Genomic DNA, 142,619 nt, shown 5'->3' on the forward strand with positions numbered 1-142,619 from the left:
CACCGCCACCATGGGACACTCTGTTCACAACGTTGACATCAGCAAACCGCTCGCCCACAAGACGCCATACACGTGGTCTGCAGTTGTGAGGCCGGTTGAAACCTATTGCCAAATTCTCTAAAACGACGTTGGAGGTGGCTTATGGTAGCGAAATTAACATTCAATTCTCTGGCAACAGCTCTGGTGGCCATTCCTGCGGTCAGCATGTCAATTACACGCTCCCTCAAAACCTGAGACATCTGTGACATTGTGTTGTGTGACAAAACTGCACATTTTAGAGTGGCCTTTTATTGTCCCCAGCACAAGGTGCACCTGAGTAATGATCAGGCGGTTTAATCAGCTTCTTGATATGCCACACCTGTCAGGTGGATGGTTTATCTTGGCAAATTATAAATACTCACTAACTTTAAGCATCAGTTGTCAGAGCACCTTACCGATCACTGCACCTGTACACAGCCCATCTGAAATTAGCCCGCCCAACTACCTCATCCCTATATTGTTATTTATTTTGCTCATTTGTACCCCATTTGCACATCATCTCTTGCACATCTATCATTCCAGTGTTAATACTAATTGTAATTATTTTGCACTGTAGCCTATTTATTGCCTTACCTCCATAACTTGCTACATTTGCACACACTGTATATATATTTATTTCTGTTGTATTTTTGACTTTGTTTTGTTTTACCCCATATGTAACTCTGTGTTGTTGTTTTTATCGCACTGCTTTGCTTTATCTTGGCCAGGTCGCAGTTGTAAATGAGAACTTGTTCTCAACTGGTTTACCTGGTTAAATAAAGGTGAAATAAAATAAATAAATAAATAAAAACTCACTAACAGGTATGTGCACAACATTTGAGAGAAATAAGCTTTTTGTGCATATGGAACATTTCTGGGATCTTTTATTTCAGCTCAAGAAACATGGGACCAACACTTTACATGTTGCATTTATATTTTTGTTCAGTGTACATATATTATTGAATAATGATTGTAGTGTCTCAAAGCATGGTATTAAATTGCACAAAATGGCATTGGGTGTCTTGAGAGACAAGTCGTGTCTCAAGACACCTAATGTCATTTTGTGCCATGTCTTGAAGACATGCAATGCTATGTCTCAAGACACTTACGCAATTTAATACCATGCTTTGAGACACCATTTAGACAGCACCTGACATTTCATGTACAGCGCATTCGGAAAGTATTCAGACCCCTTGACTTTTTCCACATTTTATTACATTACAGCCTTATTCGAAAATGGATTAAATCGTTTTTTTTTTTCTCCTCATCAATTTACACACAATACCCCATAATGACGAAGCAGAAAAATGTTTTTAGAAATGTTTGCAAATGTATATACAGTTGAAGTCATTAAAACTCATTTTTCAACCACTCCACAAATTTATAATAATAATAATATGCCATTTAGCAGACGCTTTTATCCAAAGCGACTTACAGTCATGCGTGCATACATTTTTTTTTGTGTATGGGTGGTCCCGGGGATCGAACCCACTACCTTGGCGTTACAAGCGCCGTGCTCTACCAGCTGAGCTACAGAGGACCAACAATTTCTTGTTAACAAACTATAGTTTTGGCAAGTCGGTTAAGACATCTACTTTGTGCATGACACAAGTAATCTTTCCAACAATTGTTTACAGACAGATTATTTCACTTATAATTCACAGTATCACATTTCCAGTGGGTCAGAAATTTACATACACTAAGTTGACTGTGCCTTTAAACAGCTTGGAATACTCCAGAAAATGACCTGTGGATCAAACGAAATCAGCCAAGACCTCAGACCTCCACAAGTCTGGTTCATCCTTGGGAGCAATTTCCAAACGCCTAAAGGTACCACGTTCATCTGTACAAACAATAGTACGCAAGTATAAACACAATGGGACCACGCAGCCGTCATACCTCTCAGGAAGGAGACGTGTTCTGTCTCCTAGAGATGAACGTACTTTGGTGCGAAAAGTGCAAATCAATCCCAGAACAACAGCAAAGGACCTTGTGAAAATGCTGGAGGAAACAGGTATAAAAGTATCTATATCCACAGTAAAACGAGTCCTATATCGACATAACCTGAAAGGCCGTTCAATAAGGAAGAAGCCACTGCTCCAAAACCGCCATAAAAAAGCCAGACTATAGTTTGTAACTGCGCATGGGGACAAAGATCTTACTTTTTGGAGAAATATCCTCTGGTCTGATGAAACAAAAATAGAACTGTTTGCCCATAATGACCATTGTTATGTTTGGAGGAAAAAGGGGGTGTTGCAAGCCGAAGAACACCATCCCAACCGTGAAGCATGGGGGTGGCAGCATCATGCTGTGGGGGTGCTTTGCTGCAGGAGGGACTGGTGCACTTCACAAAATAGATGGCATCATGAGGAAGGAAAATGATGTGGATATATTGAAGCAACATTTCAAGACATCAGTCAGGACGTTAAAGCTTGGTCGCAAATGGGTCTTCCAAATGGACAATGACCCCAAGCATACTTCCAAAGTTGTGGCAAAATGGCTTATGGACAACAAAGTCAAGGTATTGGAGTGGCCATCACAAAGCCCTGACCTCAATCCTATAGAAAGTGTATGGGCAGAACTGAAAAAGCGTGTACGAGCAAGGAGGCCTACAAACCTGACTCAGTTACACAAGCTCTGTCAGGAGGAATGGGCTAAAATTCACCCAACTTATTGTGGGAAGCTTGTGGAAGGCTACCCAAAACGTTTGACCCAAGTTAAACAATTTAAAGGCAATGCTACCAAATACTAATTGAGTATGTGAACTTCTGACCCACTGGGAATGTGATGAAAGAAATAAAAGCTGAAATAAATAATTATCTCTACTATTATTCTGACATTTCACATTCTTAAAATAAAGTGGTGATCCTAACTGACCTAAGACAGGGAATATTTACTAGGATTAAATGTCAGGCATTGTGAAAAACTGAGTTTAAATGTATTTGGCTAAGGTGTATGTAAACTTCCGACTTCAACTGTATATACAGTACCAGTCAAAAGTTTGGACACACCTACTCATTCAAGGGTTTTTCTTTATTTGTACTATTTTTTACATTGTAGAATAATAGTGAAGACATCAAAACTATGAAATAACACACATGGAATCATGTAGTAACCAAAAAAAGTGTTAAACAAATTCAAATATATTTTATATTTGAGATTCTTCAAATAGTCACCCTTTGCCTTGATGACAGCTTTGCACACTCTTGGCATTCTCTCAACCAGCTTCATGAGGTAGTCACCTGGAATGCATTTCAATTAACACATTTAAACTGGGTGATAGGTAGCTTAGTGGTTAAGAGCGTTGTGCCAGTAACCGAAAGGTCGCTGGTTCTAATCCCCAAGCCGACTAGGTGAAAATTCTGTTGATGTGCCCTTGAGCAAGGCACTTAACCCTAATTGCTCCTAAATAAAAATATTTTAAAAAACAGGGGTGCCTTCTTAAAAGTTAATTTGTGGAATTTCTTTCCTTCTTAATGCATTTGAGCCAATCAGTTGTGTTGTGACAAGGTAGGGGCGTATACAGAAGATAGCCCTATTTCTAAAAGACCAAGTCCATATTATGGCAAGAACAGCTCAAATAAGCAAAGAGAAACTACAGTCCATCATTACTTTAAGACATGACGGTCAGTCGATACGGAACATTTCAAGAACTTTGAAAGTTTCTTCAGGTGCAGTCGCAAAAACCATCAAGCGCTATGATGAAACTGGCTCTCATGAGGACCGCCACAGAAATGGAAGACCCAGAGTTATTTCTGCTGCAGAGGATAAGTTCATTAGAGTTACCAGCCTCAGAAATTGCAGCCCAAATAAATGCTTCCCAGAGTTCAAGTCACAGACACATCTCAACATCAACTGTTCAGAGGAGACTGTGTGAATCAGGCCTTCATGGTCGAATTGCTGCAAAGAAACCACTACTAAAGGACAACAATAAGAATAAGAGACCTGCTTGTGCCAATAAACACGAGCAATGGACATTAGACCGGTGGAAATTTGTCCTTTGGTCTGGAGTACAAATTGGAGATTTTTGGTTCCAACCGCTGTGTCTTTGTGAGACGCGGAGTGGGTGAACGGATGATCTCTGCATGTGTATTTCCCACAATAAAGCATGGAGGTGTTATGGTGTGGGGGTGCTTTGCTGGTGACACTGTCTGTAATTTATTTAGAATTCAAGGCACACTTAACCAGCATGGCTACCACAGCATTCTGCAGCGATACGCCATCCCATCTGGTTTGGGCTTAGTGGGACTATCATTTGTTTTTCAACAGGACAATGACCCAACACACCTCCAGGCTGTGTAAGGGCTATTTTACCAAGAAGGAGAGTGACTTTTGACCGGTAGTGTAGATGAATCAAGGCGAAGTTGGTTCCTGTTTTAGTCATGTCTTTGGCCAGAATGAGGGGATTGATTATCTGGCCATGGTTATCCCGGTGGGAGGAGTTTGCACTGGGTGAAAAGTGATAGCATTCGTTTTGGAACCGGGTTGCCTCCCGGGCATGAGCCAGGTGCCCCGTTCAAATCCCACGGCGAAGTCGGCTCAAAACAAAAGTGGCAAAGCCTAGATAGGCTAGATTAAGCATGTGGAGTAATTAGTAGGATTCTGTGTTTTCACATGCAAAAGTGATTGCTTTTGATTAAAACGCTTTATCTGCCTTCCCAATCAATACTAGTTTGAAAATTCAAACATTATATACTGAACAAAAATATAAACACAACATGCAACAATTTCAAAGATTTTACTGAGTTACAGTTCATAGAAGGAAATCAGTCAATTGAAATAAATTAATTAGGCCCTAATCTATGGATTTCACATGACTGGGCAGGAGCGCAGCCATGGGTGGGCCTGGGAGGGTATAGGCCCACCCACTGCGGAGCCAGGCCCAGCCAATCAGAATTCGTTTTTCCCCACAAAAGGGCCTTATTACAGACAGAAATACTCCTTAGCACCCCATCTCTTCCTCCTCAGATGATCCCGCAGGTGAAGAAGCTGGATGTGGAGGTCCTGGGCTGGTGTGGTTACACGTGTTCTGCGGTTGTTAGGCCAGTTGGATGTACTGCCATATTTTCTAAAACAACGTTGGAGGTGGCTTATGGTAGAGAAATTAAAATGTAATTATCTGGCAACAGCTCTGTTGGACATTCCTGCAGTCAGAATGCCAATTGCACGCTCCCTCAAAACTTGAGACATCTGTGGCATTGTGTGACAAAACTGCATATTTCAGTGGCCTTTTATTATCCCCAGCACAAGGTGCACCTGTGTAATGATCATACTGTTTAATCAGCTTCTTGATATGCCACACCTGTCAGGTGGATGGATTATCTTTGTCAAAGGAGAAATGCTCACTAACAGGGATGTAAACAAATGTGTGCACATTTTAGAGAAATAAGCTTTTTGTGTGTATAGAACATTTATTTTATTTCAGCTCATGAAACATGGGACCAACATTTTACATGTTGTGTTTATATTTTTGTTCAGTGTATGTTTCTGGATGATGCACCATGCTGCGTTGTTGACAGCATGACCCAGCGTCGCAGATTACTATTCGATTTGAGAAGGGCGCTCCTCCCTCACCGCTTTTGCCAGTTCACGTCACTGGCCATAGACCGGTGCACCGTGGCTCAGGTTAATAGAACTCCCTCATTCACGTGGGTCAAACAAAATCAACCTAATGATTGGTTGACAATAAACCCTCCCACAATGCAGGCGATGGCTGCGGGATGTAGTTGGTAAAGAGCAACTGCAAAAACTTGCAGTCAAAACTTAATGACCTTTTGATCATCCTGCTTTGGCTTGAAGCATGTGTTTTTCAAAACAGAGCTGTGTACCTGCAACTGTGCTAAAACTGCGAACAGTAAATGTGTCTTTTGTATTAGAAAAATAATTTCACTCTGATATGAAAGTAAATTTCCAAATGTTTCCAGAAATTGATCGCAAACGAGGAGTGTCAGAGCGTCGGGGCATTTCCCTCACATGGCAGATATGTTCGTAAAATAAGGCTACCGTCTATGAATGGGCAATGTCATTTTGAATCTTGTGTTAGCAATATTTTTTTAAACATTGAAATAAACAATTTATTTTGTTTGTTTATTTGATGGGGCATAAAAACTACAATTCATATCTGTTCACACCCCCACCACACCCACCAAACAGGAGAAAACTTACCCAATATACCTTGAAGACTGTTGAAGAACGGTGTGCACCGTTTTGGAGCTTTGTCGTTGAGTACAAATCGTCACGGAACGTAGCAAAACCTTAATTAAACTGAAAGCAGTCCAGTTATTTCCAAGTCTAGCCAATCAGAAGGCATCTCTCCAACCGAAGCAGACCCTAAAATCGACTACCGAGCAGTCGCAACCATGCTTCTAGACCGTGAACCTAGACGGAAGTCACTCCTGAGAAAAAGGCACATGACAGCACGCCTGGAGTTTGAAAAAAGGCACGTGAAAGACAGAGCATAAGGCAAAAGATTCTGTGGTTTGATGAGACAAAAATTGAACTCTTTGACCTGAATGCAAAGGCTATGTCTGGAGAAAACCAGGCACATCTCATCACCCGTCTAACACCATCCCTACCGTGAAGCATGGTGTGACAGCTTATCAGCGGCAGGGACTGGGAGACTGGTAAGGATAGAGGGAACAATGAATGGAGTCAAATTAGGGCTCGACCAAGAGTCGTCTGTTCTTTCGACCAATCGACTGATCGCCATTTTTAAACGTGTATCTTTCCATATATAGACACACCCTACGTTTTAATAAAGTCAACTGTATGTAGGCTACTGAGCTACTTTAAGCACACTGTGATTACACACAAATGACTCAAGAGGGAGCCAGAGATCAAGATAGCCTAACCAGAAGAAAAAAAAACTGTTCCTGAACCACCTCTTCCCACTGCTGCTGGCCTTCGCAGATTCTGCCATTACTCTCCCGAAGTTGTTGGCAACCTTTTCCATTTGGAGTGCCAATTTATCTTACCATTTCTACGGATCTGCATGCCAGTAATGATTGTCATATGCACATTTTCATGGAACAGTTTCATTTAAAAAAATAATAAAGTCTTTGTATCTCAAAATAATTGTCATGTGATTAATAAAAATTATATCTAAATGAAAATTATACAAATCTAAAAGTAACTTCTATTGCCATTACCAACTATGTAAAAATAGCCTACATAAAGCCAACAAATTAAAACATTGCAGCCTGCAGGTAGAAAATATCCTAAAATAAATAAATCACATTGGCTACACATGGCCTGTCTGCGAGGAACTTGAAACATTGTATCAACAATCAACTTGGTCCAGCCCAAAGCTTGCTCTAACAAAGTTGCAACAAATATTGTATAAAATATTCTGGACCCTCAGAGTTTCCTGCGCCAGTGAGTTCCAGACAGACACAGCTGTAGGCTATTTGCGCAAGGGATAAGAAGTAATCAGGTAGGCCTATTTTATGACGTTTCCACTATTGTCATTTTCAATGGATGAAAAAACTGACTTTGTTTAGAAAAATGTTGAAGAAAAAATTACTTTGAGAAGCTCGTAAATGGAATGAAATAAACCAAAACGTGTTTCTCACAAGTGTGGCCTAGGTTGTGCGCTCTGCAAACAACGTGTCCACTCCGACAATGAGAACTGTAAAAGACTGTAATAATAATATATTGAATGCATTAACACAAATTACGGTAACCAAACAAACATAGTAGATTAGAAATTATGTTAAATGTACTACTGGTGATACTGGTGTGCCATCCCCATGGCCTCCGCAATGGATTAGTCCACCGAGACAGGCGTCAATCAAAACATGTGCCATTACATGTTTTGTTTTTTTGTAACTGCTCAACAAAAAAGTTATTGGACGACCAACAGCCTATCGACCAAACAATCGACCAGTCGACTAAATGGGGTCAGCCCTAAGCCAAATACAGGCAAATCCTTGATGAGAACTTGCTTCAGAGTGCAAACGACCTTAGACTGGGGCGAAGATTTACGTTCCAACAGGATAATGACCCCAAGCATACAGCCAAAGCAACGCTGGAATGGCTTCAGAACAAGAATGTGAAAGTCCTTGAGTGGCCCAACCAAAGCCCAGACTTGATTCCTATTGAAAACCTGTGGAAAGATTTGAAGATTGCTGTTCACCATCGCTCCCCATTTAACTTATGAGTTTAACAAATTTGCAAGGAAGAATGGGAGATAATCTCCAAATGCAGATGTGCAAAGCTGATACAGACATACCCAAGACAACTCAAAGCTGTAATCGCTGCCAAACGTGCTTCTACAAAGTATTGACTCAGGGGTGTGAATACTTACGTAAATGAGATATTTCTGTATTTCATTATTAATACATTTGCTAAAATTTCTAAAAACATGTTTTCACTTTGTCATCATGGGCTATTGTGTATAGATGGTTGCAAATAAATATATTGAATCAATTTTGAATTCAGGCTGTAACACAACAAAATGTGGAATAAGTCAAGGGGTATGAATACTTTCTGGAAGCACTGTATATAGACAGAAAGAGAGATTCTGACGTCGTAACACAGTTCTTCTGTAGGACATTGCCAGCAGGGAGGCCGAACAAGGGGTGTGGAAGACTTTTCTGTCTGAAGTATGTTTGATTCACGTCCACAACTCGGCTGTGATCAAGGTATGCTCAGGCAGCCCAGGGGAGTTCTTAACAAACTATTTGTCTTCTTAGGCAGGGATTCAAGCCGATCACTTCTTTTCGACTATGCACCATTTAAAGGCAATGTTACCACGGTCGCAGAAATCACATTCAAAGTAAACGCTGCAGATGTCGGCTTAATCGGAAATTACCTTTAAATGTCAACTGTGTTACAATGCGGATCTTCCGTGGTCAGGGTTGAATCCTGGCCTTAGTGTCTTCTATCTGCTAACATTGAAACCCTATTTCTCTTATTGTCACTGTGCAGGTGAGTGAGGTGTTGACTACCAGCCCAGTGGGGTGTGGAATGTAGAAGAGCACCGCTAAGGAAGGAGTATGTTGTCCAAACACATCAAATACATTCAGTAACACTTTACTTAAATGGGTTATACATAAGGCATTCATAAAACCTTTACGAAACCAGTCATAATACCCATCTGTTGCAGTATCATTCATAACAACCTTCATAACACATTTATTCAACATAATAATAATAATTATCCAAAGCGACTTACAGTCGTGTGTGCATACAGTTTTACGTATGGGTGGTCCCGGGGATCGAACCCACTACCCTGGCGTTACAAGCGCCATGCTCTACCAATTGAACATCATGCTTCTTCTCAACTGAATCAATGCTATACATTGTGTCATTATTAGTGTGTGGTGGGTGTAATGATGAGAGTATGGCAGAAGAGAGAGCTGGAGCTACACTCCCCCACACACATTGACATCAACCGCAACCTCACCTTCATTGCAAAATACCTGGAACTGCAGGTAAGAATAGGATGGCATACCTACAATGCTTTTTGTTGCTGTTTCATTGGTGGACGTCATATGTTCTCTCCTTTGTGTTGGTCTGACAGTGGAAGATGCTGACGGTAAAGCATGAGGAGTCTGAACACAAGTACAGCTCTTCACCTCTAGAATGGATCACTATGAATGCACACATTGGATACTGGCTTCACCCTACAAGTGATGTAGGTTTGCTTCAACCTGTGTCAGTCACTCACTCCCTTAAAAAAAAAGTGAGCTTTATATTCTAATATCTACTGTACTCCAGCCAAGATTTGAACAGTTGTGTGTATTGATGAATTCTAACATTTGAGTTTTATAGCGCTACCATGTGTTAGCCTTTACCCTGTTTCAAGTCCAGATCCACCTGATTGGGAACTTTGTCACTTGGACCCTGGAAAACCTTGTCCTTGTGATATACCTCCTTCTTATCCTATCGTATCTTAGGGAGGCGACGGAAAATTGAAGACGTTCCAGAAGGTACATGCACCTTTAGTACATGCAATATGTAAACACTAACATAATGTTGACATATTGCAAAAAGTGACACTTTGACACGCACCATGTTTAAACATGACTTTGTTGTCCAGTCAACTACCTGCCCTCTTTCATGATGGAGAAGACACTGTTCCTGTACCACTACCTGCCAGCGCTCACCTTCCAACTCCTGCTGATCTCTGTGGTTCTGGAGCACCTGCACACACACATGCTGCGGTGAGCACCAGTGGCACACTTCGGGTTGGGATTGAATCACGTCACACTGTTGCCTTTCACATGACAGTGGTCTTAATCTTTAAAGCATTCTCCCCTCTCTCTAGGTGTGCTTCTCACTGGCATGCTCTTTATGGAGCTGGCCTCACTGCACTAGAGGGACAGTTAGGACATTCTGTATCGCAGACGTTAAGTCTTAACTGGAAGTCGCTCTGGATAAGAGCGTCTGCTAAATGACTAAAATGTAAAATGTAAACCATACAATCACACCGGCTGGGGAGAGGCGAAGCCGTACATTTGCACAGGGCAGAAAGGCCCTGAAGGAATAAGGCAGAGACTAACAGTTCCAAAGCAAGGCCTTTCTCTTATTAACATGTTGTTGTGTTTTAAGGTAGAATGGATGAGCATGATTTTATCGGTAAGTTCATCTACATGGGATAAGAGAACTTTGGGTCAAAAAACTGTTTGAATCTTAGAGGGACATCTTGAAAATGTCTCACTTCTACAGCGCCGGTCAATGTGAAAACCATGAAATGTTTACACTTATTTTTCACTATCATTTACTGAGATTTTTTCACTGTGATTAACCACTTTTTAAAGGCCAAGTGCAGTCCAAAACAATTGTTTTTTCTCTCACACAAACCACCTTTCCATGCACAGTTTTTATGTGCTTAAAGTCATACCATATAAAACATATTTTTACTACAGCTGTGATGGAAACAGGTAGTTTCGGTACAATTTTATAAATACCACAGATAATTTGTTCATTTGACATGGAGGAATCTTTTTGTGTCTGTAAAATAAATGAATTATGCACAAATATTGATATAATAACCATCATATCGAAGTAAACTTGGAGTCATGCAATGATATGGTGTGTGGTCCTCCCACTATGACTTGAGAAACTATGCAGTTTATTAGGCTACAGATTAAATAAGTTACTATGCACTTCACAGGGTGATGCTCCTTTCCAATAAATATTGAGGGTCTTATTCTGGTGACATGATGCTCGACTGCCGTTTTACAAATAAAAATATTCTCACTCTTATCCATAATAATCTCTTCATGTACAGTAGCCTACCTGCACTGTATCTGCTAGCTGTTGGCTAGAGGGCACGTTTCAAGACCAGAGTAGGCACATTTGCTATTTAACACAACAGTTTTTGTGACAAAACTATCGGTAGACCTGAAAATGCAATGGAAACACATTGAACTTCAGATTTTTATTCTGTACGTGAAAACTTAAGCGAAAAAGTTCATTTTTGTGTGCACTGTCATCATGCAATTACTTTTATCTGCAACAAGTCAGTTTGGTGGAAACACACCATTTGTAGAAAAATGCGCCCATTTACTTGATGCAGAGTTTTGAATATTCGCATGCAGATTTTTGAATATTTGCATGAAAATCTGTCGCCAATTGGATGGAAACCTAGCTACTGAGATTGGAATAATACTGTGAAATTGTGATAACGATGATAATGACCTTTTAGTGTAAGAGCTGTTTGAAAAGATCGCCTGAAATTTCAGCCTGTTTTGGTGGGATGGAGTTTTGGTAAATTAGTTAATAGACCAGGGGTAGGCAATCCTGGTCCTGGAGTGCTGCAGGCACTTCATCACCTGGAAGACCAGGTGTGTTGAATTTAGTAAATCACTGAACTGATCAATTAGCTCAGTTGGTCAGGTGTCGTGCTTAGTTAGAACAACATCCTGTAGTACCTGCGCCACTCCAGGAACAGAGAAAGAAAAATGCAAACCATGAATTTGTTTGTCACAGGAAATCTAATTTTAATCTAGTCTAGTGCTGCAGTAGAAAACGGTGAGCTCCGGTGCAGAGTTGCTAGGTGCTCACTCAGCGTTGAGCTGGGTCAGAGTGTTCAGTAAACCTCTCCAGTGTTCCTCCCAGCACTGCACCTCCGTCCTCTGGACATGGCTCTCCTGCATGGCCCGGCCCAGCTCCTCCCTGTACCGCTGCTCATAGTGCTGTGGGCCCCAAACCAAACACACATATTACAACAGACATCCTATTTAATTGAACATTCTAATATGTAATTCTATGTATTATAGCTAGCCTCTGTGTACACTGAGGGGAAAAAGTATTTGATCCCCTGCTGATTTTGTACGTTTGCCCACTGACAAAGACATGATCAGTCTATAATTTTAATGGTAGGTTTATTTGAACAGTGAGAGACAGAATAACAACAAAAAAATCCAGAAAAACACATGTCAAAAATGTTATAAATTGATTTGCATTTTAATGAGTGAAATAAGTATTTGACCCCACTTAGTACTTGGTGGCAAAACCCTTGTTGGCAATCACAGAGGTCAGACGTTTCTTGTAGTTGGCCACCAGGTTTGCACACATCTCAGGAGGGATTTTGTTCCACTCCTCTTTGCAGATCTTCTCCAAGTCATTAAGGTTTCGAGGTTGACGTTTGGCAACTCAAACCTTCAGCTCCCTCCACAGATTTTCTATGGGATTAAGGTCTGGAGACTGGCTAGGCCACTCCAGGACCTTAATGTGCTTCTTCTTGAGCCACTCATTGTCATACTGGAATACCCATCCACGACCCATTTTCAATGCCCTGGCTGAGGGAAGGAGGTTCTCACCCAAGATTTGACAGTACATGGCCCCGTCTATCGTCCCTTTGATGCGATGAAGTTGTCCCGTCCCCTTAGCAGAAAAACACCCCCAAAGCATAATGTTTCCACCTTCATGTTTGACGGTGGGGATGGTGTTCTTGGGGTCATAGGCAGCATTCCTCCTCCTCCAAACACGGCGAGTTGAGTTGATGCCAAAGAGCTCGATTCTGGTCTCATCTGACCACAACACTTTCACCCAGTTCTCCTCTGAATCATTCAGATGTTCACTGGCAAACTTCAGATGGCCCTGTATGTGTGCTTTCTTGAGCAGGGGGACCTTGCGGGCGCTGCAGGATTTCAGTCCTTCACGGCGTAGTGTGTTACCAATTGTTTTCTTGGTGACTATGGTCCCAGCTGCCTTGAGATCATTGACAAGATCCTCCCGTGTAGTTCTGGGCTGATTCCTCACCGTTCTCATGATCATTGCAACTCCACGAGGTGAGATCTTGCATGGAGCCCCAGGCAGAGGGAGATTGACAGTTCTTTTGTGTTTCTTCCATTTGCGAATAATCGCAACAACTGTTGTCACCTTCTCACCAAGCTGCTTGGCGATGGTCTTGTAGCCCATTCCAGCCTTGTGTAGGTCTACAATCTTGTCTCTGACATCCTTGGAGAGCTCTTTGGTCTTGGCCATGGTGGAGAGTTTGGAATCTGATTGATTGATTGCTTCTGTGGACAGGTATCTTTTATACAGGTAACAAACTGAGATTAGGAGCACTCCTTTTAAGAGTGTGCTCCTAATCTCAGCTCGTTACCTGTATAAAAGACACCTGGGAGCCAGAAATCTTTCTGATTAAGAGGGGGTCAAATACGTATTTCCCTCCTTAAAATGCAAATCAATTTATAACATTTTTGACATGCGTTTTTCTGGATTTTGTTGTTGTTATTCTGTCTCTCACTGTTCAAATAAACCTACCATTAAAATTATAGACTGATCATTTCTTTGTCAGTGGGCAAACGTACAAAATCAGCAGAGGATCAAATACTTTTTTCCCTCACAGTATGTCTGCTCACATGTCTGAGGTTAATGACTTAGCCTCCTACCTGGTACATAGAGTCACGGGCCTCCACTGCTCTCAGGTGGCCTACGGTGGTCTTGGCAGTGGTGATGGAGGCTGTTTCCTTGCATGGTTGCTCCACTGGACCGTCAGCACTGGATCCAAAGTAAGAGATTCCTGGCCACGTTCTACCACATAAAATGTCATATATGGTTACGTTTCTAGGACTGTATTAATCATATTTATTTAAACAAATAATAAAAGAGGTGCACTATATGAAAATATTACTGCAGTCTTTACTGTACCACCATCTTGTGCTTTTCACTCCCTGTCTGTGTTTACCTGCTGCCTCTCTGCTTCTCCTCTAGCGGCGTGCCAGCTTGTTTTGGGCCAGTTAGAGTGGTGCCATTTTCGCTCTTCATTTCAGCTTCTACAATTCCAGATCAGATCAAACGGAAGGCTGTTATTTTCACTTTTAAATCAACAAGGCTTGCGAGGACGGCAGGTAGCTTAGTGGTTAAGAGCGTTGTGCCAGTAACCGAAAGGTCGCTGGTTCTAGTCCCCGATCCGACTAGGTGAAACATCTGTCGATGTGCCCTTGAGCAAGGCACTTAACCCTAATTGCTCCTGTAAGTCGCTCTGGATAAGAGCGTCTGCTAAATGACTAAAATGTAAAATGAGGATGGGATGGAGACTTACGGCCAACTTGGACCTCATCTACGGTCAGGAGGTTGTCCATCTGGAACAGCAGGTTCTCTGTCAGAGAGGTGAGTGCTCTCACAAACTCCTCCCCATGTTTCCTCACACATGCCTGAAATCCACAAAATGAATAATAATGTGCATCCATGAGACTCACAGCCACCGAACTGCCAACTCCCTACTGCTGATAAGGTGAAAACAGATGTGGATACAGTGGCTTGCGAAAGTATTCACCCCCCTTGGCATTTTTCCTGGCTTGCGAAAGTATTCACCCCCCTTGGCATTTTTCCTATTTTGTTGCCTTACAACCTGGAATTAAATTTTTTGGGGGTGTTTGTATCATTTGATTTACACAACATGCCTACCACTTTGAAGATGCAAAATATTTTTTGGGGTGAAACAAACAAGAAATAAGACAAGAAAACTGAGAACTTGAGTGTGCATAACTATTCACCCCCCCAAAGTCAATACTTTGTAGAGCCAACTTTTGCAGCAATTACAGCTGCAAGTCTCTTTGGGTATGTCTCTATAAGCTTGGCACATCTAGCCACTGGGATTTTTGCCCATTCTTCAAGGCAAAACTGCTCCAGCTCCTTCAAATTGGATGGGTTCCACTGGTGTACGGCAATCTTTAAGTCATACCACAGATTCTCAATTGGATTGAGGTCTGGGCTTTGACTAGGCCATTCCAAGACATTTAAATGTTTCCCCTTAAACCACTCGAGTGTTGCTTTAGCAGTATGCTTAGGGTCATTGTCCTGCTGGAAGGTGAACCTCCATCCCAGTCTCAGATCTCTGGAAGACTGAAAAAGGTTTCCCTCAAGAATGTCCCTGTATTTAGCGCCATCCATCTTTCATCCTTCAATTCTGACCCGTTTCCCAGTCCCTGCCAATGAAAAACATTGGTGTTCTCAGGGTGATGAGAGGTGTTGGGTTTGCGCCAGACATAGCGTTTTCCTTGATGGCCAAAAAGCTAAATTTTTGTCTCATCTGACCAGAGTACCTTCTTCCATATGTTTGGGGAGTCTCCCACATGCCTTTTGGTGAACATCAAACGTGTTTGCTTATTTAAAAAAGCAATGGCTTTTTTCTGGCCACTCTTCCGTAAAGCCCAGCTCTGTGGAGTGTACGGCTTAAAGTGGTCCTATGGACAGATACTCCAATCTCCGCTGTGGAGCTTTGCAGCTCCTTCAGGGTTATCTTTGTTCTCTTTGTTGCCTCTATGATTAATGCCCTCCTTGCCTGGTCTGTGAGTTTTGGTGGGCGGCCCTCTCTTGGCAGGTTTGTTGTCGTGCCATATTCTTTCCATTTTTTAATAATGGATTAAATGGTGCTCCGTGGGATGTTCAAAGTTTCTGATATATTTTTATAACCCAACCCTGATCTGTACTTCTCCACAACTTTGTCCCTGACCTGTTTGGAGAACTCCTTGGTCTTCATGGTGCTGCTTGCTTGGTGGAGCCGCCTGCTTAGTGGTGTTGCAGACTCTGGGGCCTTTCAGAACAGGTGTATATATACTGAGATCATGTTAGAGATCATGTGACATTTAGATTGCACACAGGTGGACTTTATTTAACTAATTATGTGACCTCTGAAGGTAATTGGTTGCACCAGATCTTATTTAGGGGCTTCATAGCAAAGGGGGTGAATACATATGCACGCACCACTTTTCCGTTATTTATTTATTCAAATTTTTTTAAACAAGTTATTTTTTTCATTTCACTTCACCAATTTGGACTATTTTGTGTATGTCCATTACATGAAATCCAAATAAAATCAATTTAAATTACATTTACATTTTAGTCATTTAGCAGACGCTCTTATCCAGAGTGACTTACAGTTAGTGAGTGCATACATTATTTTTTATTATTATTATTTTTTCATACCCCCCGTGGGAATCGAACCCACAACCCTGGCGTTGCAAACGCCATGCTCTACCAACTGAGCTACAAATTACAGGTTGTAATGTAACAAAATAGGAAAAACGCCAAGGGGGATGAATACTTTTGCAAGGCACTGTATGGTCGGTGCTTACTTGTAGCTCTTGCAGAGTGTTCGTGATGGCATTGGTCAGCTCTCTTTGTCTCTCCTCTTCAGCACGATTCAAGGCCTCCAGCTCTTTCTCACAAGCAGGATGGCTCAGACGCACACTCAGCTTGCCACTGTGCTTTTTCTGAAAGGACAAGTTACAGACATTAATGCCTTTCCACACCAGGATATTCACTAGTATGACTGACTTCCACCCCCAGTCCTACCAGCTTTAGGTGTAGCAATGTGCTTTCATAGGCTCTGTTGGAATATATTTTATAATGCATCTTTCCTCCCTTGAGATAATTACTGATTTATGAGTGAATAGATGAAGACATGTGGCTCTATTCAATCAGCACTGAAGGTCTTCTATATAGCGCGATTGACAGTTAAAGACAATGTTCCCACGGTCGCAGAGACTGCATTCACTGTAAACGCTGCATATGTCGGCTCAATAAGAAATTGCCTTTAAATTTGAAGGCGGACCTTCGGCAATGCGGATTGAATCCAGCCCATGGTTTCCACTCTATTGCTTTCACCAATCTTACCTTGTCAGATCAGAGATTTCCTCAAGGAAAGACCGAAAGAAGAGTATTCAAACAGGGCCACAGTACCTTTCTCCCCTCGCTCTCCTGCAGACTGTTGCCTAGCTGTTGACGGATGTTGTCCGTGTCTTGGCTCAGGCTCTCCAGGTGTTGTTCTCCCAGGTTAGAGATCAGCACCCCTGGCACCTTGGAAAGACACTCCTCAATGTCCTTCAGCTGCTGTCGGAATTCTATCCAAAGTTAGGGAACACGTGACAGGAGGGAGAGGAAGGGTGAGAAAATGTGCCTTGAAATACAAAATGTGCCTCAACTGTACCCAATCGATGGAAATGCAAAAGTCCATGCTAACCTTGCAGACAGTTGTTGTGGTAGTCCTGAGTTTGGCTCTGGTAGATGAGCAGCCTTTTGTTCATCTCCTCTGCACATTGTTCAAACGTCTCCTGGAGGTACTGAGGCCTTGTGATAGGCCGGCGTTCCTTCTTCTTATAGAACTCCTGATCGCCACACACAATTAAATTAGTGTTACTGGCAATTAACATTGGGAAGATTTTGAATAATGTGAATATTAGACTTACTACAAATAACATAGGATCAAAAGACACATGGCAATATTGGGTTTAACTGCAGATTATAAAGAAGGAGCTGTTACCTCAGCAACCAGGAGAAGAATATCATTGGTCTTCCAAAGAATGCCGTTTATCAAACTTTTGAAGGCAGTTCTGAAAGAATGACAGATGTTATCTTCAGCAGTGAGAGAATTGAAATCAGTATTCATGTGCAAAGCATTGATCTCAGTAGGGCATGCTGCTGTGCTTTAAGGGACTACTCACACGCCATGCATCTCTGGTTTGGGACCAAACACCTGGAATCTCTTGTCAAAGCGAGTGGGTTTGGAAAACCTCTTCACACTATAAAATAAATAGATGAGAGTGCTTAGGTCTCCATGTAAACTGACCAGCAATACTAATCTATTAATAAGCTATACAGTAACTCTACTGTTACTACAAGTGATTTCTGCATGATTGTGCCCCAGTGATAACGACATGAAAAGGTTCCCTCTGACCTTTGTGCACTGACAGATTCGGCAGAATCCCCTGACCTCTGCCCAATAGGAGACGACAACCTGACTACAGAGAGCACAGAGGGACAAAACATTACATCTTACTTCCACCAGTATTACTTTTTTTGCATTTGTTCTTGGCTAGCCTGGGAGCCAAACAGACCACATAGTACGTTAGCATAGCTAAGTACAAACAGCAATATGGCTCAGAGTCTGGGCACCAGGCTAGTTCTTATTGGCTAGATTGAATTCCATCTTCCTCTGAAGTGGGTGACATCATTGTAAGCCAACATGGCTGGTACCTGTGACTGCTGCTGAGACCCTCTCTGTCGACTCTGAATTGGCTTCCTGGGTGACTTTAGGCTTGCTTAGCCTGAGGAATCATCAGAGAATGTCAGTTCTGCTTTTCACTGCATTTCTCATGTAAAAGATCAGTCATTAAATTGGCCTATTTGGACTAAATACATCTACTCTTTGACCAGGGAGTTCTGACAGCCACTATCATAAATTAATACTGTCTGCATGAACATGATTCTCTATGGCCTTATAAACAGAGTTACGGATTTTATTATTAGAGGCTGTGTGAGCTTCTCTCTGACCTCAGCAGTCCCCTGATGACCCCCACTGCCACATCATCCATGAAGGACACCCCCATGCGGCTGGGCTGGAGCAGGCCGTCCGTGGCAGGGCTGGCTGACTTGCGGGACTTGGGGCGTGCCGCTACAGCGAAGGGCCCCTGGAGAGGGCATTCAGGCATCAGGACTGCCATGGAAGGGTTCTGCACACAAAACACACTGCATTGAACCCTAGCTGGACCTCAGTCATTGTCAATGCAACAATAAAAACTATGGATCAACAACAACATAGTAAAATCCGCTACAGTCCATTTCTCATACAACAGTGTGTTTTTGGGTAAGCTGTCTTTATGTATGTTTATATATAAGAGTTTAAATCCATTGCAACAGACTTACCAAAAAGCATTCAAGATAATGGCATCGTGCCCTCAATTCCTCTATTATAGACCATGTAAAGGTGAAAACATAATCTGTCGTCACTGTCTACAAGAGGGAAAATGAATGAACGTATATTAGGACAATTAGTACAAATATGCTGTTATTAATGCGAAAACAAAAAAAGATAAAAAATAACGTGTGAGGCTCTGTCTAGTAGTCTTTTACAAGAGAAAAACATAAATCAATCAGCACACATTTTGATTGAGTTTAGTACCTTTTCTGGACTGCTTCTGGCACAAGTATCTACCATACTTTTTAACTCGGTCAGGAGGCTGTTGATTTTCTTCTTTTGCATGTTACTCTTTGTTGCCTGTAAAAGAGAAACAGACACATTTTGACCTGTGGGTGTAAGTTAAGATATGAGTAATGGCAAGAGAGGGATGCAAGAAGGTAAACAAGAGAGCCATCATGAGAGGCGGGCAGACCAGATATAATAATGTACCTCCGTTTTTATCTGAACCTGTGTATTTGTTAGCATTCCTTGGATTTTCTCCAGAAACTTCAAATCCACTGTCAAAAAGTGGAATTTCTCCTCAAATCTGTTTATCACATCCTTCGCCTAAGGGGGAAATGCAACATTGGTATGGCAAAGCTCAGTACAAATATGTAACACTGAAATAATCTGGCTGAAAACAAATGCATGTAATGTGACTTTCCTTTGGGCTTAGTTAAAGTTCATACCAGCTCCAGACACTTGGACTCTGTCCCCTCCATATCCAGCATTATGGCCTCATCATTGGTGTCGATACGTTTAACCATTTTCTCAATCCGTTTGTGATGCGCCTCTATCTCTTTGGGTGTGAAGTTCCCTCCATCTGAGAACAGCCTGCAGGCATAAAGGCCATATTTTACCAAATAATCCATACTTTGTGACACCCTATTACAAAAGTATAGAGGAACAACTCAGGATAGAGGAACAACTCATACTTAAAGGATTTGATTAACTGGACGTTGGTCTCTCTTAGGCCATCCAGCTTGGACTCCAGAGTCTGTCTGAAGTTTCTCTGTGATGCCTGAATGATGTTCATGTGGCTCTCCAAATTGGATTGCAGGGTACCACATAGGCCAACCAGCCTGAGGACAGAGACAAGCAGTGATGCAATGACAAAGAAGAAGAAGAAAAAGAGCAACATGGGTCATCATTACCGCACGTAACTGGATGTTCTAAACGTTCTGTTAGATAACCACAAATGTCCTTACACATCTGACTTGGTGGCATAGGTAAAGACATCCTCCATGCTGTAAATCTGGGATCTGAAGTCCTCAGTCAGTTTGTGCTGTCGAATCTGGAGTTCGTGGAAGTCCGTTCGGCAGTTGCCAAGGGCCTGCAAGATGCCTTTACAGTGCCTATCCACACGATCTCTGTGCAGTACCAGTTCCGCTAAATAGGGCAGACAGACAGACAAATGTAAATTAATTTACAATAAACTACGGTGAGGACTGTTTATTTTGAGTGGAGGGTTAATCTTCTCACCAGCACGGACATTGTGGATGTCCACCTCGATTCTCTTAGCCCGTGGTTGGTGGAGGTGCAGTCGGAGATCCTGCTCCGACTTCAGCGCCTCCTTCTTGGCTGCCACAATATTCATAGTGTTGGTCAGAGCCGTCTGATATCTCTCTTCGAGGTGATTGAAAAACAACAGACGTATACTAAAAGGAAAGAGGAACATTGTTCAGAAAGAGGCTCTCCTTCAACAGTAAATAATGACTTGTACTACAGATAAATTGTTTTATCCAGGCCTTTACTCTTTTTGTAGATCCGCAAGGAGACTTCTGGGGAACACAACCAACTCCATCTCAGATGGAATGGAATCCTGCTCCGTGTCCGAGACAAAGCTCTGGCCGTTGTACACATTGCCTTTAGAGGTGCAGAATGTCTCACTGGACTGAGAGTCAAGAAACTCCCGATGGGAATCAATGTCATCCTACAGCAAGGACAAACAATTTATATTTCATGCCTACACTGCCATGGTAAAATAAAAGTAACAAGTGTGTGTTTTTGCATGGATTTGTACCTCAGTGTCAAATTCATCAAAGGATGAATGTGCTGGATTTGGACTTTTCTGGAATCCTCCCGGACAACGTTTCCTTCCCTGTACAGTGATCTGTCTTGTCCTCTTCACACTGGCCCTCCCAGTTAAATCTATTGATCCACCATCACACAAATGTCCACTCATACATAGGATCCTGAAGCAATGTCACACCATTGAAAGCGACTGCTGCTAAAGGACAATATCCAACTCACCAAGGTTTATGACAGGATAAAGAGAGCGAAGTTCCTCCGAGTCCTGTGGTTAAAGGACAGACCCTTAACGTGATGAAGAAATCGTCTGTACAAGGCTAATCTTTATTGTAATAGTGGCTTGCTTTACATCTTAAATCCGTACCTGACTACCAGTATATATCTCCTTGACGTTGAAGAATCGACTGACAGCAGAGCTGTAAGAGTGCAGCTCCTCCAAGACCATGGCAGGATAAGTCTCCACTGTGTCCACCTCTTCTTTGTAGGAGTGCATGTATCTACGGAAATCATACAACAGCTATAGGAAACGCCTATACAGTATGTGAGGTTGGCTACATAGCACATACAGTACTGGGACCAGGATAGGAAAAAACTCCTTCTGTAGAGAAATACTATTATATTTCTGGAAAAACAACCAATAGTAGCCTACACAAGTTTTATTTCATCCAGGGAGTGTAGAGTCTTCTCCAGCGTGATTTTGAGTGCCTCTTCAGTGCTCTCCTGTCTCAGTCTGTCCAATATAACATCGAGATGAGCCTCCTTCTTCTGGAAAACAGACACCAGTGGGAGTTATCAGGGGACCTTGTTCTGCTATCAGTATCATTGGTCCTTCTGGTGACAGGGCAGTGCTGGGGGGGCTGGTGGTGGGGACTGGGAGTGAGGCTCACCTGGATTTCATGCTCCTGACTGTAGCGCACCTCGTCCAGCTGGTCCTGCAGCTGCTGCTCCCTCCTCTGCAGCCCGGTACTGTGCACCTCCCACAGGTGAGATGCCCCACGTGTGAATTTGAAAAGGGACTTACTTAGCACAGCAGCTCTCTTGGCCAAAGACTCAAACGCTCTCTGGGGTAAGAGACGGAAAGTCAGGGCATTATGGAACACCAACCTTTAACAGGATGAATGAAAATTACACTGCTGTTGTTGACTTTCTCTTTTCCCAGGACTTACATCCATGGCGGCATGGCGCTCCTCGGTCTGGCTCTGGCATTTCCCAATCAGAGGCAGGAACTCAGCATTAACAATGTCCTGGATCTCTTCTGGAGAAACCCCATATGTAGTAATCTCTTTCTAAGTAAACAAATGAAAAGGAAAATGTGACTTTGACATGGAAATTAAATGAGAAATATTTATAATTCAAAGATAATATAATAATAATTTACAATTAAAACATTGACACAATGAATTATCAAGAGTCAGGTGCATTGCACCATCATGCTTTAGCTCGTGCTAATTTCCAGAATCAGTCCCTAGATGGGCTTTAAATAAGATGATCTAAAAGGTGGAAAAGAAAAGCATGACTGATATGTACCTTGACTTGTTCTACCTCAGTTAGGCATTCTTGCCAGGTATTTTCATAATAGGAATGTAGCTTCCTCATTGAATCAATGTGCATACAATCTGAGGAAACATAGAAATGTAAAACACAAAACTTGCATATAAACATAATAGTAAGACAGTATAGAACAGTATAAGACAGTATAGAACAGTATAGAACAGTATAAGACAGTATAGAACAGTATAAGACAGTATAGAACAGTATAGAACAGTATAAGACAGTATAGAACAGTATAAGACAGTATAAGATAGTATAGAACAAGGATTTGCTCACCAATTTGCTCGTTGACAGATGACAAAGAGTTATACCACTCAGTGATTAGAGTCTTTGAACATCTTGGAGGTATCATGGCACTACAAATAAACCCACACACAACGAATCAATCGTTGTCGTCATTTCTGTCTAATGTATCCCTAAGTGTGACACACTGACTTGTCCCACAAAAAGTGGATATTGCCTGCTCACTTACGTGAGTGACTGAAGAATTTTGATGCGTCTTTCTCGAAAAGATTGCTGTGCTGCACGCATGGTGTCCAGAATAGCTTGTACGTCCTTGGGACACTGGATTGGAGGGCTTCCCATGAAATCTCTAATGGCAAAAGGTTGATGGGATTTAGAAGTTAACCAGCAATTATGACAACACTAAATACCACAACTAAAATATAAGGACGCAGACTTTTTTGGTAGTCAAAGTTAAAGCCAGAGAATAGCCTACTAGATTTTCCACGGAAGAGATGAATTAATTTGTCGAACACTAAAGAAACAACCTACTTGAACCTGCTGACCACACCAAGGACCTTAAACCTCTTCCAGTCTTGCAGCTTGTCCTCCCATCTGAGTCGGTGGAATACCTGCTTCTGTAGATCATTCTCCATCAGGTTCAGGTAGAGCTTGGCCACTGCTCGTCTATTTGCCAGAATAGCCTGGTTTATCATCTGCAGAGGGAGGCGACATGAGTGTCTCCATGCACTGCAGTTAGTGTCATTTCTACACTACCTTGATGATAATGCACCAAGAACATCCTACCATGGCTTCTCTATTGATCAGTCGGTGGATATCCGAGGGCATTACGTAGCAGATTTTTTCCAGTTTCCCTGTGTATTTTCTCAGCAATGCTGCAATCTGGACACCAATAGAACAATGTCAAGAACAATATCAAGTAACTTCCATAGTGAATATTTATAGTACTGTTGTATAAGACTCACCATGGCTGTTCTGTCAGACTCATACTTAGCCAGGGTATCATCCAGATCCTTGATCCACTTCCTCCTCATCACTGACTCTTGTTTCACTGTATCCCAGAACTCATGAAGTTCCTGTAAGAGAAGTTGTGATAATTCAAATTATTGTTGCTGGTTATTTATTGTATTGATGCCATGTAAAGAGAAGCCATTTAAGGCTATTCTGACCTGTAAGGTGAACTTCTCCAAATCAGAAATATTTTCAGTCCTCTGCATTTGTCTCTCCACATTGCCATCGTACACTGAGAGTTGGTGCAGCACCTCTTGCCCAGTTTGCCTGAATAATGTCTCATACTCCTGCGAGCAATAAGGCATTGTGTCACTTCTAAACTACTACAATTATAAATATTATAAAATACCTCAAAATTGTATTGTACTAACTTCAAGTAACTAATAAACTTGTTTTTAAATTATACTATGCCTATGACTGCTTCAATATATAAATTCAAACTTGGTACTGTAGTGAATATGAGGTGCCTACCACACTGAGCACAGAAAGGTCCCTGTGCAACTCTGCCATAGCCTCTAGGTGGTTCCTCTGCTTTTTCTCCATCAGGCGGTCAATGATGTCTGAGCCTGGTTTTTCTGCCACTGCGGAGATAAGATGGAATGGATCAATAACCTCAGGCAAAACAAGCACAAGTCTGCATTCACCTACCATCACTCATCACGAGTGAGGAGCAGCTTGTTGAGGAGGAGATCCGTGGACTACCTGACCATGTTGGCAAGTTTAAACAGCTCGCAAAACGTTAGTGTGCTACTTGCCAACATGGTCAGGTAGTCCACGGATCTCCTCCTCAACAAGCTGCTCCTCACCCTTACAATGTTTAAGCTCGCAAAACTTTAGTGTGCTACTTGCCAACATGGTCAGGTAGTCCACGGATCTCCTCCTCAACAAGCTGCTCCTCACTCGTCTGGCAATGCTTGATGCCTGAGAACAGTTGGTCCCTGTGGTGTCAAACAGGGTCAGACAGACTCAGACACCCCCTTCAAAAGTACATGCATATTGCATAATGACAATAAGCGATGACCCACTGGGCACACACTGGTTGAATCAATGTGCAATTGTTTGATATTACTTGTTAGATATTACTGCACTGCACAAGCATTTCACTACACCCGCAATAACATCTGCTAAACACGTGTATGTGAGCAATAAAATGTGATTTGATTTGATTTGTTGTTTCAATGTAATTTAAATGAAATTATGTTGAACCAACGTGGAATAGACGTTGAATTTACGTCTGTGCCCAGTGGGGAATGTGTTCTGAGTATGCAAGAAGGATGCAATTTGTATTCCACAGTGCCTGTACCTAACAGCCATTTCCTCTGAGCATTGGTGGGTTTCAGCCTGATGAGCTCTAATCCGCTGCTGCAGACCAGTGTCTGTGTCCCTACTAAGTGGAGGGTTGTCCCTTGGTAAGAATCCTTCATTAGTCTCACGTTTCCTCCGAGTATCATGTAGAGACCTTGACAGCTGAACCTGAGGATAAAATTGATGCCATGCTTTAACGTGCAACAACATAGACAGTATGAAACGTTTTAAAGAGGAAATCACATTTAGCATTTCATATCAATAAACAACCTATAGCCTACCTGGGCGTCAAACATCTGGCGGTAGACTTTCCCACTTGGAATGACACGAGTCTCCGCCATAATGTCGAGAGAGGGATTTTGTGTAGTTTACCGAAACATGCAATGCAATCAAGCGGCTACTGTAACGTCAGCTAACGTTATTTGCAACTTCAGTACTTAGCAAAACAGCTCAAGCGCCAAGCCTAGCCATAGTTGAAAATCTACATTGCATGACAATACATTGTCTTCTATTTTATCTTTATAATGTAAAGAGTTAATACTTATTTGGCTATCACCTTATTAGCTCAAGTTCGATTGAGTTTAGCTAGGAAGCTAACTCACGATTCCATCTGAGCCAGCCACAGCGTCCATTCGTCGCTATGACAACAGATCCTCGAAGCTATCCGGGTGTAGTTTGTAACAAGTAAACACAGAGTTTCTAAACCCAGAGACGCAACATCGAGAGACTTCCGGGAACGCTTGCGAAGCAGACCATACCGGGCTTTGGTGGTTGAGAAATCAATGAGAGAAGTAAAACATCTTCCTTAGCTGTTCATTTTCTCGAAATCTAAGAGCACATCCTATATTCGAGACAATGTCTTAAGTAGTTGAACATGTTATTACTCCGAGATATCAATGAGAGGAGTGAACAATTCTTCCTTAGCTGTTCATTTTCTCGAAATATAATCTGGCACATCCTAGGGTGTGTTCGTAAATTCAATCTGGAGTGCCAGGGTGCACACTGGACGCTCTGGCCGAGGAGTAGGGTTGATCCGAGCGTTCTGACCTCACAACGGCAGTCAAGCACCCAAACTAACTGGCTAACGTTGGCTAGCTAATTCCTGACACAAATGAGAGAACACCTCGCTCTGACCGGTTTACTCGCCCTTGCAGAGCTGTTTAGGCTGTTTTCATGTTATCCAGAGCGTTGGTAACTGTGCTGCTGGTAACAATTTAATTATGTTTTTTTGCCGACGTTTACTGACACCAGCCATATCCACCGACTGTTGAGCGTTCGTAAATTCACTCTGGAAGCTCTGCTCTGAAATGCGAGCGCTCTGGCTCTGAAATGCGAGCACTTGATAATGACGAATTTACCAACGATAAAACGGTTCTCAAAATAAAAATGGCTGAAAACAGAGAAGGCGTGACTGCTCTCTTTTGGGTAGTAAACAATGTTGTTTCAACTATTTTTGAGACTGGTTGACTGCGACAGTGATTATGACAATGTAAGATCAACACATTGGCCTTGCAACATGCATTTGGTGTGTCAGTCAGTGGCGGCTCCTGAAAAAATTCTCAGGGGGGGCAATTTTTCTGATGATTTAGGTGACCTACACACATTTAAAAAAAGATATGTCCAGCAACAACATGAAGACAGGGGCAGCATATAAATCAATACCAGAAGCATTTATTGACTGATCTCAAAAGTGTTGGCTTACAAAAGCAAAATAAGTTATCACAGTAAAAATAATCACGGGTGTTCTTTCACATTCCTCAACACTGCATAAACAATATGCATTTCCATAAAACACCTCATCTAATTGTGCCACAAAGTTGACAAGTCCAAGAAAAATACCAGGGTTGGTGGAGCCCTCAGTTTCATCTTTGCCTCGCGGAAGCTAACTCAAACACTCCGCAAAAACTTCACACACTGGATTAGCCGGCTGAGGATGTGGCGGTTCTTGCTAACCTCATCGTTGTGCGGCGGACAGCTAGCCTGTATCCCTCATCCAGTTGAGTGGCAATGTTCACTCTCCCCAAAGCAGACAATCTCAAACAGCTATCCATGTGGGTCTTTGACAGCTCATGTTTCTTAATCTTTTCTGAAAGATGGTGCATGTCCGTTACACCAGTCGCTGTCCAAGCGGTGCTGTCTGCCGTGCCGCCTTCAGGGTGAAAGATTAAGCAGGGGTAGCAGAAGACTGCATTAGCTACATCGCAGCCTGCTAGCCAGGTTTTTCGTTCGTACCAATTTTTGGAAAATCCTCGGGTGTAGGACTTTCCCCCTTTAGTAGAAACCTGTTGAATTATTAAATTTGGTCTGGGAGGTCCTAATTGTTTCGTTGCCAATTTATCTTGATTTGTTCGCCGACAAAAAGGAACTTCTTTCAAAGAGACAATCGAGTTGCACTGAACGCTAGCCATCTTGACAGTAGTACGTGAATTGATTGACGCTGCTACCCGCTCTTTTCTTAGTTACGTTCATGGTTATGTTACGTATGACGAAGCGCGTAAGTGCAAGCCCTCCCGGAACCTATTGAAAGCTCTGATATTTGAAAAAAAATGATTTTACATGAGAGTCTATGAGAGACTTCTGGGGCGGTTTTCAACCTGACTGAAATCGCCCCAAAAGGGGCGGGGCCATTTGAAGCACGACTTTAGCCTGATTGGACATTTAGTGGCAGATCGGACGTCTAGATTAGAACACTGATAACTACTGTTGCCGTGATATAATTGATTAGAAAAAAAATCCCTTCCTTTTCCCGTTTGGCAGTGCGTCGCCCATATCGCCCTAATGAACACACCGCCCCTGGTGTCAGTGTGTCACTAACCTTGTTTTTAACTACAGTAACATCAAGCTAGCTAGCTAGCTAGCTAGCTAACGTTAGCAAGTGCAATCAGCTGATTGTCAGCTGAAATGGCAATAGCTAGAGTAGTATAACGAAACTTACTTAGCTAGTAACATAGCAGGCTATTCTAGACAGATAGCTAGCTTGCTACAGTACAATGTCTTTCATTTGTTTGTTTTTTAGGAGTGTGACACTGCCAACACTGACATGGAAATCCTGAATATGTTAACATCAGTTATTCTGCACTCTGGTACACTCGGATGAGTGCTCTGAAATTGGAGTAGATGGCCAGAGTGAATTTACGAACGCACCCAGTATACTCATTAAGTATGTAGTATACAGTATGTTAGTATGGTATTCGAACACAGCTAGTCTTAAGTAGTTGAACATGTTATTATTACTCCAACTGACAAACTGACACTTTTTCATTTTCGTCAAAAACAACTTTATGAAGGCCTGCACATGCGCAGTTCAGTGCGAGATACCGTTAGACCCGATGACGTCTTTCTACGCATGCGCCTAGCTAGCCAACGTCGCCTACAAGCGTGATCGGGGATTTCTATTGGAGAAGCAGTTTCTGCCCATCTTCATATTGTACTGTCTTTGATGTAACGTTTGTGAAAGAAATAAATTCCGTGACACAAAATTCTAACCAATGATGCAAACATTGCAACATTTTGTGTCCATAAATGCCAAACAGTATGTGCATTTAGAGCACAAAGTGCAAGTGTGTACCACGCCTCTTCACCAAAGATTTCTATACAAATTGTAGCTTACATTTAACATTTACATTTTAGTCATTTAGCAGATGCTCTCATCCAGAGCGATTTACAGGAGCAATTAGTGTTAAGTGCTTTGCTCAAGGGCACATCGACAGATTTTTCACCTAGTTGGCTTGGGGACTCGAATTAGCTACCATTCGGTTACTGGCCCAACGCTCTTAAACGCTACGCTACCTGCCGCCCCTCTTTACGGTCGTCACTAGTTAACACAGCCACAAGTCATAAATTAATAAACCACGCCCATTTCTACAATTTCTCATCTTACATTACATTACATTTTAGTCATTTAGCAGACGCTCTTATCCAGAGCGATTTACAGTTAATTAAATAATTATAATAATTAAATCTTAAAATATAATTTTAAACCTAAACTGAACCCTAACCTTAACCACACTGCTAACCGTATGCCGAACCCTACCCTTAAATTAAGAGCAAAAAGCTTTTTTTTTTTTTTGGTTTTCATGAATTTTTACAATATAGCTAACCTTGACTTTGTGGCGGTGGTAACTAGTGACAACCCCTTTACATTTTCTTTGCCTTTCTTACTAGCTATGGTATGGTATCCACTTTCCTCTGCTTTTGCATGACTAAAAATGCACATTAAGAGGTACAAGCAAAGATATTAGAGGAAAGCTTCTATACCATCTCTGGTACAAGTAACTTGCATACAGAAACACATTCATCATGCAGTCACTGTTCAAAATATAGCAATTTTATTAGAACAATACAAAGATTAAACATATACAGTACCAGTCAAAAGTTTGGATACACCTACTCATTCAAGGGGTTTTCTTTATTTGTTCTATTTTCTACATTGTAGAATAATAGTGAAGACATCAAAACTATGAAATAACACATATGGAATCATGTAGTAACCAAAAAAGTGTTAAACAAATCAAAATATATTTAATATTTGAGATTCTTCAAATAGCCACCCTTTGCCTTGATGGCAGCTTTGCACACTCTTGGCATTCTCTCAATCAGCTTCATGAGGTAGTCACCTGGAATGCATTTCAATTAACAGGTGTGCCTTCTTAAAAGTTAATTTGTGGAATTTCTTTCCTTCTTAATGCATTTGAGCCAATCATTTGTGTTGTGACAAGGTAGGGGGGGGGGTATACAGAAGATAGCCCTATTTGGTAAAAGACCAAGTCCATATTATGGCAAGAACAGCTCAAATAAGCAAAGAAGAATCTCAAATATAATAAAATATATTTTGATTTGTTTAACACTGTTTTGTTTACTACATGATTCCATATGTGTTATTTCATAGTTCTGATGTCTTCACTATTATTCTACAATGTAGAAAATAGTAAAAAATAAAGAAAAACCCTTGAATTAGTAGGTGTGTCCAAACTTTTGACTGGTAGTGTACGTAATTTCAACAAAATGATTATTTCAATTGATTTAATAATTCTAATATTTTTGTGAAGGAAATTAAACTAGCCTATGTTTCTGAAGGACCTTGCCATGTCCCCCAGCCACTCCTCTATTCCCCCTCTCTCAGTCACATCCCATCTGTGTCAGTGTTGCCACTTCCACTGCTGATGTCCAGGACACAAGGTGTGCAATCCTTGCATGTGGCCTTTGACCTCCTAAGGCCACATTTCCTGTTGTTGAAGAATGAAATAATTACATACAGTTGAAGTCAAAAGTTTACACACACCTTAGCCAAATACATTTAAACTCAGTTTTTCACAATTCATGACATTTAATCCTAGTAAAAATTCCCTGTCTTAGGTCAGTTAGGATCACCACTTTATTTTAAGAATGTGAAATGTCAGAATAATAGTACAGAGAATGATTTATTTAAGCTTTTATTTCTTTCATCACATTCCCAGTGGGTCAGAAGTTTACATACACTCAATTAGTATTTGGTAGCATTGCCTTTAAATTGTTTAACTTGGGTCAAACATTTCAGGTATCCTTCCACAAGCTTCCCACAATAAGTTGGGTGAATTTTGGCCCATTCCTCCTGACAGAGCTGGTGTAACTGAGTCAGGTTTGTAGGCCTCCTTGCTCGCACATGCTTTTTCAGTTCTGCCCACAAAGTTTCTATAGGATTGAGGTCAGGGCTTTGTGATGGCCACTCCAATACTTTGACTTTGTTGTCCTTAAGCCATTTTGCCACAACTTTGGAAGTATGCTTGGGGTCATTGTCCATTTGGAAGACCCATTTGCGACCAAGCTTTAACTTCCTGACTGATGTCTTGAGATGTTGCTTCAATATATCCACATAATTTTCCTTCCTCATGATGCCATCTATTTTGTGAAGTGCACCAGTCCCTCCTGCAGCAAAGCAACCCACAGCATGATGCTGCCACCGCCGTGCTTCACGGTTGGGATGGTGTTCTTCAGCTTGCAAGCATCCCCCTTTTTCCTCCAAACATAACGATGGTCATTATGGCCAAACAGTTCTATTTTTGTTTCATCAGACCAGAGGACATTTCTCCAAAAAGTACGATCTTTGTCCCCATGTGCAGTTGCAAACCGTAGTCTGGCCTTTTTAATGGCGGATTTGGAGCAGTGGCTTCTTCCTTGCTGAGTGGCCTTTCAGGTTATGTCGATATAGGACTCGTTTTACTGTGGATATAGATACTTTTGTACCTGTTTCCTCCAGCATCTTCACAAGGTCCTTTGCTGTTGTTCTGGGATTGATTTGCACTTTTCGCACCAAAGTACGTTAATCTCTAGGAGACAGAACGCGTCTCCTTCCTGAGCGGTATGACGGCTGCGTGGTCCCATGGTGTTTATACTTGCGTACTATTGTTTGTACAGATGAACGTGGTACCTTCAGGCGTTTGGAAATAGCTCCCAAGGATGAACCAGACTTGTGGAGGTCTACAATTTTTTTTCTGAGGTCTTGGCTGATTTCTTTTGATTTTCCCATGATGTCAAGCAAAGAGGCACTGAGTTTGAAGGTATGCCTTGAAATACATCCCCAGGTACACCTCCAATTGACTCAAATTATGTCAATTAGCCTATCAGAAGCTTCTAAAGCCATGACATAATTTTCTGGAATTTTCCAAGCTGTTTAAAGGCACAGTCAACTTAGTGTATGTAAACATCTGACCCACTGGAATTGTGATACAGTGAATTATAAGTGAAATAATCTGTCTGTAAACAATTGTTGGAAAAATTACTTGTGTCATGCACAAAGTAGATGTCCTAACCGACTTGCCAAAACTATAGTTTGTTAACAAGAAATTTGTGGAGTGGTTGAAAAACTAGTTTGAATGACTCCAACCTAAGTGTATGTAAACTTCCGACCTCAACTGTATATATATATATATATATATATATATATATATATATATATATATATATATATTTACAAATAACAGGATAACACAAGCAGCAGAAAAGTCCCTTCACCTCAACAAAATCACTCCCATACATAACCCATAGCAGTTTTACCCCTATGCAAACAATTTATGACAAAATACAGATACTGCATATTCAACAAATGCCCTTATGTGGTTTTCTCTAAAACATATAAACTTGCCAACCTTCTGTAGTAGAAGTTACACCTTCTTCTGGGCTTGCTGCAGTCTGAGAGCTCATCCTCTGATAAAGCTCTTTCCTGTCACGTGGAGCAAAGCAAAATACATATACAATACACAGTAATCATAAACTTCATATTATCTTCCTGTTTAAACTGATTTTTTTTCTTTCTTCTAGGGGCTAAAATGTGAAGTGTGTTCCATGCAGATGGAGAGAATTGAGGTTCAGTTGACGTGAAGTGACTACTAACAAGTGGCTTATTATATAATAAGAAAAGCTCACAATGCCAGGCCAGACAGATGTGAACTAGTCAAGAGATAAACAATTGAAGGTACTTACTGCTGAGATATTATCCTCCCTGGACCCTTCTGCACACAACGGGTGGACTTGCAAACCAATGCACACATCATACTCCCCCGATGTCTGACATTGCAGCTCCACATTATTAGCTGTGATAAAGATTTTTTTTATGTAGCTAACAACATAGAATGCTGGGAGTTCAAAAATCATGGTCAAATCATATCTCAAGCTAAGCGTATAATTACCATGAACACAAAAAGTATAACTTTTCTGATCATTGTTGTATAAAAAATTTTGTGATGATTATTTGTCACTTCTCATAGATTTCTTGCCTTCGGTTAATGTATCTCTGCAGTCTTCCTCACTGGTCTGGCTTTTCTGTGGCAGAGAACACACAAAAAGAGAACACTCGATCTAAAGTGGGTTGCAGAGACAGGAAAACATGAGCTGCCAAAGTGGATGGATCATTGCAGGTCATTTGTAAAAGAGGAAACACAGAGAGGTCAAAAGTAGAAGTAGAATTATTCAGATCCCTGAACATTGCAAATGTAATAATACTGCATGGACATCATTTGTTGTAAATCAGGAAGTAAATTACATTTACAATATCAGCAAGGAACAATTCTCAAAGTCTGACGTCTGAGAGGGAAATTGTAAATCAATATAAATATGTTTCCAAAATCAATAGGCTATCCTACGCTATCCTATATAAACAAAATAGACAGAAACAAAAGTGAATGAAAATAGAATCTGAAAAGCTTGCAATGCCAGTTCAGTGATTCTGATGACATATTTTATGTTTGAGTTAAAAGACAGATCTAAATGGAAGTGGTTGGTGGAATCCATTCTCACTTCATGTGGGGAGCAGGTGTTTCTGTGAAGCCTGGTCTGTAGAGCCATAACCTCTGCCTCAGTCCGGAACAACTGGACCTGCAGCTCATCACAGCGCTCACCCAGCTCCCGAATCTGTTTCCGGTACTGGTCCTTCTCCTGGAGGCTCCGTGAATTCTCCTGGTGGTACTCCTCTCGAGAGGCGATGGCCTACCACAAAACAAATGCCTTGGTTTGCTTTGCTGTAGTGGTTTATATAAAACAAATGGCAACGGTGCAGATGAGCTTCTGATCACAACCACACAGATAGTCAACTATTTAATTTTGATCAAATAGAAGTCAACTCTTTTGGATGAAAGAAATAAGCAGTATGGGGTGAATCCTAACCTTCACTAAAGTTGAATTTTCACTTAGCCATGCATTGATGTCATTTGGAGACTAAGTGAAGGGGAAGTTAGGATTTCCCAAGACAGTGAGGTCCTATAATCATACAGTCCTAAAATCACACCATGTTCACCTTGTTTCGCTCCCTGATAACCTCATCCATCTGTTTCAGGATATCCTTCATTCGGTCACGATACATTTTTGCATCTTTCTTCAATGTTGTGCACTTCAAGTCAAGAACCTCCTTTGCCTCCAAGTACTGCAAGAACAAATCAAACCTATATATTACAATTGGAACAACATAACTTGTCACATCGGAAAACACAACTTGAACAATTTAACTTCACACAGTCAGCTATTCCAATGAATGAGGAACACGCTTGGGCAGATGACAAAAATAAGGAAATATATTCATCCTGATGCTCAGGATCAGCATTTTTGAGGAAATAATATGATTTGTGTTTGGAATTTTTTGTTCCTCTTGCACTTGTGTTGAAAGAGCAGATGAATAGCTTATATTTAAGAAATTCAGTATAATCAGTAGTCTTCTCCTACAACTATTCCTAAGCAGTGCTCAGTGCATCAGGTCGTGATGTGTACCCGATTCCGTAGTGCCTCAGCATCGTGCAGATCTCTGCGTAGGGTGTAGATGTTGTTGACCAGCTCCTGGTGCTGAGCCTGAGAGTGCTGCTTGTTGTTGTCTAGACTCTCAGCGCTCAGCTTCTCTTGATCCAAGGGGGCTGGAGCTGTCCCCTGCTGGAACATACGGATTAATCCTGTCACACTACTCACTTAATCCAGTACTTTTTTCACACTACTCTACCGACATGAACCGTACTGTGCTGGCTCATATTTTATTTTCACGTTGTCCTTTTCAGCACAGTTCCAGCAAACTATAGTGGATGCCTAACCAAGCCAGCACGACTTGGCTCGGCTTGGCTCAGTAATGTAAAAATTGTACAATTGTGCATCTGAACAATCACTATTTGTGAAAACATTTATCTTGTGGTGCACAAAATGCCACTCCTAGCTGTTATTCCAAAATGTGTCCAGTGCAGTGCAGGGTCCTTTTTATTTCACTGCATTCCTAAACATTTACTGAGAAATTATCACTGAACCAAAATGCCACTCTTAGCTGTTATTCCAAAATGTTTCATTGTTGCTGACTGACTTTGTGCTGTTCTATAACGAATGTCTCAACATGTCTGGCTACAGAGGTCTTTCTATACTTAAAATGTAAACCAATAGTTAGTGGTTTTGTCAAAAGTTGATGTGTTTGGGTTTGCCAGAGATGCAACCCCCCCCCCCCCTATACCTGAGCTGAGCTCTCCAGCTCCTGGATGCGCGCTGTTAGTAGATCGTTGTCTCTCTGGAGCTGCCAGATCATGTCTTGACTGGGTCTCTCCTCAATGGCATTCTTCAGGTTCACAGTTTGCTTGCGTTGGATTTTCGAGTCACTCTCTGCCTTCATCAGACTGTGCTTCAGCTTCTCTATCTAGTGATTAATGAAAATCCCATCAAAACTTTTTTAGTTGTTGCCGATTGACTTTGTGCTGTTCTATAACGAATGTCTCCACATGTCTGACTACAGAGATTTTTCTATACTGAAGATGTAAACCAATAGTGATTGCTTTTCTCATAAGTTGATGTGTTTGGGTTTGCCAGAGCTGCAACCCCCCTCCCCTCCCCTCCTCCTCCTCCTCCTCCTCTCTCTCACCTCCAGCTGCAGATCCCGGTTGGACATGAGAGCACTATTCTTCTCTTCGTTGAGCTTGGTCACGTTGTACATCAGGCTGTAGTTGTCGTCCTTCAGGTGGCGTACGACCTCCAACTGCCTGTCCCTCTCCTCCCTCATACACTGCACGCGCTCCTGCTGCTTCCGCAGCTCCCTCTCCCTAACCTGCTGCTGCCGTAAGGTGTCCTCCTGCGCGGCTACAGCCGAAGTGGCCTCCTGTCTGCGCCGGCGTTCCTCCTGCAGGCCCTTCTGTAGACGTGTGACCTCGCTCATCAAGAACTGAGTCAGTCCTGACTCACCCACCGTGTCTATGATGTCAGAGAGAAGACAGGATGTTTTGTTTTTTGGATCAAATCCATTGTCACAGACACCAGCACTTCGAAAGATCATGCCAAGAAATTCAACCTACAGTATATCTTACACAAATACCTACAAGCTTGAATGATAGATACACAACTTGTCTATGGAAACACGTGATGGTGTATTGCCACTCACCAACTAGTATAGAAAAGACCCGGGCAGGTTCTTTGCCAGTAATTTTGCGATACAATTGAGGATAGTCCAGCTCCAAGCTCTCGAGGAATGCCACATAGCCTTTGAGTCCAGTTCTTTGAAGAATATCCAATAGTACACCTGTGAACATGGATCTGAGGTTTAAAAAATAAGGTACGGACATGCATTTCAGGAGATTGTGGGCACATTCCAGGTCATATTTATTTTGCAGATGATCACATCTCTTAACGCCTGAATTGACATATAGCAATCTTCTGAGAAGCACTGTGCGCCTTCAATAAAGACCTGGAATGCAACCAAATTATTGTAGTTCAAAGTAGAAAGTGGAACACTTGACCCTTTGTTTGCTCAATGACCTGAAATAGAGGATAGTGCCTTACCTACTTTGCGTCGGCGGATGACCAGACTGGAGTCATTGAATATCTGCTCCTCATCCTCACTGCTTAGCACCTTGCACTGACGCAGGTAAGGAGTGATTTGCGACGGCTCAATGGTCTTTATCAGCAGCAGTCTGTATTCCTCCAGCTGGGCCCAGCACTGCTCATCCTCCATATCTGACACACTCTGACTGTCAGTCATGATTGTCTCAGAGTTCCTGCGCGTTCAATAACTCCTTCAACTGGGAGTGAACGCTAGATGGTTAAGTGGTGCCAATCCAAATGTGGAACTTTCATAATGTGGAAATACTGTTTTATGACGCAAGAGTCAAGTTCCTTTTTGTAGGAGTTTCATTTCCCCCATTTTGTGCTACTGTGTGCCGAGACAAACTCTTCAAGAAAACAATGTGCAATTGTCAAAGTGTACCAACAGTAGTGCCTTCTTGGAAAATTGTGAATAATCTACCTACCAACATGTTCCTTTATTCCCAATAAACCAACACAGAAATGGAGTGACTAGTGATAAGAGTATTGGCAGTAGTACAGACACCTCGTTTAAGGACTGTGAGGCAATGACTCAATCACTTCCTTCCCTCGTTTGTTGATGAAAAACAGTTCAGTTGATGAAACACATTATTACACTGACTTGATTGCTGTAGTTTCTAAAATTAAGCTACAATATATTTTCATTGTAAATAATATAGAAAACAGGTTCCTCGCCCATCAGGGAAAGAATATTGCTTATAAATATTTTATTGAGTATTTACTGGTTTATATACACACAATGTAATATTAATCCATTTAACTAGGGTTGCAAAATTCCAGTAACTTTCCTAAAAGTCCCAACTTTTCCAGAGATCGTGGATTGAGAATTTGCAACTTCCTGCTTATTCCTGATTCCAGAAATCTTTCAACCAGGACTACTGGAACACCTGAGGATTTTGGGAAAGTTACCTGAATTTTGCATCACTCATGAAACTGCACAATCCTTCGGGCTAATAAACAATTGCATCCTTAGTTTGAGGCTAATAAACTTTTGCATCCTGGCTAATAAACATTTATTCACAGGCGAGGTTCACAGGAGAGGTGTGCCCCTTTGAGGACATTTCTGGCCAAAAATAAACCACCCTGACAGAATATAGTGAGTTTTATAGCTAGTACTTTCTGCACAGATTTGAACTATTATGCACCCTCAGTGACCACTATGTGGTCTGCAAAAAACTGCTTGTTGAGGGCCGATCTGACCAATGTGCTCTGCAGATCCAATATATACACATTTATTAACAAGTAGAATGATTTATTGCAAAATATGTACAGGTAAACAAAATACTATTTTCACAATGTATAAGAATAATTCAATTATGAACAAAAACAAGTACAAATATGAACCATTCGTTAAGTGCAATTTCAACAGCAACTATACTGTATTGAGTGACGTCATAGAATACAGCTACCTTCTATCAGTTCCAGTAACATCCCTTTTTATGACAGTGACAAAACAAAATTGGCAAGAACTTTCAAACACAGAAAACTGGTTTAACCCGTAAGACCACACCTCACTCCAAAACTATTCCAATTACTCCGTGTCCATGTCGAGGTTGCGGCTTTTATTTCTTGTGGTGATTCCGGAGAAGAAGGTGGCGGGGGCTCCTGTTCCATCAGTGCTTAGCAGAGGGGCCTGAGAAAAGAACAAAACAAGATCCGCTCAACGGTTCAGTGAGAGAAGAGGACAGAAAGGCAGTGTATCGAACACATGAAGGATGATTGGTTTGAGGCTGAACTCACCTGGAGTGCTGTTGGCTGTTCAGACACAGTATACTTCTGCTCCCCAGGACGGTTCCTGAACGGTTCCTCCTCCACATCACTGTGGTCCGGGGTGGGAGACTTGGAAAGTTTGACTGGATTGATAGTAGCCAGAAGAGCAGGCATGGTGAAACAAGACAAGAAGCGAGCCTTCAGGAGCACGTAGCCCGGGTTATGGCTGAAACGCTCTGCCACGAGGCTCCGCACTGCCGCTACATGCTGCTCCTCTTCCAGGTTCTCTTTCTCCTCTGGGCACAGGACCAGCATGGCACTAATTGCCAACGTCTTTTTACATTTCAGGACATTCGACAGCGTATTCAAGTTGCTGACAAAGGGGGGAAGGTAGGGCAGAGTGACGTCCAACTCCGGAAGCGCAACTCCATTCTTGCCGTTCAACCACTCTCTCACTTGGGCCGGGTCCTCCGTGAACATCAGGTTGGGATCAAACTGTATTAGCTCTGGATTGCGGGGTGGAGGGGCACGTTTAGGGGGGATAAGCTGCACGATTCGGAAGGCTCCCTGAGGGAATGAGGCCGGAAGAGAGCCTGGAGGGACATTGAGGACTAAAGCCTGTGGCAGGCCAGTCTGTGGTCTGATGGGAGCCGAGATGACCGTGTTCATGGGGACGGAGAGAACAGGTGACACCGCATTGAGCTGGGGACCAGTGGTTGCCACAGTCTGCAGGACTGGGTTAGTCATTCTCACGCTGTTCACTGGGTTGGTCATCCTTGGAGCAGTATTGCTTATGAAGGTAGTGGAGGCAGAGGGAGAGGAGAAAACAGATGGGGAGGCAGTTCCCTGTGCTATGGATGAGGCAGAGGGAGATGGGCAGACATCGGTCACATTGGAGGAGGCCTGTGCTGCAGCAGCATTTAGTGTTAGAGGGACTTGCTGGTTGATAATAACAGGCGATCGACAAGCAGGTGCAAAAGCATTTTCTGGTAGATTCTGAGGTGTCATGTGGATGCCAATGCCACTGATTGGCACAAGTCCATTGGGCGTCAGGACCCAGGCAGTTTGTGGAGGGGACAGAATTATGTCAGAAACTTGGCCAACCAGGTTTCCATTGGGAGGACTTTGCATACGGGCTTTCTTGCGTTTGGGCGACTGTTCCACTGACTTTTTAGCAATTGCAGCATCCTTGACCTCTTTGTTGGCCTGTGCTTTCTCAGTAGGTTTGCGATTGCGTTTCTTTGCTGAAGGACTCTCATTTGCCTGAACATTCACCCTGTCTATTATGGTTGAGGATTGGACAGGAGCAGGGAGTATAGGTCGGCTGGGGGTAGAGGGTACAGGTTGACCAGGTGTGGAGGGTATGGGTCGGCTGGGGGTAGAGGGTATGGGTCGGCTGGGGGTAGAGGGTACAGGTTGACCAGGTGTGGAGGGTATGGGTCGGCTGGGGGTAGAGGGTCCGGGTTGGGTAAGTGTGGAAGGCATGAGTTGTTGTCTGGAAGTTGGAGTGAAGGGGACCGCTGGATGTGGGGTGGACTGTACTACAGGCTGTGCAATGACAAAGGTCTGAGGGAACATCATCACAAGTTGACTGTTCTGTTGCTGACTGTTCTGCTGCTCCTTTCCCTTCTGGTTCAGCATACTGGCTACCGTTCTGGGACCATGCCGTTGCTTTGGTTTTTTCAATGAAGCTAGAATAAGTAAATAAAAACAGAGGTATTTATGTTAAACTTAATTCACTAATAATATGGGTGTAATCACCACAATTATACATTTAATATCGATGAATAGATTTGTTTAAAAAAATATACTTTGCAGTTGACCATCGCTGATCGGGGTGATGAAGCTCTTAGCTAATGTATAAGTGATTTTTGTTGGTGAGAATACACAGTGAAAGTAAGCAGGAAGTGACTGCCCTTCAGCCTTGTAGTTTCTCAACTTTCGTAGTAAAAAAAAAAAGTAAAAAAAAAAAAAGGTCTTCAATGCGCAGAAACTTTGTGCACTGGTCTTCAAGTGCAAAAACGTCATAAAAAGGTATCTGGTAGAAGTCAATTCATCCACAAACACAAATATAATTTTATACAGTGGGGGAAAAAAGTATTTAGTCAGCCACCAATTGTGCAAGTTCTCCCACTTAAAAAGATGAGAGAGGCCTGTAATTTTCATCATAGGTACACGTCAACTATGACAGACAAAATGAGAAAAAAATAATCCAGAAAGTCACATTGTATGATTTTTAATGAATTTATTTGCAAATTATGGTGGAAAATAAGTATTTGGTCAATAACAAAAGTTTCTCAATACTTTGTTATATACCCTTTGTTGGCAATGACACAGGTCAAACGTTTTCTGTAAGTCTTCACAAGGTTTTCACACACTGTTGCTGGTATTTTGGCCCATTCCTCCATGCAGATCTCCTCTAGAGCAGTGATGTTTTGGGGCTGTCAACACGGACTTTCAACTCCCTCCAAAGATGTTCTATGGGGTTGAGATCTGGAGACTGGCTAGGCCACTCCAGGACCTTGAAATGCTTCTTACGAAGCCACTCCTTCGTTGCCCGGGCGGTGTGTTTGGGATCATTGTCATGCTGAAAGACCCAGCCACGTTTCATCTTCAATGCCCTTGCTGATGGAAGGAGGTTTTCACTCAAAATCTCACGATACATGGCCCCATTCATTCTTTCCTTTACACGGATCAGTCGTCCTGGTCCCTTTGCAGAAAAACAGCCCCAAAGCATGATGTTTCCACCCCCATGTTTCACAGTAGGTATGGTGTTCTTTGGATGCAACTCAGCATTCTTTGTCCTCCAAACACGACGAGTTGAGTTTTTACCAAAAAGTTATATTTTGGTTTCATCTGACATTCTCCCAATCCTCTACTAGATCATCCAAATGCACTCTAGCAAACTTCAGACGGGCCTGGACATGTACTGGCTTAAGCAGGGGGACACGTCTGGCACTGCAGGATTTGAGTCCCTGGCGGCGTAGTGTGTTACTGATGGTAGGCTTTGTTACTTTGGTCCCAGCTCTCTGCAGGTCATTCACTAGGTCCCCCTGTGTGGTTCTGGGATTTTTGCTTGTGATCATTTTGACCCCACGGGGTGAGATCTTGTGTGGAGCCCCAGATCGAGGGAGATTAGTGGTCTTGTATGTCTTCAATTTCCTAATAATTGCTCCCACAGTTGATTTCTTCACCCAAGCTGCTTACCTATTGCAGATTCAGTCTTCCCAGCCTGGTGCAGGTCTACAATTTTGTTTCTGGTGTCCTTTGACAGCTCTTTGGTCTTGGCCATAGTGGAGTTTAGAGTATGACTATTTGAGGTTGTGGACAGGTGTCTTTTATACTGATAACAAGTTCAAACAGGTGCCATTAATACAGGTAACGAGTGGAGGACAGAGGAGCCTCTTAAAGAAGTTACAGGTCTGTGAGAGCCAGAAATCTTGCTTGTTTGTAGGTGACCAAATACTTATCTTCCACCATAATTTGCAAATAAATTCATTAAAAATCCTACAATGTGATTTTCTGGATTTTTTTTCTTCTCAATTTGTCTGTCATAGTTGACGTGTACCTATGATGAAAAGTACAGGCCTCTCATCTTTTTAAGTGGGAGAACTTGCACAATTGGTGGCTGACTAAATACTTTTTTCCCCCACTGTATACATTTTAAATGCCCGCATTTTCATGAATTTGAAGATATAACCACTATGTCTATTCAAAACAGCACGGGGAACGATACGGAAGTAAAGCATAAGAGGCCGTCACTTTCACAGGATATGACATATTCAAGGCGATATACAAATAGAACGTGTTACCCTGTTTCGCTTCCCAAGATGTGTGTCCCATGAGTACCGCCTGAAACAGATAAATTGACGTCACAATAAGCTCTGTTCAAATTGTTTATACAGTGCATTCGGAAAGTATTCAGACCCCTTGACTTATTCAACATTTTGTTACCTTACAGTGGGGGAAAAAAGTATTTAGTCAGCCACCAATTGTGCAAGTTCTCCCACTTAAAAAGATGAGAGAGGCCTGTAATTTTCATCATAGGTACACGTCAACTATGACAGACAAAATGAGATTTTTTTCTCTCCAGAAAATCACATTGTAGGATTTTTAATGAATTTATTTGCAAATTATGGTGGAAAATAAGTATTTGGTCAATAACAAAAGTTTCTCAATACTTTGTTATATATCCTTTGTTGGCAATGACACAGGTCAAACATTTTCTGTAAGTCTTCACAAGGTTTTCACACACTGTTGCTGGTATTTTGGCCCATTCCTCCATGCAGATCTCCTCTAGAGCAGTGATGTTTTGGGGCTGTCGCTGGGCAACACGGACTTTCAACTGCCTCCAAAGATTTTCTATGGGGTTGAGATCTGGAGACTGGCTAGGCCACTCCAGGACCTTGAAATGCTTCTTACGAAGCCACTCCTTCGTTGCCCGGGCGGTGTGTTTGGGATCATTGTCATGCTGAAAGACCCAGCCACGTTTCATCTTCAATGCCCTTGCTGATGGAAGGAGGTTTTCACTCAAAATCTCACGATAGATGGCCCCATTCATTATTTCCTTTACACGGATCAGTCGTCCTGGTCCCTTTGCAGAAAAACAGCCCCAAAGCATGATGTTTCCACCCCCATGCTTCACAGTAGGTATGGTGTTCTTTGGATGCAACTCAGCATTCTTTGTCCTCCAAACACGACGAGTTGAGTTTTTACCAAAAAGTTCCATTTTGGTTTCATCTGACCATATGACATTCTCCCAATCCCCTTCTGGATCATCCAAATGCACTCTAGCAAACTTCAGACGGGCCTGGACATGTACTGGCTTAAGCAGGGGGACACGTCTGGCACTGCAGGATTTGAGTCCCTGGCGGCGTAGTGTGTTACTGATGGTAGGCTTTGTTACTTTGGTCCCAGCTCTCTGCAGGTCATTCACTAGGTTCCCCTGTGTGGTTCTGGGATTTTTGCTCACCGTTCTTGTGATCATTTTGACCCCACAGGGTGAGATCTTGCATGGAGCCCCAGATCGAGGGAGATTATCAGTGGTCTTGTATGTCTTCCATTTCCTAATAATTGCTCCCACAGTTGATTTCTTCAAACCAAGCTGCTTACCTATTGCAGATTCAGTCTTCCCAGCCTGGTGCAGGTCTACAATTTTGTTTCTGGTGTCCTTTGACAGCTCTTTGGTCTTGGCCATAGTGGAGTTTGGAGTGTGACTGTTTGAGGTTGTGGACAGGTGTCTTTTATACTGATAACAAGTTCAAACAGGTGCCATTAATACAGGTAACGAGTGGAGGACAGAGGAGCCTCTTAAAGAAGAAGTTACAGGTCTGTGAGAGCCAGAAATCTTGCTTGTTTGTAGGTGACCAAATACTTATTTTCCACCATAATTTGCAAATAAATTCATAAAAAATCCTACAATGCGATTTTCTTTTCTCATTTTGTCTGTCATAGTTGACGTGTACATATGATGAAAATTACAGGCCTCTCTCATCTTTTTAAGTGGGAGAACTTGCACAATTGGTGGCTGACTAAATACTTTTTTCCCCCACTGTATAGCCTTATTCTAAAATGGATAAAATTGTTTTTTCCCCCCCCTCATGAAATCTACACACAATACCCCATAATGACAAAGCAATAACAGGTTTTTAGACATTTTTGCAAATTTATAAATAAATAAACTGAAATATCTTATTTACATAAGTATTCAGACCCTTTACTCAGTAATTTGTTGAAGCACCTTTAGCAGCGATTACAGCATCGAGTCTTCTTGGGTATGACACTACAAGCTTGGCACACCTGTATTTGGGGAGTTTCCACCCATTCTTCTCTGCAGATCAAGCTCTGTCAGGTTGGATGGGGAGCGGGCTCTGGCTGGGCCACTCAAGGACATTCAGAGACTTGTCCCGAAGCCACTCCTGCGTTGTCTTGGCTGTGTGCTTAAGGTCATTGTCCTGTTGGAAGGTGAACCTTCGCCCCAGTCTGAGGTCCTGAGCGCTCTGGAGCCGGTTTTCATCAAGGATCTCTCTGTACTTTGCTCAGTTCAACTTTCCCTCGATCCTGACTAGTCTCCCAGTCCCTGCCATTGAAAAACATCCCCACAGCATGATGCTGCCACCACCATGATTCCCCGTAGGGATGGTGCCATGTTTCCTACAGACGTGACGCTTGGCATTCAGGCCAAAGAGTTGAATCTTGGTTTCATCAGACCAGAGAATTTTGTTTCTCATGGTCTGAGAGTCCTTTAGGTGCCTTTTGGCAAACTCCAAGCGGGTTGTCATGTGCCTTTTAATGAGGAGTGGCTTCCATCTGGCCACTACCATAAAGGCCTGATTGGTGGAGTGCTGCAGAGACGGTTGTCCTTCTGGAAGGTTCTCCTATCTCCACAGAGGAACTCTGGACCTCTGTCAGAGTGACCATCGGGTTCTTAGTCACCTCCCTGACCAAGGCCCTTCTCCCCCGATTGCTCAGTTTGGCCGGGCGGCCAGCTCTAGGAAGAGTCTTGGTGGTTCAAAACGTCTTCCATTTAAGATTGATGGAGGCCACTGTGTTCTTGGGGACCTTCAATGCTGCATACATGTTTTGGTACCCTTCCCCAGATCTGTGCCTCGACACAATCCTGTCTCGGAGCTCTACGGACAACTCCTTCGACCTCATGGCTTGGTTTTTGTTCTGACATGCACTGTCAACTGTGGACCCTTATATAGACAGGTGTGTGCCTTTCCAAATCATGTCCAATCAATTGAATTTACCACAGGTGGACTCCAATGAAGTTGTAGAAACATCAAGGATGATCAATGGAAACAGGATTCACCTGAGGTCAACTTCGCGTCGCATAAAAAAAGGGTCTGAATACTTATGTAAATTTGCTACAATTTCTAAATACCTGTTTTTGCTTTGTCATTATGGGGTATTGTGTGTAGATTGATTAGGGAAATGTTTTATTTAATCCATTTTAGAATAAGGCTGTAACGTAACAACATGTGGAAAAAGTCAAGGGGTCTGAATACTTTCCGAATGCACCGTAAGTAGCAATTATTATACATGCAAAAACATAAAACTGTGTAAAGGTTGTAAAGTATGAGGACTTTTTGTTTATAGTGTAGTAAATTATACTCACTTGTTTGTTACGCATTTTAATTATCTGCTTACAGCCCTCAGCATCTACACGGAGGACCTGTTTCAGATCACATTAGAAAATGCATTATATAATGTTCATATGATCAGGATCGGCTGACACTGGATTCAAAATATGGCATTATTATCAGTTAACCCTTTTCTGATATTCTGGACTGATGTTATGATGCATTAATTGTGTACCATAATAGCTAGTCATGTGCTCTTGATATGCCAATAAAGAACATATGTTGTTGATATGTAGCTTGAGGTCATTCGTGCTTGTCTATCAGCATTAGAATACATGCCAGAATTTCTGCATAGGCCTAGGTGCTTGCATCCGTAAGTAAAACCCAACTAACATAATGGCATAATTGTGCTCATTCATATAAAACTTTGCCTTTGTGGGTTCATTCCCTACCTGCAGAAAGAACAAGAACACTGGGGTCTTGGTGAGTCCAATGCTCTCTGATCTCTCTCGTACCATGTCCGCTACAAAAACAAGAGAAAGTAGGATACATTTAGAGTCATATACACTGACTATATAAAACATTAAGAACACCTGCTCTTTCCATGACATAGACTGACCAGGTGAAAGTTATGATCCCTTATTGATGTCACTTGTTATATACAATTCATTCAGTGTAGATGAAGGAGGATGGAGGAGACGGGTTAAAGAAGGATTTTTAAGACAATTGAGACATGGATCGTGTATGTGTGACATTAAGAGGGTGAATGGGCAAGACAAAATATTTAAGTGCCTTTGAACGGAGTATGGTAGTAGGTGCCAGGCGCACCGGTTTGTGTCAAGAACTGCAACGCTGCTGGGTTTTTCATGCTCAACAGTTTCCCGTGTGTATCAAGAATGGTCCACCACCCAAAGAACATCCAGCCAACTTGACATAACTGTGGGAAGCATTGGAATTAACATGGGCCAGCACTTTTCTCCTCCATAGCCATTGCTAAGTGATAAGTGAAGCTTCTGCATTGTGCTGTTTATTTCTGATAGTTTTCAAACCTATGAAGACGTCCAGTGAAAGCAGATATGCAATTTGTTGACACCACAACACAGTACAGACTTGGATACACATCATCCCAAATGCTAATCAATAAAAATGAAATTCGTTGCTCTGTTCTGCTTGTTTACAGCGGGTCATTCCATAGGGAACTGTCGGAGGCGCTCTTGTATTGTTACGTCACCAAAATGTCTAGAATAAAGGCGCTAACATGGCAGCCGTTCTAAAACCTGGCCCAACTCTCTATATATACTGAGTTCACAAAACATTAGGAACGCCTTGCTAATGTTGAGTTCCACCCCCCTTTTTGCCCTCAGAAGAGCCTCAATTCGTCAGGGCATGGACTCTACAAAGTGTCAAAAGCGTTCCACAGGGATGCTGGCCCATGTTGACTCCAATGCTTCCCACAGTTGTGTCAAGTTGGCTGGATGTCCTTTGTGTGGTGGACCATTTTTGATACACACGGAAAACTGTTGAGTGAGAAAAACCCAGCAGCGTTGCAGTTGTTGATACACAAACCAGTGTGCCTGGCACCTACTACCATACCCCATTCAAAGGCACTTAAATATTTTGTCTTGCCCTCTGAATGGCACACATACACAATCCATGTCTCAAAAATCATTCTTTAACCTGTCTCCTCCACTTCATCTACACTGACTGAAGTGGATTTAACAAGTGATATCAATAAGGGATCATAGCTTTCACCTGGTCAGTCTATGGCATGGAAAGAGCAGGTGTTCCTAATGTTTTGTACACTTACTGTATATAACTCTCGATCAAGTCAAGTCCTTGGTTCAGTCTTCCAAAACCCATTATGTAACAACAAGAATGCTCATTTTACTTTTCTACAAGTGAGAGAAGTTGGGACGTATTGCCTGTGACAACTCGTAAAGTACCTTCACGGAGCTTGTTTGAAGAGGTTGGTGGGGGCATAAGCACATTGCCCACCCAGGGAGTGACTGCCAACTGAAGGGAATAGTTGAGAGTTGTGTAGGTTTCACTGTTGGCAGAGGAGTCCTTTTGCCTTGAGGAATTGTGGGGCTTCCCCTGGTCTCCGCTCGTAGACCCACTGTTTTTCTGCAGACATTTACATGGGACAGAAAACAGAAGACATGCGTCACAGGCTTTACAAGGAGAAGACATCTGTATTAACAAAGCTCAATCTGTGTCACTTCCTTTAAAAATATATATCATTTTCACTAAATCTATTCTGACAAATGAACAAAAATGTATCCACTGGAATCATCTTTGTTTGGGATAAAAAGCAATTGAAACACCTGTTTCACCACATAAAGAGAGGCAAAAAAATGTGTGTCCCCTGGCGACTTACATGTTTTGTGGCATTTGTTTTCTTCCAAGCAATCAGGTTTCTCACCTCTCCATAGCACACCTTGAGCATGGCCAGGTCACTGTTGTAATCCTTTAGAAGGAACACATACAGAGAATGTCACACGCTGCTTTACTTACGTCACAAAGCAGGAATCAATGGGTTAGCCAGCTAACTTTACTACATATTCTAAAATAATAATCATATTTCAGAGTTCATAAACAAAGAGACTCACTTTAAATGAGCTACACAGCTGATGAATGATTGAATGTTTATTAATGTTAACTGCCTAGTGATCCCGTTTTGTGATGCACTCCGATTAAGTAAATATGTAGCTATGGGTACTGATGCAGATCTAGTCTCTGCTTTATGATGATGGTGGTATTTGGGAACAAAATGACAATGGTTGCATACATTTTAGGTTGACAACTTCATAAAGGCTCATCTAGGGACGGGTGTTCAAAATCTGTATAAGCTATACACATAATGGTGCAACGAATCACATGACTGTTTATAAATAAATGCCAGTACCTTCTTTGCCAGGATTGGGGGGTTTTGTCCAATGACAGTGGCAGCAGGCTTGCCAAAGCGGTCCAGGACGGTAGAGCGTACCACCATGAACTTGCGTGCTGCGGCATGGCTGTCCGTCACTTCCTGCTCTTGCGTTGTGTCCTCGCTGGGCCGTTCAACCATCATGCTCCTCACCATCCCCGGCCCTTCAAACTGCTTCTCTGGCATGGGGATCCATTGCTCCATGTCTGGTTGGGTGTAGTCTTCGAAAATGTCACTTTCCTGATCAGACCCGTACAGTTCAAATAACTTCTCTTTCTTCTCATCGTCACTGTCCATAAATTCCATCTTGACGCTCTCCTCTTCATCGGAGCTTGAGTGCACATCATCGTCTAGCCTCTTCAGCCTACTCTTGATGCTCCTCACAGCCACTGCCTTTCTCTGCAATCCTCTTCTCCTTCTGTCCCTCCGAGGTTTGGGCTATTTACAAAAACAAGAGAGTAATGAACTGTGTCCAGTGTCACAGATTGAGTTGAGAAGGACAATAAGGCTACATAGTCAACACTCACCTTGTACCCACTCATTCTCCTCCACTGTTGAAGGACCTGGCAGTCAATTCTGTTAGGCATTTCTGCAGCTATCTTAGACCATTTACCTATAAAAAAAAAGACAAAATAAACTGTTAGACCATTATCAAGAAAGGTAACCTGATTATTTTTGATATAGTTTCTGTGCGAGTCAGCTTTCTATAGCAGTTCCTACATCCATATTTCTCCACCAATCGTCTGAGTTGCGCCTTTTCCTCCTCGTCAAAGGGCCCCTTCTTCACGTTCCCAATCAGGACGTCCACGTACCTACAGAATGGAACAACGGTTTGTCAGTGACAGTATGTTCTAATTAAGCAATAAGGCCCCAGGGGGTGTGGTATATGGCCAATATACCATGGCTAAGGGCTTTTCTTACACATGACGCAACGCGGAGTGCCTGGATACAGCCCTTAGCCATGGTATATTGGCCATATAATACAAACCCCTGAGGTGCCTTATTGCTATTATAAACTGGTTACCAAAGTAATTAGAGCAGTAAAAATAAATGTTTTGTCATACCGTGATATAAGATCTGATATACCATGGCTGCAGGGCCAAAGATTAACACCCGCCACCTGCCAAATGCGGGTAGATTTTGGCATTGGTGTGTAAGATGTCCATTTCACCAGCCATGTTGGCGGGTGGTCAGGGCTCCACATTGCGAGCATTTCACTTGCATTTGTGAATAAAAATAGTCAAGTATGATCACATTTGTAGTCAAATAAATGCTGCAGTAGTTGTTTTCAAAGTATTTTTGCCGCTTTGTTTCATAGCTGGTAAATTAGTCGCACAAAGTCAAACTAGGAATCCTATATAGCCTATTCCACCTCGCGCTGCAACACTGCCTGGCTGGGGGCTGTGTGCATGTAAAGAGCAGAGTGAAACATTAATTTCTAGAAGCGCTGCACATAGGCATAAAAGTTGGTCTAATTTACTTGAAACTAAATTCTACTGAAGTGAGACTTTGTCCTTGTGTTTCTTGGCTATTTACATTGTTTTGTTCACAAGCTAGGTTGTTTTTCTATGTTTGAGTTTCAACTGCTAGGGAAGAGAAGACAACGCTTCTACTAGTCAGACTCAATCTCACAGGCACAAACATGACTGGAGTCGCGCTACCATGGTAACCTCATTTTCTGTGACATTTTGGTTGAAAGACTCCGGTCACCAAGAAATGAAATTAAACAATATACCACGTTACGTCTTACTAGTAATACATTTGTTTTAGAAACATTACAAAGCATGCTCATCCATTTTTGTGTGTTTTGTTGGTGTAATTTCAGCTGAAAAAATTATATTTTGTCTGGGGGAAGAAAAAAAAAAAAAACAGTTACACTTTACTTGACACCCAGCGTCATAACACGTTATGACAGTCATAAGCATGTCATAATGTCATAACAGCAACATAACTTGTCATAATATGGTCATAACACTTTCATTACACATATTTAGACCTGTTGTGACATATTGCATTATTTTATTTTACATTTACATTTTAGTCATTTAGCAGACGCTCTTATCCAGAGCGACTTACAGTTAGTTAGTGCATACATTATATATTTTTTCATACCCCCTGTGTGAATCGAACCCACAACCCTGACGTTGCAAACACCATACTCTATCAACTGAGCTACATCCCTGCCGGCCATTCCCTCCCCTACCCATGGGTCTCCCGGTCAAGGCCGGCTACGACAGAGCCTGGATTCGAACCAGGATCTCTAGTGGCACAGCTAGCACTGCGATGCAGTGCCTTAGACCACTGTGCCACTCGGGAGACGAGTGGCTGGTTATGACACATACATAAGATTGTCAAAACCTACAAAACCTACCACACAAGGCAAAACATTCCATTTCACCATAGCCTACTTGTCAACAATATGTTTATGTTATATAACATTTTCAGAAATTTACCATATTAAATGATCATTGTAATTTCACACAAATCGATGTCAGACATGCACCTACCCCAATGCTCTGTTGCTGATGACTGGGATGATTTCAGGAGCAGGACAAGACACCCTCTTTTTGTCTGACATAAGGGCATGTACGTGAAAGGCTTATCTGGCTTATATGATTATGATGGTCTAAATGCTTTTTGACAGTGTCAAAGTGTATTTTCTTAGTCCAAGTGAAGTGACACAGGATGGTCATAATGCTTCATGACAGTATCATAAAGTGTATTCTCTGCAAGTTATTTAAAATATGATGAATTTTTGGGCGGGACTAAATTATTAATTACAATAACAAAGGACTTAAGAAACAAACTTTCAAACGAAAGGAAACTTTTGGCAGGTGTCATAACCAGCCATAACATAACGCAATATATGTCACAACAGGTGTAAATATATGGGTCATGACAGTGTTATGACCCTATTATGACAGGTTATGACAAGTTATGTCAGCTGTTATGACATATTATGACATAGTTATGAGCGTGTCATAACGTGTTATGACCCTGGGTGTCAAGTAAAGTGTTACCAAAACATCTGAGTGGCTGGTAGATTTTTTGATCTACCTGCCACAGTGGCTGGTGGACCAAAAAGTAAATGTTATGCCTTGAATGGCTGTCAGCCAATCAGCATTCAAGGCTCGAACCACCTAGTTTATAATACTTTTTCAAGTTTGAGTTAACTAGAATAGGGTGGCCATCAGGGAGACTGTCAGTGAATGTCGTGAGAGTTTGGTTAATGCGTTGGCCCAATCGATCAGAGTCAATATTAGTCCTCACCTGTCCCTACACTGGCCATCATTTCTGCCAGGCACATCCTGACGGATCTTCCACCAGTTCCCCACCCCGTGTTTAGCCACTGCTCTCAGTAGCATCTGCAACAACAACCAAAAATCGGAGCACAACTTATATTATCAAACACCTATACTGTAAATATGGGGACATCGCAAAAGGTCCTTGAAACAGATTCAATGAAGCTAAAGACACTATTTCCAACAAAAAAGCTAAAGACCCTCCTGCCCATACCTCATCTTCTTCTTTAGACCAATAGCCTTTCGTGAGGGTGGGGTCCAGAACCTGAGTCCACCGATACATCAGCTGGCATGAATCCCGGCCCTCCATGAAATAGGAGACTGGAGTACAACAGAAATCATGGAGAAAGCAAGTTGAATTACCAGAACCCAACACATGACGCACTACCATGACAAGCTACAGTATCTTATATTGAACAAGCACTTTTTCTACAGAGACAAATCAGTAGAGTAGAGCAGTGGACAGTATCCTGAGAGCTTTGCATTTATATTTACATTTGAGTCATTTAGCAGACGCTCTTATCCAGAGTGACTTACAGTAGTGAGTGCAGACATTATCATCAGTTATCAGTTTATGCTCTTACAGGAAGGAGCCTTATAAAGAAGGGGACATAAGCTGGGGACAACAACAACAACTGTCATTGATGTGCACCAACAATAACATAGGTAATGAGTAAAAGCCAGGTTGTACATTGGGTGGTGGGGACTTACTCTGGGTGTAAGGGATGTAGTTCCCTATTCGCATTTTCTCCACCAGCTCTCTAAGGATCTCGTCCTCCACTCTGCCCCACATCCTCCTCTTGAAGTCGGTGCAGATGTAGCGCTGGTATGTCTGGAGACACATGAAGGCTGTCCTGTTGGTCTGTGTGTGACAGACAGGGGAGAGGACATGAGTTCAGAATGGATAACACTGAATAGTTTACACATTCAAAGAAATTGGTCATGTTAAGACGTTCAGGGAATTACACTTGATCTACCTACTACCGAGAAATGTAACGGTTCAGTATCAGGCACTTCTCTAAAAACAAAAAAGTCTAATCGATCAATCAAACTGTACAAATCAGGACTAGAAATATCACCTCTGGATCCCACCGATAGGAGGGCGTAATGATCATGATAAGGCTATTTGACCAATATTGTCTGCTCTTACCCCAAGTTTACCAGCAATCTGATCCCAGTTGTGGTGCCCATATTTCACAGCAACTTTCTTGAGCATCTCAATTTCGTCTTCCTTCCAACTGGCTTTGTTAATGGAGGGATGCAGGTAGTTCTGCCAAAAGCTTTTTATGTCCTCAGCTTCACGGATGCCTTCAAACTGGATAGGAATAAGATGTTAGCCTCCACATTTACACCTTTTTAACAATAGGAAAAATATATGAATGGAGGAGATGACAGCAGTTACTCAACCCACATCAATATTGGAAATCTTTTGCCAGTCATGGTCATCATAGCGGCCAGCCAGCAGCTCATCCTCCTTCAGTGCACTGCAAGGGAAAGCAGATCCGGCAACAGTTATATAGCAATGGTTTGACTCAGGAACCACAAAAGGCTTCAGATACTAGTCTGAGTTGGAGTCTATGAACATTACAATGCAATACAATTGAACAATTCAATCTCTTCATGTAAAGTGAGAACGAACACAAAACAGACCTGTCTGACATGATAACCGGTGTCATCTTGGAATTAAATGGCTAGATCGTTATTTCCCGTAAAATAGTTATGATGGTAATCACCTGATGGCCTCAATGTCCTTTTCAATTTCAGTGATTTGTTTCCGCAGGATTAGCTTTTCTATGTTTTCAGCTTTGGCCATTTTCTGTGTAAGGTATTCCACCCTATGAGACGAAAATCATGTCATTCATGAAGGCCATTGGGTCAACACCAATCCTAAAAGATGTTACCTACATTTCATAAAACTGTGTAAAAATATGAAGTTTTGCTACATTTTGAAAAGCACAGGAGCAAATAAGACATTCCCATTTCAAAATCCATTTAATAGGATAATATGCATGATTAATAAAACATTATCAAAAGATACTCTGCAAAGATACTCTTCAGGGGAAAACAATCACCATTTACTTACTTGGACAGCTTGGGCTGTATCATGCGTTTCATGCTGTCTTTGACTACAGCATTTATCAGCAGAGTCTTCTGCCACCCCTCCCCTGAAAAATCAAAATCACGAATTTAACAGTCACCAAGACACCACATATGTCACTCTCCGATAATGGTGATGTGTTGTCACATAACAAGGATGCAAGGTGCACTAAGGTCTAACAATTATTATTTTTTAGACTCACATCTTTTCATCTTGACGTCGTCAGTAGGTCTGATCCTCTTACTCATCTTCTCCCTGGTTTCTGGATTAGCGGGTGGGCCCTGTGGGAATTAGAGAGGCAATGTAAAATCATGTAGGTATAACCCCTTGCCCTGCTCATATTGTACTGAATCCGCACTCATCCCTACCAGAAATGTGACTTTATCTCTGAAATAGGGCTTCAGAAAGCTCCCCAAGAAAAGCTTCAGTGTGGGTTGTCCAGATGTGGTAGCCTGGGGAGTTCCTGTGCCAGACAGCTGAGACATAATCTCTTTCTGTAGGGAAAGACGGACAGAAATTATTACATCGCATGGACATTGCACAGCTCAGAGCAAAAACGTGAAAATATTAATTGAACAGATTTCAGACTGCACCTTTAAGAGAAGCTGTAGGCTTTTATTGGTCTCTTACTTGTTGCTGTTGATTGTCTGTTAACAGTCGCTCCAGCTCCTCTAATTTCTCTTTCAACACTTCCTGATAAACCAGGTTCATTTGCAGACATGTATCTGTGTTCTGGGGTAGGTTCAGCTCCTCAGCACTGTCCTCTTCGCTCTACCAGATGTGGGAGAAAGGAGAGAGCAAGGCCATGTTACAGTAACTTTCCTTCACATACTGTGTTAAACTGGAGTGTTAGAATTGTGAAAATGCTAATCAATACTAACCGATTCTGTTGCACTTCCTTGGCCATCCACATCTGTTTCAACACATTATAAAAGGGGTCACACACACACTGTATAAATGTATACTAGCAGGAAAACTTAAATCCATGAAACAATGCATAACCTGTCGAAATAACGAATAACCTGTTGAAACAACACAAGGCAAGGGCCATAGCTACCTGACATAATCTCAGCATTAGATACACCAGGGCCAAGAGTGCGCTCCAACGCTTCAATCTCTCTCTGTATACGCTCCCGCTCTGCCTCCAGGTTCCCCGGAGGACCCTAGAAGAGCAGGTTGACATTATTTCTCAATTCACCTGAAATAAATCATGGTCACAAGGTACTATTGGTGAGTCTTACCAAATCTTCTGGTTGAGAAGCATTGTCGTCTGATCCATCATCTGACAACAGTGAAAACAAATAACAGATTTAGGAAGCCAGCCAAGGAGTTGTGGAGACTACATTGTATTCTATGATTAGAGCAGGAGTCAGGGTCTCCCCTCTATAGAACCCCACTGCAACAATGATGTAGAAGCAACTTTACCCCCCCATCTAATCCCAAGGATACATCCCTGAGTCCAAGAAAGCTTTATTTTTATTTTTTTACTCAACCTGACTTTAATAGCATGCTTTAGATACCCACCAGATGCACAACTGTCTGAAGATAGTAGTTCAATGCCGGAATTGCTTTCCGGACCAAGGTTTTGCTCGAGCGCCAAAATCTGGCGCTCGATTTTCTCCCTCTGTGCAAGAAGGTCATCCGAGGACATAATGAATGAGGCACCTTTTAAAAACAACGGGAAATCAATGATATTATTATTATTATTATAACAAAACCAGAGACCAGCTAATAGCACAAAATACATTTAAAATACAGTAGCTAGCTAGCTAAGTTAACCTAAACATTACACTAGTAACAACATAGTTACAGATTGTTACACCAGATAATGTGATTTAATCAAAGATTTTTGGTATCCATTACTGGGAGTTACAGGTTAGGTACTGTTTGGTGTAACCAAATCAAATGTTATTTGTCACATACACGTGTTTAGCAGATGTTATAGCGGGTGTAGCGAAATGCTTGTGCTTCTAGCTCTGACAGTGCAGTAATATCTAACAATTACACAACATATACCCAATACACACAAATAAGTAAGGAATGGGATTTAAGAATATATACATACAGTGGGGAGAACAAGTATTTGATACACTGCCGATTTTGCAGGTTTTCCTACTTACAAAGCATGTAGAGGTCTGTAATTTTTATCATAGGTACACTTCAACTGTGAGAGACGGAATCTAAAACAAAAATCCAGAAAATCACATTGTATGATTTTTAAGTAATTAATTAGCATTTTATTGCATGACATAAGTATTTGATCACCTACCAACCAGTAAGAATTCCGGCTCTCACAGACCTGTTAGTTTTTCTTTAAGAAGCCCTCCTGTTCTCCACTCATTACCTGTATTAACTGCACCTGTTTGAACTCGTTACCTGTATAAAAGACACCTGTCCACACACTCAATAAAACAGACTCCAACCTCTCCACAATGGCCAAGACCAGAGAGCTGTGTAAGGACATCAGGGATAAAATTGTAGACCTGCACAAGGCTGGGATGGGCTACAGGACAATAGGCAAGCAGCTTGGTGAGAAGGCAACAACTGTTGGCGCAATTATTAGAAAATGGAAGAAGTTCAAGATGACGGTCAATCACCATCGGTCTGGGGCTCCATGCAAGATCTCACCTCGTGGGGCATCAATGATCATGAGGAAGGTGAGGGATCAGCCCAAAACTACACGGCAGGACCTGGTCAATGACCTGAAGAGAGCTGGGACGAAAAGAAAACCATTAGTAACACACTACGCCGTCATGGATAAAAATTCTGCAGCGCACGCAAGGTCCCCCTGCTCAAGCCAGCGCATGTCCAGGCCCGTCTGAAGTTTGCCAATAACCATCTGGATGATCCAGAGGAGGAATGGGAGAAGGTCATGTGGTCTGATGAGACAAAAATAGAGCTTTTTGGTCTAAACTCCACTCACCGTGTTTGGAGGAAGAAGAAGGATGAGTACAACCCCAAGAACACCATCCCAACCGTGAAGCATGGAGGTGGAAACATCATTCTTTGGGGATGCTTTTCTGCAAAGGGGACAGGACGACTGCACCGTATTGAGGGGAGGATGGATGGGGCCATGTATCGCGAGATCTTGGCCAACAACCTCCTTCCCTCAGTAAGTGCATTGAAGATGGGTCGGGGCTCGGTCTTCCAGCATGACAACGACCCGAAACACACAGCCAGGGCAACTAAGGAGTGGCTCCGTAAGAAGCATCTCAAGGTCCTGGAGTGGCCTAGCCAGTCTCCAGACCTAAACCCAATAGAAAATCTTTGGAGGGAGCTTTGAAAGTCCGTATTGCCCAGCGACAGCCCCGAAACCTGAAGGATCTGGAGAAGGTCTGTATGGAGGAGTGGGCCAAAATCCCTGCTGCAGTGTGTGCAAACCTGGTCAAGACCTACAGGAAACATATGATCTCAGTAATTGCAAACAAAGGTTTCTGTACCAAATATTAAGTTCTGCTTTTCTGATGTATCAAATACTTATGTCATGCAATAAAATTCAAATTCATTACTTAAAAATCATACAATGTGATTTTCTGGATTTTTGTTTTAGATTCCGTCTCTCACAGTTGAAGTGTACCTATGATAAAAATTACAGACCTCTACATGCTTTGTAAGTAGGAAAACCTGCAAAATCGGCAGTGTATCAAATACTTGTTCTCCCCACTGTATATGTACAAGCAAGGACAGAGTGGCATGGACTAAGATACAGAAGAATATTATAGAATAGAATGCAGTATATACATCTGAGATGAGTAGTGCAAGATATGTAAACATAGACGCTAACTACAGTGCATTCGGAAAGTATTCAGACCCCTTGACTTTTTCCACATTTTGTTACGTTACAGCCTTATTCTAAAATGGATTTTTTTTTTATATCCTCATCGATCTACAAACAATACCCCATAATGACAAAGCGAAAACACGTTTCTAGAAATGTTTGCAAATAAAACAGAAATACCTTATTTACATAAGTATTCAGACCCTTTGCTATGAGACTCGACATTTAGCTCAGGTGCATCCTGTTTCCATTGATCATCCTTGAGATGTTTCTACAACTTGATTGGAGTCCACCTGTGGTAAATTCAATTGATTGGACATGATTTGGAAAGGCACACACCTGTCTATATAAGGTCATGAGGTCGAAGGAATTGTCTGTAGAGTTCCGAGACAGGATTGTGTCAAGGCACAGATCTGAGGAAGGGTACCAAAACATTTCTGCAGCATTGAAGGTCCCCAAGAACACAGTGGCCTCCATCATTCTTAAATGGAAGAAGTTTGTAACCACCAAGACCTAGAGTGGGCCGCCCGGCCAAACTGAGCAATCGGGGGGAGAAGAGCCTTGGTCAGGGAGGTGACCAAAAACCCAATGGTCACTCTGACAGAGCTCCAGAGTTCCTCTGTGGAGATAGGAGAACCTTCCAGAAGTACAACCATCTCTGCAGCACTCCACCAATCAGGCCTTTATGGTAGAGTGGCCAGACTGAAGCCACTCCTCAGTAAAAGGCACATGACAGCCCGCTTGGAGTTTACCAAAAGGCACCTAAAGGACTCTCAGACCAAGAGAAACAAGATTCTCTGGTCTGATGAAACCAAGATTGAACTCTTTGGCCTGAATGCCAAGCGTCACGTCTGAACTTGAACCCAATCGAACATCTCTGGAGAGACCTGAAAATAGCTGTGCAGCGACGCTCCCCATCCAACCTGACAGAGCTTGAGAGGATCTGCAGAGAAGAATGGGAGAAACTCCCCAAATACAGGAGTGCCAAGCTTGTAGCGTCATACCCAAGATGACTCAAAGCTGCCAAAGGTGCTCCAACAAATTACTGAGTAAAGGGTCTGAATACTTATATAAATGTGATAAGTGTTTTATTTTTAATAAATTTGCAAAAATCGAAAACAACAAATTTTCTAGGTACAAAATCAGAACCGAGAACAAAAGTAATTTATACTGTTCCGGAATAGAACCGTTATTTTAAAAGCATGGGAACTGGTTAATAACGTTATTTTACGTTCCAGGCATTTTTTTTGCAACAAAGCGCCTATGCAAAGCCTTCATTCCAGTGTCTGCCCATATCCATCCTGCCCTGCCTTTCAAACGTTTTTGAAAGCCAAGTCAACAAACAGATCACCGACCATTTCGAATCCCACCGTACCTTCTCCGCTATGCAATCCGGTTTCCGAGCTGGTCATGGGTGCACTTCAGCCACGCTCAAGGTCCTAAACGATATTATAACCGCGATCGATAATAGACAGTACTGTGCAGCCGTTTTCATTGACCTGGCCAAGGCTTTCGACTCTGTCAACCACCGCATTCTTATTGGCAGACTAAATAGCCTTGGTTTATCAAATGACTGCCTCGCCTGGTTCACCAACTACTTCTCAGATAGAGTTCAATGTGTCAAATCGGAGGGCCTGTTGTCTGGACCTATGGCAGTCTATGGGGGTGCCACAGGGTTCAATTCTTGGGCCGACTCTTTTCTCTGTGTATATCAATGACGTCGCTCTTGCTGCTGGTGACTCTCAGATCCACCTCTACGCAGACGACACCATTTTGTATACATCTGGCCCTTCATTGGACACTGTGTTAACAAACCTCCAAACGAGCTTCAATGCCATACAACACTCCTTCAGTAGCCTCCAACTGCTCTTAAACACTAGTAAAACTAAATGCATGCTCTTCAACCGAACGCTGCTTGCACCCGCCCACCCGACTAGAATCACTACTCTCGACGGGTCTGACCTAGAGTATGTGGACAACTACAAATATCTAGGTGTCTGGTTAGACTGTAAACTCTCCTTCCAGACTCACATTAAGAATCTCCAATCCAAAGTTAAATCTAGAATCGGTTTCCCTATTTCGCAACAAAGCCTCCTTCACTCATGCTGCCAAACATGCCCTCGTAAAACGGACTATCCTACCGATCCTTGACTTCGGCGATGTCATTTACAAAATAGCCTCCAACACTCTACTCAGCAAATTGGATGTAGTCTATCACAGTGCCATCCATTTTGTCTCCAAAGCCCCATATACTACCCACCACTGTGACCTGTAAGCTCTTGTTGGCTGGTCCTCACTACATATTCGTCGCCAAACCCACTGGCTCCAGGTCATCTATAAATCACTGCTAGGCAAATCCCCGCCTTATCTTAGCTCATTGGTCACCATAGCAACACCCACCCGTAGTCTGCGCTCCAGCAGGTATATCTCACTGGTCATCCCCAAAGCCAACACCTCCTTTGGCCGCCATTCCTTCCAGTTCTCTGCTGCCAATGACTGGAACAAATTGCAAAAATCTCTGAAGCTGGAGACACTTATCTCCCTCACTAACTTTAAGCATCAGTTGTCAGAGCACCTTACCGATCACTGCACATGTACACAGCCCATCTGAAATTAGCCCGCCCAACTACCTCATCCCTATATTGTTATTTAATTTGCTCATTTGTACCCCAGTATCTCTATTTGCACATCATCTCTTGCACATCTATCATTCCAGTGTTAATACTAATTGTAATTATTTTGCACTATAGCCTATTTATTGCCTTACCTCCATAACTTGCTACATTTGCACACACTGTATATATATTTATTTCTGTTGTATTTTTGACTTTGTTTTGTTTTACCCCATATGTAACTCTGTGTTGTTGTTTTTATCGCACTGCTTTGCTTTATCTTGGCCAGGTCGCAGTTGTAAATGAGAACTTGTTCTCAACTGGTTTACCTGGTTAAATAAAGGTGAAATAAATAAATAAATAAAAGTTGAAAACCTTTGCCACTGCGTATGTGTGTAGGCAACCTGCCCCTCCCCCTCCTAAGAATAGTTTACTGTAGCCTGCGTGATTCAGAAATTAGGGAGAGAGAGATTTAATAAGATAATAATGTAATAACTTTTTAAATACTAGATAAGGACACTATAGTTATCATGTTTCACATTGGATTTAACTACAAAAATGTATTTTTAATCTGGTGCTGCTCTGCACACACAAGCTTGTTAGCTAGCTATCTAGCTCGGGTCCAATGTTAGTTAAGACAACTCTCTGAAGTTCAGACATTCAAAATTCCTTCATAGAAGCCGCTCCTCCGTAGATAATTATGTGGGCCTAATTCAGATAATGGTTGTCATAACAAGATGCCCAGCGCGTCAAACCAAGCCTCCTCCTCCACCTGCAAAATTTCAGACACATCTCGCGCCCTACACTTGTCTGTCCAATGCATGTAAATAGCTTGCCTGCTCCATAGCAAGCTGCTCTATCCGCACCAGAGTATGTGAGCGGAGCGTGCCCAATTTTACTGGAGCGACATTCCCAACCGCTGGAGCGTCGGCCTTCTCGCGAGCAGTTGGCAGTTGTTACACGCTGGCTACATGAAACATCCACAACTAAAGAATCATTGTGGAATCTTTAAAGACACTTATCCCAAAAGTATGATGTGTACTTACTACGTGCACATGCTAAAAGAAAGGAATGAGGTGGGTAGATAACTAGGTGTGTCATTGTAGCAAAGTATTTATTAACAAAAAATCTAGTCTCTTAAACGTTTCATTCATTTTGGTTATATTATCTATTCAATAGGCCATCATTTATTTTGGCCTAATAAGCCTGGCATATTCTCACGGTCAAGGAGCTTTCAGTTTTGATTGGGTTATTTTGCCTAAAAACCTTTAGGCCTACCTATAGAAAAATAAAAAATAAAACTCTGCACCTCTGCCCAGCCTGGCAAGAGTGGCCAAAAGGGTGTTTAGCATCCCCAGTGGCTCTGCAGGGGTGGAGAGGATATTCTCCGCTGCTGGCCGGCTCTCCAGGCACCATCGCATGAACCTGAAGCCATAGACTGGCCAAACTCGTGTTTCTACAAATTAATTCTAAAACTTAATTGAAAGGCACTAATAAGTCATTTTTTGTTTAATTTGTATTTAATTCTAAGTCACAGCCTATATGCACAATTTAATGACTAATTATTTAATAGAACGAAATGTTGTTTAAATGCTGTCCCTACCAGCCCATTGTGTTGCACTCGCAAATGCTTCATTTATTTTTATTTTTTTTGTAATTTAGCAGACGCTCTTATCCAGAGCTTGCATAAATTTTTTTTCTTCATACTTCACAATGTATTTCCTTGTAGGCTATAGCCTTCAAATAATTCAAATAATAGGCCTATTGCCTATATAATTCATTTTCATTCCTTCTTAGGCTCCCGGTCTGGCTCCTGATCTATTTAGAGTGTTTACATGCTGTTTAATATGACATGTAGCCTATTTGAAATGATGTTCGCTTCTTACATTCACCTTTTCATGTTTATTCAAATATTTTTCATTCAAATCCATATGGTTTGGATTCAATAGTTAAAAACCAATTGGTAAGTCCAGGTAGTCACAAAAATAGATGGGTGTTGGTTAAATTGTGATTTTAAATGAGCTTCTTTCCCTGTGAGCATGGAGCGGTTTTTAGAGGAGCGGTAGAAAGGGAGCGGTAGAAAAGGACATGGTGCACCAGAGCGGTTACTCACCGCTCATTGGATTTCCAACCCCTCAACCCTGCTCACAACTCTGATCTGCACTGATTGGTGAAGTAAATTAATGTTGAGCTAAATCCCCCCCACCCCCCAAAAACCGTTACTTTTTAGGGGTTTGAACCGGTTCAGAACATTATTTTGCTGGTCGGAACAGTGGAATGGAATGGGAAAAAAAATACGGTTCTATTCAGAACGAAACGATTGAAAAATAATTTAACCCCTGGTTCAAACGCATCACTTGCGGTACGGTTTTGGAAACATAAGGAACATATCTTTCATATCAGCGAGAAATTACTACACACCTTACAGCACTTGTTACCGGAAGACAGATGCCGCCACCTGTGATTATTAGCCATCTAGTGAGCAGTGGTGTAAAGTACTTTAAAGGACTACTTAAGTAGTTTTTTTGGGGTATCTGTACTTTACTTTTTATATTTTTGACTACTTTTACTTCACTACATTCCTGAAGAAAATAATGTACTTTTTACTCCATACATTTTCCCTGACAACCAAAAGTACTCGTTACATTTTGAATGCTTAGCAGGACAGGAAAATAGTCAAATTCACGCACTTATCAAGAGAACATGTGGTCATCCCTACTGCCTCTGGTCTGGCCAACTCACTAAACACAAATCCCATATTTTGTAAATAATGTCTGAGTGTTGGAGCGTGCCCCTGGCTATCCGAAAATTAAATTGTGCCATCTGCTTTGCTAAATAATATGATTTTTTAATGATTTATACTTTTACTTTTGATACTTAAGTATTATTTAAATATAATATGCCATTTAGTAGACGCTTTTATCCAAAGCGACTTACAGTCATGCGTGTATTCATTTTTACGTATGGGTGGTCCCGGGGATCGAACCCACTACCTTGGCGTTACAAGCGCCATGCTCTACCAATTGAGCTACAGAGGACCAATCACATTTACTTTCATACTTAAGTATATTTAAAACCAAATACCTTTAGACTTTTATTCAAGTAGTATTTTACTGGCTGATTCACTTTTACTTGAGTAACTTTCTATTAAGGTATCTTTACTTTTACTCAAGTATGACAATTAGGTACTTTTTCCACCACTGCTAGTGAGTAAGCGTAACTGGGGAGGAAGTGTAGTTCGTCAACTGGAGGCACACAGTTTATAGATCTGCTACGGTAAGTGCATCTTTTTTATTTGAAAGATTATTTCTCGCGAATATGAAAGATAAGGGGCATATCAGCATATGTTTCGAAAACCGCTTCGCAAACGATGATTATTGACGTTTCTAAACGTTAAAACACAACGTCGATATTGTAGTTCACACACAGACAACAGTGGGCTAAACTAGCCACTGAAAACCCTACGGAGAAGGGTTTTTGAGCTGTTTGGTGTAGCACAGAGAATTTTCGACCAACCTTAACTTGGCAATACTATCTTAATTCTCGATTCGGCCAAACAAAGTGCCGCATTTCATGATGACACTCATCTGTCTCCATCAATGAGAGAATATTTGAAATAGACAAGATTGCAGCAAACACATTGTTGGATTACTTCATGGAGCAAAAAAAACATTTTTTAATAAGGGAGCATCTTCTCAATTCAAGCGCACGACTAGCAACTGGACAAGGACATTTTAGAAGATAGATGTTTGGTCGAATTGAGAACGAAGATAGTATCGCCAAGTTAAGGTTGGTCGAAAATTCTGTGCGACACCAAACAGTACCTAACCTGTAACTCCCAGGAATGGATACCAAACATCTTTCAATATCTGTTGTAACAAGCTGTAGCTAGTGTCAACATAAACAGCAAGCTAGGGGGTTGTCACTAGTTACCACAGCCATAAACCCCGCCCATTTCTACAATGTATCTTCTTAAAATGTGTTTTTAAACCTAACCTTAACCACACTGCAAATATTATGGCTACCCTTAAATAAAAAACAAAAAACTGAATTTTTACGATATAGCCAATTTTGACTTTGTGGCTGTGGTAGCTAGCAAACTAGTGGAAACTCGAGCTGGTGGGGCGTGCTGGAATCCAAACCCATGCGCGAACAGCAACATAACATTTGCAACTAAATCAGTAACTAACAAACAACACCTGAAATAACCCTAAATCAAAAGCAACATCCATCAACTTCAGCATCAGTCATAAAGTATGGTCTAATTTAGCTCGAGCTAACTAGCGTTACTTACCAAAAGTGTCATCCAAGCAGACAAGTTAACAGATGTGTCTTGATATGATTTACACAAAATATGATGTGGAAAATATGTTAGAAATATGTTAAACAAGTAACTGGCTAGCTAGCTAAATCCCAATAAAATTGGTTGGCATGCTGTTTCGTTTAACATCTCTACGCGCCGCAAACGACAGGGCTGGAACATTAGCACATTTCCCAGCATGCAATTTTGAAGGAATCAAAATTTGTTGTCTTTAATATCGTGGCATTCATAAATAATTTAGATTAAACGAATGTTCCAACTCAATTCCTTGATTAAAACAATCAAATTTAGCGTTATAATCGTCAAATGCATGAAACACCCACAATGCAACACGAGTGCCACAGTAAACGTCACAGGCTTTACAGAGCAGTTCTAGTTTCTCAACGTTACTTGCTATCCAGATCCTTGGAACGTCCCTACCCCAATTGAAGTTGAACTGTAAAATGGTTAATGGCAAGTGTTAAGTAAGGGTTAAGGTTAGGGATAGCACTAACCCTTTCTAAACTCAGAGCGTTTAAAAAAATAATAATTAGACGGAGTCAATGCTAAAACAAAAGTGTATTTTCCAGATTAGCACAATACATCATCAAAATACAATACACACATTAACCTACACATACACATTAGAGGGAGGGGGGTTATGGGTTGAGATTCTGTACATGGTGGTGGCTGGTAGGATCCACATAACTGTTATCCAATCAGGCCAACAAAAAAAAGGCTAACTATGTTTGGCATTCATGAATACCTATGAAATTAATGCCAAATGTCCATTTGACCTGGTATAATAATGTATTTATGTATTATTTAATACTGGTACAATCAACAAAAACTCAATCAAAGACACGCATTACTAACCAGACTCTCTGACAGTCTCAGCAAAAGTCAATACAATACAATTTCTGGTTTAAAAAATGTAGTGCTATCAGACGTTGGAAAACGTAGGAAGTAATTAACTGACAAGTAGCTACAGAAAATCTCCTGATAATTCATACTGCGAATAGTAGGACTACATTCAAGCAAAGATTGTGTGGAACATATGCAGTGTAAAATGTGTAAACAATGCTCACAAAATAAAACACAACCAACTTTGAGTCACATGTTTATTAATCGGAATCTGAGTCATATTTGCCTCAGCTTTAAATACAGCTGTTAGCATAATGTTTTCAAATGGCCTGTTAAAGTGGTTCAAAACGAAAGATTTTATGAAGTAAAAGTAAAAAAAATCTATATTTTTTATTTTGTCACAAATCAGTGCACACACCACAACTTTAGATTCTCTGTGAGTGTTGAGTGACACTGACACGCCATCATTGTTTTCCAGTTCCTTGCTGGATGGTCCTAGATCTGAACTCTATAGCCTCCTTAAACTCCATCAGCCTTCATTGTGAATCTCAGATATGTTGTCGATGGACTGCAGCAGTTGAGATACTAGACAAAGAGTTTCTGCTCCTGTAAGTAATTGCCTGTGGACAGAATCAAACTGAAAGCCTGGTCAAAGAACTTGGAGCAAATACCACAATGTTTAATTATGGTTAGAAAACACTATGAACTGAAATTGCATGTTGCATTTGACCAAATACCCACACAATCAATATGAGGAACTGTCTATTCACATCTGTATGCAGATGACACTATGGGAGGGAAACCTTACTTGATGGAAGTCTCAGCATTGAGTGCTGCTTTGTTAAGGTACTCCGAGGCCACTTGTGCGTTATGTTTCATTGTATTTAAGGCAGCTGTCTCTCTAGCTCGAAGTCTCTCATTCTCATACCGGCACCCCTCCACTTGGCCCTGCAATATAAAGAGGATCAAATCATGCAACAGTGTTTCTCCTAGGATTTTTTTCAGCAGTAGTGGCAAGGGTTGCGCTACTAGCGCTAGCGCAATGTCATGCTAGCTGTTCCCATAGATACACTTCCATTCATTGAGCCAACGACTATCCATTTGAAAGCATGTCTCAGCAGAAATATATATACACTGAGTAGACAAAACATTAGGAACACTTTCCTAATATTGAGTTGCACCCCCTTTTGCCCTCAGAACAGCCTCAATTTGCGGGGAATGGACTCTACAAGGTGTCGAAAGCGTTCCACAGGGATGCTGGCCCACGTTGACTTCAATGCTTCCCACAGTTGTGTCAAATTGGCTGGATATCTTTTGGGTGGTGGACCATTCTTCATACACAAGGGAAACTGTTCAGTGTGAAAAACCCAGCAGCGCTGCAGATCCTGACACACTCAAACCGGTGCGCCTGGTACCTACTACCATACCCAGTTCAAAAGGCACTTCAATATTTTGTCTTGCCCATTCAACCTCTGCATGGCACACATACACAATCCATGTCTCAATTGTCTCAAGGCTTAAAATTTCTTGTCTCCTCCCCTTCATCTACACTAATTTAAGTGATTTAACAAGTGACATCAATAAGGGATGATAGCTTTCACCTGGATTAACCTGGTCAGTCTATGCCATGGAAAGAGCAGGTGTTCCTAATGTTTTGTACACTCAGTATGTATATACAGTGGGGAGAACAAGTATTTGATACACTGCCGATTTTGCAGGTTTTCCTACTTACAAAGCATGTAGAGGTCTGTAATTTTTATCATAGGTACACTTCAACTGTGAGAGACGGAATCTAAAACAAAAATCCAGAAAATCACATTGTATGATTTTTAAGTAATTAATTTGCATTTTATTGCATGACATAAGTATTTGATACATCAGAAAAGCAGAACTTAATATTTGGTACAGAAACCTTTGTTTGCAATTACAGAGATCATACGTTTCCTGTAGGTCTTGACCAGGTTTGCACACACTGCAGCAGGGATTTTGGCCCACTCCTCCATACAGACCTTCTCCAGATCCTTCAGGTTTCGGGGCTGTCGCTGGGCAATACAGACTTTCAGCTCCCTCCAAAGATTTTCTATTGGGTTCAGGTCTGGAGACTGGCTAGGCCACTCCAGGACCTTGAGATGCTTCTTACGGAGCCACTCCTTAGTTGCCCTGGCTGTGTGTTTCGGGTCGTTGTCATGCTGGAAGACCCAGTCACGACCCATCTTCAATGCTCTTACTGAGGGAAGGAGGTTGTTGGCCAAGATCTCGCGATACATGGCCCCATCCATCCTCCCCTCAATACGGTGCAGTCGTCCTGTCCCCTTTGCAGAAAAGTATCCCCAAAGAAATGATGTTTCCACCGCCATGCTTCACGGTTGGGATGGTGTTCTTGGGGTTGTACTCATCTTTCTTCTTCCTCCAAACACGGCGAGTGGAGTTTAGACCAAAAAGCTCTATTTTTGTCTCATCAGACCACATGACCTTCTCCCATTCCTCCTCTGGATCATCCAGATGGTCATTGGCAAACTTCAGACGGGCCTGGACATGCGCTGGCTTGAGCAGGGGGACCTTGCGTGCGCTGCAGGATTTTAATCCATGACGGCGTAGTGTGTTACTAATGGTTTTCTTTGAGACTGTGGTCCCAGCTATCTTCAGGTCATTGACCAGGTCCTGCCGTGTAGTTCTGGGCTGATCCCTTACCTTCCTCATGATCATTGATACCCCACGAGGTGAGATCTTGCATGGAGCCCCAGACCGATGGTGATTGACCGTCATCTTGAACTTCTTCCATTTTCTAATAATTGCGCCAACAGTTGTTGCCTTCTCACCAAGCTGCTTGCCTATTGTCCTGTAGCCCATCCCAGCCTTGTGCAGGTCTACAATTTTATCCCTGATGTCCTTACACAGCTCTCTGGTCTTGGCCATTGTGGAGAGGATGGAGTCTGTTTGATTGAGTGTGTGGATAGGTGTCTTTTATACAGGTAACGAGTTCAAACAGGTGCAGTTAATACAGGTAATGAGTGGAGAACAGGAAGGCTTCTTAAAGAAAAATTAACAGGTCTGTGAGAGCCGGACTTCTTACTGGTTGGTAGGTGATCAAATACTTTTGTCATGCAATAAAATGCAAATTAATTACTTAAAAATCATACAATGTGATTTTCTGGATTTTTGTTTTAGATTCTGTCTCTCACAGTTGAAGTGTACCTATGATAAAAATTACAGACCTCTACATGCTTTGTAAGTAGGAAAACCTGCAAAATCGTCAGTGTATCAAATACTTGTTCTCCCCACTGAATATATATTTTTTAATACAGAATTTTTTTCTGCGGTGGCAACAATTCAGCAGCGGTCGGCCACCGCTGTTAAATAAATATAGGGGAAACACTGTGCAAACATACAGTACCAGTCAAAAGTTTGGACACACCTACTCATTCAAGGGTTTTTCTTTATTTTTACTATTTTCTACATTGTAGAATAATAGTGAAGACATCAAAACTATGAAATAACACATATGGAATCATGTAGTAACCAAAAAAGTGTTAAACAAATCAAAATATATTTTATATTTGAGTTTCTTCAAATAGCCACCCTTTGCATTGATGACATATTTGCACACTTTTGGCATTCTCTCAACCAGCTTCACCTGGAATGCTTTTCCAACAGTCTTGATGGAGTTCCCACATATGCTGAGCACTTGTTGGCTGCTTTTCCTTCACTCTGCAGTCCGACTCATCCCAAACCATCTAATTTGGGTTGAGGTCGGGGGATTGTGGAGGCCAGGTCATCTGATGCAGTACTCCATCACTCTCCTTCTTGGTCAAATAGCCCTTACACAGCCTGGAGGTGTGTTGGGTCATTGTCCTGTTGAAAAACAAATAATAGTCCCACTAAGCCCAAACCAGATGGGATGGCGTATCGCTGCGGGAAGCTGTGGTAGCCATGCTGGTTAAGTGTGTCTTGAATTCTAAATAAATCACAGACAGTGTCACCAGCAAAGCACCCCCACACCATAACACCTCCTCCTCCATGCTTTACGGTGGGAACTACACATGCGGAGATCATCCGTTCACCCACACAGCGTCTCACAAAGACAGGGCGGTTGGAACCAAAAATCTCAAATTTGGACTCCAGACCAAAGGACACATTTCCACCGGTCTAATGTCCATTGATCATATTTCTTGGCCCAAGCAGGTCTCTTCTTCATATTGGTGTCCTTTAGTAGTGTTTTTTTTGCAGCAATTCGACTATGAAGGCCTGATTCACACAGTCCCCTCTGAACAGTTGATGTTGAGATGTGTCTGTGACTTGAACTCTGTGAAGCATTTATTTGGGAAGCAATTTCTGAGGCTGGTAACTCTATTGAACTTATCCTCTGCAGCAGAGGTAACTCTGGGTCTTCCATTCCTGTGGTAGTCCTCATGAGAGCCAGTTTCATCATAGCACTTGATGGTTTTTGCGACTGCACTTGAAGAAACTTCCAAAGTTCTTGAAATGTTCCGTATTGACTGACCTTCATGTCTTAAAGTAATGATGGACTATCGTTTCTCTTTGCTTATTTGAGCTGTTCTTGCTATAATATGGACTTGGTCTTTTACCAAATAGGGCTTTCGTCTGTATACCCCCCCTACCTTGTCACAACACAACCGATTGGCTCAAACGCATTAAGAAGGAAAGAAATCCCACAAATTAACTTTTAAGAAGGCACACCTGTTAATTGAAATGCATTCCAGGTGACTACCTCATGAAGCTGGTTGAGAGAATGCCAAGAGTGTGCAAAGCTGTCATCAAGGCAAAGGGTGGCTATTTGAATAATCTCAAATATAAAATATATTTTGATTTGTTTTGGTTACTACATGATTCCATATGTGTCATTTCATAGTTTTGATGTCTTCACTATTATTCTACAATGTAAAAAAAATAGTAAAAATAAAGAAAAACCCTTGAATGAGTAGGTGTGTCCAAATTGTTGACTGGTAGTGTATGTCAATGGAGCTAATCATGCAGTAACACCAGTAAGAGTCAAACCTGTAATTGATGAAGCTCCTGTTTGAGTTTTGATACAATGTTTTCAGCCTTCACTGCTCGGTTCTGTCAAGAAGAAAAGGTCAAAGTAATGAATAAGACTTAATATCTCAACACACTTCTGTTTAGTAACTAATCATGACATTTCCTTGTAATTTTATTGAGATATATTTCACATCTTCCAGATGATCAGTGAACAAAACATATTCTTAATCCTTGACAAACTGATGAAGTAGGAGAAAGAGGGACAGGTGCATACGGTCATTAACTGCAGGTTCTGCTCTACGGAGTGGACCATGGTCTCTAAAGCCTGAGCCTCCCTCTCCTCCTGCACTCTTCTCTTGTGCAACTCATCTGTGAGGTGTCGAATTCTATGGGTCAGTCAGAGAGACATGATGATGAGCATAGGTTTAACATTCTTTAAATAGCATGAACATGTGTACAGTTGACATCTTCAATATACATCTGAAGAGGGATATTCAAAGCTTTACTCCCATGCCATAACATAATATAAGGGCTTTAACACCATCCCCTAAATCCCTCTCACACCCCAGGAAGGTCTGTACTTAGCAGACCATATCACTTCTGTCCACCTACCTTTGATCATCATTCTCAGACTTTTTCACAAGATCTTTAATGTTCTTCCTGAGCTGCGCATTTTCCTCCCTCAGCTTTAAAAGAGAAACAGAAATAAACAAAATAAAATACCAACCACACATGGGGGGTATACTACAAAGCAGGATCTATGAGTTGGCCAGCTAACTTTGATAAACAACCAGAAATAACTATTGATTTTCTGCTTAATTAAAAAAAACTAAACTTGGATATGTGATTTTGTTTGTTGAGTCAATTAGACCATGCCCATTTCAAGCTTATGTTTCTAAAAAATGTAGTTATTTTAGAATATTTTGGCAAGTTAGCTGACTAACTCATCGATCCTGCTTTGTAGTATACCCCTATGATATCCAGTTTGAAGGGATGTCCATCTGTAAGCAAAGAGAGAGAGATTCGAAAATAACCTTTTGTTGATCCCTATGGCCATTCTCTGTACTACTCTTCTTGGTCTTGTAGGAGAGCTCTGCCATGGATGTCTCGTCATCTCCCTCATAGTTCACTGGTGCCCTCCTGTCCCTGAGGGCCTTTGGTGAGAATTCTTCATCCATCTGCCATACAGATGAGGAAGTATCCTCTTCTTCCTCGGTGCACAGGGAAGACTGACCAGAGTATGTGCTGCTGTCTGCTGCTGCAGTGCCACACAGTCTAAATTCATGCGCCTCCTCAATAGCTGATGGCTGGTAACTCCCAGCCCACTCCTCTGTCTCATTGTCCAGAGACTGAGGAAACGGTGCGGGGTCTATGTAAAAGTGTCCCTGGAAGTCTTGATCGAAGCTCTTAGGGCCCGGGGTAGTATATTCCCCCTCTGCCAGGAATGTGCTCCCATATGCCTTCTACAACACAAGATGCAGCAGTAAGAAGGTAGGTCACCTTCACAACAAAATTACATCAAAAGTAATAATCTTAACAGTGGTCAGACTTTTCAATATTATGCAGTGAAATTTTTCAAATGAATGAACACCTCCAATGACCTAACACCAAATTACATGCATAGGCTTTGTAACAGTTCATCTCTGGGATTGAATGTAACACTGGTTCATTTAAAATGATCAGCACCTTTCGCGTTGAGTACTTCTTCTCATCTGGATCCCCTTGGTTTTTACTGCGGATGAACTCTTTGAAGGAGAAGGGATTCATATCGTCACCATCTTCTCGGACTTCATCTATGAAATAAGACATATCGGTACATATTTGGAAGATAGTCATTTTCAAACTGTCTAGTTGTCATTATTGGAGACACACAAGAGTTTGACTTTGTTGTGGATGACACGTGCCATGAGATTTGTAATAACCTGTGAGTCCAGAATGTCTCACTAAATGACAGCACCGTGCCAGAGTACTTTGACCAGGAGGAAGCATGCCCCCTACTGGCCCGCCAACACCATGCCAGCAGCATGATCTCAAACAACCACCCAGGCCAAACCAGCACAGTAGCAGAGGTTTTCAACCCAACACTAATCACACACTTGCACGCATCATCACTCGCTGATCACTCTTCGATGGCGCTGAACAGATGTGCACCTGCCTTAGGTAGATTGGATGTGTGTTGTCTCATACAATGATGTGAATATTAAGTAGCCTATGTCATCTGGATACTGATCAGCTAGTTTAGTATCTATACTGGATTAACTACGGAATTAACAACTTACCATCTTCAATTATAAGAGTTTTTGCAGATGTTTTATGCTTTGCCATGTTGATGGTTAACCAGTCAATCTGTGATGGTATGAATGGTAGCTAGCTAGCACAGAAAGCTAACGTTACTTAGCTAGCTAGGTTGCGGAAAACAAGTGTGACACGGTCCATTGATTATTAACTCCCGAAATAATGTAGCTAATTACTGGATGTAGGCTAAATGACTTGTCCTAAGAATGGTAATTGATCAAAATGACATGGTCCATTTCAGATGTGTATATCCATGCAGCAAATGTTAGCTAGCTGCTGAAAATCACGTGGAAAATCCTAAACTTCTCACTTGCTAAGATTCGGGTGACGTGTAAGGAAAAACAAACAACATTTCCCATGAGTCTGTAGAGATACGATTTCCCCGGCAAATGTACACGTGCTGCGAATAATTCGAAATCCCGGTAAGTGTAAAAGTGTATTTAAATGGTCATTCTTATAAATGTCATAATGTTTAAAATATTGTTCAGTTGCACACACTATAGCTAGCAAGTCGTCACATTTCTTCGGCTACCAAACAACCACTTAATTTCGCTGAGGTGCTAGCTAGCTACGGAAATGGGGACACCTGTGAAACTGATTTAGTTTTGCACTAGTTATTCATGTTTGGTGAGGATACCTCGCAGGACAGGTTACCAGATAACACTACGCACTGATAGCAAGAAACTATAAACAAGAAACGTATTTGTAAATAGATGGAGCATGTTGAATGAATTCCACTTAACTTAAGGAGTTGCCAAGATCATGGATTCTCCAGACACCGCACATAATCATTCGTTCATATCATTCAATCATGCATTCATATTCATACTGCACGGCTTAGTATTCCCCCATGCAAGTTATATGAGGACTTTGCTTAGTTTACGGATGTGGGGCACATTGTTTGGAAAATTGAAAGATGTGAAGATAACCTGAGTGGTGTGTTATTTACTTTTATAGACCCAGACAGAGGAGAAATATTGGCCATGTCCCAGGAGAAGCCAGACGCTGGCAGCCAGACCCAGTCGCAGCCTCAGACCCAGTCCCAGAGTGGCTCCAGCTCCTCCTCTGCTCCAGGCTCCGCCAGCCAGTCATCCTCTGGGTCAGGCACTGTCAGTTCAGTGGACACCATCCCTGTTAGGGACCTGGGCTCCATACCAGAGGAGCCAGAGCCACAGCCCTGGGGCCTCCTGCTGCCTATGCAGAGAGGCTTCAGAGCCTACAGTGAGTGCAACAACTAATGACGTGCCCCTGTTATCTGGGTGGTTAGGATACCTTTAGGCAGTGAATACTGGGGGAGTTTAGTTGATTAAACGTTTTGCTACAGTTTGTACTGAACAACACGTTTTCCCACAATGGTGCGGGAACATAATTTGAGGTATGTTTCATCCCATTTGGTGGGTGTGGTGGAGTGTGACCAGGGCCCGGTTTCTCAAAGCATCTTAAGGCTAAGTTCACCGTTAGAACCTTCGTAGGAGCATTGTTAAATCCCTGAGCTGTTTCCCAAAACATCATTATTATCGTTGCACTTGAAAACTTTCTATTTTGCTACTTGTAGGCTACTGTCTGTAATTAATCAATATATTTAATGATGTGTAGCCTAACTTGTGGGCAATGATGTCCCAAATCAGTGATTTTAGTGCATTTTTATTGGGTAAGCATTAGAATAAGCCACTTCAATATTTGCAGCCATAGGTGGTAATATCTCTCTAGGAGCTGATCTGTCGTTAGTATTGTGAAATAATTATAATGTTAAGGTAAGATTTGAATGAAGAAGGCTGATCTGAGAGCAGCGCTCCCTTTCTTTCTATCCAACAACGCACTTAGCGACCGTTTTCTCTGTGTGGTGTTTTGGGAAACGGATGTTGCATCTTCGTCCATTGTGGGAAAGATGCATCATTAAAACACTCGTAAGCCTAAAAGTTCCATCGCTATCGGGAAACCGGGCCCTGATCAAAAACAGTGTGACCATTTGAAATCGTAAAACTACTGCAGCAGCACACTGTACAAAATCGTCCTCTGAGCCACCATAATCAGTAATCACAATGTTCTTCAACTGGTCTTTCAGATCAGTAGCATTTCCGTTCATTTAAACACTGCGCAACGTTGTGTCCTGCTGAAAGTGGCCCATGTGGATACTGTGTGTGTGAGAGATTTTTAGTATTTCTCAACTAGCACTAGCATCTATGTGTATTCTCTTCTCTTAGCCTCTATTGAAGTGATGGTGTTAGTTTTACTTTTTCCCCCAGACTGTGTTGAAGACTACGCTTGGTTTGGCCGGCACACTAAATGTAACTATTGCTTTGACGTCCCCATACTGAGGAAATCATCCAGATTTGCTGCATACAGCAATAAACATTTTAGGATATTCCGAGTAGGTCTATTCATTTTTCACAAATATCTATTTTATTTAAGGAAGGCCATTGTTTTGTTCATCAGTGTGCTCCGTAATGACGGTCAGATCTTTACGTTGCAGGAGAAGAACATTGTCTATGTCTTTGACAACAGTAACAATGGCACGTTTGTTGACGGTAAAATTATTGGACAAGGAAAAATGTTGCCACTAGCGAACAATGCAGTGTTGTCCCTTGCTGAAGAACGCCACAAAGGTACCCTTGTTTCAGAGGTTTATTTCAATTAATTTCTGTTTAATCACTGATACTTAAATAGCAGCCAGGAGGCCCTATCCAGCATGCTATTATATTCCATGTAGCTCTAAACATTAAGTATATGGCATCATTCCCTTACTCGTTGCATTAATAATAAATTAAACTGATTGTTTCTCCCTTCATTAGTGTTTGTGTTCATTGATCTCATGGCGGATGAACAGTCCAACTTACCCAAAGAGTTAAGTGAGAAATACCTGATCACCAAAAAGATTGGAGTGTAAGTGAGCATTTTAACATGTGTATTTTACTAAATCTTGTTACTCATATGATTTTGTTTTGAATTACAGAATAACATTCTAATATGATTTGTTATACCAGTGGTGTGTGCGGGGAAGTGAAACTGGCATTTGAGAGGGCCACTTGCAAAAAGGTGGCCGTGAAGACTATCAACAAGAAGGACTTCCCGGCATCTGTTGGCGTAAGTCTTATCACCATTTTCCTCCTGTTCTAGTTTATGAATACTAGCTACTGCAATAAATGTAGCAGTCATCTTTGTTCAATTATAGACTGCCACACGAAGTGCAGAACGAGAGATCCAGATCCTTCAAAAGATTGACCATGTAAGTATTGTCATTTCTAATAGCCTATTTACAGTTGAAGTCGGAAGTTTACATACACCGTAGCCAAATACATTTAAACTCAGTTTTTCACAATTCCTGACATTTAATCCTAGTAAATATTCCCCGTCTTAGGTCAGTGAGGATCACCACTTTATTTTAAGAATGTGAAATGTCAGAATAATAGTAGAGAGTGATTTATTTCAGCTTTTATTTCTTTCATCACATTCCCAGTGGGTCAGAAGTTTACATACACTCAATTAGTATTTGGTACCCTGTAGCTCAGTTGGTAGAGCATGGCGCTTGCAACGCCAGGGTTGTGGGTTCCTTTCCCACGGGGGGCCAGTATGAGAAAACATTTATGCACTCACTAACTGTAAATCGCTCTGAATTAGAGCTTCTGCTAAATTACTAAAATGTAAATGTAAAATGTATTTGGTAGCATTGCCTTTACATTGTTTATCTTGGGTCAAATGTTTCGGGTAGCCTTCCACAAGCTTCCCTCAATAAGTTGGGTGAATTTTGGCCCATTCCTCCTGACAGAGCTGGTGTAACTGAGTCAGGTTTGTAGGCCTCCTTGCTCGCACACGCTTTTTCAGTTCTGCCCACAAATGTTCTATAGGATTGAGGTCAGGGCTTTGTGATGGCCACTCCAATACCTTGACTTTGTTGTCCATAAGCCATTTTGCCACAACTTTGGAAGTATGCTTGGGGTCATTGTCCATTTGGAAGACCCATTTGCGACCAAGCTTTAACTTCCTGACTGATGTCTTGAGATGTTGCTTCAATATATCCACATAATTTTCCTTCCTCATGATGTCATATATTTTGTGAAGTGCACCAGTCCCTCCTGCAGCAAAGCACCCCCACAGCATGATGCTGCCATCCCCGTGCTTCACGGTTGGGATGGTGTTCTTCAGCTTGCAAGCATCCCCCTTTTTCCTCCAAACATAACGATGGTCATTATGGCCAAACAGTTCTATTTTTGTTTCATCAGACCAGAGGACATTTCTCCAAAAAGTACGATCTTTGTCCCCATGTGCAGTTGCAAACCGTAGTCTGGCTTTTTTATGGCGGTTTTGGAGCAGTGACTTCTTCCTTGCTGAGCGGCCTTTCAGGTTATGTCGAGATTGGACTCGTTTTACTGTGGATATAGATACTTTTGTACCTGTTTCCTCCAGCATCTTCACAAGGTCCTTTGCTGTTGTTCTGGGATTGATTTGCACTTTTCTCACTAAAGTACAGTTGTGGTCAAAAGTTTTGAGAATGACACAAATACTAATATTCACAAAGTCTGCTGCCTCAGTTTTGATGATGGCAATTTGCATACACTCCAGAATGTCATGAAGAGTTAACAGATGAATTGCAATTAATTGCAAAGTCCCTTTTTGCCATGAAAATGAACTTAATCCCCAAAAAACATTTCCACTGCATTTCAGCCCTGCCACAAAAGGACCAGCTGCCATCATGTCAGTGATTCTCTCGTTAACACAGGTGAGTGTTGACGAGGACAAGGCTGGAGGTCACTCTGTCATGCTGATTGAGTTAGAATAACAGACTTAAAAAGGAGGGTGGTGCTTGAAATCATTGTTCTTCCTCTGTTAACCATGGTTACCTGCAAGGAAACACGTGCCGTCATCATTGCTTTGCACAAAAAGGGCTTCACAGGCAAGGATATTGCTGCTAGTAAGATTGCACCTAAATCAACCATTTATCGGATCATCAAGGAGAGAGGTTCAATTGTTGTGAAGAAGGCGTCAGGGCACCCAAGAAAGTCCAGCAAGCGCCAGGACCGTCTCCTAAAGTTGATTCAGCTGCGGGATTGGGGCACCACCAGTGCAGAGCTTGCTCAGGAATGGCAGCAGGCAGGTGTGAGTGCATATGCACCCACAGTGAGGCGAAGACTTTTGGAGGATGGCCTGGTGTCAAGAAGGGCAGCAAAGAAGCCACTTCTCTCCAGGAAAAACATCAGGGACAGACTGATATTCTGCAAAAGGTACAGGGATTGGACTGCTGAGGACTGGGGTAAAGTCATTTTCTCTGATGAATCTCCTTTCCAATTGTTTGGGGCATCCGGAAAACACCTTGTCTGGAGAAGACAAGGTGATCACTATCATCAGTCCTGTGTCATGCCAACAGTAAAGCATCCTGAGACCATTCATGTGTGGGGTTGCTTCTCAGCCAAGGGAGTGGGCTCACTCACAATTTTGCCTAAGAACACAGCCATGAATAAAGAATGGTACCAACACATCCTCCGAGAGCAACTTCTCCCAACCATCCAAGAACAGTTTGGTGATGACCAATGCCTTTTCCAGCATGATGGAGCACCTTGCCATAAGGCAAAAGTGATAACTAAGTGGCTCGGGGAACAAAACATCGACATTTTGGGTCCATGGCCAGGAAAATCCCCAGACCTTAATCCCATTGAGAACTTGTGGTCGATCCTCAAGAGGCAGGTGGACAAACAAAAACCCACAAATTCTGACAAACTCCAAACATTGATTATGCAAGAATGGGCTGCCTTCAGTCAGGATGTGGCCCAGAAGTTAATTGACAGCATGCCAGGGCAGATTGCAGAGGTCTTGAAAAAGAAGGTCAACACTGCAAATATTGACTCTTTGCATAAACTTAATGTAATTGTCAATAAAAGCCTTTGCCACTTATGGAATGCTTGTAATTATACTTCAGTGTAACATCTGACAAAAATATCTCATAACACTGAAGCAGCGAACTTTGTGAAGACCAATACTTGTGTCATTCTCAACTTTTAACCACGACTGTACGTTCATCTCTAGGAGACAGAACGCGTCTCCTTCCTGAGCGGTATGACGGCTGCGTGGTCCCATGGTGTTTATACTTGCGTACTATTGTTTGTACAGATGATCGTGGTACCTTCAGGCGTTTGGAAATTGTTCCCAAGGATGAACCAGACTTGTGGAGGTTTTTTTCTGAGGTCTTGGCTGATTTTCTTTTGATTTTCCCATGATGTCAAGCAAAGAGGCACTGGGTTTGAAGGTAGGCTTTGAAATACATCCACAGGTACACCTCCAATTGACTCAAATGATGTCAATTAGCCTATCAGAAGCTTCTAAAGCCATGACATAATTTTCTGGAATTTTCCAAGCAGTTTAAAGGCACAGTCAACTTAGTGTATGTAAACTTCTGACCCACTGGAATTGTGATACAGTGAATTATAAGTGAAATAATCTGTCTGTAAACAATTGTTGGAAAAATTACTTGTGTCATGCACAAAGTAGATATCCTACCCGACTTGCCAAAACTATAGTTTGTTAACAAGAAATTTGTGGAGTGGTTGAAAAACTAGTTTTAATGACTCCAACCTAAGTGTATGTAAACTTCCGACTTCAACTGTATATCTCAAACTTATTATGCTGTAATAACTGCCAAGGAGCCTAGTAAAGCAATGGCTCTTTTACATTTACATTTTAGTAATTTAGCAGACGCTCTTATCCAGAGCGACTTACAGGAGTAATTAGGGTTAAGTGCCTTGCTCAAGGGCACATCGACAGATTTGTCAGCTCGGGGATTAGAACCAGCGACCTTTCGGTTACTGGCACAGCGCTATTAACCACTAAGCTACCTGCCGCCATGTCCAACAATGTTTTCTTCCCTGGGGTAATGAAATGCCATAGAAGTAGTCATTTTCAACGTATGTTTTCTACTGGACAAAGCCACAGACATCACACTTTTCTACCACTTTGTATCAAAAAGTCCTCTAGTATTTGCCAGCTATTTTTCTATGTGTGTGTAACTTTTGCCTCCTGTCTTTTCCAGCCATGTCTGATCAAAACAAAAGACTTCTTCCAAACAGATGACTCATACTACATTGTTTTAGAGCTGTGAGTTTAGTGTTTCATTCACGCAGCCACTTTTTTTTATCAATGAGAAACATAATTTGTGTGGCGTGTAATATTTTCTATAGCCCTCCTCAGAAGTATAATTGTCACAAGCATAGTATTTCCCTTCCCTTTGTTTTATACCGTTTCAACTGATAGCATGTGTTGTGTTTCAGCATGGAGGGTGGAGAACTCTACGACAGGGTCAAAAGCAAGCAACAGATCGAGGAGCCAATTGCCAAGCTATATTTTTACCAGATGTTGAAAGCAGTAGAGGTGGGTGGATTGATGTATTTTCAATTTTTTTCATTAGAATTTTTAGAAGAGTGATATTTAGGATTTGCCTGACGACTCACACTGAATTCTTCCGCTGCTCTATCGATTTCTACATACTTCAGTCTGAATCTGCCATCATTGAAGTCATTTGTGGTGACGAGGGGTGTATCGTCTAACCAATCAGAGTATCAAAGCCAATTACACATTTTCAAACGTCACTACCCATGTGTTCTGGCTCTGGCCCAACACATCGATTTCTGGGACCAATCAGACGGTCTGAATGTGTTCGCATTCTAGAAGGGTCGGGGAGGGATTCAAATCCAGACTCATTGAGGAGAAGAAACAAACGCTCGTGGGCGTGGCATTTGGCTGGAGGAATGAGTCTGGGTAGCCATGCAAATTCATGGTAGGATTTATGAAATATGTTCCGGTGTGATGTGCTAATGTTGAAATGTCAAAATACGCCATACCTTTACACATCATCTTGTTTTATACTGGAGATACTTAATGTTGCTTGAGTAGATATTCAACTGCTTCCTTATGCTTGTTTATCTTGCAATCCTCCACTAGTACCTTCACAACAATGGCATCATCCACAGAGACCTCAAACCTGAAAATGTGCTGCTTTCGTCTCACGACGATGTTTGCGTCATCAAGGTAAGGTTTCTCAAATCCCAATGTGGGTATTTCTTCCACAGTGAATGATCATGGTAGATCAAGAGTACGTGAGGGTAGATAAAGTTATCCACTTAAATTCATTGCCCTCCTGAAGCGGACCTCTAGACATACTAGATCTGGAGAACAGGAAAAAACTAAAAGCTTGGTTGAATAGCCTCACTGAAGTGAAGAGTTACAGGCCTCCCGCTCTCTCTTTCTATGTGACAGATCACAGACTTTAATCAGTCCAAGATACTGGAGGAGTCTGCCCTGATGAGGACCCTTTGTGGAACACCCACATACCTGGCACCAGAGGTGTTTACGGACGCAATCACTGTGGGCTACAGCAGGGCTGTAGATGCCTGGAGTTTAGGGGTCGTCCTGTTTGTGTGGTAGGGATCCATGCTCCTGATGCCAGGATCACAGACATAACAGTGCTGCTTGCTCTGACTGTAGTAGATATACAGGACTGTCAGCTTTAATTTGAGGGTATTTTCATCCATATCGGGTGAACAGTTTAGAAATTACAACAATTGTTGTACATAGTCCTCCCATTTTAGGGGACCAAAAGTATTGGGACAAATTCACTTATGTGAGTAGTCAAAAGTTTAGTATTTGGTCCCATATTTATAGCACGCAACGATTACATCAAGATTGTGACTCTACAAACTTGTTGGATGCATTTACTGTTTGTTTTGGTTGTGTTTCAGATTATTTTGTGCCCAATAGAAATGAATGGTAAATGATGTAGTGTGTCATTTTGGAGTCACTTTTATTGTAAAAAAGAATAGAATGTTTCTAAACACTTCTACATTAATGTGGATGCTACCATGATTACGGATAGTTAGGTACAGTGGGGAGAACAAGTATTTGATACACTGCTGATTTTGCAGGTTTTCCTACTTACAAAGCATGTAGAGGTATGTAATTTTTATCATAGGTACACTTCAACTGTGAGAGACGGAATCTAAAACAAGAATCCAGAAAATCACATTGTATGATTTTTAAGTAATTAATTTGCATTTTATTGCATGACATAAGTATTTGATCACCTACCAACCAGTAAGAATTCCGGCTCTCACAGACCTGTTAGTTTTTCTTTAAGAAGCCCTCCTGTTCTACACTCATTACCTTTATTAACTGCACCTGTTTGAACTCGTTACCTGTATAAAAGACACCTGTCCACACACTCAATCAAACAGACTCCAACCTCTCCACAATGGCCAAGACCAGAGAGCTGTGTAAGGACTTCAGGAATAAAATTGTAGACCTGCACAAGGCTGGGATGGGCTACAGGACAATAGGCAAGCTGTTTGGTGAGAAGGCAACAACTGTTGGCGCAATTATTAGAAAATGGAAGAAGTTCAAGATGACGGTCAATCAACCTCAGTCTGGGGCTCCATGCAAGATCTCACCTTGTGGGGCATCAATGATCATGAGGAAGGTGAGGGATCAGCCCAGAAATACACGGCAGGACCTGGTCAATGACCTGAAGAGAGCTGGGACCACAGTCTAAAAAAAAAATATTAGTAACACACTACGCCGTCATGGATTAAAATCCTGCAGCGCACGCAAGGTCCCCCTGCTCAAGCCAGCGCATGTCCAGGCCCATCTGAAGTTTGCCAATGACCATCTGGATGATCCAGAGGAGGAATGGGAGAAGGTAATGTGGTCTGATGAGACAAAAATAGAGCTTTTTGGTCTAAACTCCACTCGCCGTGTTTGGAGGAAGAAGAAGGATGAGTACAACCCCAAGAACACCATCCCAACCATGAAGCATGGAGATGGAAACATCATTCTTTGGGGATGCTTTTCTGTAAAGGAGACAAGACGACTGCACCGTATTGAGGGGAGGATGAATGGGGCCATGTATCGCGAGATCTTGGCCAACAACCTCCTTCCCTCAGTAAGAGCATTGAAGATGGGTCGTGGCTGGGTCTTCCAGCATGACAACGACCCGAAACACACAGCCAGGGCAACTAAGGAATAGCTCTGGAAGAAGCATCTCAAGGTCCTGGAGTGGCCTAGCCAGTCTCCAGACCTGAACCCAATAGAAAATCTTTGGAGGGGGCTGAAAGTCTGTATCGCCCAGCGACAGCCCCGAAACCTGAAGGATCTGGAGAAGGTCTGTATGCAGGTGTGGGCCAAAATCCCTGCTGCAGTGTGTGCAAACCTGGTCAAGACCTACAGGAAACGTATGATCTCTGTAATTGCAAACAAAGGTTTCTGTACCAAATATAAAGTTCTGCTTTTCTGATGTATCAAATACTTATGTCATGCAATAAAATGTAAATTAATTACTTAAAAATCATACAATATGATTTTCTGGATTTTTGTTTTAGATTCCGTCTCTCACAGTTGAAGTGTACCTATGATAAAAATTACAGACCTCTACATGCTTTGTAAGTAGGAAAATCTGCAAAATCGGCAGTGTATCAAATACTTGTTCTCCCCACTGTATATCCGTAATCATGGTAGCATCCACATTAATTTAGTAGTGTTTAGAAACATATTATATTCTTATTTACAATAAAAGTGACTCCAAAATGACACACTACATTATTTACCATTCATTTCTATTGGGCACAAAATAATCTGAAACGCAAACAGCAAATGCATCCAACAAGTTTGTAGAGTCACAAGCTTGATGTAATCATTGCGTGCTAGTAATATTGGACTAAATACTAAACTTTGGACTACTTCAATACACATAAGTGAGTTTGTCCCCTAAAATAGGGCGACTATGTACAAAAAGTGCTGTAATTTCTAAACGGTTCACACAATATGGAAGAAAAAACCCTCAAATTAAAACTGACAGTCTGCACACGTTAAACCCATAGTCATTGTGTCATTTGAAATCTAAAGTGCTGGAGTACGTACAGAGCGCACCCCCCAAAAAAGTGTCACTATCCCAATAATTTTGTTGCAACTTTAAATGTTTCCAGGTTTATCAGTGTACAAAGGGCATTGTAATGCAATTATTTCAGTCCCTTTTGTAAATAACTTGAGCCAAGTTTACTTTTCAACAGCACACAAAGTTTTCCTGTTCACAGTTTCACTTATAAGTGTTCAGACTTTTAAATGTGAAGTTTACTTCTCTGCCCCTCACAGCTTGGCAGGCTATCCCCCATTCTACCCTAATGCACGAACTGGTTTGTCAGTCAGGGATCAGATCACGCAGGGAATTTATACATTCATTCCATCAAAATGGGACGGTATCTCCGATGATGGTAAGGGACTAATGTAAATCCTCATCAAAATGACATAAAAATGTACTGCATGCATGTTGTTGTGACGTGACTTTCATTATTGTGATGACTATTATTTATCAAATAATTACCTACTATGTTTAATTGTTACTAGATTAAATTAATCATGTAACAATTAACTAATTAGGAATTTGGGGCACCACGGGAAAAGTTGTTTAACGAGTTACCGTTTTCCGAATTAACTCTAAAAAGATCTAGATATCTCTTATCATTTAACAGTCATTTATTAATCATTTACCTCATCAGTCTCATTCTGAGACGTAGGCTCTTTAAGTCTGCACGAACCCGGGTCTTACTGATCATTCCGTACCACACAAATTGATTTAAATTATTTATTTACACATCTAATTAAAAATGATAACACAAGATACAAACACGTACACGGTATAGGTAGGGATTAGAAACTTAATACAATGAAAAATGGGACCCTAGCGGACTAACACAATATGACACTTGTTACAAAAGATGGCGAGTTAAAGAGCGGGAGCGGAACTACTTTGCCCGGAACTGCCACCCGTTTGGGAAGAAAAACAGTGCATGTATTTACGTGTTGGAGGTCTTCGTCGTGTATCTCTGTTGGACCCAGGCCTTCGTGGGAAGGGGTCGATTGGGCCTTCTCTTTCGGATGGCCTTTTAGATGCAAGGCTCAGATTGTCCACAAGAGGTCACAATGTCCTTCTTTTTAGTTGTCTGTTTACTTTCACTCGTTCTGGAAGTGGTCTTCTGAGGACTGCTTAGCCGTGTCGATGATCCCCTGTGGGGTGATGAGAGCAGTGTAGTAGACGATGGTTTGAAAAGAGTAATGGTCCCACTTAAATTCACCTTCTTAGATACAGTACTTAGAACAGCTACTCGTAACATTGATTGTTAATGGAGGCAACTTTGTCGTCTTCACCTCGTTGATTTTCAGGGTCGGGACCAATATGGACAAAAGCTGCAGCTTGAGGTCCGTCTGATCTGATAATTCTTATCTCATTCTTTTATGCACTCTGGTAAAGAGGGGCGTTTCCGTCATACTGACACGCTCTCTGAGCTCCCTCGGGCGTGGCTAGTTACGAGGCAAAAGTATTATCATCACTATGATTTTGTTAGAAAGCTAAAATCACATTCCTATCTTCACGAAAACATTGTCTTCCTCCTTGATATTTTCTACACAAGGTAAAGAATGTAAACTTGATATACACAGTGTAAAAACTCTTCAAGTCACAATGTTTTTGTTATAACGCCTTTATAAAAATTTTAATGACATCACAAAATAGACATTCATTTTCCATATTCCATTTCTCATCATTCCCAACATTTGGATGTTGAAATATATTGTCCCAATGTTCATTGTTGGAGGTTGAAGTTTTTGGGCGGCAAAATTGTCTCTGAAACAAAGGCATTCCTTTCACCATACTAGAATGCCAGCGATAGATCCTCCTCCTCTCTAATTTATGGCAGTATTAATGTGGCACAGCCCCCTGTGGGTGAGAGGGTTGTTGTCGGCCATTTGCCAAGCTGATGTGAGACCTTTGATCCTCACCCAGGGAGAGTCATGACTATGTTTAACTCTGTCATACGTGTGCTAGAGAAAATATACATTTGAAATGGATTCCACCTGTCTTGAGTTTGTAAACAACTTATGCTACTTTACTACAGTCATATTGATAATTAAATGTTGTCCGATACTTATTTTACTTATCCTATCATGTCTAGCCAAAGACGTTGTGAAGAAACTGCTTCGAGTGGACCCCAATGCCCGCCTCACCATTGAGGAGGCTTTACAGCATCCCTGGCTGATGGTAAGGTTTATTGCCGTCTCATTGCCTGGCCCCAGTGCCATCAAGGCAGGTACGTTTACTGCATAGTGGAAGGAGGGGGTATTTTGGGCTAGGCAGTGTTGTAAGTGGCAGCTCTCTGATCCCATCAATCTCCATCTCAGGATGAGGCAATGAAGGAGACCGCTGAAGGCATCATGTACCCCAAGGACTCCAGAGATGCCGATGCCACAGCAGTGAGAAATAATGTCATTCTACTACAGTAGTGTTTCCCACCCCTCTCCTGGGGGACCACTAGACAGTCCACATGTTTGTTCTAGCCTGATTTAACTAAGCAAGTTCTTGGTGATTAGTTGAATTAGGTACGTAAGTGCAGGGCGAGAACAAAAATGTTAACTATCTGATGGTCCCCTTGGGAGAAGGTTTGCCATATGTCAATATTGTCCAGAGTATGTTGTTGCTCACAAAATTGAAGTATGTCTCTTGTTACTTTAGGCCTCAACCGGAAAGAGGTCACGAGAAGATGAGGACGAGCAGCAGCCGACAAAGAGGAGACCAGGCCCATCCACAGAGGCAACATGAGTCACATTCCACCCTCATCACCCCATTGGAGACTCCCCTGGTATTTTTCTTCTGGCAATTAGGCCTATTTGAAATCAGTATATTGCCTTTTATCACGCATCACTGTAATCATTCCCACAATGTCCCTGTTAAGAATAGTACAATCAACTGAAATGTACTTGATTACTGCATGTTGAGTTCCAACTTGTGGGCACATGCAGAGCTAGCTACACATTGTTACGGTGGTGATATGTGAATGCTTCCATACAGCAGTTATACATTAGCTAGTGTAAAGCATAGCAGGCCTATTTTCAACTAACCTGTTCTTGGCGATACTTTCGTCATTCTCGATTCGGGAGAAAAGTGTATCTTATAAATGTCAGTGTCCAGTTTCAGGTGGTTATCCAAAAAACAGATATTAAATCCACGTTTTGCACCGAGTGAGGAGTTCCCTTGCCATTTTAGCTGCATCTTGCATTTCCCAAGATCTTTGTAGGAACTAGACGTTTCTATGTGACACGGCCACGTGTAGAAGTAGATGATGGAGCGTCACAGTGCGACCAAAACAGATCTGCACACATGCAAGAGGCATTTGCATTTCTCACTCAATACAAAACGTGGATTTAATATCTGTTTGAATATAAATTTTTGGGGGAGAACCACCTGTAACTGGACATGGACATTTATAAAATGCACTTTTCTCCCGTATCAAGAACAAAGAAAGTATCACCGAGAACAGGTTAGTTGAAAATTGGCCTGCTATGCCTTATACTAGCTAATGTGTAACGGCTGTATGGAAGCATTCACATATCGCCGCAACAATGTGGAGCTATGTCTACTGGAAATTGCCTCCCGTTTTGTAAATAATTGTTTTTGTATAAACAACTGTTATTCTCCACAGGATTTTTATTGTTGTGCATCCCATAATTCTTGACAGTTGTATATCATTAAAAAATATTATCTTTACTCTATTGAACATTTCCCATCTTCACCCCAGATCAAGGTTCTTGTTCGTAAACCTGTACCATCTAGCTACTAATTTTGCATCATATCATACAGTGGCTCATGTAAAGCACTCTGATCACTCACCCATAGAGCCTTTAAACAGAACATCAATCTCTAGGTCAACATGGACAGCACAAGCATAATCAGTGCATTCATCTGAGTAGTGCTGCTGTTAATCATTGTGAAAGCTTTCATATCAAACCATATTCAGATTATTTCATAGCTTGGCATTGGACCTGTCCCGGAGACGGTACAGCACTATGTGTGCCTCATCAAAAGAGTCCCCCAGCGCAGACTGGACCCGACTCTTCCAGCTCAACAGCTTGGGCCGATCCTTCAGGATGTCTCTACCGCCACCTAGGGGCTGAGAGCAAGCAGTCAATTTATTTAGGCTGAATCAGGTGATTCTGTAAATGGGTAGCATTCAGGCAATCCATAAATCTAAATATACTGTAGTAAGTGGTCAGACAGGCTGAGACCATCTTTTCAGCAGAAGTGTCTGCTTCACCCAGTGGCTGAACTCTGCTGGTGAAGTTGGTCCACTGCTCCTCACCTGCATGAGTTCACACATGGCCAGCAGGTCAGCCAGGCTGATGTCATCTCCACAGAGGAAGGGCTGCCTCTTGAGGAACATGTTCTCCAGCTTCTCCAGAGTGTCACCCAGGTCTGCTAAAGCCCTCTCCACCTTCAGTGGGTCTGTGGGCTGCCCTGTCATACGGGGCAGTAAAACCTACACCACAAAGCAGCATTGCGTGCCATCAACAACAGACACAGAACATCAGCTATAACATGGTCTACAAAAGTCTATTGCATATATGTGTAATATCTTGGCTGCAAAGAGATGGTGGCGGTGGGACTAGGCTACATTTCACCTGCCAACTGACATACAGCATACAATGAGTTCCATGAGCGAGCCTTACCTCCATGATAAAGACCTTGGCCGCATGTGGTCGTGTGTTAGTATGGTGCCAGGCTGTGTACTCATCCACTCTCGCCCTCCTCTCCGGGTGGCGGGGATACCAGTTACTTGGGACATTGTATCTGGTGGCCAGGTATTTTAATATGGCATCACTATAACGAGATGAGGGAGGGGAAATGTCCTTTTATTTTCCCTTTTTAAAGCCTTCAACAAGTAGGATCTGACAGTGAATCAAGAATCTTACCTCTCAGTCAGAACAAAGTCATTGTCGACCATCACAGGGACCTTCTGCATGGGATTGAGTTTTGTATACTCTGGAGTCCTATTCTCCCCTATATATATAAACAAAGTTATTGATACATGTTAATTACATTTCTTTGATGTATTGATTAATGTAGAAACAACGGAAGCCTATCAATTGTTCATGTTTACGTCTATTGTCGATTGTGAAATAATAGCATAGATTGACTGACATTCTGAATAGCTAGGTAGGTTGCTTGCAAGTATCCTACACACTGGGGATAACTATCAACAGAGATCATGCACGCAGGCCGCAGTAGGACAAAGTTCAAGGTACAGTAGACCTACGTTCAATGCAGGACAGAGCTCTGCTTTTAAAACAAAGTATCGCTCAGTCTGTTAATAAATATATCAAACAGAAATATGCATTTCCATTTAACATGAATAACCTGTGTAGTAGTAGGAACCTGGAACCTTAAGGATAAGATTGCTTGCATGTTAGCTAGATGTTCTTGGTAACGTTAGTTGTAACCCAGAGCTACGTTAGCTAGCTAGTAGCCCAGCCAGCTGTAAACTCACCTTTTCGTATCGCAACAGTTTTCACCGTGTGCGAAATTTTATTGCAGTTCAGAAATATATGTATTGCTCTACATGGTTGTGACAATAAATCTAAATACACTTCTAATGCCTTTCTACCAGCCATGATAAACGTATTTGTATTCTTAACTAGCTACTAGGTACTGTGAGCTACATAGCCACCACTGCCACCAACTGAGTGAAAACAAAAGACGTGCAAGCGCATAACTCAGTGCGTGCAAGGCGTAATCAATGGATGGACTAGCAGCAGATTGCCCATGATCCTTTTAGATTTTATAAAAAACACATGTTAGTATTAGAACGACAGAACAATGAGCTATACAAATATTTGTTAGAACGCTTAAAATCTAATTTCTAAGTAAATATTTGCAGGTCATACTCAATTTTGAAAAGTAGATCATATGGCTGTAAAAACAACATGAAAGTTACAAACCATCAGTTTAGTATTTGGTATTTTATTAGGATCCCATTAGCTTACTCTTCCTGGGGTCCACACAAAACATGACATAATACAGAACATTAATAGACAACACCTCAAGGACAGAACTACATCAATTTAAAACGTCACACATAGCTTACATAGCGCTCCCGAGTGGCGCAGCAGTCTAAGGCACTGCATCTCAGTGCTTGAGGTGTCACTACAGACCCCCAGGTTCGATTCCAGGCTGTATCACAACCGGCGGTGATTGGGAGTCCCATAGGGCGGCGCACAATTGGCCGGTGTAAATAAGATTTTGTTCTTAACTGACTTGCCTAGTTAAATAAATAAAAATATCAGTACATACACAAAATATCTAGGTCAAGTAGGAAAGATCAGTTGTGCCATGAGGTGTTGCTTTATCTGTTTTTTAAACATTTTTAACCAGGGTTGCTGTTCATTTGAGCAATCTGAGATGGAAGGGAGTTCTATGCAATCATGGCTGTATGTCTTTTTGAATTTGTTCTGGATTTGGGGACTGTGAAAAGACTCCTGGTGGTATGTCTGGTGGGGTAAGTCAGTCCTGTGTATAAGTTGACTATGCAAACAATTTGGAATTTTCAACACATTAATGTTTCTTAGAAAAACAAAAAGTGATGCAGTCAGTCTCTCCTCTACTTTTAGCCAAGAGAGACTGGCATGCATAGTATTGATATTAGCCCTCTGATTGCAGTGAATAGCAGACGTGCCGCTCTGTTCTGGGCCAGCTGCAATTTTTCTAGATCCTTCTTTACAGCACATGACCATATGACTGGGCAATAATCAAGAAAATATAAAACTTGAGCCAGCAGGACTTGCTTTGTTGAGTGTGGTGTCAAAAAAAGTTCGAGTATCTGTACTTTCACAATATACAGTGCCTATAGAAAGTCTACACCACCTTGAACTCTTTCCACATTTTGTTGCGTTACAAAGGGAGATTGAAATAGATTTAATTGTGATTTTTTGGGTAATTGATCTACACAAAATACTCCATAATGTCAAAGTGAAAAGAAAATTCTACAAACGTTTGCAAATTAATAAAAATTAAAGCTGCAATATGTAACTTTTTGGTCTACCTGACCAAATTCACATAGAAATATGAGTTATAGATATGTCATTCTCATTGAAAGCAAGTCTAAGAAGCAGTGGGTCTGTTCTGTGTGCACTATTTCTATGCTTCACGTTCTTAAGTTCAGTTTTTGCGTCTTTTACTTTCAGTTTAGTACACCAGCTTCAAACAGCTGAAAATACTATATTTATGGTTATTGAAAATATATTTCGCAGCGGTTTAGATGGCACAATGATTCTATACACTATACATTGCTTGTTGTGTCACATAAACTGAAATTAGGCGGACTATTCAAATTTGAGCAACAAGGAAATAGTGGAGCGATTTCTGCATATTGCACCTTTAAATAACAAAAATATAGTCATTGCATAAGTATTCACCCCCTTTATTTAGGCAAGCCTAAATTAGATCATAAGTAAAATTTGGCTTAACAAATCACATAAGTTATATGGACTCACTCTGTGTGAAATAATAGGGGTTGACATGATGACTACCCCTTCCTCTGTCCCCCATACATACATCTATCTGTAAGGTCCCTCAGTCAAGTATTGCATTTCAAGCACAGATTAAACTCACACAGAGTGAGTCCATATAACTTATGTGATTTGTTAAGCCAATCTCTCCCTTTCCCAGTCTGCTGTTCCCACATGCTTCAAGATGGCCACCATTGTTCCTGTACCCAAGAAAGCAAAGGTAACTGAACTAAATGACTACCGCCCTGTAGCACTCACCTCTGTCATCATGAAGTGCTTTGAGAGACTAGTCAAGGATCATATCACCTCTACCTTACCTGTCACCCTAGACCCACTTCAATTTGCTTATTGCCCCAATGTATTAGGTATATTGTTGTGAAATTGTTAGATATTACTTGTTAGATATTACTGCACTGTCGGAACTAGAAGCACAAGCATTTCGCTACACCCGCTATAACATCTGCTAAACACGTGTATGTGACAAATAACATTTGATTTGATTTGAACTACAAAGACCAGGGAACAAAGACCAGACCAAGCCTCATAAAGAATCAGACACTGAATATATCTTTAAGCATGGTCAAGTTAATAATTATGCTGTGGATGGTGTAATAAACTACCCTGACACATCAAAGATGCAGTCCTCCTTCTGAACTCAGTTGCCGGAGAGGAAGGAAACCGCTCAGGGATTTCACCATGAGGCCAATGGTGACTTTAAAACAGTTACAGTGTTTAATGGCTGTGATAGGAGAAAACTGAGGATGGATCAACAGCATTGTAGTTGCTCCACAATACTAACCTAATTGACAGAGTGAAAAAAAGGAAGCCTGTACAGAATATAAATATTCCAAAACATGCATCCTGTTTGCAGTAAGGCACTGAAGTAATACTGCAAAAAATGTGGAAAAGCAATTAACTTTTTTTCCTGAATAGAAAGTGTTATATTTGGGGCAAATCCAATACAACACTTTACATCATTTCAATCATATTGGTGGCTGTATCATGTTATGGGTATGCTTGTAATCGTTAAGGACTGGGGAGTTTTTTAGGATAACAAATTAACGGAATAGAGCTAAGCACAGGAAAAATCCTAGAGGAAAATTTGGTTCAGTCTGCTTTCCACCAGACACTGGGAGATGAATTCACCTTTCAGCAGGACAGTAACCTAAAACAGGGGTTCCCAAACTTTTTCACTCAGGCCCCCCTTCCAGCATTGGTAAACATCCCGCGCTCCCCTTGTGCGTGCGCCATGTCTATTTCTTGTGCGTGCGCCATGTCTATTTCTATTCTGCAAAACTGTTCAAACAGTTTTGCAGAATATTTTGCAGGTTTAAAGCTTATTTCCAGCAATTCTACACATTTTGTCATGGGTTGCAGAGAAAACTTTGCAGATTTAAAGCTAATTCTATACATTTTGCCATGTCTAATGTGTATTCATGTGATATTTCAGTGACTCAAACATTACAACAAAATCAATGGGCTAAATAACCTAGCTAAAAAACATTAGCTGACATGGGCTAGATGATATGGACACATCTGACAAGTTATGAATAGCTCTCTAAGGTATGCAATGACTGACATGACGAGGAAAACTGATGATGCACTAACCAATTTGGCAATTGTACCTTGTGCATTCTATTATTACAACTTTCAAGAGTAAGTTAAAGCCGGACTGAGTGCGCAAGTCTGAGCGCTCCGCCTTCAGTCCACCGTTCTGTTGCTTACCAAGAAGACAGTGAATGTTCCTGTGTCACGCCCTGACATAGAGTTCACTAGTTGGGTTGGTCAGGGTGTGAATATCTATGTATGTGTATATCTATGTTGTGGATTTCTATGTTGGCCGGGTATGGTTCCCAATCAGAGGCAGCTGTCGATCGTTGTCTCTGATTGGGGATCATACTTAGGTAGCCATTTTGCCTACCTATGTTGTGGGATCTTGACTCTTGTTTGGCTTGTTTGTGTGTAGCCATTGTGAGCTTCACGTTATGTTGCTTTTGTTGTTTTGTCGTGTGTTAACTCAGTGAATAAACATGTATGCATTCCACGCTGCACCTTGGTCCAATCCTGTACTCAACGAGCGTGACAGAAGATCCCACCACCAACGGACCAAGCAGCGTGCCCAGGAGGAGCAAACACCCTGGACACAGCGGGAAGCAACATTGGTAGATGTCCTCCTCGGTTGGGGGAAAATTACCGAGGAGGAAGCCGTCCGTTACGGTGAGGTAATGGAGGAGGGCTGGAGTCCGGATCGACGGCGACTCCAAAATGCGAAACGACGAAGGAGACCCGAGAGGCAACCCCAATAAAAAAAAAAAAATGGGGGGCACACGGGGTGGTCGACGAAGCAGCAGGGAAAGGGCTGAATGTGGAGGAGGAGGCCGCTATTGTAGAGGTCCTCCAAGACCTGCGGATCAGCAGTATGAGAGAGGAGGCCACCACATTACGGGGGCTGTTAGAGAAGAGGGAGCAGGAGCTCTCACTTCAGAAGGAGGCGCTGCAGGAGGCCCAAAGGGAGAAGGAATTAGTGGATGCACGGAGAGAGGAGCTGGCCAGGCAACAGGAGGAGCTGAGAGAGGAGTTAACCCTCCAGCAGCAGAGAGCTCGGGCCTTAGAGCAGAGGCTGGCGGAGCCAGGTTTAGCAGAGCCAACTCCCCGTACTCGCTGTAAGGAGTGTGTGTTCATTGAGGAACCAAGTTATGCGGAAATACGCACTGTGTCGCCAGTGCGCCTTCACAGCCCAGTGCGTCCTGTGCTAGCGCCCCGCACGTGCCGTGCGAAAGTGGGCATCCAGCCGGGACGGGTTGTGCCATCTTTACACTCCAGACCTCCAGTGCGCCTCCACGGTCCAGTATATCCTTCTCCGGTTCTACGCACTGGGTTACCAGTGGTGCGTGTATCCAGTCCGGTACGGCCCGTACCTGCTCCCCGCACCAAACCAGTGGTGCGGGTCGCCAGCCTGGTACGCCCCGAATCTGCTCCCCGCACCAAACTAGTGGTGCGTGTATCCAGCCCGGTACGGCCCGTACCTGCTCCTCGCACCAAACCAGTGGTGCGTGTCGCCAGCCCGGTACGCCCCGTGCCTGCTCCTCGCACCAAATCAGTGGTGCGTATCTCCAGTCTGGCACGGCCCGTGCGTGCTCCTCGCACCAAACCAGTGGTGCGTGTTCCCAGTCCGACACAGCCCGTGCCTGCTCCTCACACCAAACCAGTGGTGCATGTCTCCAGTCCGGCACGGCCCGTGCCTGCTCCTCGCACCAGACCAGTGGTGCGTGTTCCCAGCCCGGTGCGGCCCATGCCTGTTCCTCACACCAGACCAGTGGTGCGTGTCCCCAGCCCGGTACGGCTGGGGCCAGAGCAGTCCGCTCCACCGGTGTCCAGTCCAGCTCCGGTCAGCTGCTCCACTCCAATGCCAGAGCAGTCCGCTCCACCGGTGCCCAGTCCAGCTCCGGTCAGCTGCTCCACTCCAGTGTTAGAGCAGTCCGCTCCACCGGTGCCTAGTCCAGCTCTGGTCAGCTACTTCAGTCCAGAGCCAGAGCAGTCCGCTCCACTGGGGTCCAGTTCAGCTCCGGTCAGCGGCTCCACTCCAGTGCCAGAGGAGTCTGCTCTACCGGTGCCTAGTCCTTCCCCGGTTGGCTGCTCCAGTCCAGAGCCAGAGCAGTCCGATCCACCGGGGTCCAGTTCAGCCCCGGTCGGCAGCTCCACTCCAGAACCAGATGTCAACTCCTCTCCAGGGTCGGGGCCTCCCACACCAGGGTCCAGACAGGGCTTGGTGCATCACGGGGGATTGCTGGTCTAGGCCCAGACGTCAGCCCCTCTCCAGGGTCGGGGCCTCCCACACCAGGGTCCAGACAGGGCTTGGTGCATCGTGGGAGGACTGAGAGGGGAAGCATCACGCCGAGGTCCAGACCGGACCAGGGGTGCAACGGGGAGGCAGAAAGGGAGAGGACGTCACGCCCGGAGCCGGAGCCGCCACGGAGGCTGGATGCCCACCCGGACCCTCCCCTGTTAAGTTAGGTTTTGCGGCCGGAGTCCGCACCTTTGGGGGGTACTGTCACGCCCTGACATAGAGTTCGCTAGTTGGGTTGGTCAGGGTGTGAATATCTATGTATGTGTATATCTATGTTGTGGATTTCTATGTTGGCCGGGTGTGGTTCCCAATCAGAGGCAGCTGTCGATTGTTGTCTCTGATTGGGGATCATACTTAGGTAGCCATTTTGCCTACCTACAGTGGGGGAAAAAAGTATTTAGTCACCCACCAATTGTGCAAGTTCTCCCACTTAAAAAGATGAGAGAGGCCTGTAATTTTCATCATAGGTACACGTCAACTATGACAGACAAAATGAGATTTTTTTTCTCCAGAAAATCACATTGTAGGATTTTTTATGAATTTATTTGCAAATTATGGTGGAAAATAAGTATTTGGTCAATAACAAAAGTTTCTCAATACTTTGTTATATACCCTTTGTTGGCAATGACACAGGTCAAACGTTTTCTGTAAGTCTTCACAAGATTTTCACACACTGTTGCTGGTATTTTGGCCCATTCCTCCATGCAGATCTCCTCTAGAGCAGTGATGTTTTGGGGCTGTCGCTGGGCAACACGGACTTTCAACTCCCTCCAAAGATTTTCTATGGGGTTGAGATCTGGAGACTGGCTAGGCCACTCCAGGACCTTGAAATGCTTCTTACGAAGCCACTCCTTCGTTGCCTGGGCGGTGTGTTTGGGATCATTGTCATGCTGAAAGACCCAGCCACGTTTCATCTTCAATGCCCTTGCTGATGGAAGGAGGTTTTCACTCAAAATTTCACGATACATGGCCCCATTCATTCTTTCCTTTACACGGATCAGTCGTCCTGGTCCCTTTGCAGAAAAACACCCCCAAAGCATGATGTTTCCACCCCCATGCTTCACAGTAGGTATGGTGTTCTTTGGATGCAACTCAGCATTCTTTGTCCTCCAAACACGACGAGTTGAGTTTTTACCAAAAAGTTATATTTTGGTTTCATCTGACCATATGACATTCTCCCAATCCTCTTCTGGATCATCCAAATGCACTCTAGCAAACTTCAGACGGGCCTGGACATGTACTGGCTTAAGCAGGGGGACACGTCTGGCACTGCAGGATTTGAGTGCCTGGCGGCGTAGTGTGTTACTGATGGTAGGCTTTGTTACTTTGGTCCCAGCTCTCTGCAGGTCATTCACTAGGTCCCCCCGTGTGTTCTGGGATTTTTGCTCACCGTTCTTGTGATCATTTTGACCCCACGTGGTGAGATCTTGCGTGGAGCCCCAGATCGAGGGAGATTATCAGTGGTCTTGTATGTCTTCCATTTCCTAATAATTGCTCCCACAGTTGATTTCTTCAAACCAAGCTGCTTACCTATTGCAGATTCAGTCTTCCCAGCCTGGTGCAGGTCTACAATTTTGTTTCTGGTGTCCTTTGACAGCTCTTTGGTCTTGGCCATAGTGGAGTTTGGAGTGTGACTGTTTGAGGTTGTGGACAGGTGTCTTTTATACTGATAACAAGTTCAAACAGGTGCCATTAATACAGGTAACGAGTGGAGGACAGAGGAGCCTCATAAAGAAGACGTTACAGAGAGCCAGAAATCTTGCTTGTTTGTAGGTGACCAAATACTTATTTTCCACCATAATTTGCAAATAAATTCATGAAAAATCCTACAATGTGATTTTCTGGATTTTTTTTGTCAATTTGTCTGTCATAGTTGACGTGTACCTATGATGAAATTTACAGGCCTCTCTCATCTTTTTAAGTGGGAGAACTTGCACAATTGGTGGCTGGCTAAATACTTTTTTCCCCCACTGTATGTTATGGGATCTTGACTCTTGTTTGGCTTGTTTGTGTGTAGCCATTGTGAGCTTCACGTTACGTTGCTTTTGTTGTTTTGTCGTGTGTTAACTCAGTGAATAAACATGTATGCATTCCACGCTGCACCTTGGTCCAATCCTGTACTCAACGAGCCTGACATCCTGAGTGGCCTATTTACAGTTTTGACTTAAATCTACTTGAAAATCTATGGCAAAACCTGAAAATGGTTGTCTAGCAATGATCAACAAACAATTTGACAGATTTGGATGAATATTTTAAAGAATAATGGGCAAATGTTGCACAATCCAGGTGTGGAAAGCTCTTAGAGACTTACCCTGAAAGACTCACAGCTGTAATCGCTGCGAAAGGTGCTTCTACAAAGTATTGACTCAGGGGTGTGAATACTTATGTAAAGGAGATATTTGCAAACATTTCTAAAAACATGTTTTCACTTTGTCATTTCAAATTGGTTTATTATATTTCAATATTACCAATTGTATTGTATTATAATGCTGCAATGGCATTTAAAAAAAACATGAATGATTCCTTTGTTCAGTTTCTAGACAGCCTCCTTATCACGTGCCCTGGCCTGGCCATATGGCTGTGATACTGTTGATTTTAATCTCGGTTGTCCAACCTCAAATGAAATGTTGAGTAACTAAAAAGTAAGTAAAGTAACAACACATTATGACTACACTGCAATATGATGCTGTAAGTGTGTAAGCACAAAAACGTTGAACTGAGTGCTGGTTTGTTTGGAGATTATTTGGGTGTGAGTATGGTATGGTCCAGTAAATCCACGAAACGAATCAGAGAAATCATAGACTGCCTCACATATAAAGTGGGCTGCAAACTTGTAAGCCTCTCTCCATGTGTTCATTTAGGAGACTGACATGTTGTGGACAGATTTTATTGGAAATACGCACTTGGAGGATAGTCATCTCAAAAGGTATTTTATTCATTCAAAAGGTTAATTGACAAATGTTGGCAGATACAGATAAAAATCTAATGTCAACACATTTTCCAGTAAAATTCTTATAATGTAATCCTGAGTAGCTAATACCATATGACCAGTATGTTAAACTACTGAGCCTTAAATCATTAGTGTTTATAACCTATATAATTGTAAAAACTGATCCAATATGTTGCCGATCTGGACTTAACATTAACAGCACCAATTATCATATTATCCCAGTTATCATAATGCCTACTCTTCAAAATCATGATCCCTGACAAAGAACAAACATTCTGGAACTTTTTAAAAATCAATATGACAGTGAGATATTCATAACACTACCAGTTGTTGAATAAGAAGTAGTGTGGACAGATTTGACAAGTCCTTGCAGCAAACACTGGAGCTGTGTTTCACAGAGGGGTTGACAACAATGTTGTCCTTGGGCCGTAGTCAGCTTTGGAAGCCTTCCTCTTTTCTCCAGACTGGAACTCTGTTTGGATCTCCAGGAAGGTTTTGTTCTTCGTCTCGGGGACTACCAGGAATATGTATACAGCCACCAAGACACAAACGACCAAGAACACCAGGAAACAGTACTGCTGCAACTTAGTCTGTGGGGGTAGAAGAGCAGACCAAATCCATCTAGAACCAGCTCTCAAAACAACCATATCCTAATTCCATATCAGTCGACGGTACTGATATCAAACTACTCTGATATCAATACCAGTGGAGGCTCTTCAGAGGAGGAAGGGGAGGACTATCCTCCTCAGTGAATTTCATAACAATAAAAATAGTAAAACATTGAAAAAGTTATCCTGTTTAGATAAAACTATACTAAATATATTCACGTCTCCAAATAATTGATTAAAACACACTGTTTTGCAATGAAGGTCTACAGTAGCCTCAACAGCACTCTGTAGGGTAGCGCCATTGTGTAGCCGGAGGACAGCTAGCTTCCGTCCTCCTCTTGGTACATTGACTTCAATACAAAACCTAGGAGGCTCTTGGTTCTCACCCCCTTCCATAGACTTACACAGTAATTATGTAAACTTCCGGAGGACGTCCTCTAACCTATCAGAGCTCTTGCAGCATGAACTGACATGTTGTCCACCCAATCAAAGGATCAGAGAATTAATCTAGTACTGAAAGCATATGCTACAGCTAGCTAGCACTGCAGTGCATCAAATGTGGTGAGTAGTTGACTCAAAGAGAAAGACAATAGTTGAACAGTTTTCAACAAATTCATTTCTTCAAAAAAGGAGAAGCAAGAGAGAGAGAGATTGTCGTTTTTTTCAGTTTCACTTACTTAGCTAGCAAATGCAGCTGGCTAGTTTAGTTACTCAAATACCCGGCTCAAACAGAGGGAAGCTATGTTAGCTAGCTGGCTATGACTATCCAACACAACACTGGAACTCTTCCAAGTCAAGGTAAGCTTTTGTTTTTATTAATTTATTGCCACTGGGGCCCGCCGGTCCAACTGCTTACTGACTATATACTGTAACGTTACTGCATGATTGTAGCGGGTTTACTAACGCATTAGTTCTATTAGCTATGTTGACTAGGACATTACTTTAGCTAATATGGGGACAACGATGTAGGCTGTGTGTAGCGGTTATGACATGGTTTGGCTTGGAAAGGTTTTTTCGCCTGGTCACATACAGCTGATGTGTTGTTCATTGAAGTCCACAAATGAAGGGAAAAAGTGAGAGGAGGAGAGTGCATAGAGGCTAGAATGAAGACGTGGCTGCTATGAAAATTAACTCTGTTTATGCGTGATCAGGGGTGTATTCATTCCCCCAATTCTGTTGAAAAACGTTTCTTAAATGGAAGCAAACGAAACTGGGATAAAAATACCTGAATTTGTCTAATAGAAACTCTCAGTTGCAACTGTTGGACTAATGATTACACCCTAGATAAGCTAGATGCAGGCAAGAGTGTGCAAGGCGGTATTGAATGTGTCACTGTCTGTCCATGTGTCACTGTCTGTCATCTAAATATTTCTCTCGACCTGTGTGCACCTACGTTGTAAACTTTAATTCATAGACTAGGTTGTAGCTACCTCATGATGGGTATAGGGAACATTCTAGTATCATATAATAGCCTAAACCTATCGATGTTACATTGAACTGGGTGAATGGAATATGAATGACAGTCATCCAACATGCTGTAATAGAAATAAGGCCATGCTCATGAAAAAATTAATTGTGCTCCCTCATCATAAATGGCACTGACCGCCATTGATCAATACGTAGAACCTAACAATAACCACCTTATTTTAAAGGTTAAGTATCACGAAACAGTTGGAACCCACCACAATAAATGGAAACGCCATGCCAATGAAGAAGAAGCTGAGCCAGTTCACGGACCCTCCGATCATGTACGCAGCAGGCCGTGTGGTTTGTGTGAATAACTCTGTGATCAAGATGTTTGTCACACCACCTGCAAAGGACAAAGTGAAGGTATAGAAGGGTTGGGGTCAATTCCATTTAAATTCCAGTCAATTCAGAAAGTAAACCAAATTTCAATTCAAAATGTTCCTAATTGAAAAGCATTGAAAATAATTGGAATTTCAGTGTACTTCCTGATTTAACTGGAATTGACCTTAACCCTGAGGTAAAGTGTTAGTTTTAAATTGATTTATAATCAGATAAGAAATAATATTGCTGCGAGATCACACAATACTGGCATAAATGAGTTCTACGTAAGTTCTGTCGGTTACCTGGTCCCAAGCCAAAGCTCAGTATGAAAGCAAAGACGCATCCCATACTAAGATAAGGTATCCATGGGCCTGCTCCCTGTGTTCAAAGAAAGAACACAACAATTAAATCATAAACAAACTAGTGTTTCCAAAGTGGCCACCCAAGCAACATTCAGGGTTGGCAACACCAACGTGATTTATTTTATATAATTTTTCTTATGGTAGCACATAAGGGTATAGAAACATACTATTGCTGACGTTATAGAAACTAGCAAGTCACATTTAAAAATGCATAAGTGCAATACATGTATCTTATTCTGATTAAAACATTCACACAAAATGGAATTGTTAGATCAAAGATGCTTTACTTGGAAGGTGAGTGTCAGAGTGAAGCAAATACACCAGAAAGCCATAAGGGTGTACCCTCCGATGATAAGCACTTTTCGTCCCAGAGATTCGATCAGCATGCCCTGAAAGACACAGCATCTCACATGACATAACAGCAGACAAGCCGTGGAGAAATATACGATCTTCTTAGTTGAAAAACCTAATTAACACGTTTCCAATCATACCTAGTATCACACCACTGGTATCTTCATTAAATACAGTGCATTCGGAAAGTATTCAGACCCCTTCACTTTTTCCACATTTTGTTACGTTATAGCCTTATTCTAAAATGGATTAAATAACATTTTTGCATCCTGTTTCCATTGATCATCCTTGTGGTTTTTCTACAACTTGATTGGAGTCCACCTGTGGTAAATTCAATTGATTGGACATGATTTGGAAAGGCACACATCTGTCTATATAAGGTCCCACAGTTGACAGTGCATGTCAGAGCAAAAACCAAGCCATGAGGTCGAAGGAATTGTCCGTAGAGCTCCGAGACAGGATTGTGTCGAGGCACAGATCTGGGGAAGGGTACCAAAAAATGTCTGCAGCATTGAAGGTCCCCAAGAACACAGTGGCCTCCATCATTCTTAAATGGAAAAAGTTTGGAACCACCAAGACTCTTCCTAGAGCTGGACGCCCGGCCAAACTGAGCAATCGGGGGAGAAGGGCCTTGGTCAGGGAGGTGACCAAGAACCAAATGGTCACTCTGACAGAGCTCCAGAGGTCCTCTGTGGAGATGGGTGAACCTTCCAGAAGGACAACCATCTCTGCAGCAGTCCACCAATCAGGCCTTTATGGTAGAGTGGCCAGACGGAAGCCACTCCTCAGTAAAAGGAACATGACAGCCAGCTTGGAGTTTGCCAAAAGGCACCTAAAGGACTCTCAGACCATGAGAAATAAGATTATCTGGTCTGATGAAACCAAGATTGAACTCTTTGGCCTGAATGCCAAGCGTCACGTCTGGAGGAAACCAGGCACCGCTCATCATCTGGCCAATACCATCCCTACGGTGAAGCATGGTGGTGGCAGCATCATGCTGTGGGGATGTTTTTCAGTGGAAGGGACTGGGAGACTAGTCAGGATCAAGGGAAAGATGAACGGAGCAAAGTACAGAGAGATCCTTGATGAAAACCTGCTCCAGAACTTTATGTTAATCCACTGGATGAATAGTTACATTCAGTGCCTTGCAAAAGTATTCATAACCCTTGGATTTCTTCACATTTTATTGTGTTAAAAGTGGAATTAAAATTGAATTAATTTCCATTTTTTGTCAACAATCAACTCAAAATACTCCGTAATGTCAAAGTGGAAGAAAAATACTTTTTCAAAGATTAATAAAAATTGTATAACTAAAATATAGTCACTGCATAAGTATTCAGCCCCTTTGTTCAGGCAGTAAAATGTGGCTTAATAAATCACATAAGTTACATGAACTCACTCTGTGTGAAATAATAGGGGTTGACATTATTTTTTTATGACTAACCCTTCCTCTGTCCCCCATACATACGATATCTGTAAGGTCCCTCAATCAAGTATTGAATTTCAAGCACAGATTTAACTTCAAAGACCATGGAGCTTTTGGAAAGCCTCATTGAGAAGGGAAGTGATTGGTAGATGGGGAACAGTAACAAATCAGACATTGAATATCTCTTTAAGCATGGTCAAGTTAATGATTATGCTGTGGATTATGTATTAAACCACCCAGACACATCAAAGATACAGTCGTCCTTCTGAACTGAGCTGCAGGACAGGAATGAAACTTCTCAGGGATGTTACCTTGAGGCCATTTGTGATTTTAAAACAGTTACAGAGTTCAATGGCTGTGATGGGAGAAAACTGAGGCTTGATCAACTACATTGTACTGACTCCACAATAATGACTTAAATGACAGAGTGAAAAGTTGAATACAAATAAACAGCATAAAAATATTGCAAAACATGCATCCTGTATGCAACAACGCACTAAAGTAATACTGCAAAAAAAAAGCACGGCAAAGGAATAAACTTTTTGGCCTAAATGCAAAGCCTTATGTTTGGGGCAAATCCAACACAACACGTCACTGAGTAACTGCCTCCTTATTTTCAAGCATGGTGGTGGCTGCATCATGGTATGGGTATGCTTGACATTGGCAAATACTTGGTAGTTTGTCCGGATAAAAAGAAACGGGATGGTGCTAAACACAGGCAAAATCCTTGAGGAAAACCTGATTCAGTCTGCTTTACACCAGACACTGGGAGAGGAATTCACCTTTCAGCAGGACAATAATCTACAACAAAAGGCCAAATCTACACTGGAGTGAATGTTCCTGAGTGGCCAAGTTACCGTTTTGACTGAAATCTGCTTGAAAATCTAGGGCAAGACTTGAAAATTGCTTTCTAGCAATGATCCCCAACATCTTGATAGAGCTTGAAGAATTATGAAAAGAATAATGGGCTAATATTGCACAATCCAGGTGTATAAAGCTCTTAGAGACTTACCCAAGAAGACTCACAGCTGTAATCGCTGCCAAAGGTGTTTTTAACTTGTATTGACTCAGGGAGCTGAATAGTTATGCAACGACTATATTTTTGTTATTTAATTTCTATTAGTCTAAAAAATACAATAAAAATAGTATTTTGTGTAGATTGTTGACAAAAAAAAACAATTAAATCAATTTTTATCCCACTCTGTAACACAATAAAATGTGAAAAAATCCAAGGAGTATGAATGCTTTTGTAAGGAACTGTAAATCATAAAATAAATATGTTCTATGAGAACAGTATTGTGGGAATACCACCATAGCATGATGAAATCTATGATCAGTCGTGGAAAAAAGGCATGGGGTTACATTTACGCTCTACAATATACTCCATGCATGCTTCTAAATATTTGGATATACAGTATCTGTACTATGAGCAATAGTTGACACTTACACAGGTAAGGGCAGTGAGGCATTCGCAGGCTCCTGTGCCCACAGTTACGTAGGGTATGTTAACCTCTGGAATTCCAGCCGCCTCAAATACATAATCTGTATAGAAATAAATCTGAAAGAGAGAGAGAGAGAGAGTAATAGAAAATAAATTAAACACAGGGGCTTCATAATATACCCTATAGTGTATAGTGTATACCATACCCTACACTCTGACAAAAAGAAGCTTCCAAAAGGGTTCTTCGGCTGTCCCCATAGGAGAACCCTTTTCGGTTCCAGTTAGAACCCTTTTTGGTTCCATGTAGAACCCTTTTGGGTTCCAGGTAGAACCCTCTGTGTACAATATGTACAATATTCCATTCACAGAACTCTCACGTTAAGTTCATATAACCTGCAGGACATGCAGGTTGTTATAGAATATAGACAGTACAGGGTATACATACACTCTTAGAAAAAAAGGTGCTATGTAGAACCTAAAAGGGTTCTTTGGCCGTCCCCATAGGATAACCCTTTGTAGAATCCATTTTGGTACTAGGTAGAACCCTTTTGAGTTCCATTTAGATCCCTTTTTGGTTCCAGGTAGAACCCTTTTGGGTTCCATGTAGAACCCGCTGTGGAAAGGGTTCTACATGAAACCCAAAAGGGTTCTACCTGGAACCCAAAAGGGTTCTAATTGAATGGAATATTGTACATTTAAATCAACATCTTCTCCTCTCAGCTGACTTGAGTTTATACTGAGAAACATTGCAGCCCTGAGGGCTCATAGGGTCATGTGGTGAATAGGTCTGCTGCTGACGTACAGCGTTGATGCCGTTGAGCTGCTGGGCGCCGTTGATCAGGATGATGGTGAGGACTTGCCAGCGGAGGCTGCGGTCCATGAACAGCTCCCAGGGCTTCTTGGGTTTGATCCCCATGGCGCTGATCCTCTCCCTCTCCATGTCCTCCCACTCGCGGTCAAAGTTATCTGTGCCGTGGAGTTGCTTCATCGCTGTCCACAGGGAACACAAGATAGCTCACATGGTCTCTCTCCTCTCCACGGTTAATTTGTTATCCCTCACACTCAAACAAACAGGAATCCACTCCTTCACCCACCCAGCCAACCAAACCAGACATGCACAGTGGGATACACAGTAATATTTCTTTGAGAATCAAGGATTGTGTGACTAGAGAGACATTGCCTAGCAGTGTAACCTGCTGTTATAGTATGCAATGCAGTCATGTGCTTGACCTGGTATGTCTCTCAAGGGGAAATATTTGTACAATTGATGTTTCCGAGTTCCGACCCTTCTGATCTGAGATAAAGGCTGAATCATCACCCCCTCCAAAGTTTCCACCATGTGCACCATGTCAAATCAATGTTCAGGGACGGAGAGTGACACAGCTCAGTTCTCTTTTTTAGATCAATGATTGTAGATTACGATATAGGTTTGCACACTTTGTTCCAACTTTGTCACCGAAACAACTTTTTTTCTGTCAAAATAGTTTAAAGCACGATGAATGTTGTTTTAAGAAAAGGAGTCGGTTCCTATGTGAGAGAGCTTTTTACATGTGATTGAAACATACCGGTTCCACATCCAACGTCATCCCCTCTGTCGATCAGCAGGTAGCGAGGGCTCTCTGGGAACCAGGGCAGTATGAGGAGCTGCAGGAACGCTGGGATACAGGTGGTGGAGAGAAGGATGGGCCAGTACTCTTCTTTACCCAGGAGCTCACTGCAGGATCATTGTGGGAACACACACACAATACATTATGCACAGGTCTTCATTTCAAAGTACTCTGTGAGGTAGGCTTTAGTCCAGGATGATCTTAACTTACTGAAGCCCAATCACCTGTCCAGTAAGGATGCCCCCAGTGATGAAAATAGAGGTCCCCATCGCCATGGCACCACGAAGTGCCCTTGGGGCGATTTCCCCCAGATACAGTGGCTGAACGCATATGCCAATGCCTGCAAATCAGCAGATTGTTAGAATAAAGTATGGCACATTGACTTACAGACAAGACAGAACCTTCAATACATCTATATTTTTCAACACACTCATCTTAGGAATGAAGACTGCAAACTGCTGATGTCAACACTTCACTTGACTAACTGACTGACATATTTACCCGCGTTTACTCCTGTGAAAAATCGTCCAATGATGAGCAGTTCAAATAATCCAGTGGGGTAGCTCAGGCCCATCAACAGAGCAGCCAGTAAGGCAAATGCATTGTTCATCATCAGTGTCCCTTTTCTGTGACACAGAGAATATTTGCCATTAATAAAACATTTATTGAAAGTGCCTTGTTTGGAGAGAAAAAATGCATACAGTCAAATGGATATTGCCAAAATAGTAATAATAGCCTACAATGAGGGAAAAAAGTATTTGATCCCCTGCTGATTTTGTAAGTTTGCCCACTGACAAAGAAATGATCAGTCTATAATTTTAATGGTAGGTTTATTTGAACAGTGAGAGACAGAATATCAACAAAAAAATCTAGAAAAACGCATTTCAAAAATGTTATGAATTGATTTGCATTTTAATGAGGGAAATAAGTATTTGACCCCCTCTCAATCAGAAAGATTTCTGGCTCCCAGGTGTCTTTTATACAGGTAACAAGCTGAGATTAGGAGCACACTCTTAAAGGGAGTGCTCCTAATCTCAGTTTACCTGTATAAAAGACACCTGTCCACAGAAGCAATCAATCAATCAGATTCCAAACTCTCCACCATGGCCAAGACCAAGGAGCTCTCCAAGGATGTCAGGGACAAGATTGTAGACCTACATAAGGCTGGAATGGGCTACAAGACCATCGCCAAGCAGCTTGGTGAGAAGGTGACAACAGTTGGTGGGATTATTCGCAAATGGAAGAAACACAAAATAACTGTCAATCTCCCTCGGCCTTGGGCTCCATGCAAGATCTCACCTCGTGGAGTTGCAATGATCATGAGAACGGTGAGGAATCAGCCCAGAACTACACAGGAGGATCTTGTCAATGATCTCAAGGCAGCTGGGACCATAGTCACCAAGAAAACAATTGGTAACACACTACGCCGTGAAGGACTGAAATCCTGCAGCGGCCGCAAGGTCCCCCTGCTCAAGAAAACACATATACAGGGCCGTCTGAAGTTTGCCAATGAACATCTGAATGATTCAGAGGAGAACTGGATGAAAGTGTTGTGGTCAGATGAGACCAAAATCGAGCTCTTTGGCATCAACTCAACTCGCCGTGTTTGGAGGAGGAGGAATGCTGCCTATGACCCCAAGAACACCACCCCACCGTCAAACATGGAGGTGGAAACATTATGCTTTGGGGGTGTTTTTCTGCTAAGGGACAGGACATCTTCACCGCATCAAAGGGATGATGGACGGGGCCATGTACCGTCAAATCTTGGGTGAGAACCTCCTTCCCTCAGCCAGGGCATTGAAAATGGGTCATGGATGGGTATTCCAGCATGACAATGACCCAAAACACACGGCCAAGGCAACAAAGGAGTGGCTCAAGAAGAAGCCCATTAAGGTCCTGGAGTGGCCTAGCCAGTCTCCAGACCTTAATCCTATAGAAAATCTGTGGAGGGAGCTGAAGGTTCGAGTTGCCAAACGTCAGGCTCGAAACCTTAATGACTTGGAGAAGATCTGCAAAGAGGGGTGGGACAAAATCCCTCCTGAGATGTGTGCAAACCTGGTGGCCAACTACAAGAAACGTCTGACCTCTGTGATTGCCAACAAGGGTTTTGCCACCAAGTACTAAGTCATGTTTTGCAGAGGGGTCAAATACTTATTTCCCTCATTAAAATGCAAATCAATTTATAACATTTTTGACATGGGTTTTTCTGGATTTTTGTTGTTGTTATTCTGTCTCTCACTGTTCAAATAAACCTACCATTAAAATTATAGACTGATCATGTCTTTGTCAGTGGGAAAACGTACAAAATCAGCAGGGGATCAAATACTTTTTTCCCTCACTGTATGTGTAAAATTGGAGACTGACACAAATACCCAAATGAGGATTCTAGCCAGTAGCCACTATTAACAAAACACTTCTCTATACCTCCCAAATCTAATAGCCAGTGTTCCACCAATAGTCGCTCCAATAAATCCTCCTATTGTGAAAATGGACACGATGCTGGACCACAGTAGAGTGAGGTATTGCTCTGAGATGTCCTCTTCATAGCGCTCCAGCCAGGTTTGGTTGATGAAATTCTGCACAAACTGGACAAAGAAAGCACCCCTTACTCAATGCTGCCTTGAAAAGAGAATGCATTGCTCACAGCTGAAATGTAAAAGTAATTTGCATGATTTTTTGTATTATTACAGTTGTAAGATCTTAATTTCATCACTCTTTTGTTTCTGAGAAAGAATGCAGATGAGCTTCGTGATTTACATAAATTCACTGAAAACCAACAGTTATATTAATAGTATTGCACTTTTCATGTAGCCTACTTTTGGCCATGCAACTAATAGCATAACCACCGATTAAGCAACATTATGCACTAAATGTTCAAATCCTGTTGCTGCAGGATTATTTTTGCTGTGCACATATAGATCAAATTAAAATCCTACATCTGTGCCTCTGAATGTGTGTGAGAAATGTACCAACCACACAAGGCTACTGAAATTACATGGTAGAATTAACATTTTTTTTAACTCAAAAGAGTATTCTTGTTAGTGTTAAATGATTAGTCAAGATTCCCTTGTAGTGTGACCTAAGATTAAAATGGAACATAGTCTCCAGGGCTGCATGTGACTGTGACTGTTTTCTGAACACACAGGCATGGTTCAATGAGGGCAGGATGCAAATGATTATCCAATGTCCTCATCATCATCTCATCAGTTCAATAACAACTAAACCTCTCCTCTTTAGCTATCTACGTATAGTCAATTTAAGTAGACAAATATTGACAATAATGTCTTACCTTGTTGGGGGCATTGATGATCGAAATATTATAACCATATTGAAAGGTTCCTCCGATGCAAGCTGCACAAATTGCCAGTAGAAGGGATGTGTTAGGACGCTGAAACCAATAACACACATAATTGGTGATTTAGCGTTCCATAATATGTACAGATTCTGTGCAGTAGTACTCTTTAACATTCATTATTTAACAGAAAAAGGATACCTTCAATAACAGTAGCCTAATCATTATCATATTTAACTATTAGATAGCTTTCAGAAGTTCAAATGAGGCACAAATACAGATCAACTATATTTTAGCTAAGGTTATTAATTACAATAGCCAAGTGTAGACAATGAAGTAGACTATAGGTTTCTTTAAATAACTTTATAAGAATTTGAGGCCCTATTTGCAGGTGAAGGACACTTAAAACAGTGATATGTATTATAATACATGTATGTATTATGGACTAACATGTAACCTATATGTTATGGATACAGGTATCCTGTGTCTTTTTGTGTTTTTCCTCTCCTTCTGCCCTAATCACAGGTGTCCTTTATGTTCCTGATTGGTGGTCGATTGACATCCGTTTGTCTGCTGATTGCTGAGGTGGACCAATCAGTGGACATTCCTCTGTATTGCACCACCTCTTTCTGGTTTCCCACGTACACCTCCCATTGTTTTAAAAGCCAGTCAGTTGTGTTTGTTGGGAGAAACTATTTTCCGTATGTGAGTATGGATACTGTGGTGTCCTGTGTTTTGTGTACTCACTCATTTGCTGGTTACTCTGTTTGGTAACTTTGTTGTGTGTTTCTGGGAAAAGGGGGATTTAAGCAAGTTGTCCTTGGGCAAACATTACCCGTAGGAAGAAAACTGTCTAAAAACACTAGTTAGACCTGAGCGGACCACCCACTGTAATTTTTGTATGATTAGCAGTAGTTTAGCGGTTCTTGAGGCAGGCAAGATCAGTTTAGTTTTTTTTTACACTATTGTTTCATTTCTTGGGTCCTGCTCAGCCTTTTCCCCAAACCTTTACCGTGTGTTCAAAATAAACATTTTATGTTTGACGGTAGTTTATGGTTGTCGTGTAGTTTTTGTTCTCACTGTTTCCATGTCACGATTCTAATTTGCATGAATTATGTTACGGGTCTCTTGTCCATCCACCCTAGACGTTTAACGCCACGGGGTTCGTAACACTATAATTCACTTTTAAACTGTCATTACAAGCAATTGTAATGATAGTAATCATAATAGTAGTAATTATAATAATTTGTCATTACTGTGTTATTACTGTTGTCATTATTATTATTACTAATATAGTAATAACACATTCTTATTGTTTTTGTATTATTATACATACCTTAATTTTCTGTTTTGTTTCTGTGCTGCCTTCAAGCAAAGATTGATATTCCGTATCTCTTTTAGCCATTTTGAGTCCTGTTCTTTGTTTAATCTATAGGTTTTGCTGTCAAGCAAAATAGATTTATCTTACAAGTGCAAAGTTTGCTCTAACGTACTCATCCTTAAGCGGAGTGCCTTTCGAGAATATGGTTGGATGAGCAGTAAATATACTGATTATAATACAAATGATCAGTTGTTCTAACCAGTGTTCCATCGTCTGAGCATAACATTGAATTACAGTCAATTCTGCACTCTTTACACAGCAACCATTGAAAATGACTGTCTGAAAGGCATTCCTCTCTCACACACCGGTTACAGATAATCCATTCTGTGCGGATATCGTCATCAAACAGGCTATTTTTACCTTTATCATTATATCAATAAACCAAGAAAATCTGTTAGGCCTACCTCTTTCTTTAATTCTGCAGACTCTTCATTGCTATCCATTTTTGGTTCATTGAGCCAAAACATTCAAAAGGCACCATTAATGAAAGTTAGGCAACTGCAACCTACTTATGGATTAAAAAACCTAGGCTTTTTATGGCCTGGTAGCACCCAAGGGCACACAGCAGTTCTAATGTGTGATTCCATTGTAGCCTAGCCTGTATTATTATCACTAGGGCGTTTAATGAAGTCTTGACAGCACACATCAACATTCCTTTACTCTGTGCTATCAGTAGGCCTATGCAGTAAATTTACCTCAAACTGATGTGAAACAAGTGAAGAAATTGTACCATCCACTGAGGTTGACTGTCCATTATTTTGATCTATAAAAAAAAATTAACTGCTCTCATTTGGCAAGGTGTGATTTAAAAGCTAGAGCCAGGTCTATATGAAAACCATGTACAAAAACTAGAAAATAACAAGAGGTAGAATATAATATGGAAATATTGGATTTGACCTATTTTCATTAGTGTGGCAATTTTCCTCATTGATCATAAAGACCTCATTGTTTGTGAAGTCAAGTGACCAACAAAGCTCATAAGCCTCTTCTTGGTCAGCATCATGGTAATTTAACTGTTGCCAGATAGGCCCTACATGTCTTTGCTATAAATTCAATTATTTCCATTTCTAAATTAATTTTCACAATGTGAAAAAACATAAATATATTTATTCAGTATTGACTAGCATATTGAGCCTATGGGGACTAGATACCTTTCACTCTATCCTATAATAACCTTGCAAGTTTACACAAACTTACACAATTCTTACCCAATTTGTAGACAAGAGACCCTTGCATTAAGTTACTTATATTATTTGATGTATAGCCTACTAAATAAATACTGTAAACCGTGCTAACACAGAGTTTCTAAACCCAGAGGTGCAACATCGCAAGACTTCCGGGAACACTTGCAAAACATACCAAGCAGACCAGGCCGGGGTTTGGGGTTAGAGAAGTCAATGAGATAACAGAAACATTTTTCCTTAGTTGTTAATTTTCTCAAAATCTAAAGGCACAACCTAAATTCGAGCCAAACTTTTAAGTAGTTGAACATGTTATTACTCCAACCTCGTGAAAGTGACAAACTGACACGTTTTGATTTTCGTCAAAAACAACTTTGCAACATACGCAGTTCAGCGCGAGACAACTGTTAGACCCGATTACAGTGCCTTGCAAAAGTATTCATCCCCCTTCGCGTTTTTCCTATTTTGTTGCATTACAACCTGTAATTTAAATGGATTTCATTTGGATTTCATGTAATGGACATACACAAAATAGTCCAAATTGGTGAAGTGAAATGAAAAAAAGAACTTGTTTCAAAAAATTAGAACAAATACATAACGGTGGTGCGTGCATATGTATTCACCCCCTTTGCTATGGAGCCCCTAAATAAGATCTGGTGCAACCAATTACCTTCAGAAGTCACATAATTAGTTAAATAAAGTCCACCTGTGTACAATCTAAGCGTCACATGATCTGTCAAATGATCTCAGTAAATATACACCTGTTCTGAAAGGCCCCAGAGTCTGCAACACCACTAAGCAAGGGGCACCACCAAGCAAACGGCACCATGAAGACCAAGGAGCTCTCCAAACAGGTCAGGAACAAAGTTGTGGAGAAGTACAGATCAGGGTTGGGTTATAAAAAAAATATTAGAAACTTTGAACATCCCACGGAGCACCATTAAATCCATTATTAAAAAATGGAAAGAATATGGCAACACAACAAAACTCACGGACCAGGCAAGGAGGGCATTAATCAGAGAGGCAACAAAGAGACCAAAGATAACCCTGAAGGAGCTGCAAAGTTCTACAGCGGAGATTGGAGTATCTGTCCATAGGACCACTTTAAGCAGTACACTCCACAGAGCTGGGCTTTACGGAAGAGTGGCCAGAAAAAAGCCATTGCTTAAAGAAAAAAATAAGCAAACACGTTTGGTGTTCGCCAAAAGCCATGTGGGAGACTCCCCAAACATATGGAAGAAGGTACTCTGGTCAGATGAGACTAAAATTTAGCTTTTTGGCAATCAAGGAAAATGCTATGTCTGGCGCAAACCCAACACCTCTCATCACCCCGAGAACACTGGTCAGAATTGAAGGAATGATGGATGGCGCTAAATACAGGGACATTCTTGAGGGAAACCTGTTTCAGTCTTCCAGAGATTTGAGACTGGGACGGAGGTCTTTTGCATCTTCAAAGTGGTAGGCATGTTGTGTAAATCAAATGATACAAACCCCCAAAAAAGGCAACAAAATAGGAAAAATGCCAAGGGGGGTGAATACTTTCACAAGCCACTGTACGTGTGTATCTGCACATGAGCTTAGCTAGCCAACATGACATCACCTACAAGCGTGTTCGGGGATTTCTATTGGGGAAGCAGTTTCTGCCTGTCTTAGGTACTACTGTCAGACATTTGCCTGGCTACCCAGACTCCTTGCTCCAGCCAAACACTACGCCATGCACACGGATGTTAGTTTCTTCTAACATGCTGACCACACCGCTCGCGTTACATGCTGACTAGGTGTGCGCCATCGCACGCATGTTGATTTTGTCCACCCACACCAGACGCGATCAGGACACGCAGGTTGAAATATCAAAATGAACTCTGAAACAACTATATTAATTTTGGTACAGGTCGAAAAGCATTAAACATTTATGGCAATTTAGCTAGCTAGCTTGCTGTTGCTAGCTCATTTGTCCTGGGATATAAACATTGGGTTGTTATTTTACCTGAAATGCACAAGGTCCTCTATGCTTCTTCTTCTTCTTCTTCTTTTGTGGGCTTTATGCCGGACTAAAACCCCAAAAGGTGTATTGTCGCCACCAACTGGACGGGTTGGAACCAAAACAAGGTAAAAAGAAATTCATACGTGATAGGGAAACTAACTTAATCCACCCAAATAAAAATAGTACATTGACAAAACAAAACAAAACTCCCACTTCTTCCTTCTTTCAATTCTCCATATCTCCCTTCTCAGGCTCTAGGGCCTGAGAGGGTGGTACGGCTTGTGACAATATTCCATATAACTCCTTCACCGAGAAATCTTTCAGCCCCAGGAACCGCTCCGCCGCTTCCACAAGGATTTCTATCTTCCTGGACCTTCTCGCCACCTTGGCAGTGCCATTTATCATCATAGCTATAAAGGCCACGAAGTCCACCTTCTTAACCTTTAAAATGTCAGGATCCTGCTGGTGAAAGGCAACCCCTGCAGCCTGCAGTGAAGGCCTTTCCACCACCATGGACTCTTCAAGTGCACCATTCAAACCATCAACCTTTTTAACAGCTGCTGCATATGATATGCTCTGGATAGCCCTGACTTTCGCCACCTCATTCTCTTTCACCCTTGTGGGGCATTCAAAAGACGTGGCTTCATGGTTCCTACCACAATTGCAACATGTCACATTTTCATCACTTTTATAACATTTTCTCCCTTCTGCAAACACTTGAAACATGTCCAAAAAGGTCCACTACCCCAACAATTCATCCACAGATAAAAGGGTAAACTGAGTTTGTTTCTAGTAATCTCTCCTCCTTCAGGCTTCTTCTTCTTCTTTGGACTTTATATGGCGCTTGGCAACCAACTTTTAAAGTGCATTACCACCACTAACTGGTCTGGAGTGTGGGCCTCAGTTCATCTTTCAATCACCCACGTGTGTATATGCTCCTAAAAACCAATGAGGAGATGGGAGAGGCGGGACTTGCAGCGAGTCAAGCATCACAAATAGAACCAAGTTCTATTTTAGCACCTGGCTACGCAGACGCGCACGAGCAGTGTGGATGCAATGATTGAATAACATGTATGTGTACATTTATTTTGCAACGCTCGCTCACGTTATTCAATAATTTCATCCAAACTGCTCTCGCGCGTCAACGAGCATCTGGGTAGCCAGGCGCTAAAATAGAACTTGGTTCTATTTTTTACACTTGACATGTAAGTTCCCCTCTCCCATCTCCTCATTGGTTTTTAGGAGCATATACCCACGTGGGTAATTGAAAGCTGAACTGAAGTCCACACTCCAGTCGGTGGTGGTAATGCACCTTAAAGTTGGTTGCCAGGAGAGATTACTAGAAACTAACTAGGTTTACCCTTTTATCTGTGGATTAATTGTCGGAGTAGAGGACCTTGTGCATTTCAGGTAAAATAACAACCCAATGTTTATATCCCAGGACAAATTAGCTAGCAACAGCAAGCTAGCTAGCTAAATGGCCATGAATGTTTAATGCGTTTCGAACCTGTCCCCAAATTAATATAGGTGGTTCATAGTTCATTTTGATATTTAAACCTGCACGTCCTGATCGCGTCTTGTGTGGATGGACAAAATCAACATACACGCGTGCCCGGTCTAGTCAGCATGTAAGGTATGGACACACTCTTTTCATGCCATTTCGCCCGGTGGGTGGTTCTAATGTCATGGTGGGAGTAGATTTAAGCGGTGCCAACATCACGTTGGTTGTAGATTTCAGCGCGCGTGGAGTACCACAGTATGAGTGATAATACCCAGGGTTGCCATGTTCGCGGTTTTCCCAATATTGGGCTACTTTGAAAATTATGTCCGGGGTGAAAATGTATTGGTCGCAGGTTGCGGGTTTTTGGCCTATTTATAAGTTGCACCACGGCCGCCATGTCATTTTTCTTTAAGAATGAAATATATATTTTGCTATGACCTGCTGCTGACTGTCAGGCAGTGAGGCAGGCTGTTGCTAAGTGAGTGAGTGAGTGGTGGGGAGGGCTGGAGGGGTGAGTGTTGAGAGAGCACTACTATGGGGGATGATATGTGCCAGAATTAAGCCTTAGCAACCGTACCACCATGTGGCTGTCGCTTACCATTGAACGTCTGACTGACATGACATGATACCAACGCCTTACTAACATCTGCGTGACGCCTGCGTGTAACTAACATGTCGTCATACCAACGCCTTACTAACTTCTGCGTGACGCCTGCGTGTTAATGAAAGTCATAAGGTGCATAGTTTATATTTATAGTAATTAAATCTCAACCATAAATGTTAGAAACGTACAGTTTTTCCTGTGCAAGCAGACATTCCGAAGTAGCCACCTTGAGCTATAGTGTAGCCTATGGCTTGTGTATTTCCTGTTATCGCTAATTGCCTAGAAAAGATTATGTCCAACATATAGGTAATCTGTCTTTCCATCAACACCTCATGGCATGGTATGTTATTTTATCTCGCTGTATACAGATCTACATTTTGTTAGCCAATCACAGACTGTGTTGTTACCAGTTCCCAGTAGCCTACATCAGACAACCAATAAGAGTTGTGTCCATGGCTTTCAGTCGAATAGAGGAGTTCATAGGCTTTCCCAGAGGGTCTGTGTTATTCGGGTTCCTTGGGATGTCCCTACCTCAATCAAGTATAAATGTAAAAGGGTTCAGTTTAGTTTTAGTTAAGGGTTCTAGTTTAGGGTTTAGGGTTCAGGGTAGGGACGTCCCAAGGAATCCTGATAGCAGTGACCGTTCATAGAGTGAGAGACCGGCACAGTATTTGAAAATACGTAGGCAATATTATTTACTGTGTCGATAGGAGAGTAGGCTAGTGTACAATAATAACATAATTTGATGTGCTACTATTATTTATTCCATGGGTGAATTACATTGTAAATGAAAATATGCCAAGAGTGTGCAAAGCTGTCATCAAGACAAAGGGTGGCTACTTCTCAAATATAAAATATATTTTGATTTGTTTAACACTTTTTTGGTTACTACATGATTCCATATGTGTTATTTCATAGTTTTGATGTCTTCACTATTATTCTACAATGTATAGTAAAAAATAAAGAAAAACCCTGGAATGAGTAGGTGTGTCCAAACCTTTGGCTGGTACTGTACATATTTTACATTGTAATACACTACCCCTACATGCCATTGTGTGCTGGAGCTATGGGCCTACACATTCACACTCGAACTGAATTGAATGGGGGACGCATAACTACTTTTCACTGAAGAAGGGAACAAGGTACAACATACAACTTCGATCAAAGACCTTCAAATCATGTCTGACAAGACCAATGAAATCATAATGGTATCCTAATATAGTGTGGATACAGGAGTAGCCTATTCTACAATAATGTACAGTGGGGAAAAAAAGTATTTAGTCAGCCACCAATTGTGCAAGTTCTCCCACTTAAAAAGATGAGAGAGGCCTGTAATTTTCATCATAGGTACACGTCAACTATGACAGACAAATTGAGAATTTATTTTCCAGAAAATCACATTGTAGGATTTTTAATGATTTTATTTGCAAATTATGGTGGAAAATAAGTATTTGGGCACCTACAAACAAGCAAGATTTCTGGCTCTCACAGACCTGTAACTTCTTCTTTAAGAGGCTCCTCTGTCCTCCACTCGTTACCTGTATTAATGGCACCTGTTTGAACTTGTTATCAGTATAAAAGACACCTGTCCACAACCTCAAACAGTCACACTCCAAACTCCACTATGGCCAAGACCAAAGAGCTGTCAAAGGACACCAGAAACAAAATTGTAGACCTGCACCAGGCTACAAAGATTTTCTATGGGGTTGAGATCTGGAGACTGGCTAGGCCACTCCAGGACCTTGAAATGCTTCTTACGAAGCCACTCCTTCGTTGCCCGGGCGGTGTGTTTGGGATCATTGTCATGCTGAAAGACCCAGCCACGTTTCATCTTCAATGCCCTTGCTGATGGAAGGAGGTTTTTTACTCAAAATCTCACGATACATGGCCCCATTCATTCTTTCCTTTACACGGATCAGTCGTCCTGGTCCCTATGCAGAAAAACAGCCCCAAAGCATGATGTTTCCACCCCCATGCTTCACAGTAGGTATGGTGTTCTTTGGATGCAACTCAGCATTCTTTGTCCTCCAAACACGACGAGTTGAGTTTTTACCAAAAAGTTATATTTTGGTTTTATCGGACCATATGACATTCTCCCAATCCTCTTCTGGATCATCCAAATGCACTCTAGCAAACTTCAGATGGGCCTGGACATGTACTGGCTTAAGCAGGGGGACACGTCTGGCACTGCAGGATTTGAGTCCCTGGCGGCGTAGTGTGTTACTGATGGTAGGCTTTGTTACTTTGGTCCCAGCTCTCTGCAGGTCATTCACTAGGTCCCCCCGTGTGGTTCTGGGATTTTTGCTCACCGTTCTTGTGATCATTTTGACCCCACGGGGTGAGATCCTGCGTGGAGCCGCAGATCAAGGGAGATTATCAATGGTCTTGTATGTCTTCCATTTCCTAATAATTGCTCCCACAGTTGATTTCTTCAAACCAAGCTGCTTATCTATTGCAGATTCAGTCTTCCCAGCCTGGTGCAGGTCTACAATTTTGTTTCTGGTGTCATTTGACAGCTCTTTGGTCTTAGCCATAGTGGAGTTTGGAGTGTGACTGTTTGAGGTTGTGGACAGGTGTCTTTTATACTGATAACAAGTTCAAACAGGTGCCATTAATATAGGTAATGAGTGGAGGACAGAGGAGCCTCTTAAAGAAGAAGTTACAGGTCTGTGAGAGCCAGAAATCTTGCTTGTTTGTAGGTGACCAAATACTTATTTTCCACCATAATTTGCAAATAAATTCATGAAAAATCCTACAATGTGATTTTCTGGAGAAAAAAAATCTCAATTTGTCTGTCATAGTTGACGTGTACCTATGATGAAAATTACAGGCCTCTCTCATCTTTTTAAGTGGGAGAACTTGCACAATTGGTGACTGACTAAATACTTGTTTTCCCCACTGTACAGGAGTACCCTATAGTCTACAATAATAATGTCATTGAATGTGCTATAGTATAATTTATTTCATTGATGGAGGAAATTCTAAATGGGGATGGGTAGGCTACTTCATTCAGTGAATACTGAATGTCTTGCTATCTCTGGGAGTATGTTAAAGAAGAATTTTCAGCTGTTGAACTATGGCAACTAATTTCTAAATCTATCTTTCTTTTAGTCAAGAAGAGATGAGCCAGAGCAACCAATCAGCCTCACTGTAGCTGTTCTACCCACCACCTACACTGCTCTCCCTCCACAAGCAACCACATCCTCTTCTCCTGTTCAACTAATTTGCTGCCACACTGAAATGGACTGTACATACATACCTCTGTGCCCATCTCATTGCAACATGATCCACCCAAGGCTAAAGCTGGACGCCTAAAATGTGAGAAATGTAAACAACATGCTACAGTAGTCAAATCAAATCAAATTGTATTTGTCACATACACGTGTTTAGCAGATGTTATTGCGGGTGTAGCGAAATGCTTGTGCTTCTAGCTCCGACAGTGCAGTAATATCTAACAAGTAATATCTAACAATTTCACAACATATACCCAATACACACAAATCTGGAATGGAATTAAGAATATATACATATATGGACGAGCAATGACAGAGCGGCATGGACTAAGATACAGTAGAATATTATAGAATACAGTATATACATATGAGATGAGTAATGCAAGATATGTAAACATTATGAAAGTGACCAGTGTTCCATTTCTTAAAGTGGCCAGTGATTTCAATAGGCAGCAGCAGCCTCTAATGTGCTAGTGATGGCAGTTTAACAGTCTGATGGTGGGTAGTTTGCCCCCGGTAATGCGTTCGGCAGACCGCACCACCCTCTGGAGAGCCCTGCGGTTGCGGGCGGTGCAGATGCCGTACCAGGCGGTGATACAGCCCGACAGGATGCTCTCAATTGTGCATCTGTAAAAGTTTGTGAGGGTTTTAGGTGCCAAGCCAAATTTCTTCAGCCTCCTGAGGTTGAAGAGGCTCTGTTGCGTCTTCTTCACCACACTGTCTGCGTGGGTGGACCATTTCAGTTTGTCAGTGATGTGTACGCCAAGGAACTTGAAGCTTTCCACCTTCTCCACTGCGGTCCCGTCGATGTGAATAGGGGGGTGCACCCTCTGCTGTTTCCTGAAGTCCACGATCATCTCCTTTGTTTTGTTGACGTTGAGTGAGAGGTTATTTTCCTGGCACCACACTCCCAGAGCCCTCACCTCCTCCCTGTAGACTGTCTCGTCATTGTTGGTAATCAAGCCTACTACTGTTGTGTCGTCTGCAAACTGATGATTGAGTTGGAGGCGTGCTTGGCCACGCAGTCATGGGTGAACAGGGAGTACAGGAGGGGGCTGAGCATGCACCCTTGAGGGGCCCGAGCACGCACCCTTGAGGGGCCCCAGTGTTGAGGATCAGCGAAGTGGAGATGTTGTTTTCAACCTTCACCACCTGGGGCCGGCCCGTCAAGAAGTCCAGGACCCAGTTGCACAGGGCGGGGTTCAGACCCATGGCCTCGACCTTAATGATGAGCTTGGAGGGTACTATGGTGTTGAATGCTGAGCTATAGTCAATGAACAGCATTCTTACATAGGTATTCCTCTTGTCCAGATGGGATAGGGCAGTGTGCAGTGTGATGGCGATTGCATTGTCTGTGGATCTATTTGGGCGGAAAGCAAATTGAAGTGGGTCTAGGGTGACAGATAAGGTAGAGGTGGTATGATCCTTAACTAGTCTCTCAAAGCACTTCATGATGACAGAGGTGAGTGCTACGGGGTGATAGTCATTTAGTTCAGTTACCTTTGCTTTCTTGGGTACAGGAGCAATGGTGGCCATCTTGAAGCATGTGGGGACAGCAGACTGGGATAGGGAGAGATTGAATATATCCATAAACACACCAGCCAGCTAGTCTGCGCATACTCTGAGGACGCGGCTAGGGATGCCGTCTGGGCCGGCAGCCTTGCGGGGGTCAACATGCTTAAACGTCTTACTCACATCGGCCACGGAGAAGGAGAGCCCACAGTCTTTGGTAGTGGGCCGCGTCGGTGGCACTGTGTTATCCTCAAAGCGGGCGAATAAGGTGTTTAGCTTGTCCGGAAACAAGACGTATGTTGGTGACATGGCTGGTTTTTCTTTTGTAGTCCGTGATTGTCTGTAGACCCTGCCACATACGTCTTGTGTCTGAGCCGTTGAATTGCGACTCCACTTTGTCTCTATACTGATGTTTTGCCTGTTTAATTGCCTTGCGGAGTGAGTAGCTACACTGTTTGTATTCTGCCATATTCCCAGTCACCTTGCCATGGTTAAATGCCATGGTTCGCGCTTTCAGTTTTGCGCGAATGCTGCCATCTATCCACGATTTCTGGTTAGAGTAGGTTTTAATAGTCACAGTAGGCACAAAATCTCCTATACACTTCCTGATAAACTCAGTCACCGTTTCAGTGTATTCGTCTAAATTATTTTCGCAAGCTACCCGGAACATATCCCAGTCCGCGTGATCAAAACAATCTTGAAGCGTGGATTCCGATTGGTAAAGACCAGCGTTGAATAGTCCTTAGCACGGGTACTTCCTGTTTGAGTTTCTGCCTATAGGAAGGGAGGAGCAAAATGGAGTTGTGGTCAGATTTGCCGAAAGGAGGGCGGGGTAGGGCCTTATAACCATCCCGGAAGTTCGAATAGCAATTGTCGAGAATTTTAGCAGCCCGTATACAACAGTGTGTGTGTGTGTATGGATGGAGTTCCAAGAAAAGACATGAGTAGATGACAAAGGAGATAGTGATGAGAGTGAGAGCATACAGTATGAAAATAAATAAATAAAATGAGTGTGGGGTGGCCTCTTCTGTCTCCTTTTTGTCCGTTTGAAGATACTACAGTCACCCCTGGTGGAGGTTCTTGGAACACTGCTACTTAAGTCTGAACAGAGGTTGACGAAAACCTTCAACGGTGGTGGTGCTATGTTGCGTGTTATCTTGAATACCAGGCAGATGTTTGAGTACAGAATGAAATGGTGTAAACTTAACAGGCTAAACTTGTTGAGTACACTCTTTGAGAAAGTGGTTCCAACCGGGTTCTTTGGCTAAGGAGAACCCTTTTTGGTTCCAGGTAGAAGTCTTTTTGGTTTCATGTAGAGCCCTCTGTGGAATGGAGCCCAAAAGGGTTCTACCTAGACACAGAAGGGGTTCTACCTGGAACCAAAAAGGCTTCTCCTATGGGGATAGCGGAAGAATCCTTTTAGGTTGTAGATAGCACCTTTTTATCTGAGTGTAGGCCTATATTGCAGTGGTGGTTCCGTGGTTTTCTGTAAAAATAAATAAATATATATATTCATTGGTGGTGGGGAGTTAAGATAATCAGAAATACTATGAAACATCCCCACTTTAAGCACACATTTGCAAGCAGGCAAAGTAACCTTGTGTGCTGAGGCATGTGTGATCACTCAACATTGACAGGACCGACAAAAAAAGACATGCTCACATGCAAACAAAAGATAACATGTGTCTAGCTTGCACCGTTATTTTATTTATTTATTTATTTAACCTTTATTTAACTAGGCAAGTCAGTTAAGAACAAATTCTTATTTACAATGACGGCCTACACCGTCCAAACACGGACGACGCTAGGCCAATTGTGCGCTGCCCAAATACAAATAGCTAATCCTGGCTACCAATGTTCTAGAATTAATTTATTGAGGCAAGCAGATCAGAGATGTCAAGGTGGTAACCAAGTATATGCCATGTGTATATGTGACACACAAATATGTATGGTCATATTTTTGATGTTTTATTTCGTTTGATATTTTATGGAGCCATCCCTTGTATCATTTTCTAGGCCTCCCAGGTATTTACATTTAATGTATGTATATGATTACTGCCGCTAGGGGGAGCAGTGACGTCAATGGAGTGCATTAGTGAGATCTTGGAGGTGTCTTCTTGGACAATGACTACTACTGAAAACGAAAGTTTCTCCATCTCATCATTTTACCCTATTAATTCAGGTATGTAATGTGCAAAAGTGCAATATGACTCTCAAAATATTGAGGTAACATGGTTAACTACATAGTCCATGAGTTTGGTGATGTTTGAAGGCGATTGAAGGGAGTTTTAACCGAGTGAAAAACTGGTTGGTTTTTCCCCATTGTAAGTAATGGAGTTTGGCTAGGTTGCTAATGGTTTACATGTAAGAGAAGGGATTAAGATGGCGTCCGAACTTTCTGTACTTTTTTTTCAACAACGTTTTATTTTCTATGAACAAAGGCGTCGTCGTTTACTTTAGGTAATATATGTAAATATGTGATGTCACAATAAAATGTGTTAGTGTTAATATTTGTACGAAAATAGCATTTAACAGTTTGCTAGCTTGATGCTAACCAAATTTAGCTTGGCTAAGCACTAGTTAGCTCTAGGCTAGTTGGTTTCAGTCAATGTTAGCTTACATGTTAATGGTTAATAATGTAATGGTTGTAGCATTGTTTCGCATAGGCCTCCAGTAATTTATAGTTTTTTCAAAATTGACAGTGATAGTACAGTGAGTTATATATAAGTGAATGTGTAGATGTATGGTGACTCCAGGTTTGGATGAACGGACCAACGGGACTGCCATGGGCAAGTCCCTTGACGGGTACCAGGAATGGTGGGAGGACAACCTGAAGGTAATTATCTTTGCACACAACAGCAGCGTCCAGGCCTCCAGAGTACTCACCCTATCGCCTGCTGTACGGAAGGGAGCCGCAGCTGTTTACTGAGGTAAACAATGCAATTGTATATACAATTATTGCATATACTGTAGTATAAAAAATGTGTGATTGACTTAGTGTTTGTCTATTGCTATTTTTGTATAACGTACTTTGAGATCACTGAAACTCCACCTGATGTGGTGGAAGTTGTCGAACTAGATGAGAAGGATGTGGAGGTTTTTGACCAGGTATATTGTCAGCTGTTAATTTATTTTTGGGCCCACCAAGAGATATGTAAGAGATGTATTTGTAATAATATGAAATATAATTGCATTTATTTCTATTATCAATCAAGGTGAGACTGAACATGGACAAGGCGCAGGAGAAACAGAAGGAGAGCCACCGGAGGAGAATCAAGGGGACCAAGTGCTTCGACATCCGGGCGAATTACTTGGCTTGGAAGAAGGACGAAAGGAAGGCGAGACCTGGGAAACCTTGCTGCTCTTTCACTCCTAGCTGGGGTCACCATCCGTTAAGGTGAATATAAAAATCTCAGATGATAACTATTTGCATTTGCCTCCTCGTAGTGGACGGCACCACCATGCTGTCAGCAGTACCAACACTGGCCCAGGGGTTTCTCCAAATAGTCAATCTCAAGGCTAACCACTGGGTCACGTTAAGTAACCGCCGCTTCCAGCTAGGTACTGTTAAGGTGTATGACTCCGGTGGTCATGACACCACCCTGGAGTTTCTCTCACAACTCATCTCTCTTATCTTTTCCAGGGACCATCCTTTACCTCCCTCATCAACCCCACTGACATATAAAATTACAGACAGGTATCCTTTATTTTCTGTCTGCCATAAACATGATTGCATGTCTAATCAAACATTTAAATTAAGTCATTCAATAACTGTATTTTGACATACCTGATAAACCTGTAACCTGTGTGTTTGCTTGTTTACGTCGCTGTCTCCTACCCTGTTCCCTTTACTCTGCTCCTGTGCTCCAGGACCTAGGGGTTCTGCCTAATACCCAGACATGGATCCACCTGATGTCCTCCGTTACCATCCACCCTCCAACCTTTCATTACATCAGCTACTGTTATTGTCATGTTGTCATTATCTGCTAAGAAAGAACAAGACAATTGTCATACTGGGCACATAATGTGAGATACACAGATTAGCTAAAAACACTAGCACTGCAAACACTATCATAATAGAGGACTACTGAAATAATATTATTTCAGTGTAGATAAGGGAAGGCCTGTTTAAAATGAAAACATGCCAGCCAGACAAGCAAGTGTATGAATCTAAATTAGCTGATTTTGTAATCAGTAAGGTAAGTGTGGGGGTGCATCGAAAGGATATTATTTTTTACCCCGATGCCTGTTTATTCATAAAAAGCAGAAGATTGTAAATAAAATTAATCGCAGTGGTTAGCCTATGCAAATTAATAGGAAAACAAAAGCTTATTCATATGAATACATTTATCCTAATTGGTAACAAATATAACGTGGGGAAAAGTCAGGATCCTCGTCAGGCTATTGTTTGTCAAATCCAGATTAAATATAGGTCTTCATGTGTATCAAATCTGTAGGTGATTGTGGGCTAAATCAGTGACAAACAGCTGAAATGTTCAGGCTTCATCATGATCTGTGATCAAAACAGGCTGGGGTGTTTTGCGTAAGAACGCAACTGCACTGAAATGAATAGCCTGATTCAATGCGATTCTCCTGAATAAAAAAGTGTTTATCTGTTAAGCTGTTTGGTCTATGCAGAGACCCATACCGATTCTATCTTTTTTGGTATTTTGCGGTACGCATAGCCTACCACTAATATTCTAAATTGCGGAGCATTTAATAAACCAAACACATTTTCCTGTGATGTTGAGGCTGAAGAAGACCTTCGATAGGCTAGTAGACTATGCGGAAATAATCGTGGAGTTAATCATTGTTATAGCCTAGATCGCTTTATATAATCTGGACCGTTGTTTTTTCTAAGGCTAAGCAAACAAGGGGTAGCATATGCTTTTTGCCCGTCTCTATAATAAGAGTTAGGCCTATATCCTCACATACCCCCTTAATTTGAGCCCTGCATTTAACCATAAGACATCTCCACAGAAATGTATAGCCTAAGGATTGCATGGTGACAGAACTCTGGGGGAAAAACAAGGTCAAATCATGACATCAGTGATTTTCAGGTCAGAGAAAGATGCCAGAGATTCTGAATTGGAATTCCGAGTTGGATGACCGTTAAAAAAATATATATATTCCCAGTCTGAGCTCATTTTTTTCAGAGTTCCCAGTTGTCTTGAACGCACTGAAGTCGGAAGTCAGAGATTGCCGAGTTCCGAGTTGTTTTGAATGTGCCACTAGAGACCTAGGCTACCTCTTATTTCTGAATAGGTCTACCTCCAACAAAGAAGCCCTTGTGTCTGTATTGATGTGAGAAATAGGCATATCTGCACAGTAATGGTGGCTGGCTGCGATATCAACTAGCCTAATAATTTTTGTATTGAGGTGATATGCCTATTTTAGCTAAATTGACAAATGAAATTGATTAGATTACTCTGGCAAGGTGTCGGCAGTTTGAGCCTTAGAAAAAAACATATCTCCATTGTCAGTCCATGTTAATTTACGGTGGTATTTTATGGTGCTAGGAAGACATTAGGTGACTTGGTGAGAGGTATCAGTAGCTTCACGAGGCTTAATTCTGGCACGAATCACCCCCCATACACTACAGCAGGCAGTTAGTCCACTGTTGGCTGAGCCACGTGAGTAAGAGGAGAAAGAGCAGCATGCGCGCAAGTCGTGACAACTTGTTACCAGTTGTAGGTAGGCTATTTAGATTGTCATTATGGAGACACCTATTTTTTTCCAACCCTTTTTCCATAAAACATATCAACACTCTAGAACTGATGCACATCAATAAATAATGGAGACAAAGCACTCGAAAACGACTTTGGGTGCATTACATATATTAGCTCAGAGGTGGTTTAAACTCCATTCTAATGTCGACTTCGCTTAAAGAAATGTGTTTTACGCATGCTCAGTTGTTGCGTATCGGGGCTGCGCGAGTGGACATTTGAATGGAAGTTTTCTAACTCCCTCGCGTGGTTCTTTTTATAGGGAAAAGTCCTCAATGAAACTGACATTAAAAGTGGAGAATGATACATTCGCCTCTGTTGGCCATCAATTAGCCTATTCATTTATATGCCATTGTAGGCTACTGTAGGCTACCATTTAATACAATAAATATGTTAAAATGACAATATCACTGGAGTCATTGCAAATCAATTTGTGCCAATTGTGTAGCCTACCTGGGGCTGGCAAAGGGGTTTAATAAATAGCCTATAACTTCAGTTTATTGTTGTTGTAGCCTTGTGTTATGTTTAGTTAATTAAATGGGAAGTTATCAAAGCTCTATAGCAATTGCCGATCAGTTGTTAGAATGCATTGGATTGATGGTAACACCAGTGGCGATTTTAGCATGTAAATCTTGGTGGGGCAAACTCCCCCAATTTTTGTTAGATGCATGCCAGCAAAGCCACTACACAACACAACACTAAACAATACATTAAATGGACTGTAATGGTGACAAACGGTGCCCACAAACTGTTAGGGCCTAAATAAAACTGTCCCAACACCTTAGCACCGCTACACATGGCTATCAGCGGAGCCTTGTCTGGCAGCAAAACAGTTAATTCAACCTCATTTACTGCCTTTAAAAAAAGCATAGCTGATATGGCTAACTTGCTTAAACAAATGTGGTTTCTACTGACAATTGAGATGTATAAACTATGGCATAAGGGCACGACGAGCGGATAAGAGGCAATCCGTAATTTCGATTAAGACATGAATGAGCGCGCTAGGACGGACGTAGTCAATATAACTATTTGTTCAGCACTTTTGAAACGGACAGCGACAGAATTCAGAACATGGGCCATTCTTACAGTATTTTCCCTGTCCACCAAGTCAGAACCGTAGAACACATAAAGGGGGTATATAAGCAGAAAATGAAAGCTCTTACAATATTCGATGATGACATTTATCTAAAACAGGCTAAAAGCTACGTGTGCACCACCAAGTCAGAACAGTAGGCTAAATTATGAGGTGAAAAGGGACCAAATTATTAGGGTGAGGCACAAGGGCTACTAACAGCTTACTACACAACATACACTTAGTATTACTTTCTTAGCTACAGTATACAGTGCCTTCGGAAAATATTCAGACCCCTTGACTTTTTCCACATTTTGTTAGGTTACAGCCTTATTCTAAAATTGATTAAATTGTTTTTTCCCCCTCATCAATCTACACACAATACTCCATAATTATCAAGGCTCAGGATAAGACCCAGATGCAGACAGTTCGAAACAGCAAAAGTTTATTTACAAAAACGGGGCAGGTAAACGACAGTAATCCAGAGCAGAGTCCTAAAGGTACAGCAACGGCAGGCAGGCAGAGGTTGGTAATCCAGAACAGTGTCACAATTACAGAAAGGCAGGCAGTACAGAACAGCAGCGGGGCTAATGATCTTGGAGATGGGGAAAGGGACGATAAAACGGGGGAAAGTTTGCGAGACTCCACCCGGAGGGTCAGATCCCGAGTGGACAGCCATACCCTCTGCCCGAGACGATACCGGGGAGCCGGGGTCCGGTGGCGGTCCGCCTGTCGTCGATACCTGGAGGTGGTCTTAAGAAGAGCCGACTGGGCTCTCTTCCAGGTACGGCGATAGCGGCGGACAAACATCTGGGCCGAGGGTATGCCGACCTCTTCCTCTTGCTCCGGGAAGAGCGGGGGCTGATATCCCAGGGAACACTCAAAAGACGAGAGACCAGTTGCAGAGCAGGGAAAGGTGTTGCGGGCGTACTCAACCAGGTCCTGATTGGCTCGCTTCGACAGGCTGGCCGACGACCCAATGAGCGTGCAGAACGCCTTCCAGAACTGGGTCGAGAACTGAGGACCCTGGTCGGACACCATGTCCACTGGGAGTCCATGGATCCAGAAGACGTGCTGCACCATGAGCTGGGCCGTCTCTTTGGCAGAGGGTAGTTTGGGGAGAGGAATGAAATGGACGGCTTTGGAAAACCGGTCCACTACAGTAAGGATGACGGTGTTGCCATCAGACGGGGGGAGACCAGTGACGAAGTCCAGGGATATGTGTGACCAGGGACGGCGAGGGACAGGAAGGGGTTGAGGGAGACCTGCCGGAGCTTGCCGAGGAGTCTTATTATGCGCACAGATCGTGCAGGCGGCGAAAAATGCGTAGACGTCAGGAACCATGGTAGGCCACCAAAAGCGTTGTCGCACAAAGGCCAGGGTCCGACGGGAACCCGGATAGAAGGTTAGCCTGGAGGAGTGGGCCCACTCCAGGACCGAGGGGCGGATAGCGTCAGGAACAAACATCCGGTTATCCCCCCTGGGGTTCGGCTGGGAATGCTGCGCCTCAGGGACCTGCTTCTCAATTCCCTAGCTGAGAGCCGCCGCCAGACACGAGGTGGGGAGGATGGTCTCGGGGTCCGAAGGGGTAGCTGCTGGGCTATAGCGGCGTGAGAGCGCATCCAGCTTGATATTCTTGGAACCCGGGCGCTAGGAGAGGGAGAAGTTAAACCGTGGCATTAAGACAATGGGAGAAGGCAGTGCAGGGATGCAGCTTGAGGTCCAGGGCAGAACGCTGGGACAGGACAGCCCCTACTCCGACATACGAAGCGTCAGCCTCCACCACGAACTGATGGGACGGGTCAGGATGGACTAATATGGGAGCTGTGGTGAAAGGGTGTTTGAGGTCCCGGAACGCCCGATCTGTAGCTGGGGACCACATGAACGGAACCTTGGGAGAGGTGCTGTAACCCCGGATAAAGCGGCAATAAAAATGGGCAAATCCCAGGATTGCAGCTGCAATCTAGATGTAGGTTAGGGCCAATCCACCACCGCTCTCACCTTTCCGGGATCCATCTGTACATTCCCAGCAGCGATGATGTAACCATGGAAGGGGATGGTGGAGCAATGGAATTCACACTTTTCTGCTCTCACAAAAAGCTGGTTCTCCAGGAAGTGCTGGAGGACCTGTCGGACGTGGACCATGTGTTCTTGGGCTGAGTGGGAGAAAACGAGGATGTCATCAAGGTAGGCGAAGACAAACCGGTTCAACATGTCGAGGAGAACGTCATTAACCAGGGCCTGGAACACAGCTGGAGCGTTGGTTAGACCAAATGGCATGACCAGATATTCGTAGTGACCGCTGGCCGTGTTGAAGGCAGTCTTTCACTCGTCCCCTTCCCGTATCTGCACCAGGTGGTAGGCGTTCCGCAGGTCCAACTTGGAGAAAACGGTGGCCCACTGGAGCGGCTCGAAGGCCGAAGCAATGAGTGGTAGCGGGTAGCGCTTCTTAACCGTAATGTCATTGAGGTCCAGGTAGTCAAAGCACGGGCGGGGGAGGCAGAAGGCCGGCTACACCCTGCAGCCAGGGAGTCCTCAATGTAGGTCTCCATAGCCTTGGTCTCCAGATCCGACAGTGAATACAGTCATCCCCGGGGTGGTGAAATGCCCGGGAGAAGGTCGATCCCGCAGTCATAGGGTCGGTGCAGATGAAGCGAAGTGGCCCGGGCCTTACTAAAAACCTCCCGGAGGTCCTGGTACTCTGCAGGAAATGGCGGAGAGGTTCGGGGCAACTTCCGAGCCCACAGGAAGACGTCCCGGGGCAGGCTGCGCCGACTTCAGGCAATGGGCGTGGCAGAACGGGCTCCAGCCCATGATGGCACCAGCAGTCCAGTTGATGAGGGGATTGTGTCACTGGAGCCAAGACAATCCCAATACCACAGGAACCTGAGGGGACTTAATAAGCAGGAATTGGATAGCCTCGCTGTGGTTCCCTGACACTCGTAGGTTGATGGGAGTGGTATTGTGGGTGACCCGTCCAGCGCTCTAACGTCCATGGGAATGGGGAGGGGCTGAGTGGGGAGGTCCAGCTCGGACACCAGGGTAGCGTCCATAAAACTAATCTGCCCCTGTGTCGATGAGTACCCGGAGAGATTTCAACTGGTTCCCCCACAGCAGGGTGGCATGGAGAGGGGTGTGAGTAAGGGGAGAGGGAAAGTTATCCGTATGGCCAACCAGAGTACTCGCCACCCCTACCGGTGAGCCTGGTCTTTTTAGTGGACAGGAGGACACAAAATGACCAGTAGTCTCGGAATGCAGACAACTGTTAGGATTAAGCCTGCGTAAACGTTCGGCTGGAGACAACCTAGCTCTGCCTAGTTGCATCGACTCGGGAAGTGGCGAATTGGCAGACTTCGGAGACTCTCTGGGAAACTCGGGTAGCCTCGGATTCTCTCGGAGATGGAGACGTCGGGGACTTCCGGGATGCCTTTCGGAGGCGAGGTGGAATCCTTGGGTGGGCGAGTGGAATTGGACCTCCTCTCCTTCCTATGTTCCCGCAGCCGCCCATCGATCCGGATAGTCAATGTGATAAGCGAGTCGAGATCCGTAGGTAGTTCCTGGGCTGCTAGCTCGTCCTTAACTTCCTCAGATAATCTGTGCAGGAGCATGTCGAACAGCAATTCCGGGTTCCATGCAGTCTCAGCCGCCAACGTGCGGAAATCCACCGCATAGTCTGCCACACTGTGGGAGTCTTGCCGAAGCTGGAGTAACTTCCGGGCAGCCTCTCTACCGGACAATGGAGAATCGAAAACCTTCTTCACCTCGTCCACAAACTCCTCCAGACTGAAGCACACGGCAGACTGTTGTTCCCACACTGCCGTACCCCAGGCGAGAGCCCTCCCGGACATCAGTGTTGTATGAAATGTATGCACGCATGACTGTAAGTCGCTTTGGATAAAAGCGTCTGCTAAATGGCATATTAATTAATATTAATGAGGTACGCTATCTTTGAGCGGTGTGAGGGGAAGGAGGGCAGCTCAAAGATGAGGGAACACTGAGCGAGAAACGCTCCAGCGAAGCGTTCTGGTGGAGGTAAGTGGGGTTTGGGGAAGTCGGGGTGGCCGGGAGAGACGCGCTGTTGACAGCCGGGTTACTGAGGGGCTGGGAGGTTACCGTCGTGGTAGGCTGCCTAACATACAACCCGCAGAATTGCTCCAGAAATGTATTCAATATTCGGCCAAGGTCTGCAAACCCTCCATAAGACCACAAAGCAACCCCTCGTGCCTCCCAATGGTGGCTCCTTGGGAGGAGACGGCGTTGCGGAGCTAGTCCGAGTCTGCTGGGTCCGTCATGGCCAGTTCGTACTATCAAGGCTCAGGATAAGACCCAGATGCAGACAGTTCGAAATAGCAAAAGTATATTTACAAAAACGGGGCAGGCAAACGACAGGTCAAGGGCAGGCAGAGGTCAGTAATCCAGAGCAGAGTCTGAAAGGTACAGAAACGACAGGCAGGCTCAGGGTCGGGGCTGACAGAATGGTCAAAACTGGGCACTAGACAAAAACAGGAATACGGTCAAAACGCTGGTAAGCTTGACGAGACAAGACGAACTGGCAACAGACAAACAGAAAACACTGGTATAAATACACAGGGGATAATGGGGACAAATGGGAGACACCTGGTGGGGGGTGGAGACAAGTACAAGACGAGTATCCCGAGTGGCGCAGTGGTCTAAGGCACTGCATCGCAGTGCTAGCTGTGCCACTAGAGATCCTGGTTCGAATCCTGGCTCTGTCGTAGCCGGCCGCGACCGGGAGACCCATGGGGCGGCGCACAATTGGCCCAGTGTCGTCCAGGGTAGGGGAGGGAATGGCCGGCAGGGATGTAGCTCAGTTGGTAGAGCATGGCGTTTGCAACGCCAGGGTTGTGGGTTCGATTCCCATGGGGGGCCAGTATGAAAAAATTATGCATGCACTCACTAACTGTAAGTCGCTCTGGATAAGAGCGTCTGCTAAATGACTGAAATGTAAAATGAAATGTAGGTGAAACCGATCAGGGTGTGACAATAATGACAAAGCAAAAACAGGTTTTTAGAAATATACATTTACATAAGTGTTCAGACCCTTTACTCAGTACTTTGTTGAAGCACCTTTGGTAGCGACTACAGCCTCGAGTCTTCTTGGGTATGACGCTACAAGTTTGGCACACCTGTATTTAGTGAGTTTCTCTCATTCTTCTCTGCAGATCCTCTCAAGCTCTGTCAGGTTGAATGGGGAGTGTCGCTGCAGAGCTATTTCCAGGTCTCTACAGAGATGTTCGATCATGTTCATGTCCGGGCTCTGGCTGGGCCACTCAAGGACATTCAGAGACTTGTCCAGAAGCCACTTGTGCGTTGTCTTGGCTGTGTGCTTAGGGTCGTTATCCTGTTGGAAGGTGAACCTTCACCCCAGTCTGAGGTCCTGAGCAGGTTTTCATCAAGGATCTCTCTGTGCTTTGCTCTGTTCATCTTTGCCTCGATCCTAACTAGTCTCCCAGTCCCTGCCGCTGAAAAACATCCCCACAGCATGATGCTGCCACCACCATGCTTCACCGTAGGGATGGTGCCAGGTTTCCTCCAGATGTAACGCTTGGCATTCAGGCCAAAGAGTTCAATCTTGGTTTCATCAGACCAGATAATCTTATTTCTCATGGTCTGAGAGTCTTAAGGTGCCTTTTGGCAAACTCCAAGTGGGCTGTCACGTGCCTTTTACTGAGGAGTGGCTTCCGTCTGGTGAATAGTTATGCACGCTCAAGTTCAGTTTTTTTGTCTTATTTCTTGTTTGTTTCACAAAAAAATTATTTTGCATCTTCAAAGTGGTAGGCATGTTGTGTAAATCAAATGATACAAAAAAATCCATTTCAATTCCAGGTTGTAAGGCAACAAAATAGGAAAAATGCCAAGGGGGGTGAATACTTTTCACAAGCCACTGTATAGACAGGTGTGTGCCTTTCCAAATCATGTCCAATTAATTGAATTTACCACAGGTGGACTCCAATCAAGTTGTATAAACATCTCAAGGATAATCAATGGAAACAAGATGCACCTGAGCACAATTTCGAGTCTCATAGCAAAGGGTCTGAATACTTATGTAAATAAGATATTTCAGTTTTTTATGTTTACGACGTTTGCAAAAATTTCAAAAAACCTGTTTTCGCTTCGTCATTATGGGGTATTGTGTGTAGATTGCTGAGGATTTTTGATCTATTTAATCGATTTTAGAATAAGGCTGTAACGTAACAAAATGTGGTAAAAGTCAAGGGGTCTGAATACTTTCCGAAGGCAATGTACATATCTCCTTGGCATATTTCATCATTTATGCAGCAGCATACAAGCTATTTTTGGACTCACCTTGTTGTCCTGTGCTCACTTGAACAGGAAGGTGTCACGGCGGTCCTTCGTGGACAAATGTTGTCATCAAACTTTTCACCAAAATCTGGCATTCTCTGGATTAATGGTGCTTTCAAGACAACTGGGAACTCTGAAAAGAACAAGGTCGAATCATGACATTAGTGCTCTTCAGGTCGGAGCTCTTGAAAGAGGCCTGAGTTCCCGACTTGGAATTCAGAGTTGGATGACTGTTCAAAACGTGTTTTCCCAGTCGGAGGTCGTTTTTTTTCAGAGTTCGCAGTTGTTTTGAACTCACTGAAGTCTGAGGTTTCCCAGTTCTGAGTTTCCAGTTTTTAACACGGCAGAAATCATGCTGGATTGACAGCATGGCCAGTGTTGAATGTTTATCCTTTTAATCTTGGAAAAGAGTCCCTTAAACCCATACTTGGACCACACATCCACTCCACTGAATAGCAGGCTACTGATTGCTTTGCAAGGCTTGCAGTTAGCCACTTCCAAACCACTCATTGTTGAATTTGCGATTTCCAACTTGTTGTGTAATGTTTATGTCCAATGGCCGATGAGCACCGATACGTTTTATCTATAATTTCTGTTCATAATTTCTCTTCATATGACAAGGATTGAAAAGGATTTGCCAGTACATTGTCCACTTCATTCATGATGATGACGGCTAGCTTGCTAGCTAAGATTTTGTAAGTATGATGTTGACATGATCAGTCCAATCAAAGCTACTGTAGATATAACGTGATTTTACGTCATTTTATCTGTGGCCAATGACCTTGAACCTTCTTGGATGGGCAAGTCTAATGTAACTCTATGGCAGCGTCCAAGGGGCTTGAATTTTCGAGCTCTCCCCGTAGATTTTGTTGCGACGTAGTATCCCCATGAGTGACAGAAGACTGAGCCAATCACGGCGCAACTAGAGAACATTACCAACCCCTACGCTCTGTATTTTCTGCTGGCTGCCCCACCACCACAGAAAGCACTGAGCTAGGCTGAACCACCTGCATTTTGGAGTTTTTTGCTCAAGAAAGCAAAAAAGAGACCATGTTTATTAACTCAATTACATATATTTTTTTACATTGTTTGCAAACTGATATGTGACACGTATTAATGCCAAAATAACATTTTGTACGAAAATAATTGCTAAACAGGTGGGGCTAAAAACAGCTCTGCCCACCTACCCTGAATGACGGGTCGCCACTGAAAAGGCCACTCTAAAATGTGCAGTTTTGCCACAGATGTCTCAAGTTTTGAGGGAGCGTGTAATTGGCATGCTGACTACAGGAATGTCCACCAGATCTGTTGCCAGAGAATTGAATGTTAATTTCTCTACCATAAGCTGCCTCTGAAAATCGTTTTAGAGAATTTGGCAGTACGTCCAACTGGCCTCATAACCGCAGACCACGTATAACCACGCCAGCCCAGGACCTCCATATCCGGCTTCTTTACCTTCGGGATCGTCTGAGACCAGCCACCCGGACAGCTGATGAAACTGGGGGTTTGCACAAACGAAGAATTTCTGCACAAACTGTCAGAAACTGTCTCAGGGAAGCTCATCTGCGTGCTCGTCATCCTCACCAGGGTCTTGACCTGACTGCAGTTCGGCGTCGTAACCGACTTCAGTGGGCAAATGCTCACCTTCGATGGCCACTGGCATGCTGGAGAAGTGTGCTCTTCATGGATGAATCCGTTTCACAAATGGCATCTTGTGGGCGAGCGGTTTGCTGATGTCAACGTTGTGAACAGAGTGACCAATGGTAGCGGTGGGGTTATGGTATGGGCAGGCATAAGCTACGGACAATGAACACAATTGCATTTTATCGATGGCAATTTGAATGCACAGAGATACCGTGACAAGATCCTGATTGTCGTTCCATTCATCTGCTGCCATCACCTCATGTTCCAGCATGATAGTGCACGGCCCCATATCGCAAGGATCTGTACACAATTCCTGGGAGCTGAAAATTCCCCAGTTCTTCCATGGCCTGCATACTCACAAGACATGTCACCCATTGAACATGTGTACGACAGCATGTTCCAGTTCCCGCCAATATCCAGCAACTTTGCATGACCATTGAAGAGGAGTGGGACAACATTCCACAGGCCATAATCAACAGCCTGATCAACTCTATGCGAAGGAGATGTGTTGCGCTGCATGAGGCAAATGGTGGTCACACCAGATACTGACTGGTTTTGTGATCCACACCCCTACCTTTTCTTTAAGGTATCTGTGACCAACAGATGCATATCTGTATTCCCAGTCATGTGAAATCCATAGATTAGGGCATCATTTATTTATTTCAATTGACTGATTTCCTTATATGAACTGTAGCTCAGTAAAGTCTTTGAAATTGTTGCATGTTGCGTTTTATATTTTTGTTCAGTGTATTCTTTTGATGAAAAACAAATTTTGCTTCTAAAGTTGTTACAAGTTAAGTTGATATTTCTACCTCCCGAGTGGCGCAGTGGTCTAGCTGTGCCACTAGAGATCCTGGTTCGAATCCAGGCTCTGTCGTAGCCGGCCGCGACTGGGAGACCCATGGGGCGACACACAGTAGGCCTCCTTGTTCTTTTGAGCTGTAGTTCTACACTTAAGTCTCAAGGCGGTGCTGTCGTCATAAGAAGCAAGAAGTGGAGCCAAATCAGAGATCCTGTGCAACACTGTAACTGTTCCCCAGGTCATTTTGAAGCTAGTGGAAGGTATTTTTTATTTATTTTATTTTATTTAACCTTTATTTAACCAGGTAAGCCAGTTGAGAACAAGTTCTCATTTACAACTGCGACCTGGCCAAGATAAAGCAAAGCAGTGCGATAAAAACAACAACAACACAGAGTTACATATGGAATAAACAGAACGTACAGTCAATAACACAGTAGAAAATCTATATACAGTGTGTGCAAATGTAGTAAGTTATGGAGGTAAGGCAATAAATAGGCCATAGAGCAAAATAATTACAATTTAGTATTAACACTGGAGTGATAGATGTGCAGAAGATGATGTGCAAATAGAGATACTGGGGTGCAAATGAGTAAAATAAATAACAATGTAAATAACAATATGGGGATGAGGTAGTTGGGTGGGCTAATTACAGATGGGCTGTGTACAGGTGCAGTGATCGGTAAGCTGCTCTGACAACTGATGCTTAAAGTTAGTGAGGGAGATAAGTGTCTCCAGCTTCAGAGATTTTTGCAGTTCGTTCCAGTCATTTGCAGCAGAGAACTGTAAGGAATGGCGGCCAAAGGAGGTGTTGGCTTTGGGGATGACCAGTGAGATATACCTGCTGGAGCGCATACTACGGGCAGTAGATCTATCGCTGTCATAATGTCGGGCGGCAGAAAGGCCCGTTCTTTGGCAAACCCTCTGGAATCCGCGATGACCACACCCAGTGAACGAATCTTGTGAGAATGCCACAATTTATATATCGACAGAAAACGTAAAAATAGCAAGCTATTGCTGCACACATATATGATCCATTAACAAACAGCCTGCTGTGCAACAAAGTAGCCATTCATTTGAAAGTTTCTGCTTAGGTCAAACAAAGTGTTACACCAGCTTGAATATTCTACTCAGATCAACAAGCGTTTGCTGTCACTATCCAGTGATATTATGTCACTCTCCCCAAACACTGAAATTCATCCCAGGGGTAGGGTATTTTACTGTGGTAAATTATGTGCGTGTATGTGTTGTTGTTTTAACTGAGTCAGTGTGTATTTGGCAATTCACAATATTGGTCATATGCCATCTTTGTCATATATACTGTATATAGCCTACAGTCAAAATATAGCCTACAGTTTGTTGACCAGATCATGCTCTCTGGGCCGACTACTGTACTGTACATGCTCATGGCTTATATCCCCTTAAAGGTATTTTTTTTTTGAATAGTTCGCCTAATTTCAATTTATGTGACAAAACAAGCAATTATAGTGTAGATAATCATTCGACCATCTAAATCGCTGTGAAATGTATTTTCCATAACCAAAAATATTGTATTTTAGGCTGTTTGATGCTGGTGTATAAAACTGAAAGTAAAAGATGCAAAAACGAAACTTAAGCACGGGAAGCATAGAAATAGAGCACATAGAACTGATCTACTGCTTCTTAGACTTGCTTCCAACGAGAATGACAGATCTATAACTCATTTTTCTATGTGAATGTGGTAGGGTCGCCCAAAAAGTTACACATTGCAGCCTTAAATAACTCTAATGCCACTCTCCTGTAGCAGAGTGAGCAGTGAATTTCAAACACCAATTTAACCACAAAGACCAGGGATGTTTTCCAATGCCTTGCAAAGAAGGGTACCTATTGTTAGATGGGTAAAAAATAAAAAGCAGACATTGAATATCCCTTTAAAAAAGTGTTTATTAACTTTTATTTAATCAGGGTATCCCAATTGAGTGTGAATACTTATGTAAATGAGATATTTCTGTATTTTATTTTCGAAATAAAAATAAATAAATATTCTCACTTTGTCATTATGGGGTATTGTGTGTAGATGGGTGAGAAAATTGTTTTATTTAATTCATTTTGAATTCAGGCTACAACACAACAAAATGTGGAATAAGTCAAGAGGTATGAATACTTTCTGAAGGCACTGTATCTGTTAAGTAGTATGACGGACTGGATGACCCTAGCCCCGATAGAGTCCTGTATCATGGCTCACCTGACCCATAACTGTTACAGTAGTGTGTAAAATAAAGAAAACCGCCAGATCTGTATGTACTGTGCCTTCTGAAAGTATTCAGACCCCTTGACTTTTTCCACATTTTGTTACGTTACAGCCTTATTCTAAAATGGATTAAATAAAACATTTTCCTCAGCAATTTACACACAATATTCCATAATGACATAGTGAAAACAGGTTTTTAGAATTTTGTTTAAATTTATTACAAATAAAAAACAGAAATACCTTATTTACATAAGGATTGAGACCCTTTGCTATGAGTCTCTAAATTGAGCTCAGGTGCATCCTGTTTCCATTGATCATCCTTGAGATGTTTCTACAACTTGATTGGTGTCCACCTGTGGTAAATTCAATTTATTGGACATGATTTGGAAAGGCACACACCTGTCTATTTAAGGTCACACAGTTGTCAGAGCAAAAACCAAGCCATGAGGTCGAAGGAATTGTCCGTAGAGCTCCGAGACAGGATTATGTCGAGGCACAGATCTGGGGAAGGGTACCAAAAAATGTATGCAGCATTGAAGGTCCCCAAGAACACAGTGGCTTCCATCATTCTTAAATGGAAGAAGTTTGGAACCACCAAGACTCTTCTAAGAGCTGGCCGCCAGGCCAAACTGAGCAATCGGGGGAGAAGGGCCTTTGTCAGGGAGGTGACTAAGAACCCGATGGTTACTCTGACAGAGCTCTAGAGTTCCTCTGTGGAGATGGGAGAACCTTCCAGAAGGCCAACCATCTCTGCAGCACTCCACCAATCAGGCCTTTATAGTAGAGTGGCCAGACGGAAGCCACTCCTCAGTAAAAGGCACATGACAGCCCACTTGGAGTTTGCCAAAAGGCACCTAAAGACTCTCAGACCATGAGAAACAAGATTCTCTGGTCTGATGAAACAAAAATGTAACTCTTTGGCCTGAATGCCATGTGTCACGTCTGGAGGAAACCTGGCACCATCCCTACAGTGAAGCATGGTGGTGGCAGAATCATGCTGTGGGGATGTTTTTCAGTGGCAGGGACTGGGAGACTAGTTGGATTGAGGCAAAGATTAACGGAGCAAAGTACAGAGAGATCCTTGAGGAAAACCTGCTCCAGAGCGCTCAGGACCTCAGACTGTGGCGAAGGTTTACCTTCCAGCAGGATAACGACCTTAAGCACACAGCCAAGACAACGCACGAGTGGCTTCTGGACAAGTTTCTGAATGTCCTTGAGTGGCGCAGCCAGAGACCGGAGTTGAACCCGATTTAACATCTCTGGAGAGACCTGAAAATAGCTGTGCAGTGACACTCCCCATCCAACCTGACAAAGCTTGAGCGGATCTGAAGAGAAGAATGGAAGAAACTCTCCAAATACAGGTGTGCCAAGCTTGTAGCGTCATACCCAAGAAGATTTGGCGCTGTAATCGCTGCCAAAGGTGCTTCAACAATGTACTGAGTAAAGGGTCTGAATACTTATGTAAATGTGATATTTCAGTTTATTTTTTATAAATTAGCAAAACTTTCTAAAAACCTGTTTTCGCTTTGTCATTATGGGGTATTGTATGTAGGTTGATGCGGGGAAAAAACAATTTAATCAATTTTAGAATAATGCTGTAAAGTAATAAATTGTGGGAAAAGGGTCTGAATACTTTCCGAAGGCACTGTATTTGTGTGTTCAGGACTGGTGAAGATAGCGAGCCGCCTGAGTCTCCGGCTTCTTCTTCCACGGAAGAAGATCATCGTGATGATAATGGGGAACCACTGCTGGAAAGAGATCCTTTATTAATTGGTAATATAACTCCCCAATTTCTACTTTCACAATAGCTGTTAAGGGCCAGAACAGGCTAGGCCACAATCAAGAGGTGAGTCGAGTGTGAGACGAAAATTATGGAAGGATGGATGGAAATAAATAAACAAATGACCACGCAGGGACAGGGATTGGAGGTGCTACAAGATTTTAGCCTAGACATTGTGGCCTAACAATCAGGTGATTATCTGAGACATTTCCTAATGGAAAGGCATCAATCAAATGATTGAGGGTATGAATTACCTAAGAATGTAGATGTATTTGTGTTTAATACATACAGTATGATATTGAAAGATTCTGTTTTGTTGCACATTTGCTCTGTCTGACATTGTCATGGTTATCACTGTAGCCTTGGTGGATATCATGAATCTCATATGGTCACCTATACATTTGAAATCAATATTCGTTCATATTAGCAATTTGATTCTGTGATTTCACCAGTGATGGAATTAATGTCAAAGTGGAGTATATTCTTGACCCAATTTCAATCGCTGCCATATTCAGAAAACAGGCGTTGCCATCGAAATGCAGGGATTTACATTTATCACAAACGGTCGGAGAAGAGAATCACTGACGGTAAGTTTATAGCACCACGCCACCACTGCTGTGAATGTCTCTCAAAGCACTTTTGAATTTGAGGGAGAGCACGGACGGAGAGAGAGAGAGAGCGAGAGAGGTGTATATGCAGTATCATCAGGCTAGGGAAGAAGCTTCTTTCTTTCCCTCCCTCCCCTACCATGGTGAAAGAGATGAAGATGAATAATATAATTATAGTGAGGGACTGGAAGGATTATCTGCTATATATACAGGAAGGGCTAATAGCCATGCGCGAGCCATAGCAAAGCCCCTGTCATTGAGATTAAGAGTGCCGCCTCGCCTGGCTATGGAAGGAGGAAGACATCTTTCTGACAACAAGTCCACACGTACCTAGACATTGTCTGTCTGTTCCTACCACCTCTCTCACCATCTTTTTATCTTCCACAGGGAAATGCCACGCTCCATCTCTACCGCTCCTGGAGTTTAAAGGTAGGGCCTCCCCTGTGGTTTGAAATCCTTTCCAGAGTACCAGTCTGTTTGTGGAACAATTTATATTTTTCTTGCGTGAGTAATGACAGAGCAAGATTGATTGCAGTCTAATTTCCACAGCTTTATATTGGGCCTATATTTCGCTGTTGATGCTGTATTCCTATTTTGAACCCATTGTCGTTTCCACAGTGGCAGGAAAGTCTGCCCAACTGTAACTTAATGAAACTTCTGTGTACTCCTGTCCATTCTTATGGGAAGCATATTTACCTCAGAACCACCACAGTGTCTGCTAAGTTTCCACCTGTTCTGTTAAGGGAGCATTAAAACACACACGTTTAAAATTCACACTTGATTGTGAATACAGACCATTTCGCGGTAAACAGTTCACTTTACACTGGTGCGAAGGCGTAAAGTTGTAAATCTGACCCAAGTGACTTCGTCCACGGTATCAGAACATTGCATCAAATCTACTTGGAATGCATTGATTTCTTATTGAAGATCCAAAGATGACCACGGTAACCTAGTGCTGATTGTTTCTCTCCATAGGGTGTGTCTGTCTGATAAGAGCTAGAGGTTTATAGGTAGTTCGTCTTGATGACTAATGCTCAATTCTGATCATCATAGTCTCTGGTTGCGTCTTTAAAGTATTGCACTAAGGAATAGGGTGCCACTCACTCCGCAAGGCAATTGAACTGGCAAAACATCAGTATAGAGACAAAGTGGAGTCGCAATTCAACGGCTCAGACATGAGACGTATGTGGCAGGGTCTACAGACAATCACGGACTACAAAAGGAAAACCAGCCACGTAGCCGACACCGACGTCTCGCTTCCAGACAAGCTAAACACCTTCTTCGCCCGCTTTGAGGATAACACAGTGCCACTGACGAGGCCCACTACCAAGGACTGTGGCCTCTCCTTCTCCGTGGCCGACGTGGTTAAGACATTTAAGCATGTTAACCCCCGCAAGGCTGCTGGCCCAGACGGCATCCCTAGCCGCGTCCTCAGAGCATGCGCAGACTAGCTGGCTGGTGTGTTTATGGACATATTCAATCTCTCCCTTTCCCAGTCTGCTGTTCCCACATGCTTCAAGATGGCCACCATTGTTCCTGTACCCAAGAAAGCAAAGGTAACTGAACTAAATGACTATCGCCCTGTAGCACTCACCTCTGTCATCATGACGTGCTTTGAGAGACTAGTCAAGGATCATATCACCTCTACCTTACCTGTCACCCTAGACCCATTTAAATTAGCTTACCGCCCCAATAGATCCACAGACGTTGCAATCGCCATCACACTGCACACTGCCCTATCCCATCTGGACAAGAGGAATACCTATGTAAGAATGCTGTTCATTGACTATAGCTCAGCATTCAACACCATAATACCCTCCAAGCTCATCATCAAGCTCGAGGCCCTGGGTCTGAACCCCGCCCTGTGCAACTGGGTCCTGGACTTCCTGACAGGCCGCCCCCATGTGGTGAAGGTAGGAAACAACATCTCCACTTCGCTGATCCTCAACACTGGGGCCCCACAAGGGTGCGTGCTTAGCCCCCTCCTGTACTCCCTGTTCAACCATGACTGCGTGGCCAAGCATGCCTCCAACTCAATCATCAAGTTTGCAGACGACACAACAGTAGTAGGCTTGATTACCAACAATGACGAGACCGCCTACAGGGAGCAGGTGATGGCTCTGGGAGTGTAGTGCCAGTAAAATAACCTCTCACTCAACGTCAACAAAACAAAGGAGATGATCGTGGAGTTCCTTGGCGTACACATCACTGACAAACTGAAATGGTCCACCCACGCAGACAGTGTGGTGAAGAAGGCGCAACAGAGCCTCTTCAACCTCAGGAGGCTGAAGAAATTCGGCTTGGCACCTAAAACCCTCACAAACCTTTACAGATGCACAATTGAGAGCATCCTGTCAGGCTGTATCACCACCTGGTACGGCAACTGCACCGCCCGCAACCGCAGGGCTCTCCAGAGGGAGGTGCGGTCTGCCGAAT

At 42.5% G+C, this 142,619-nt stretch overlaps 7 protein-coding genes across 12 annotated transcripts; 1 reads left to right on the top strand and 6 right to left on the bottom strand.

Moving 5' to 3' along the window:
* Positions 1–11,790: 11,790 nt before the first annotated feature.
* ccdc180 (coiled-coil domain containing 180) lies at positions 11,791–26,275 on the bottom strand. The gene is made up of 37 exons (XM_041900423.2): positions 25,579–26,275; positions 25,296–25,465; positions 24,842–24,930; positions 24,464–24,573; positions 24,151–24,279; positions 23,947–24,057; positions 23,768–23,863; positions 23,513–23,676; positions 23,211–23,330; positions 23,015–23,094; positions 22,715–22,803; positions 22,354–22,473; positions 22,075–22,248; positions 21,837–21,952; positions 21,552–21,684; positions 21,410–21,452; positions 21,180–21,307; positions 20,911–21,089; positions 20,639–20,814; positions 20,365–20,545; positions 20,092–20,238; positions 19,846–19,990; positions 19,607–19,723; positions 19,379–19,474; positions 19,123–19,209; positions 18,751–18,929; positions 18,454–18,524; positions 18,155–18,218; positions 17,922–17,999; positions 17,741–17,810; positions 17,441–17,585; positions 17,161–17,321; positions 16,554–16,691; positions 14,519–14,630; positions 14,162–14,249; positions 13,866–14,007; positions 11,791–12,161 (listed from the first exon to the last, which is right to left on the bottom strand). Exons 1-37 carry the CDS (start codon positions 25,636–25,638, stop codon positions 12,027–12,029), a joined length of 4,443 nt encoding a protein of 1,480 aa, XP_041756357.2. The 5' UTR covers positions 25,639–26,275; the 3' UTR covers positions 11,791–12,026.
* A 3,973-nt stretch (positions 26,276–30,248) lies between these two features.
* On the bottom strand, positions 30,249–36,778 carry card9 (caspase recruitment domain family, member 9). Of its 2 annotated transcripts, none has more exons than XM_041899892.2 (11): positions 36,560–36,778; positions 36,162–36,299; positions 35,649–35,974; positions 35,247–35,426; positions 34,532–34,684; positions 34,065–34,190; positions 33,569–33,757; positions 33,049–33,094; positions 32,756–32,865; positions 32,422–32,495; positions 30,249–30,522 (listed from the first exon to the last, which is right to left on the bottom strand). In XM_041899892.2, the coding sequence occupies exons 1-11, from the start codon at positions 36,756–36,758 to the stop codon at positions 30,420–30,422; spliced, it is 1,644 nt and encodes a 547-aa protein (XP_041755826.2). In that variant the 5' UTR covers positions 36,759–36,778; the 3' UTR covers positions 30,249–30,419. The 2 variants fall into 2 exon arrangements, with proteins under 2 accessions (XP_041755826.2, XP_045081814.1); XM_045225879.1 differs by having other exon boundaries at positions 34,532–34,687.
* Positions 36,779–37,311: 533 nt separating this feature from the next.
* LOC121584511 (snRNA-activating protein complex subunit 4) lies at positions 37,312–64,723 on the bottom strand. 2 transcript variants are annotated; one of them, XM_041900424.2, is made up of 25 exons: positions 64,407–64,723; positions 55,247–55,387; positions 54,964–55,004; positions 54,780–54,885; positions 54,604–54,635; positions 54,353–54,493; positions 54,091–54,216; positions 53,925–54,003; positions 53,708–53,789; positions 53,358–53,459; positions 53,036–53,108; positions 52,775–52,939; positions 52,336–52,486; positions 51,839–51,945; positions 51,593–51,687; positions 49,043–49,134; positions 48,850–48,935; positions 48,302–48,760; positions 47,774–47,863; positions 47,340–47,520; positions 45,849–45,919; positions 45,432–45,488; positions 42,124–42,163; positions 38,342–40,002; positions 37,312–38,234 (listed from the first exon to the last, which is right to left on the bottom strand). In XM_041900424.2, the coding sequence occupies exons 2-25, from the start codon at positions 55,371–55,373 to the stop codon at positions 38,133–38,135; spliced, it is 4,266 nt and encodes a 1,421-aa protein (XP_041756358.1). In that variant the 5' UTR covers positions 55,374–55,387; positions 64,407–64,723; the 3' UTR covers positions 37,312–38,132. The 2 variants fall into 2 exon arrangements, with proteins under 2 accessions (XP_041756358.1, XP_045081558.1); XM_045225623.1 differs by lacking the exons at positions 37,312–38,234; positions 42,124–42,163 and having other exon boundaries at positions 39,921–40,002.
* A 249-nt stretch (positions 64,724–64,972) lies between these two features.
* On the bottom strand, positions 64,973–72,859 carry LOC121584514 (endosome-associated-trafficking regulator 1). 2 transcript variants are annotated; one of them, XM_041900428.2, is made up of 8 exons: positions 72,554–72,859; positions 71,961–72,067; positions 71,309–71,737; positions 70,887–70,960; positions 70,549–70,660; positions 70,293–70,355; positions 66,085–66,224; positions 64,973–65,913 (listed from the first exon to the last, which is right to left on the bottom strand). In XM_041900428.2, the coding sequence occupies exons 1-8, from the start codon at positions 72,597–72,599 to the stop codon at positions 65,862–65,864; spliced, it is 1,023 nt and encodes a 340-aa protein (XP_041756362.1). In that variant the 5' UTR covers positions 72,600–72,859; the 3' UTR covers positions 64,973–65,861. The 2 variants fall into 2 exon arrangements, with proteins under 2 accessions (XP_041756362.1, XP_041756361.1); XM_041900427.2 differs by having other exon boundaries at positions 64,973–65,896; positions 72,554–72,857.
* A 44-nt stretch (positions 72,860–72,903) lies between these two features.
* On the top strand, positions 72,904–87,138 carry LOC121584512 (serine/threonine-protein kinase Chk2-like). The gene is made up of 15 exons (XM_041900425.2): positions 72,904–72,991; positions 73,527–73,790; positions 74,816–74,940; positions 75,043–75,175; positions 75,362–75,452; positions 75,554–75,653; positions 75,742–75,795; positions 79,588–79,652; positions 79,826–79,925; positions 80,496–80,582; positions 80,811–80,974; positions 83,694–83,812; positions 85,550–85,635; positions 85,776–85,847; positions 86,107–87,138. Exons 2-15 carry the CDS (start codon positions 73,553–73,555, stop codon positions 86,191–86,193), a joined length of 1,521 nt encoding a protein of 506 aa, XP_041756359.1. The 5' UTR covers positions 72,904–72,991; positions 73,527–73,552; the 3' UTR covers positions 86,194–87,138.
* LOC121584515 (glutathione S-transferase theta-1-like) lies at positions 87,061–89,134 on the bottom strand. 2 transcript variants are annotated; one of them, XM_041900430.2, is made up of 5 exons: positions 88,916–89,134; positions 88,341–88,428; positions 88,098–88,218; positions 87,731–87,907; positions 87,061–87,541 (listed from the first exon to the last, which is right to left on the bottom strand). In XM_041900430.2, exons 1-5 carry the CDS (start codon positions 89,037–89,039, stop codon positions 87,395–87,397), a joined length of 657 nt encoding a protein of 218 aa, XP_041756364.1. In that variant the 5' UTR covers positions 89,040–89,134; the 3' UTR covers positions 87,061–87,394. The 2 variants fall into 2 exon arrangements, with proteins under 2 accessions (XP_041756364.1, XP_041756363.1); XM_041900429.2 differs by having other exon boundaries at positions 88,098–88,248; positions 88,916–89,133.
* Positions 89,135–97,650: 8,516 nt separating this feature from the next.
* On the bottom strand, positions 97,651–110,478 carry LOC121584064 (solute carrier family 2, facilitated glucose transporter member 11-like). Of its 2 annotated transcripts, none has more exons than XM_041899894.2 (12): positions 110,390–110,478; positions 108,602–108,700; positions 107,737–107,897; positions 105,814–105,938; positions 105,523–105,652; positions 105,271–105,419; positions 104,508–104,695; positions 103,712–103,822; positions 100,775–100,876; positions 100,428–100,503; positions 100,020–100,147; positions 97,651–98,319 (listed from the first exon to the last, which is right to left on the bottom strand). In XM_041899894.2, exons 1-12 carry the CDS (start codon positions 110,450–110,452, stop codon positions 98,122–98,124), a joined length of 1,530 nt encoding a protein of 509 aa, XP_041755828.2. In that variant the 5' UTR covers positions 110,453–110,478; the 3' UTR covers positions 97,651–98,121. The 2 variants fall into 2 exon arrangements, with proteins under 2 accessions (XP_041755828.2, XP_041755827.2); XM_041899893.2 differs by lacking the exon at positions 110,390–110,478 and adding an exon at positions 109,941–110,238.
* Positions 110,479–142,619: the final 32,141 nt, after the last annotated feature.

The sequence above is a fragment of the Coregonus clupeaformis genome, chromosome 16 (genome assembly GCF_020615455.1).
Source record: "Coregonus clupeaformis isolate EN_2021a chromosome 16, ASM2061545v1, whole genome shotgun sequence".
NCBI classification, from domain to species: Eukaryota; Metazoa; Chordata; class Actinopteri; order Salmoniformes; family Salmonidae; genus Coregonus; species Coregonus clupeaformis.

Coding starts and splice junctions, on each gene's coding strand:
- card9 (XM_045225879.1), bottom strand. CDS start 36,758: ATGACTGACAGTCAGAGTGTGTCAGATATGGAGGATGAGCAGTGCTGG. Junction 34,688..35,246: donor AGCTGGAGAGCTCAGCTCAG/GTATAGGGGGGG, acceptor CGTATGTTCCAG/CAGGGGACAGCTCCAGCCCC. Junction 32,496..32,755: donor GGGAGGATAATATCTCAGCA/GTAAGTACCTTC, acceptor TCCACGTGACAG/GAAAGAGCTTTATCAGAGGA.
- LOC121584514 (XM_041900427.2), bottom strand. CDS start 72,599: ATGGCAAAGCATAAAACATCTGCAAAAACTCTTATAATTGAAGATG. Junction 70,356..70,548: donor AGAACCTGCAGTTAATGACC/GTATGCACCTGT, acceptor TCTTCTTGACAG/AACCGAGCAGTGAAGGCTGA. Junction 66,225..70,292: donor AGGAGCTTCATCAATTACAG/GTTTGACTCTTA, acceptor TTTATATTGCAG/GGCCAAGTGGAGGGGTGCCG.
- LOC121584512 (XM_041900425.2), top strand. CDS start 73,553: ATGTCCCAGGAGAAGCCAGACGCTGGCAGCCAGACCCAGTCGCAGCCT. Junction 75,176..75,361: donor TGCTGAAGAACGCCACAAAG/GTACCCTTGTTT, acceptor TCCCTTCATTAG/TGTTTGTGTTCATTGATCTC. Junction 75,796..79,587: donor TCCTTCAAAAGATTGACCAT/GTAAGTATTGTC, acceptor TGTCTTTTCCAG/CCATGTCTGATCAAAACAAA.
- LOC121584515 (XM_041900429.2), bottom strand. CDS start 89,039: ATGGCTGGTAGAAAGGCATTAGAAGTGTATTTAGATTTATTGTCACAA. Junction 87,908..88,097: donor CCAAGGTCTTTATCATGGAG/GTAAGGCTCGCT, acceptor TTTGTGGTGTAG/GTTTTACTGCCCCGTATGAC. Junction 87,542..87,730: donor CCATGTGTGAACTCATGCAG/GTGAGGAGCAGT, acceptor GCTTGCTCTCAG/CCCCTAGGTGGCGGTAGAGA.
- LOC121584064 (XM_041899893.2), bottom strand. CDS start 110,009: ATGGCTAAAAGAGATACGGAATATCAATCTTTGCTTGAAGGCAGCACA. Junction 105,939..107,736: donor CTGGCTATTAGATTTGGGAG/GTATAGAGAAGT, acceptor TCTGTGTCACAG/AAAAGGGACACTGATGATGA. Junction 103,823..104,507: donor AGCTCAACGGCATCAACGCT/GTACGTCAGCAG, acceptor TCTCTCTTTCAG/ATTTATTTCTATACAGATTA.
- ccdc180 (XM_041900423.2), bottom strand. CDS start 25,638: ATGGCGGAGACTCGTGTCATTCCAAGTGGGAAAGTCTACCGCCAGATG. Junction 24,574..24,841: donor TGGACTACCTGACCATGTTG/GCAAGTAGCACA, acceptor TTATCTCCGCAG/TGGCAGAAAAACCAGGCTCA. Junction 23,677..23,767: donor TGATCAATAGAGAAGCCATG/GTAGGATGTTCT, acceptor CTCCCTCTGCAG/ATGATAAACCAGGCTATTCT.
- LOC121584511 (XM_041900424.2), bottom strand. CDS start 55,373: ATGTCCTCGGATGACCTTCTTGCACAGAGGGAGAAAATCGAGCGCCAG. Junction 54,217..54,352: donor CAGACAATCAACAGCAACAA/GTAAGAGACCAA, acceptor CTTTCCCTACAG/AAAGAGATTATGTCTCAGCT. Junction 48,936..49,042: donor ATTGGTGGAGAAATATGGAT/GTAGGAACTGCT, acceptor TTTTTTTTATAG/GTAAATGGTCTAAGATAGCT.